This window comes from Phyllobates terribilis, unplaced genomic scaffold (assembly GCF_046119375.1).
Source record: "Phyllobates terribilis strain yellow unplaced genomic scaffold, ASM4611937v1 Scaffold_9__5_contigs__length_417890890, whole genome shotgun sequence".
Taxonomy (NCBI): domain Eukaryota; kingdom Metazoa; phylum Chordata; class Amphibia; order Anura; family Dendrobatidae; genus Phyllobates; species Phyllobates terribilis.
In genome coordinates this window covers 387,109,257-387,234,392 of record NW_027362769.1, presented here as the reverse complement: position 1 = coordinate 387,234,392, position 125,136 = coordinate 387,109,257, and the positions used below count along the sequence as shown (strand labels likewise).

The 125,136-nt window shown below is 47.0% G+C and overlaps 1 protein-coding gene across 1 annotated transcript; it reads left to right on the top strand.

The window, feature by feature from the left end:
- Nucleotides 1-12,409: 12,409 nt before the first annotated feature.
- Nucleotides 12,410-102,328, top strand: LOC141162486 (uncharacterized). The gene is made up of 18 exons (XM_073648652.1): nt 12,410-12,525; nt 33,162-33,491; nt 36,324-36,623; nt 38,514-38,798; nt 39,413-39,514; nt 40,345-40,662; nt 56,472-56,813; nt 57,134-57,439; nt 57,821-58,156; nt 58,341-58,631; nt 63,649-63,972; nt 70,365-70,670; nt 78,321-78,659; nt 80,920-81,213; nt 82,508-82,831; nt 88,375-88,668; nt 99,481-99,822; nt 101,489-102,328. The coding sequence occupies exons 1-18, from the start codon at nt 12,477-12,479 to the stop codon at nt 101,530-101,532; spliced, it is 4,926 nt and encodes a 1,641-aa protein (XP_073504753.1). The 5' UTR covers nt 12,410-12,476; the 3' UTR covers nt 101,533-102,328.
- Nucleotides 102,329-125,136: the final 22,808 nt, after the last annotated feature.

Below are 125,136 nucleotides of genomic sequence, written 5' to 3'. Positions count from 1 at the left end.
AGCTGCTCTTCTCCTCTGCTCTCTTCCTCTGCTCTGCTCTGACAAAAGACTGACAGACTGACTGACGTCTCACAGACTGACCCTGATCTAAGATGGTGCCCACCTTATATACTCCCTCTATGTGTGAGCTCAGGTGACCAGCACCCAATGAGCTCCTAGCTTTACCCAGACTGCTCCCCCTATCTGCCCCTACACTACTGGGATGTTCCACCCCCCTCCCACTCCAGCCAGGAACAGACACTGTCGTACCTGCACATTTCTCTAGTGGGAGTACCATCGGTCTGTTCCTCGGAAATGGGATGTGTGTAGTGCATGCAGCTAACTGAGCTCAGTTCCACACTCCATCCTTACCCGGGAGTGGAATATCACACCTCTGGCTTGAGGTGCAATACCCCTGTAGCAGCCGAATCCTCAGGGTGCTACATATACAGCTGTTATAGTGTCGGCTCCTGTATACAGCTGTTAGTGTCGGCTCCTGTATACAGCTGTTATAGTGTCGGCTCCTGTATACAGCTGTTATAGTGTCGGCTCCTGTATAAAGCTGTTATAGTGTCGGCTCCTGTATACAGCTGTTATAGCGTCGGCTCCTGTATACAGCTGTTATAGCGTCGGCTCCTGTATACAGCTGTTATAGTGTCGGCTCCTGTATACAGCTGTTATAGTGTCGGCTCCTGTATACAGCTGTTATAGTGTCAGCTCCTGTATACAGCTGTTATAGCGTCGGCTTCTGTATACAGCTGTTATAGTGTCGGCTCCTGTATACAGCTGTTATAGTGCCGACTCCAGTATACAGCTGTTATAGTGTCGGCTCCTGTATACAGCTGTTATAGTGTCGGCTCCTGTATACAGCTGTTATAGTGTCGGCCCCTGTATACAGCTGTTATAGTGTCAGCTCCTGTATACAGCTGTTATAGTGTCAGACCTTGTATACAGCTGTTATAGTGTCGGCTCCTGTATACAGCTGTTATAGTGTCGGCTCCTGTATACAGCTGTTATAGTGTCGGCTCCTGTATACAGCTGTTATAGTATCGGCTCCTGTATACAGCTGTTATAGTGTCGGCCCCTGTATACAGCTGTTATAGTGTCAGCTCCTGTATACAGCTGTTATAGTGTCAGCTCCTGTATACAGCTGTTATAGTGTCGGCTCCTGTATACAGCTGTTATAGTGTCGGCTCCTGTATACAGCTGTTATAGTGTCGGCTCCTGTGTACAGCTGTTATAGTGTCGGCTCCTGTATACAGCTGTTATAGTGTCGGCTCCTGTATACAGCTGTTATAGTGTCGGCTCCTGTATACAGCTGTTATAGTGTCGGCTCCTGTGTACAGCTGTTATAGTGTCGGCTCCTGTATACAGCTGTTATAGTGTCGGCTCCTGTATACAGCTGTTATAGTGTCGGCTCCTGTATACAGCTGTTATAGTGTCGGCCCCTGTATACAGCTGTTATAGTGCCGGCTCCTGTATACAGCTGTTATAGTGCCGGCTCCTGTATACAGCTGTTATAGTGTCGGCTCCTGTATACAGCTGTTATAGTGTCGGCTCCTGTATACAGCTGTTATAGTGTCGGCCCCTGTATACAGCTGTTATAGTGCCGGCTCCTGTATACAGCTGTTATAGTGCCGGCTCCTGTATACAGCTGTTATAGTGTCGGCTCCTGTATACAGCTGTTATAGTGTCGGCCCTTGTATACAGCTGTTATAGTGTCGGCTCCTGTATACAGCTGTTATAGTGTCGGCCCTTGTATACAGCTGTTATAGTGTCGGCTCCTGTATACAGCTGTTATAGTGTCGGCTCCTGTATACAGCTGTTATAGTGTCGGCTCCTGTATACAGATGTTATAGTGTCGGCTCCTGTATACAGCTGTTATAGTGTCGGCTCCTGTATACAGATGTTATAGTGTCGGCCCCTGTATACAGCTGTTATAGTGTCGGCTCCTGTATACAGATGTTATAGTGTCGGCCCCTGTATAAAGCTGTTATAGTGCCGGCTCCTGTATACAGCTGTTATAGTGTCGGCTCCTGTATACAGCTGTTATAGTGTCGGCCCCTGTATAAAGCTGTTATAGTGTCGGCTCCTGTATACAGCTGTTATAGTGTCGGCCCTTGTATACAGCTGTTATAGTGTCGGCTCCTGTATACAGCTGTTATAGTGTCGGCTCCTGTATACAGTTGTTATAGTGTCGGCTCCTGTGTACAGCTGTTATAGTGTCGGCTCCTGTATACAGCTGTTATAGTGTCGGCTCCTGTATACAGCTGTTATAGTGTCGGCTCCTGTATACAGCTGTTATAGTGTCGGCTCCTGTGTACAGCTGTTATAGTGTCGGCTCCTGTATACAGATGTTATAGTGTCGGCCCCTGTATACAGCTGTTATAGTGTCGGCTCCTGTGTACAGCTGTTATAGTGTCGGCTCCTGTGTACAGCTGTTATAGTGTCGGCTCCTGTATACAGCTGTTATAGTGCCGGCTCCTGTATACAGCTGTTATAGCGTCGGCTCCTGTATACAGCTGTTATAGTGTCGGCTCCTGTATACAGCTGTTATAGTGTCGGCTCCTGTATACAGCTGTTATAGTGCCGGCTCCTGTATACAGCTGTTATAGCGTCGGCTCCTGTATACAGCTGTTATAGTGTCGGCTCCTGTGTACAGCTGTTATAGTGTCGGCTCCTGTATACAGCTGTTATAGTGTCGGCTCCTGTATACAGCTGTTATAGTGCCGGCTCCTGTATACAGCTGTTATAGTGTCGGCTCCTGTATACAGCTGTTATAGTGTCGGCTCCTGTATACAGCTGTTATAGTGTCAGCTCCTGTATACAGCTGTTATAGTGTCGGCTCCTGTATACAGCTGTTATAGTGTCGGCTCCTGTATACAGCTGTTATAGTGTCGGCTCCTGTATACAGCTGTTATAGTGTCGGCCCCTGTATAAAGCTGTTATAGTGTCGGCTCCTGTATACAGCTGTTATAGTGTCAGACCTTGTATACAGATGTTATAGTGTCGGCTCCTGTATACAGCTGTTATAGTGTCGGCTCCTGTATACAGATGTTATAGTGTCGGCCCCTGTATACAGCTGTTATAGTGTCGGCTCCTGTATACAGATGTTATAGTGTCGGCCCCTGTATAAAGCTGTTATAGTGCCGGCTCCTGTATACAGCTGTTATAGTGTCGGCTCCTGTATACAGCTGTTATAGTGTCGGCCCCTGTATAAAGCTGTTATAGTGTCGGCTCCTGTATACAGCTGTTATAGTGTCGGCCCCTGTATAAAGCTGTTATAGTGTCGGCTCCTGTATACAGCTGTTATAGTGTCGGCTCCTGTATACAGCTGTTATAGTGTCGGCTCCTGTATACAGCTGTTATAGTGTCGGCTCCTGTGTACAGCTGTTATAGTGTCGGCTCCTGTATACAGCTGTTATAGTGTCGGCTCCTGTATACAGCTGTTATAGTGTCGGCTCCTGTATACAGCTGTTATAGTGCCGGCTCCTGTATACAGCTGTTATAGTGTCGGCTCCTGTATACAGCTGTTATAGTGTCGGCTCCTGTATACAGCTGTTATAGTGTCGGCTCCTGTATACAGCTGTTATAGTGCCGGCTCCTGTATACAGCTGTTATAGTGTCGGCTCCTGTATACAGCTGTTATAGTGTCGGCCCCTGTATACAGCTGTTATAGTGTCGGCTCCTGTATACAGCTGTTATAGTGTCGGCTCCTGTATACAGCTGTTATAGTGTCAGCTCCTGTATACAGCTGTTATAGTGTCGGCTCCTGTATACAGATGTTATAGTGTCGGCTCCTGTATACAGCTGTTATAGTGCCGGCTCCTGTATACAGCTGTTATAGTGTCGGCTCCTGTATACAGCTGTTATAGTGTCGGCTCCTGTATACAGCTGTTATAGTGCCGGCTCCTGTATACAGCTGTTATAGTGTCGGCTCCTGTATACAGCTGTTATAGTGTCGGCTCCTGTATAAAGCTGTTATAGTGCCGGCTCCTGTATACAGCTGTTATAGTGTCGGCCATCACCACCTCTTGTGGTCGGCGTTCCACATTCTTACTGCTCTGACTGTAAAGAACCCTTTCCTGTTTAGCTGCCAGAATCGCCTTTCTTCCCCCCATAACGAGCCGCCTGGTCCTTAGTATGCTCTTTGGAAGGAATAAGTCATGCGTTAGTCCTTTGTACTGACTACACATGTATTTATACATATAAATAAGATCTCCTTGGAGACGTCTGTTTTCTAAGCTAAACAAGACCAACTTTTCCAACCTCTCATCATATGAGAGGCCTCCATCCCTTGTATTAACCTAGTTGCCGCCTTTGAACTGACTCTAACTTCTGAATAATTAATAAAATACCTTTTTACTTAGGACTTCGGGGGTGAATTGCTGCTCACAGGTTCCCCTTAATCAATAGAAATGTAACTGTTGGTTTTCTATTATCTGTATACAATTTATTAATTTGACCGTCTCTTTATTATATGGTCCTCTGTCACCACCTAGTGGAGTATTTTATGCACTACGAGTGTTCTCTAAACTGGAATGTACGGTCAATACTTTCAGCGTCGGCCTCCGTCAGTGTTGAATCGATTCTATGGTGCAGCATCTTTTTTGTAATCAATAACTATGATTATTTTGTAATATATTGTCCAGTGCACTTTTTAATCCTTTATAAGTTTTTTATACATCGTTGTTACTTGACAGTATAATCCTGTAATGATAATGAAGAGATTTCTACAGAATATAAAGTGTCAGCCCCATGGGACAGAATGAAAATGGCGAAATGTATTATGATGGAAAGATATGGAAACATAAAATAAATTTACTGAAAGTGACATAAAAGTTTGTTTTGTGCTTCCGTCCACAAATTATTTTAATGGAAACCTGGTCTACGAATATTACATAGATTAAATCAGTCTTCAGAATAACAACCTCCTGGAATAAGAGAATCCACTCTTCAGAGCGGCAAAGGTCTTGACTCTTATTTCGAGCCCAGACGTCGCCATCATCAGCCTGCACAATTCTTCATGAAGATCATAGTGGGTCTGAATGAATCTCTGTATGTAGGTACAGAGCACATATGGAGGAGGAAGGACTGAGGAATGGCAGCAGCATCCCCTCCTCAGTCATCCTGCACAGCCAGGAGACCCTGCAGACACAGGGTGAAAGACTGGATGGAAGAGAAGTGGAGTGCTCATAGTACTGTGAAGCATTTATGGGTGGATGCTGCCATCTAGTGGCCAAAGACCGTAGGTATAGGAACCAAGTTATAGAGGATAGGTTGAATGGGAGAAAGACAAAAGCTGTTACAAAAAAGACGTGATCTGCTATGAAGCAGTAGAAAAATACGAAAGCCACAGGGTCTGGGTCAGGAGCTCAGTCATCGCCCAGACTTGTAACAAGTCACCTGTGAAACTAGATCTCCACTGGCCTACAGTTTCCATAAGAGGAGCCGTGGATGACGGCAGGTAGGAGATTCGTAGGGAATATTGGTGTGGTCTCTGGACCAAGGTCCTTGAGAATCAATTCGCTAATCTCCAACATTATGAAAAATGAACATTTCTGCACTTCGCTGGCTTCGTCTTTTGAGCACTCAGAGACATACAAGTATATCTGGATTACTTATAAACTCAATTAAACAATTAAAACCATCTGTCTGATATTGGATAAATCCCGTCAAGGCACTGATTCCACTAGACCAGTGAAGGAGTTCTGCGGTATCTGACACCAAGTCTTTACTTTCCAGTCACTGCTTTAACTCTGATAAATAAATATCAGATCAGTGGATATCTTAATCTCTCACTAGTCAGATATACCAAGTGACCACTCTTATATGATAAAAATCAAAACACTTTATTGAAATACACAATGAAATCAATGCACGCCCCCTGAAGAAGTGGCATGAAACGCGCGTCGGGGTAGTAGGACACAAGACTGTACTGTGGACAGGACATCTATGAATAGCCCAGCACATTGAGATGTAGGTATTCTACTATTGGTATCTCTCCACTCCAGTATATACTCGTTGATAGCATGATATGGATTAGAGATAGCATAGCATTGGTATTGCTATAGAGGCTGAGTCTTTACAGTTTTTACTTTTTGTCCTGTGTCCTTGCACATTGAGGTATCTTGTTCCATTGTGGTTTTAATGTATTTCAATAAAGTGTTTTGATTGTTATCATATAAAAACGGTCACTTGGTATGTCTGATTAGTGAGAGATTAAGATATACACTGATATTTATTTATCTATGGAGTGACGCCATCTAATAATTGATTCGAGTGTTTGGGACTCCCTTTCTGATTTATGTTTAACTCTGATTAGTTGTGATCTGGCGACTACAAGTACCAGACCATCGTTGAAATAGATCTTAAAAATAGGGCGATGATACTTACTGTGTCTTCAAATACTGGGATTAAGGTACTCCTATCTCAGCCATTAATAGCAGGTGTAAAACACCTTGAAATGTTGCAAAATTGTTGCACAACTTGAAGTTGTGCAAAAAATAAAATTGCTAGTTTTGACGTTATTACACCGCTCCTGACCAGTTTCGCCAACTTTTAGAAATGAGGTCGGAGCTGGGACTGGATGGGATTAAGTGGGCGCCTCCTATTGAAATGAAGTAGGTGCATCTTACTGTGCAAAACACCAGTCTTGATGAATCGGGGCGCTACATTTCCCTGATGCTCTTTTTGTGCAGAAATTCTGCAGCAATTAGAGAGAATGTTATGAAAACTCCTATCCACCGTGCGTATAAAGACGCTGTTGTAGTGGGCACTTTTTTCCCCTATGGATTTTGTATAGAGTCTGAAATAACGTTTGTAAAAAAAGAAGCCACAATTACATTTTTTATGAGCAGAGTTCTAACAGTTCCATAATAAAAAATAAAAATAAAAAAAACTCATTTTGAAATGCTGTGTCAAACTGGCATAAAAGAAAGGGTAAAATGCATTAAAAAATGCAGCAAAAAAACAATCAATGCAGATTGCTATTGTGTTCTGCTGCAGAAAAAAGGAGAATTTTCACATATGGGAACATATAAAAAAAAACATTCCTTCATTGGTGCCTTATGACGGTATTATTTATGTGTTCAGGGATGAGATGTCACTTTTTGCAGTATTTTATAGCATAATTTATTAGTACAGTGTGGCAGTAATATTTCTTAGCATAAGTTGGTGGCACTATTTATTTTTTCATATTTTTTTAACGCATGGCAGTATTATATATGTGCACCCTTGTGTATTGTTAACAATTTAGAATGTGTTTGTTTCCTGTCATCTATTACAGGGAATAAAGCAAAGGGTATCGATCTGTAGCCATCCCTATGACAACTCTCAATATATAATCAGAGTGTTCAGCGGGAGAGAAATTATTCTATGATGAACTAAAATAAAATGTAACTTTTAATCTGCCATCTATTACAGTTACATTTTGCAGAGCTGTAGGTAGATTGTTATCGTGCACCTTTGTCCTGTTTGAATCCTAGTTAATAATTACTGACGACCTTCTGAATTTACCTTTTTTTTGGAAACATTTTTATTGATCTATTTACTGTGGACGATAGTAGGAGGAATTTTAGTGATAAGCGAGCGAAGCCGGTTTACATGCGGCACTAAGACATGTGGGCAAATATCGCTGGATGCTGCTGCTAACTTGCAGCATAATCCATGTGAATGGGATCGTAACCCGAAAGGTACCGTGACCGTGCAAAGCAAGACGCAAAATGTCGGAGCCAGTTGGAATTTTTGCGACTTGCTTGTCACTATGGAGGCACCTTGTGAAGTAGCCGCAGCAAACAGAGATCTTTGGCCTCGTGACCAAAGTACTGTGAGGTCCCAACCTAATAATTATTATTTGCTAATAAATATTATCGCGCGGTCTGAAAGCAATAAAAATAAACACTAAATGATAAAAGGATTGTTAGCTGTTGGTTAAAACTGATTGTGCATAAAAACGTGGCAGCTGACTTGCGCTTTTTTGTTCAATTTAACAAAATAGCAGCATAAACATTAGGTCACGTGCACATGTTGTCGCATGCTCTCGCTGATCACTGAGAGACAGGCGACAATGATGAGAGTTGGATTCAGCACCAGCTGCTAAATGTACTGCTTTTCCCAGGCGCCGGTATGTGTCACACTGATGCGGCACACGGATGCCACATGGATGTTGCACACGACATGGATAGCTCTGGTACTGGTTTCGCCAGTACTGGGAATATCAGGATGTGTGAAAGAGCCCTTAAAGCATACTGAAAAAAATAGACTGGTCTTAAAAGGAGCCTTAGGGTACTGGCCTTTAAATAGTAATGTGGGTGCTACACCTTTAATTCACAGGGTATCTTTGGTGAAAGGCTTCCATCAGGTGATGAAATGAGCTGTCATGTGTTTATTATATGGATTGTGTAGAAGTTTTCCCTCTGTAGGCTCTAATAACTAGAAGCCTCAGCAACCTCTTTGTGCTCTGTCTCTGTCTCCCTTCAGCTTGTGTAATTTGATTCCACTTTGATGACAGATCTGTAGACAGATTTGAGCAGTTTTTGAGAGTAAATGCTCAGTGTAGGATATAAGAAGTGACTGATTAATGAGGAAAGAGGCTTTCTTCTACAGTTAAATATTTATTTGCGCTTTAACTGTTAACAAAATTTATTTTTTGGAAATCTATAATTTCTTTGCTTGTGTGGATTGGATGGGTTGTTACCGACATCTGGTGAGAATTTCATGTCAATAGCTCAATAGCACCTTTACAAATGGATTTACTTAGAAAATTGATGACGTGTTCAATACCTATGTCACCCGCTGTATAATCACACATACTGTATATAAACATATAGACTATACGCACATACTGTATATGTACACATATATATGCACAGTATACACACACATTATATATATATATATATATATATATATATATATATATATATATAGTACAGACCAAAAGTTTGGACACACCTTCTCATTTAAAGATTTTCCTGTATTTTCATGACTATGAAAATTGTACATTCACACTGAAGGCATCAAAACTATGAATTAACACATGTGGAATTATATACTTAACAAAAAAGTGTGAAACAACTGAAAATATGTCTTATATTCTAGGTTCTTCAAAGTAGCCGCCTTTTGCTTTGATGACTGCTTTGCACACTCTTGGCATTGTCTTGATGAGCTTCAAGAGGTAGTCACTGGAAATGGTTTTCACTTCACAGGTGTGCCCTGTCAGGTTTAATAAGTGGGATTTCTTGCCTTATAAATGGGGTTGGGACCATCAGTTGTGTTGTGCAGAAGTCTGGTGGATACACAGCTGATAGTCCTACTGAATAGACTGTTAGAATTTGTATTATGGCAAGAAAAAAGCAGCTAAGTAAAGAAAAATGAGTGGCCATCATTACTTTAAGAAATGAAGGTCAGTCCGTCCGAAAAATTGGGAAAACTTTGAAAGTGTCCCCAAGTGCAGTTGCAAAAACCATCAAGCGCTACAAAGAAACTGGCTCACATGAGGACCGCTCCAGGAAAGGAAGACCAAGAGTCACCTCTGCTTCTGAGGATAAGTTTATCCGAGTCACCAGCCTCAGAAATCGCAGGTTAACAGCAGCTCAGATTAGAGACCAGGTCAATGCCACACAGAGTTCTAGCAGCAGACACATCTCTTCAACAACTGTTAAGAGGAGGCTTTGTGCAGCAGGCCTTCATGGTAAAATAGCTGCTAGGAAACCACTGCTAAGGACAGGCAACTGTAGCGCCCCGAGGGTTCGGCCGCTACAGGGGTATTGCACCTCTGCCAGAGGTTTGATATTCCACTCCCGGGTAAGGATGGTGTGTGGACCAGTGCTCGGTAGGCTGCATGCATCACACACACCCCATTTCCGGGGGACAGCTCAACGGTGCTCCCATTAGACAGTAATGCAGGCACGACAGAATCTGTCCCTGGCTGGAGTGGGGAGGGGGGAGGAAAACCCAGTGATGTAGGAGCAGGAGGGGACGGTTTCTGGGCATAGGCAGGAGCCCATTGGTTGCAAGTCACCTGGGCTCATACACATGTCGGGGTCGTAGCGACATTCCACTCGTCCTCCAGTCACTCCAAATTAAGGCTATGAGCATGGGTCAACCATTCAAAGAATGAGTCAGACAACAAGCTGGTTCAAACTCAGAGCATGCTCAGAGGCTACTGGCAAGCCACGATCTCAGCAATGTTCCGCCTTTATTTCCGCATGCACAAACTTAAATACACTACATAATGGGGAGGGGAAAGGGAGTGTTCGGGGCGGGGTAAGCCATAAATGTCTAGTATCCGGCCACTCCTGATTGGTCCACGTCTCCTTAACTCAGTCTCTGGGCAGACAACAATCAGTTGATGTTTTGGTTTCATTTCTCTGAAACAGGTGCTTGGCTGATACCGGCGCCATCTTAGCATAAGTTTCGATCTAAGTAACACGTAGCAAGGAAAGCTTATTGTTATGAGACACAAAATGGTGGTTAGTACATAAGCAAAGCGTATAAAAGTATAAAAAGAATAAAATATATATTCTTTCTTACCCTGACACACAGAGAGGGAGGTATAAAAGGTGGGCACCATCTTAGTTCTGGGAGTAGAAGAAGTGAGTTCAGACAGTGAGGAGGAGGAGAGAAGGAGTTCAGCCAGGAGGGCTGGCAGGGAGCTGTGGCTCAGTCTGGGCCCAGCTCCACGAGGCAGACCTGGAGTGAAGGCCAGAGCCAGCAGAAAGAACAGAAAGGAACAGAAAGGAAAGAAAGAAAGGAACAGAACACCAAGAGAGGCCCAGAGACACGAAGGCAGAAGGAACCCTAAGGACCCAGGAGATTGCGGGTGACGGGTTGACAGAACAGGGTACCGGATCCCAAGTTGGTGGAGGTGAATAATCCTTAACCAAGAACCGGAGGTCGTGATCATATCTTGGTGCGACCCCTCGCTACACCTACTAGAAAGGCACACCACATAGGGTCAGGGAGGTGAGCACGAAGCCCTCCCAAGAGAAGGCCCGCGGGAGCTGGACAGACGTAGTGTCACTGGTGGGGCACGGCCAGAAGAAAGGAATAGAAGGGAGTCCTGTGCCACACTCTGGAATTGCCTGGGGGTTGACCGAGCCCCCGCATCTGGTGGACGCAGCACGGCTTGGGCAGTCATTGTCGGCGGAGTGACTTGGAAAATAAAGAACTGTAAGTAAAGAACTTGAACTGCAACCCCACGTCTCTGTGCTTTATCGCCGCACCAGCACTACTAGTGCTGGGACGCCCGTGCACCATCACTCCCATCATCCACTCTTACTGCCCTGGGGCTGTAATCTTCCCATGGGGAGTCACAGTACCTCAGCTGCATACACCATCAGCCCCACCGGTCTACCTTGCAGCGGCGGTCCACACTGACCGCAATCCACGGGTGGCGTAGTCGGACAATTAACTTAAAACCCTATAAAGATTGCCACTGGTTTGACCACCCTGAGCCACGGGACCGGGTCGCCGCCACGGAGACTACAACCCCCAGCATCCCACAAAAGGGCCCGGTTCCGGGTTCCCCACGCGGCCCAGGGGGCGAGTCACAACAAGCAGAAGAGACTTGTTTGAGCTAAAGAACACAAGGAATGGACATTAGACCAGTGGAAATCTGTGCTTTAGTCTGATGAGTCCAAATTTGAGATCTTTGGTTCCAACCACCGTGTCTTTGTGCGACGCAGAAAAGGTGAACGGATGGACTCTACATGCCTGGTTCCCACCGTGAAGCATGGAGGAGGAGGTGTGATGGTGTGGGGGTGCTTTGCTGGTGACACTGTTGGGGATTTATTCAAAATTGAAGGCATACTGAACCAGCATGGCTACGACAGCATCTTGCAGCGGCATGCTATTCCATCCGGTTTGCGTTTAGTTGGACCATCATTTATATTTCAACAGGACAATGACCCCAAACACACCTCCAGGCTGTGTAAGGGCTTTGACCAAGAAGGATAGTGATGGGGGGCTACGCCAGATGACCTGGCCTCCACAGTCACCAGACCTGAACCCAATCGAGATGGTTTGGGGTGAGCTGGACCGCAGAGTGAAGGCAAAAGGGCCAACAAGTGCTAAGCGTCTCTGGGAACTCCTTCAAGATTGTTGGAAGACCATTTCTGGTGACTACCTCTTGAAGCTCATCAACAGAATGCCAAGAGTGTGCAAAGCAGTCATCAAAGCAAAAGGTGGCTACTGTGAAGAACCTAGAATATAAAACATATTTTCAGTTGTTTCACACTTTTTTGTTAAGTATATAATTCCACATGTGATAATTCATAGTTTTGATGCCTTCAGTGTGAATGTACAATTTTCATAGTCATGAAAATACAGAAAAATCTTTAAATGAGAAGGTGTGTCCAAACTTTTGGTCTGTACTGTATATATACACACACACACGTATGAACTTATATTACTATAGTTTTTACAGGATAACAGGAGGCTGCGTCCATATCCCAGGACTGAAAGTGAAAGTAGAAATAGACTTCACCCATCAGATGGACATGGCAGCTTCACCTGTCGTTCTCCTTCTTCTCCTGCAGACAGGTATGTGTGTGATTTATGTTATTAGCAGAAATAAGTAATGAAGGAAGAAATCTACAGACGGCAGATCCGGTGCTGGAGAGGAGGCGGCAGCGCAGTCACTGCGTACACATCGGATTACATGGCAGCGTCTCAGGAATAAAGACTGAAGGGACAGGATAGAAATATACAATGATCTCATCTCTGTGTTACATGGATGTGATGAGGAGGGTGAGAGGTGTAATATGAGGAGAGCAGACATTTCTAGAGTGCGGACAGTAGGATGGAGCCTTGTTTTTGCAGATAATATATAATACCCCTTTCAGAAATTGAAGGAAAGAAGCTTTGCTCCAGGCACATGCAATGGACCAGAGTTACTTTCTGTTTCTGATAGAAATAAAACACCCATTTTTCCAGTAACTGCAAAAATTCCCTTTAACCCCTAACTGTTCAGTGCAGTTATTCTAGCCAAATCAGATCTCATACCTTCCACTGATGAGGGGCAACACCTCAAAACACGTGTTTGCAAAAAGAGGTTCTGGTTTGACTTTTATCGTAATTCATATGGTGACTCGTTAAAGGGTCAATACTGACTTTTAGGATTGCAACTTCCAGTAGGTGGCGCTAGAGTTCAGGTCTTGCTGAATAGGCAGTTTGCATATCTAGTAGTGTTGAGCGACCATGCTCGACACTGCTTGGTACTCGTCCGAACATCTCACTACTCGGGATGTTCGGCGAGCACCGAGCATTTTCGGGTTACTCGGGCGGGAGTCTCCGCCCTGCATGTTTGGCGCTCTTTACAGAGCCAATGAACATGCAGGGATTGCCAGTCAGTCACTGTAATGCTGCAGCCATGTTGTTTGTGGGCATTACAGTGATTGGCTGGCCGCACAGCGTCACCTAGAGTATTTAAAACCGGGCACCGCCATCTTGGACACAGTCACTCCAGATCAAACGGTGTAGGGAGAGTGCTGCTGAGCTAGGGAGAGATTTATACTGTGAAATAGTTAGTGTAGGGTCTGTAAAGCCTGCCAAATCAAACAAACAGTCCTTCTCAGGACTAATATCCATCCCAGATATCAGGCAGGCAGGCTGTATAGGAGACGCAGTGGTTATACCAGCAAACGCTGCATTACAGTCCTGTGTGCTGCTTTTCAAATTGCTAGACTTAGCCCCAGGTCTCAGGGGCCAGGAAAAATCCTTCTTTCTTTTCATCTAAATCCTCTTTTTTTTCCCCCTAAGTCAGACTGTACAAATGCCAGTATTATTAACCTTTTGGTATCCCCCCCCCCCCCCAAAAAAAAAAAAAAATTGAGTGTGTCTGTGAGTGTTCAGACACAAATATATCTGTTTAAAAGATTCTGGTGTAGGCCAGAGAACTAGAACTGTGGTTTTCCTCTTCCACGGTTCAAATCTACTTTTTATTACCCTTTTGCCATTGATAGTGCGAGTGTAAGCTATTTTACTTCATTTACAATGGGCAAGGCGCGGGGCAAGGGACGTGGAACTGGATGTTCTAGTGATGGTGCGTGCAGAGGACGGGGCCTGTGGCCAAAGTGAAAATGTGCCACAACCAACAGCCACATCTTCTCGCTCCCAGTTCTTGACCGAATTACTAGGGAAGCACACAACAGCACCACTATTGCAAACTAATCAGTGTGAACAGGTTATTAATTGGATAGCAGTTAATACTTCTAGTCACCTGGGCACCACCACCTCCGGTCTGTCTTCCACACGGTCAAGTGTTAGTAGCTGTGAGTCTCGACCGCATACTCCTCCTCACCCTGATGCTCCTTCCTCCCACCATGCCGAGTGTCGTCAGACAGCAACTGATCCCACAGTTGGACACTCTGAAGAGCTGTTCACTGGTCCATTTCTATATTTGGGCCCCTCGCCTGCTCCGCTTGAAGTGGTGGAAGAGGAGATCCCATGTAGCGATGGCCAAATATTTGAACTGCCACGGCCACAGGAAGGTGACGCTGGCAATTTGTCACAAGAGGTGGACGATGACGAGACACAATTGCCAGGAAGTGAGGAGGAGCATCGTGGTGCGCAAGTGGAAGAGGAGGAGGTGGTGGATGATCTAGTAACTGACCCAACGTGGCAGGAGGACACGCAAAGAGAGGCCAGCAGCACACAGGGGGAGGGAGGCAGAGTACCCCAACAGGCAGGAAGAAGCAGTGTGGTGGCCGCACACAGAAGGCGGGCAACCGTTCCCCGTAACACCAACACGAGGGATGTTGCCAGTACAACCGGTAGGTCTTCCAGAGTCTGGAATATTTTTAAAGACTCTGCTGATAACCCCAAAAAGGCCATTTGTACCACCTGCCAGGCCAGCATCAGCAGGGGTGAGAAAACTACCAGCCTGACCACCACCAGCATGATCAGGCACATGTCAGCAAAGCACCCGACTTTGTGGGGTGAACCCCAGGGTCCACGACCAGTGTCAGTGGGTGTCACCAGTGCTTCTTCTGCTGTTGTGCGTGTAAGAGAACCCCCTGTTGTGCATGCAAGGCAATCCCCTGTCCATACTGCATGCAAAGATGCCCCCTCCTCTCAGTCTTCACTTGTTATGGCAGTTTCTCAAGAAACAGCATCAATGTCCACGTCCCAACGCAGCGTTCAATTGTCCATATCCCAGAGCTTTGAACGAAAGCGCAAATTCTCAGCCAATGCCCCACAGGCCACAGTCCTAAATTCGCAGATTTCACGACTGCTTGCATTGGAAATGCTGCCTTTTAGGCTGGTGGAGACTGGAATCCTTCCGTAACCTTATGGCGGTGGCCGTCCCTCGGTACTCGGTCCCCAGCCGACACTATTTTGCCCGGTGTGCCATCCCCTCACTACACAAGCATGTGTCCCAAAACATCAGCCGACTGTCATACCATCGGTTCAGTGTGGGTGGCCTGAGGACAGGGGGGAGAAGGAGGAGGAGAGCATGGTCAGTTGTCATCTTGGTGAGGACACGGAAGTCTTGCCCGTTACCAGTCTGGCACGCATGGCTGACTTTATGTTACACTGCGTTAACTGTGACCCTAGCGTTGTCAAAATGTTGGGTGACAGTCATTACTGGTTGGTGACACTTTTAGACCCCCGCTACAAGGAGAACTTTCACTCTCTTATTCCTGAGGTGGAGAGGTCTACAAAAATGGGGCAGTACCAGAAGGCCCTTGCTGCAGAACTGTTAAAAAAATTCCCATCTGAACAGCAGCAGAGCTCACAGTACGTTGCCCAACAAAGGCGTACAGGCGAGAGAGAAGCAACTCCAATCCAGCAGAGGCAGGGGAACACTGTCAACGTTCTTGGACAGTTTTCTGAGACCCGCCCAGCTTACAGGCCCTGAGGCGCGGGGTACTCTCACAAGGAGTGGAAAGTTTCAAATGATGGTGAGAGAGTACCTTGCCGACCGTACCAGCGTCCTCCGTGATTCCTCTGTGCCTTTTAATTATTGAGTATCTAAGCTGGAGACTTGGAATGAACTCGCTCTGTACGTCTTGGAGGTCCTGGCCTGCCCTGCCACTAGCATGTTATCGGAGCGTGTTTTTAGTGCCGCTGGGGGAATTATAACTGATAAGCGCACTCGCATGTCAACTGACACTGCTGACAAGCTGACCCTTATCAAAATGAACAAGGGCTGGATTGGGCCAGACTTCTCATCACCACCAAATGACAGCAGAGTAACATAAAGTCAAATCCACTGTGTTATTTCGGGAGGTGTATTCCCATGCACCGCTTCACACCCACACATAGGTATACGCTTCCTCATTTCTGCTGTTTTTTGCTCTTCTCCTTATCCTCAGCCTCCACCATCACTACACCACCAGGGTGACCGTGGTCCGTGTTGATCCAGCATTGCAAGTTCCTCCGTCCTAATTTTTGGCAGCTTTTGCTTGGAAGGCATAGGCAAAGACTATGGGAGACCCACTCCCCAATAATGGGAGTAGTGTTTTAAATATGCTGTACTGCATGGCTCTTGTAAGGGGCATTGCAAGTTCCTCCGTCCTAATTTTTGGCAGTTTTTGCTTAGAAGGCATAGGCAAAGACTATGGGAGACCCACTCCCCAATAATGGGAATAATGTTTTTAATATGCTGTACTGCATGGCTCTTGTAAGGGGCATTAAAATCGTCTTGTTAAGCTACTGTGACCTCCACGTCTCTTCCAAGGGGCATTGATATTGTCTTTTTATTCCACTGGGATCTCCACGTCTCTTCCAAGGGGCATTAAAACCGTCTTATTAAACTACTCTGAACTTCACGTCTCTTCCAAGGGGCATTAAAACCGTCTTGTTAAGCTACTGTGACCTCCACGTCTCTTCCAAGGGGCATTAAAACCGTCTTGTTAAACCACTCTGAACTCCACGTCTCTTCCAAGGGGCATTAAAACCGTCTTGTTAAACCACTCTGAACTCCACGTCTCTTCCAAGGGGCATTAAAACCATCTTGTTAAGCTACTGTGACCACCTCCACGTCTCTTCCAAGGGGCATTAAAACCGTCTTGTTAAACCACTCTGAACTCCACGTTCTCTTCCAAGGGGCATTAAAATCGTCTTGTTAAGCTACTGTGACCTCCACGTCTCTTCCAAGGGGCATTAAAACCGTCTTGTTAAACCACTCTAAACTCCACGTCTCTTCCTAGGGGCATTAAAACCGTCTTGTCAAACCACTCTGAACTCCATGTCTCTTCCAAGGGGCATTAAATCCATCTTGTTAAACCACTCTGAACTCCACGTCTCTTCCAAGGGGCATTAAAATCTCTTCCAAGGGGCATTAAAACCATCTTGTTAAACCACTCTGAACTCCACGTCTCTTCCAAGTGGCATTAAAATCATCTTGTTAAGCTACTGTGACCTCCACGTCTCTTCCAAGGGGCATTAAAACCGTCTTGTTAAACCACTCTGAACTCCACGTCTCTTCCAAGGGGCATTAAAATCATCTTATTAAGCTACTGTGACCTCCACGTCTCTTCCAACTGTCATTGATATTGTCTTTTTATTCCACTGCGACCTCCACCACTCTTCCAAAGGGCATTGATATAGTCTTTTTATTCCACTGGGACCTCCACGTCTCTTCCAAGGGGCATTAAAACCGTCTTGATAAACCACTCTGAACTCCACGTCTCTTCCAAGGGGCATTAAAACCGTCTTGTTAAGCTACTGTGACCTCCACGTCTCTTCCAAGGGACATTAAAACCGTCTTGTTAAGCTACAGTGACCTCCACGTCTCTTCCAAGGGGCATTAAAACCGTCTTGTTAAGCCACTCTGAACTCCACGTCTCTTCCAAGGGGCATTAAAACCGTCTTGTTAAGCTACTGTGACCTCCACGTCTCTTCCAAGGGGCATTAAAACCGTCTTGTTAAACCACTCTGAACTCCACGTCTCTTCCAAGGGGCATTAAAATCGTCTTGTTAAGCTACTGTGACCTCCACGTCTCTTCCAAGGGGCATTAAAATCGTCTTGTTAAGCTACTGTCACCTCCACGTCTCTTCCAAGGGTCATTGATATTGTCTCTTTATTCCACTGCGACCTCCACCACTCTTCCAAGGGGCATTGATATTGTCTTTTTATTCCACTGTAACCTCCACCACTCTTCCAAGGGGCATTGATATTGTCTTTTTATTCCACTGGGACCTCCACCACTCTTCCAAGGGGCATTGATATTGTCTTTTTATTCCACTGGGACCTCCACGTCTTTTCCAAGGGGCATTAAAACCATCTTGTTAAACCACTCTGAACTCCACGTCTCTTCCAAGGGGCATTAAAACCGTCTTGTTAAGCTACTGTGACCTCCACGTCTCTTCCAAGGGTCACTGATATTCTCTTTTTATTCGACTGTAACCTCCACCACTCTTCCAAGGGGCATTGATATTGTCTTTTTATTCCACTGGGACCTCCACCACTCTTCCAAGGGGCATTGATATTGTCTTTTTATTCCACTGGGACCTCCACATCTCTTCCAAGGGGCATTAAAACTGTCTTTTTAAACCACTCTGAACTCCACGTTTCTTCCAAGGGGCATTAAAACCATCTTGTTAAACCACTCTGAACTCCACGTCTCTTCCAAGGGGCATTAAAACCGTTTTGTTAAACCACTCTGAACTCCACGTCTTGTCCGAGGGGCATTAAAACCGTCTTGTTAAGCTACTGTGACCTCCACGTCTCTTCCAAGGGGCATTAAAACCGTCTTGTTAAACCGCTCTGAACTCTACGTCTCTTCCAAGGGGCATTAAAACCATCTTGTTAAGCTACTGTGACCTCCACGTCTCTTCCAAGGGGCATTAAAACCGTCTTGTTAAACCACTCTGAACTCCACGTCTCTTCCAAGGGGCATTAAAACCGTCCTGTTAAACCACTCTGAACTCCACGTCTCTTCTAAGGGGCATTAAAACCGTCTTGTTAAGCTACTGTGACCTCCACGTCTCTTCCAAGGGGCATTAAAACCGTCTTGTTAAACCACTCTGAACTCCACGTCTCTTCCAAGGGGCATTAAAACCGTTTTGTTAAACCACTCTGAACTCCACGTCTCTTCCAAGGGGCATTAAAACCGTCTTGTTAAGCTACTGTGACCTCCATGTCTCTTCCAATGGGCATTAAAACCGTCTTGTTAAACCACTCTGAACTCCACAGCTCTTTCAAGGGGCATTGAAATGTTGTTTTTAATTACCTCTAACCTCCACGACTCTCCCAACGGGCATTGCATTTCCTCCTAATTTTAGTCAGCTTTTGCTTTTCAATGCATAGGCGAACACTAAGGGAGACCCACTCCCCAATAATGGGTAGAAGGTTTGTAATACGCTGTAATCCACGTCTGTTTCAAGGGGCATTGCAGTTCCTCATAATTTTTGGAAAGCCTTCCATTCATTGCTTAGGCCAACAGTGTACAGGAGACCCAGTTGCTATAAATGGAAACAACGGTTTAGTTAAGGCCCTCTGATCTGACCTCCATGTCACTTCCAAGGGGCATTGGAGTGCCTCGAAATTTTTGGTAGGCATTGCACTCACTGTATGCTATATAACTCTGTAGCCGAACTGCTCCTTTTGGTACAGAAACATATCCTACAAGACATGTGTGGTTGACTGGCCTGATATTGATGTGAATGGTCCCTGTTCCTTCTGCTCTTTCTCCTTTGCCACCACCTCATCCATCATTCATCACCTGAAGCTTTGTTTTAATGGGAGTCATAGAACTGGGATAGTAGCAGGAAAACATCCAGCAATCCTCGGAGGAGGTAGGATATGCGCCAAAACGCTGACCACCTCAGGCCTAGCTGCTACTACATACATGCGCTTGCATTCCAAGGAACAGAAAGCTAAGGAGATGGATGGCCTCATGATCATGAATAATTTACTCGTGGTGTAGGAGGCCGACCACTGCTGCTGTCTACCTTCTGAACTTTGTGTTGAAGACTGATTGACCCAGGACCTGTAATCCTCTATGTCTGGAGGACGTGTTGCATCCCAGTGTCCAACTGTCTCCCGGCTTCCACAATATTAACCCAGTGTGAAGGCGTCAGTGAGATGGACCATCCCTGGCCACATTCACTTGTCCACGTGTTTGTGGTTAGGCTGTCCTTCCCACTAAATGCACTCGGGAGGGCACAGGTAATGTTTTGGTATGCGCGCGTGTGTATAAGGCGCACCGGGACAAATAGGGGCGGCTGGGGACCGTTTATGGACATCCGGCCGCCCCCAGGCGGCTGGGGACCGTGTGTGGGCACCTGGCCACCCCCTGGCGGCTGGGGACCAAGCGTGGACACCCGGCCGCCGGGTGGCTGGGGACTGAGTATGGATACCAGGCCGCCGACGCAGCCATGACGTGGTGGCCAGATTCCGCCTCCACATGCCTAAAAGGCCCAATTTCAAGTGCAAGCAAGCAAGCAGTATGGTATTGCAGCCTGGGGGTGGGTGGGTGGCAGGCTGCATACTTGCGCTTGCATTGCAAGGAATGGGGGAGGTACAATTGAACACTGCCCTGGGACAAGGACTTGCACAGGGATAGTTGCAAGTCTGCATCTTCTGATGCGGCAAGGATCACTTCTGATGGGCACACTTTTAGGCAGTGACCTGGGTGTCAGAGATGCTTCCAGGTGGCTTCCCCATGCTGTTCCCATGTCTTTTCAGCACTGTATGCATGTGTCACACAGCACATGGCCAGATAAGGTTGTAAAATGTTAAAATGACATTTCCCGGTGAATGCATTTGTCACGGTTGAAAGCAATACAAAAGTGTAAAAACGCATAAAAAATGCTACTTGTGAACATAGCCCAAGGTGTGGAGGAGTATTTTTGTTTTTGTTTATTTATTTTACCTTTTACACAAGTCTTTACCCTGGAAAGGAAGTTCCTTAACATATTTCACAGGAAAGCAGTTTCAGTTTCGTTTTTGAACGTTTTATTGTGAGCCCGTAAAAGTGGCTTAATACCTCTGACCACGTTGTTGACAGCAGTGACCTGGGGGTCAGAAATGCTTCCTGGGGCGATCCCCATGCTGTCCCCATGTCATTTGAGCACTGTCACTATCGTTTTGGGCACTTTTTAGGCTTTCTACAGACTGCCGGGGGTTCCGCTGCAAAAATGCTCGGGTCTACCATAGACTAACATTGGGCTCGTTGCTTGGGTTGAGCATCCGAGTATCACTGTGAGCTCGGCCCGAGCTTCGTGCACCCGAGCATTTTAGTGCTCGCTCAACACTAGCAAACTAAGCACTGTCAAGATTAGGACGAGCAATTCACAGCAGCTATCTTTGCTCCAACACATGAAATTAGAGAAAGCGGATACTTATGACATACACTGCAAGATAATCAGCAACGAGTGTTCCTAGGAATGCTCTTTTCCAGGTAAGCAGGCAGAGTAGACTGGCTGCTGATCACCCGACAAACAAGCAAAACACTCATTGGTCAGGTGAAACTGTCCTTAAAAAAAAATCTTTTTTCTCGGCACAGTACATGTCCTATCTAAGGACATGTGCTGCCGAGAACAAAGACAGCCTATCAGTAATAGATCTCTCTGTGGGCATCGTAAGCACGGTCTGCCTGTGTAAAAAGGATATGTGCTGCCGAGAACAATGACAGCCTATCAGTAATAGATCGTTCTGTGGGCATCGCAACCATGGTCTGCCTGCATAAAGAGGACATGTGCTGCTGAGAACAAAGACCGTCTATCAGTAATAGATCTCTCTGTGGGCATCGTAAGCATGGTCTGCCTGCGTAAAAAGGACATGTGCTGCCGAGAACAATGACAGCCTATCAGTAATAGATCTCTCTGTGGGCATCGTAAGCATGGTCTGCCTGCATAAAGAGGACATGTGCTGCTGAGAACAAAGACCGTCTATCAGTAATAGATCTCTCTCTGGCCATTGTAAGCATGGTCTGCCTGCGTAAAAAGGACATGTGCTGCCGAGAACAATGACAGCCTATCAGAAATAGATCATTCTGTGGGCATCATAAGCTCAGGCTGCCTGTGTAAATAGGATATGTGCTGTCGAGGACAATGACAGCCTGTCAGTAAGGCCACGGCCCCACTATCGGTATTTGGTCAGTATTTTTTCTCAGGAGTGGGAGCCAAAGCCAGGAGCGGGTGATAAATGCAGAATTGATGCACTTGTTTCTATTATACCTTCTCTTTGATTGTTCCTCACTTGGTTTTGGCTCCCACTCCTGAGAAAACATACTGACCGAATACTGATCAAATACTGATAGTGGGGCTGTGGCCTAATAAATCATTCCTTGAGCATCGTAAGCGCAGTTTGCCTGTGTAAACAGGACATGTGCTGCGGAGAACAATGACAGCCTATCAGCAATAGATCGTTCTGCCTGTGTAAACAAGCTATTAAATGACTGTCAAATGAGAAACATGTAGCCGATGCAGTAGTAGGGTGCAGATCATGTAGTGTAAATTGGCGCTTAGGACAAGTTTTTTTTTTCATTATACTGAACAATGCGTTTAACCCTTTGAGAGTTAGGGCCATACTAGTTTGGCACAGGCAGTAATTCTTAGAGAACCTAACTTTTCATATAAGCACTTGGACACTCATCCCATGAACAAGCACCGATCTGCTATACACGAGCTGATCAACGCTCCTCTTCTGTCAGTTTATATGGACGGACAAGTTAATACAATTGATTATTTTGTCCCCAGGTACATGTATATTATCAGCAGCACATTCTCTGGTGACATGGGGCGATGTGCTGCTGATAACAATGATTTTCATGCCATCAAAAACAATCCAATCTCTGACGAGGCCGACAAATTGTTCTCCAATTTCCGTCCCATCGAAATATAAATGTAGTCACAGCGGCTGTTCTGTACCGACAGCAGACATGATGGACACTGATGAACGCCACTGTTCACACTCTGGTATGATGCAATCAACGCTACAAGGGAATTAGACAAGGAAAGGTCCTGCTTGGATCTATAAAATACACCTCTTATGGGTAGAAAGCTCCAGGACCAGTATGTTGAGGCTATCTGTCTATAAAGGTTGTGGTTAGGGCATAGTAGTTATAACAGACAGAGAAATGATATTTTTTTAGAATTAATATCAATCCAAAAAATCAAATAACATAATCAGATCTGGGGTAGCCATATTAATAATTTACATGTACCCAAATGCAAGCAAAAAAAAAAACATATGTATTTCCTAGCTCTTGGTGCTTTTAATGAGTCGTCTATTTTATGAATATGTCCTTTAAGTAAATTCTGAGTTAATAGCTGGGCAGTCGCCTGTTCAGGACCAATAATTTCTTGGCTGGAGTGGAGAGTGGTTACAAAGTCCTCCTGCCCTGGAAGACAAGTCCTATCCTGCCTTACTCAGACAATCCACAGTGCACATTAAAGTGTGTGGAATGTTCAGTCTCTTCTGTGGTTACACTAATGGCCGGGTTTTCCCATAGATTAGCCCCTTCTAAATATTGCCACAACAGAACAATATGGTGCTAAAGAGGATGCTGAGCCTTGACATATTACTACATAATAGTGATTGCACGAGCTCAGAAGTTGTGCATGGGTGATCACCGCGGGTTAAATAATATTGCCACAACAGAACAATATGGTAAAGAGGTTGCTGAGCCTTGACATATTACTACATAACAGTGATTGCACGGGCTCAGAAGTTGTGCATGGGTGATCACCGCGGGTTAAATAATATTGCCACAACAGAACAATATGGTAAAGAGGTTGCTGAGCCTTGACATATTTCTACATAACAGTGATTGCACGGGCTCTGAAGTTGTGCATGGGTGATCACCGCGGGTTACCAAATAGCGAAAATGGCCAGCACATCCTAAGTAATGTGAACAGGAGCCAACTAAAAAAATTCAAACTATGAAGAAATGTCAAAGTTGCCTCCTAAATTGCTAAGAGTGATTGCCCTAAGACATAGAAACTGCAATGCTGCTGCAGAAACATAAGAAAGCGCAACAAAATGTACACATGAAATATTTTTAAAAAATTTTCTTTAATATTAATATGAAAAATTACAGTAAAGGAAGGTACTTAGCGTATAGATGTTACGCAAGATGTGGGAAAGACTAAGTGACACACAAAGGGAAGAGGGGGAGAAAGCCAAAACACTAAGGAAAAGGGGATTGGAGACGCCTAGGCAGATCTTATAACACCTTGCCTACCCGATTGTCCCTATATAGGTTCCACACCTATCGCCAAGCAGGACCCTAAACCCTGTATGTCCCTAGAGCTTGGCTCTAGATAGGAAGGGGGGGTGAGCACTGGTCAGGCCCCACTACAAACTAAAGACAACAAGGTAGATAAACAAAGGGGATAAACTTAGCTTGAGCAGACGCCAGAGGAGAAACGCCAACTGTCCTCCAAGGGCACCAGAGAAAAAGCCAGCTAACAGCTAGTGCTCCAAGCATGCACAAGGGACATAAAAGTATCACCGGCAATTACCTGGAGTGCTTTTAACTCCCATGCAAGGGTGTGTTAAACAGCAGCAGGAGGGAGGTCACCATTGGGTCTTAAAGGAAGGATTAAGAAGGTGTCTGCAATGCCAAGAGCAGTGACCTTCTGCAGCCAGATCCAGAGCGACTGTCTATTACACCTGACACACCTCTGACAATAGATTGGCCAATATATGTGTGCCCAATAGCCGGTGTCAAGGCGTCCTTCATTGTTGGGTCCCTGTCTTGCTTTGTCAACTCTCCTGGGATGAAAGCCTACAATTTATGGGTCAGGAGTGAACTAGCTAACTACTTAAAATCACCCGAGGCTGATGGGGGAGGGAGTGCACATGTCAAAAAGGTAATTAGAAACAAATAGCGAAAATGACCAGCACATCCTAATTAATGTGAAGAGGAGCCAATTAAAAAAAATCAAACTATGAAAAAACGTCAAAGTTAGGTTAACAGTCAGGCTTCTGCTGCAATGACCGGAATCAGCCATAAAGCTAGTCCATAACTCCCTAACTGTTGCAATCAATAGTGACCACAACAACTAAGTGGTTAGCAAGAGGTAGTCCTTCTGCAGAGCGTATGAGGGACACTGATGGGTCACCTTGTTATCCGGGACCTTACATAAAAACTGCTCAATTTAGTCTAAAAATCTGTCTACAGTGAGGGATCAAATTACACACCTGCCTGCCTATAGAAGTCCATGGAAAGGGATGGGAAGAAGTGCAAGGAGATGTTTCCTCTAAAGCAGTTAAGGTGGAAACTAGGGGCTGATATCTTTGGATGCGACCAAGGCTTTTAATTGCATGGAATGGGAGTTTTTAATGGAAAGTTTTGATTAGTCCAAAGTGGCTTGAAAGTATTCTATGCGGAGCCACTGGCGAGGGTGGCAGTAGAAGGGGCTATGTCCCTACTTTTTGCTCGCTATAGGGATAACTAGGCAGGGATGTCCCCCGTTCCCGCTCGTCTTTGCCGTTGCTACTGAATCCTTGGCGAGGAGTAATAGTGAGGACCTGAAAAAAGAGGGTTCATATCTGGTACTTATGAGGAAGGAAAATGTTGTTGTATGCTGATGATTGTCTCCTTTTGATGAAAATAGAGATTTATATAAAGTCAGATATCAAATTGTGCACTTTGGGGTGTATTCAAGAGTAGAGATTAACTGGGGAAAACCTCATTTAATGATAATAGAAGTGGATTGTGACTTACAATAAAATACACATAATTTACAGTGGGGGGGGGGAGTATTTTGTCAGTCACCAAATATGCTCCACTTAAAAGATGAGAGGGGCCTGTAATTGACATCATAGGTCGACCTCAACTATGAGAGACAAAATCAGAAAACAAATCCTGAAAATCACATTGTCTGATTTGGAAAGAAATTTTTTTTCAAATTTTGGTGGAAAATAAGTATTAAAAATTAAAATATTACAGGTCTCGGAAAAAAAACAACACAAGCAAAATTTTTCAGTTTTACCGAATTTATGATTTTTTTTGCATCACTTAAATAAAAAATACTATACTTTTTGTACTGACCTGGAGAATAGCATTTCCAAGGTACTTTTTACAGCACTATTAATGTCCTAAATCCAAAACCCAAAAGAAATATACAATTGCAGAATTTTGTACAATTTCATTCCAAGTTTTTTAGTACATTGACTGGTATAATGTCCCACACAAAATATACCCTCAAACAGCTATGTGGAAAGAAAAATTAGGTCTTTACCAGGGATTATGACTCACAGGATCCTCTGGGGTGTGTCTTTAGGCTGCTCTAAACAATTACCCTGTTAGCCACGCTCCCTTGGTAAAGACCATATAAATTAGCACCAAATAAGAAAGCCCATATCGCTGGAACCATATGGCGGATTTAAAGAGATTAAAATAAAACACGGATTACTTACTAGCCACTTTTGGCCTGGTCCTCTTACTGTTTTTTACTGATCCTCTTCAACAAGGGAGGCCCTCACACAATGCTCCCAGGCCTTTGCAGAGAGAGCGCTATAAAGTATTTAGTTAGAGACAGGAAAGATCACAACACATTTTTGTACTGTGATGTAGTTGTTTTGCTATCTGTGAATATACAGTGGATACAGTGGGTACGTAAAGTATTCAGACACCTTTACATTTTTCACTCTTTGTTTCATTCATTTTCAATTCTAAAAAGTTAATTTTTTTTCTCATTAAAGTACACTCTGCACCCCATCTTAACTGAAAAAAAACTGAAATGTAGAAATTTTTGCAAATTTATTAAAAAAGAAAAACTGAAATATCACATGGTCATAAGTATTCAGACCCTTTGCTCATATTTAAGTCACATGCTGTCCATTTCATTGTGATCCTCCTTGAGATGGTTCTACTTATTCATTGGAGTCCAGCTGTGTTTAATTAAACTGATAGGACATGATTCGGAAAGGCACACACCTGTCTATATAAGACCTCACAGCTCACAGTGCATGTCAGACCAAATGGGAATCATGAGCTCAAAGGAACTGCCCAAGGAGCTCAGAGACAAAATTGTGGCAATGCACAGATCTGGCTAAGGTTACAAAAGAATTTCTTCATTACTCAAGGTTCCGAAGAGCACAGTGGCCTCCATAATCCTTAAATGGAAGAAGTTTGGGACCACCAGAAGTCTTCCTAGACCTGGCTGTCCAGCCAAACTGAGCAATTGTGGGAGAAGAGCCTTGGTGAGAGAGGTAAAGAAGAACCCCAAGATCACTGTGGCTGAACTCCAGAGATGCAGTAGGGAGATGGGAGAAAGTTCCACAAAGTCAACTATCACTGCAGCCCTCCACCAGTCGGGCATTTATGGCAGAGTGGCCCGACGGAAGCCTCTCCTCAGTGCAAGACATATGAAAGCCCACATAGAGTTTGCTCAAAAACACATGAAGGACTCCCAGACTATGAGAAATAAGATTCTCTGGTCTGATGAGATGAAGATAGAACTTTTTGGTGATAATTCTAAGCGGTATGTGTGGAGAAAACCAGGCACTGCTCATCACCTGCCCAATACAATCCCAACAGTGAAACATGGTGGTGGCAGAATCATGCTATGGGGGTGTTTTTCAGCTGCAGGGGCAGGACAAATGGTTGCAATGGAAGGAAACATGAATGTGGCCAAGTACAGAGATCTCCTGGATAAAAACCTCTTCCAGAGTGCTCTGGACCTCAGACTTGGCCGAAGGTTCACCTTCCAACAAGACAATGGCCCTAAGCACACAGCCAAAATAACAAAGGAGTGGCTTCAGAACAACTCTGTGACCATTCTTGATTGGCCCAGCCAGAGCCCTGACCTAAACCCAATTGAGCATCTCTGGAGAGACCTGAAAATGGCTGTCCACTATCGTTCACCATCCAACCTGACGGAACTGGAGAGGATCTTCAAGGAAGAATGGCAGAGGGTCCCCAAATCCAGGTGTGAAAAACTTGTGGCATCATTCCCAAGAAGACTCATGACTGTACTAACTCAAAAGGGGGCTTCTACTCAATACTGAGCAAAGGGTCTGAATACTTATGACCATGTGATATTTCAGTTTTTCTTTTTTAATAAATTTGCAAAAATTTCTACATTTGTTTTTTTTCAGTCAAGATGGGGTGCAGAGTGTACTTTAATGAGAAAACAAATTAACTTTTTAGAATTTACCAAATGGGTGCAATGAAACAAAGAGTGAAAAATTTAAAGGGGTCTGAATACTTTCCGTACCCACTGTATAAAGAGTCTACACACCCCTGTTAAAAAGTCAGGTTTTTGTCATGTAAAAAAATCCTACCAAGAGGAATCATTTCAGAACTTTTTCCACCTTTAATGTAACCTATAATCTGAACACATCCAAAAAGAAAGTGAAATATTTCCTTGTGGAAAAAGAAAAATCTAAAATAAATAAATAAATATTAAATAAAGAATTAAAATAATGTAGTTGCGTAAATCTGCACACCGTTACACTAATACTTTGTTGAAGCCATCTATGAATTTCTGACAGCCTTCAGTCTTATTGGGTCGGAGTCTATCAGGGTGGCACATCTAGGATTGACGCTCTTTGCCCACTCTCTGTTGTAGTAGCTCTGCATCTGTCAGATTGCGGTTGACATCTCCTGTATAAAGCGCCTTCTTCAGGTCACTCACCAGCGATTGTCACTTGGATTCAGGTCTGGGCTTGGGCTGGGCCATTCCAAAACTTTGATGTACTTCTGGAGAAGCCAATTTTCTGCTGATTTGGAGGTCACTTAAGGTTATTTTCACCGTGAAAGGTGAAATTCCTCTTCATCTTTTTAGCAGAGGCATGAAGGTTTTCTTTAAAAATTTACTGGTATTTGGAACTGTTCATAATTCACTCCACCTTCACTAAAGCCCCAGTTCCATCTGCTGAAAAAATGGCTTCAAAGCACTGTGGGTATTGTAATTTTTTTTTTTAGTAATTCACAATGTTGGCTTTGCGCCAAACATAAATTTTGGAATTTTGGCGAAAAAGTTTACTCTAATCAGAACATAACACATTTTCCAACATGCTTCGGCAGACTTGTTGTAGGTGTTACCAAAATATAGCTGGGCTTGAATTTTTTCTTTGTAAAAAGAAGCTTTCATCTTGCCAATCTACTCCACAAGCCGGACAAATAAAGAATACAGGAGATTGTTGTCACATGTAATACACAGCCAGTATTTGCCAGAAATTCCGGCAGCTCCTTTAACCCTTTAATAACATTTGATGTACTAATACGCGTCTGTGCCCTGGGACTTAAGAGCCAGACCTGTATTAGTACGTCATGGCGATCGCGCGCGCACACAGGCTGTGCGGGCGCGATCGCCACCGGGTGTCAGCTGATTGTCACAGCTGACACCCGGTACTATGTGCAGGGAGCGGTCACGCACCGCTCCCAGCACATTAACCCCCGCGATGCTGCGATCGAAGTCTATCACAGCATTGCGGTGGCAAGGAGAGGTGATCGCCGATACTCACCTCCTCTTCCGGCTTCCAGCGCTGTCTGCCGTGGCTTCCAGAATGTTGCCATGACGACCCGATGTCGTCATGACAACATCCGGGTCACCAGACAGCAGGAAGATTTTTTGGACATGCGCAGTGCATCTCCAAACAATCTTCTCCCTGTCCATCGCTGACAGCCTGCATGGCACAGGGATGGTGTTGCATTCCTGTGCCATGCAGGCGATCAGAGAAAAAAAAGTGAAAGTCCCATAGTGGGACAAAGTAATAAAGTATAAAAACTATCAGAAAGTGAAAAAAAAAAAAAAAATTGCAAAAATATAAAAAAAAATTAAAAAAAATGATCCACCAAAAATAAAAATATAATGTACCCATCAATAAATATTATTATCAAAAAAAAACAAACAAACAATAAAAGTACACATATTTGGTATCGCCGCGTCCGGAACAACCTGACCTATAAAACTGTCCCACTAGTTAACCCCTTCAGTGAACACGGTTAAAAAAAAAAAAAAAACGAAGCAAAAAACAATACTTTATCACCATACCGCCAAACAAAAAATGGAATAACACGCGATCAAAAAGACAAATATAAATAAAAATCGTACCGCTGAAAACGTCATCTCGTCCCGCAAAAAACAAGCCACCATACAGCTCCATCAGCTGAAAAATAAAAAAAAGTTATAGCTCTCAGAATAAAGCGATGCTAAAAAATAATTTTTTCTATAAAATTGCTTTTATTATGTAAAAGTGCAAAACATAGAAAAACTATATAAATGTAGTATCGCTGTAAACGTACTGACCCGAAGAATAAAGCTGCCTTATCAATTTTACCACACGCGGAACAGAATTAAAAAAAACAAAAAAAACAATTCCTGAATTGTTGGTTTTTGTTTATTCTGCCTCCCAAAAATCGGAATAGAAAGCGATCAAAAAATGTCACGTGCCTGAAAATGGCACCAATAACAACGTCAACTCATCCCGCAAAAAATGAGCCATCACATGACTGTCTGCCAAAATCCGGAAAAATTATAGCTCTCAAAATATGGCGATGCAAAAACTAGATTTTACAAAAAATGCGTCTTCTAGTGTGTGACAGCTGTCAATCATAAAAACCCCATATGATTCTGGTATTGCTGTAATCACACCGACCCGAAGAATAAAGTCGTCTAATCACTTATACCGCACGAGGAACGGCGTAAAAAATAAACTCTCGGGTTAGGGTTGGGCTAGGGTTAGGGCTGGGTTTGGGGTTAGGGTTGTGATGGGGCTAGGGTTGTGCTGGGGCTAGGGTTGTGCTGGGGCTAGGGTTGTGCTGGGGCTAGGGTTGTGCTAGGGTTGGGATTTTTTTCAAAAAAAGATGACGATATGGCGACTAGTGTTGAGCGCAAGTGCTCGCTACTTGAGTTTGCATCGGGTGCTCTGGTATGCATTGAGTATCGTGGGTATTTGAGTGACATGCTCGAGTCTCCGCCCCATATGCTTCGCGGCCAAAAAAACTTTGCGGGGATTGCCTGCCATGCACGAGCGATCCCCGCATGTTTTTTTTTGGGTGTCTAATAACCGTGAAACATGCGGAGCAGGGACTCGAGCATGTCACTCGAGCACACGCTGTACATGGTGCATACAGTGCTGGCCAAAAGTATTGGCACCCCTGCAATTCTGTCAGATAATACTCAGTTTCTTCCTGAAAATGATTGCAATCACAAATTCTTTGGTATTATTATCTTCATTTAATTTGCTTGCAAGGAAAAAACACAAAAGAGAATGAAGCAAAAATCAAATCATTGATCATTTCACACAAAACTCCAAAAAAGGGTCGGACAAAAGTATTGGCACCCTCAGCCTAATACTTGGTTGCACAACCTTTAGCCAAAATAACTGTGAACAACCGCTTCCGGTAACCATCAATGAGTTTCTTACAATGCTCTGCTGGAATTGTAGACCATTCTTCTTTGGCAAACTGCTCCAGGTCCCTGATATTTGAAGGGTGCCTTCTCCAAACTGCCATTTTGAGATCTCTCCACAGGTGTTCTATGGGATTCAGGTCTGGACTCATTGCTGGCCAACTTAGAAGTCTCCAGTGCTTTCTCTCAAACCATTTTGTAGTGCTTTTGGAAGTGTGTTTTGGGTCATTGTCCTGCTGGAAGACCCATGACCTCTGAGGGAGACCCAGATTTCTCACACTGGGCCCTACATTATGCTGCAAAATTTGTTGGTAGTCTTCAGACTTCATAATGCCATGCACACGGTCAAGCAGTCCAGTCCCAGAGGCAGCAAAGCAACCCCAAAACATCAGGGAACCTCCGCCATGTTTGACTGTAGGGACCGTGTTCTTTTCTTTGAATGCCTCTTTTTTTTTCCTGTACATTCTATGTTGATGCTTTTTCCCAAAAAGCTCTACTTTTGTCTCATCTGACCAGAGAACATTATTCCAAAACGTTTTAGGCTTTCTCAGGTAAGTTTTGGCAAACTCCAGCCTGGCTTTTTTATGTCTCGGGGTAATAAGTGGGGTCTTCCTGGGTATCCTATCATACAGTCCCTTTTCATTCAGATGCCGTCGGATAGTACGGGTTGACACTGTTGTACCCTGGGACTGCAGGGAAGCTTGAACTTGTTTGGATGTTAGTCGAGGTTCTTTATCCACCATCCGCACAATCTTGCGTTGAAATCTCTCGTCAATTTTTCTTTTCCGTCCACATCTAGGGAGGTTAGCCACAGTGCCATGGGCTTTAAACTTCTTGATGACACTGCGCACGGAAGACACAGGAACATTTAGGTCTTTGGAGATGGACTTGTAGCCTTGAGATTGCTCATGCTTCCTCACAATTTGGTTTCTCAAGTCCTCAAACAGTTCTTTGGTCTTCTTTCTTTTCTCCATGCTCAATGTGGTACACACAAGGACACAGGACAGAGGTTGAGTCAACTTTAATCCATGTTAACTGGCTGCAAGTGTGATTTAGTTACTGCCAACACCTGTTAGGTGCCACAGGTAAGTTACAGGTGCTGTTAATTACATGAATTAGAGAAGCATCACATGATTTTTCAAACAGTGCCAATACTTTTGTCCACCCCCTTTTTTAGGTTTGGTGTGGAATTGTATCCAATTTGGCTTTAGGACAATTCTTTTTGTGTTTTTTTCATTGTAGACAAATTAAATGAAGAGAATAATACCAAAGAATTTGTGATTGCAATCATTTTCAGGAAGAAACTGAGTATTATCTGACAGAATTGCAGGGGTGCCAATACTTTTGGCCACCACTGTACCTGAGTACCCGATGCAAACTCAAGTAGCGAGCACTTGCGCTCAAGACTAATGACAACTTATTCAATATGATGACCTAATGTTATCAAATTCTGTGTCGTACCTCTGGGTTCAAAATGTTCACTATACACCTTAATAAAATCCTTGCGGGGTATAGTTTCCAAAATGGAGTCACTTGTGGGGGAGCTCCACTGTTTAGGCACATCAGGGGCTCTCCAAACGCGACATGGTGTCCGCTAACAAATTGAATGGAAAATCGGCTCAAATTGTTAGCGGTTTGTTAGGTTTGGCTTACCGACTCCACAGCCCTGCCTTTAATGTTGTTGCTGGCCTATTGACAGCCTCCTGCACCAATTTTCTTCTTGTCTTTTCATCAATTTTTGAGGGATCTCCAGTTCTACGTAATGTCATTGTGGTGCAAATTTTAAGCGACTTCATGATGAAGTCATTAAGCGACCATGTTCCATGGTATACCTAATGCTTGGGAAATTTTAATGCCAATAAAATCTTCTTGTGTTTGGACGTTAACTGTACGACTTCTCTCCATCTCTACAGTTGCCCCTCTGAAGCTGTTTGCCCCGCAGACTCATAGAGCCTCTTTGGGGAAAAATGTGCAGATACCATGCTCCTTCATTGTGGATAAACCTCCCGTCGACCGTTCACTACTGAAGATAATTTGGTATTTTCAAGGAAAACAAGTCCTGACTGTAGATGATAAATCAGAGGATCCAACAGATCCTAGATTGTCCTATCTAGACAGAGCCTGGGATGGGAGAGCCGATCTGTATATTTCTAACACCTCGCTCTCCGATGGTGGACTGTACAAGTGTTCTGTAATATACAGCAACCAAAGAAAAGAGGCAGAAATCAGGCTGGACATTCAAGGTAAAGATTCATAGATTTAATAAAAATTCAATAACTAATCACATTTTTTTTAACATACCTTTTCAACTAGGACAAGTCTCTAGGTAATCCCGAGAGAGTATGGCCATCTTCAGGTTACAGATATTGGATCCTCTGACAATCAGATGTTAGATGTATTACATGGCTGTGTTGTTTCCTACTAAGCAAAAGTCCGTTTTCTACTCTTCCCCAAATGGCTGACCCTTTTTCAATAACATCCGTGTACAGTAACAGATGGATAAGGGTCAATGTCAGCAGAAGCAAGTTTACAAGGTTTATTCATTGACTGTCTATTAGACAGGTTATACAGCCTTTTTCAATTGATGGCTTAGTCTTAATATAGACCATTAGAGATGATCAAAAAGATGTGCAGGACCACAGTCAAGCGACTACATTGGTAGTCTGTGTCCTCCGGACCATCACCTTGTGAATGTCCCTCTACCTGGCAGCATCCTCTGTTCCTCTTTTGGTTAGAAAATGAATTGTGCATGGCCAAATGTGACGACACAGCTTTTAATCTTAATTATCCAGACGTGTAATTGCAGTAGGCCAGAAGCCCTACACATTTATTTTTATGTTGACATTTGACTTTATGTGTTTCTTTCTTCTTGTCATAAGTCTGAATGTTGACTTCTCTTGTAGATGGAGTTGATATGTGTTTGTTAATTGATGAATGGCTATTATTTACATCTTATATCAGCTCCTACAGTTTATTGTACTGTTATCTTTGCACAGGGTCCTTGAACAATGAATTCTTGCTAAATATGTTGGTTGACCATTGTGTGGGCCCTGTGGTGTCTTGACTCACAGAGCAGATGAGTATAAGCTATGCAGATCGATTAAATGCTCAAACAATGGAGAGTTAAACTCATCTCACCTCTCATCTGACCTGTAGATAATGTCTTGAAGGACAGCTGTGAACTATATAAGGGGGTTATGCCTCGGTATCAGGAGTCTTTTACAAAACCACAAACAGGAACCCTCTAAGTGACAGCTCTAGAAGACAGCATGGCTCTATCCAGAGGGATACAGATCTGCTCCATTGACTTTCACAGAACCCATGGATACATTCGGGAGAAATCCAGGTTGGGATCCACCGGTCACCTGGTTCCATGGACATTTTGGGGTAGCCAGGTTGGGACCCACCGGTCGCCTGGAACCCATGGATATGCTCGGAGAAAACCGGGTTGGGACCATCTGGTCACCTGCTTCCAAGGATATGTTCGGAGAATGCCAAGTTGGGACCATCCAGTCACCTTGTTCCATGGATATGTTTGGAGAAAACTAGGTTGTGATGATCCAGTCACCTGGTTCAATGGATATGTTCAGAGAAGCCAGGGTGGGTCTCCTGGCCACGTACCTCAATGGACTGTCAGCTTCTTAAGCTTGCCGCTACCTCCTCTCTGTGAGTGTCCACCCAAAGCGGGGTGCCACTGGTTGAGGTAGATGGCCCTGGAAGTCCCAAAGTCGCAGCTGCTCTATTCCTGGCGGAAGGGTGAGACTGTGTAATTTTGCACCATCTTGGGTGTTTGCTGGGACTGTTCTATATGGCTGTTCTTCAAAGGAGCACTGTTATGGCAGGTACGGGTTCTTCAGGAGACCACTAGCTTCTATGACAACCCATAGGCAACCCACAATCATATAGCAGAAGTGCCCAGTGTCTTCACATATTCAAAAGAGGAGCAAGGGATGACGTCAGATAGAGGGAGGTTCATAGAGTTGGGCTGAAGTACAGGGACTACTGAAGTGGCTGATGAACCAAAATCCTGTAATTCTTTTTGATCATCTCCATAGGCCATGAATAATAGGAGCTGTGGATCCAACTCCAATAAGTTTAAAGCGGCTGTGGTGCTTCTGAGAGTGTTGAAGATTCTTTAACGCTAACATCAGCTTGCAGATTCATATGGACTTATTTGTACCACACATTTTTTAGTGCATGTAAGGGTATCACAGGCTTGTCCTCTTCATTTGAATAGTGGAATTTTCATTATTAAAAGTATGGCACAGGGAAGAATCAGTCTGAGAATAAACGTCTACACTAAAATGGCTGATGTGCTTGCAGTGACACCACGGTGCCCTTCAAGCAGCTGAATGGTGGCGATGCTGATGGAATATTGATGGCGTATTCTAAGGGTTGACCATTAATTAAAGGCTGGATAAAACCTTAAATCTCTCATATGTTAAAACAGGTGTCTTGCAGTGACAACTCTTTTACATTTGTCGACGAATATATTACAGCATTTTGATGTCATAGAGTAGGCCATCCATCTATGAGCCAGAATGGAGAGCTTCTCTGTAAAAGTGCCCTTCAGCATATTGTTATCACTGAAAAAAAAAACATTCTGGCCCAATTAAGAGTATAAAAATGTCCCAACGAGATTGAACAGCTAAGAAGACGTGTTTACTCCCTTTCTGATATCTGCCATACATGTTAGGAGCGGGCTCAGGAGCTGAATCTGCACTATGCCCGGCAGATGCTGGCTGCACTGTACCCAGCATCTGCCTTGAACAGCAGCAATCGGTGTTCAGAGACAATGATTTTCTCTATATATTGCGATACTGTTATTCTGCAATTTATAAAACTGACAATCGCAGGTTCAAGTCCCCTAAGGAGACTAAAATAGAGTGAGTTTTCAAAAATATAAAAAAAGCCAAGGAAACTCTGTTTCTCCAATTTAAAAATATTTAAAAAATAAAATATCTCACACACAGCTCGATTAGAGAGATTTTATATAGGATTCAGGTAATCTGTTCACATTGCAGCAAAAACAGGTAATGCTCAGTAATATATTTCCAATGTTTCCTTTGTTTTAGCTCCTCCGCAGGTGACAATCACAGATAAAACAGTTGTGGTGAATGCAGAGAGTGTCCTCCGCTGCTCCGTCACTGGATTCTACCCGGTGGACATTGATATTAAATGGTTCAGGGGCTCAGAGAGGCTGAGTGATGTTACTGTGGATCAACCCCAGAGGAACCAAGATGGACTCTACAGTGTGAACAGCACCGTGTACATCATACCCACTGAGGAGGACAGAAAGCAGAACTTCTCATGTAGAGTCCACCATGAATCTCTACTGGAACCTCACCAAGAGACATTTCAGCTTGTTTATGGAGGTAAACAAATATGATAAAACCAGTGCACTAGTCCTGTGACTTAAAATTACCAGTTTAATTTGTATTGTAATTAAATTTAATTGAGAATATAATCAACAGGATACTGAAGTACGCTGTATAAAAAGCACAACATGGCCTACAAAATTGAGTACTAAGATGTATTACATATTAGTCTGTTGCGTAATTTCAATTTTGGAAAAAGAAGAACATAAATCGATCAAAATGATCAAAAAGCTAGTATGAGAGTCAGTGGTCAACATCGACGTAGGAGATAAAGAGAAAGGAAAAAAAGTGGGAAAATGCTAGACGAAGAGTAGCTCCATGTGAATGCTACTGTAGATGAGAGGATATTGTATCCATTTTCTGGATTGCTTGAGATTCTAATTATTTTGGCATATAATCCTTTAAATTCTTTAGTTAGCCATAGCAGGGAGGAAGTAAAGGACTGCAGGAGTTTGAGTCATTATATTAAAGAAGCACTCCTATCAAAGTTTTTATCCTCTTAATATATTGCAGCCATCATATTATATAGCACTGTGTACTTAAATTGCACATTTTGCTCTTCTACCCATGTAATTCTTCTCTTTTCCATAAGGTCTATGACCTCATGTGATTAAAAACTGACTAGTTGAATCTTTCTAAGCTCTATGTAGAAATAGGGGGTCAATTTGCCCAGCACAAGTCATGAGTCATCACTGCAAAAGTCCCTGGCAGGGAGGGAGAGGGAGCAGTTGGGTCAGGAGTTGAAGAGGGGAATGAGTCATGCAAGTGCAAGAGGCTTTCAGTTTCTACAAAGAGCAGAGCAGAGAAAACAGAAGAATGAACTGGGCAAAAGAGCAAAATGGGCAATTGCAAGTACACCGTGCTATATAATTGTCACGCAAGCTGTAGGAAAGACTGAGTGCAACACGAAGGGAAGGGGGAAAGGGAGCCCAGACAATAGGGAAAGGGGGAAGTGTAAACCTCCTAGGCTGATCTGAATCATCCTGTCTCCACTATCGTCCCTATATTGGTTCCTCACCAATAGCTGCACGCGAACCTAAACCCTGTATTTCCCTAGCGCTTGGCCCTGTATAGGGAATGGGGGATGAGCGCTAGTCAGTTCCCACTAAACACTAAAGACAGCAAGGGGAGACAGACATGGGGGAAGTAGCTTAGCATGAGTCGACTTCAGAGAGATTGCAACATGTCCTCACAGCTCCAGGAGGAAATAAGCAGACTGCAACAGCTCAAAGTCTTCACAAGGGGTCACATGTGAATATCACCGGCGCCTCCGTATTGCAACGTGAAGATATTTATACATCCAGGCCAGGGTGTTAATTAGCAAGAGGAAGGTAGCCGCTGGGTCCTAGAGTGAGACAGATCTAAGAAGGTGTGTGTAGTGCCAAACGAAGAGATCTCCTGCAACCAAGTGCAGGGCGACTGTCTGTCACATCTGACACACCCGTAACAATAATATGATGATTGCAATATATTAAGAGAATAAAAACTTTCATAGGAGTGCTTCTTTGAGTATGTCATCAGCACAAAATTAAGCTACGAAAAAACAGCATTCTTTGTTAAGTAATGATCAGAATTTTACATTTATAGACTGAGCTGCATATCCTAGATAAGATGCTTCAATGGATCGCTAAAAGTATGGATCACTGTTTGCAATAATAAATATAGAATTATAAATATCTAAATATTACATCTTCTAAATACTTTCATTTCTTACTGAACTCCTCGTTGTGATTGTGTAATTTATTTATTTTACTCGCTTATATAGCGCCATTAATTCCACAATGCTTTATAGACATCGACATCGCTGTCGCTATTGGGTCTCACAAGCTAGATAATAGAAATCTAGTGTAATATTAAGAAATAATTCATTTGAATCTTCATTTGCAGCCGTCCCATCTATTCACATCCTTCCTCACACATTTATAAAGAATGTAGAACAGCCATTGGTCTGCCTCGTGTCCGGGTTTTACCCAGAATCCATTGTGGTGAATTGGCTTTTGAATGGGACAAATATGGAGAAAACAGAAATAAAGAGAATTAACAGCTCAGCGGTGGAAGCCATGCTTCATTTCTTACCTACGGAGGAGATCTGGGGCACGGAGGTCTCCTGTGTGGTGGAACACGATACCCTGCTCCGGCCGCAGCCGAAGAGCCTGACCGTACTTGGGAAAGGTGAGAACAAACCTGTGAGCACAATTCACAGACTCTTTGCAAATAGTAACGTGAACAGATCCAATGACATTTCAGAATTATTATTAACCAGGAGAGAAATGCTGAAATGATGGTAAATTAGGACGTACGTGTTACAGAAAGAAATGACACTGAACTAAACGACTGACTTACTATTCCTCCAGAGCCATTATAGCATTGCTTTCACTTTAGAAGTACGAGAAGAACCAGCTCATCAAGGCATAGGTGCATGGATCCTGTGCGGCATTAGGGGGTTTGCTGGAAAAAAAGAGAAAAAAATGCAGGGCTCTTTGGAAAAAAATAGATGTATAAGTAAAAACACCTTTATTAGTAAAAAAAGAAATCATTTAAAAAATCAGCACATGGAAAAGAGAATAAAACTGACGCGTTTCGAACACAAAATTTTTCTTATTCGTAGCTCACAAAGAACACCTTTTGTGTTCAAAATGTGTCAGTTTTTAAATGGATTTTTTCTACTAATAAAGGTGTTTTTACTTATACATCTAATTTTTGCCAAATAGTGCTGGATTGTTTCCTCTTTTTCATTGCTTTACTTTCCCACAGATTATAAATGGTCTATTCTTCTCTGGTTTCAGATCTGACGCGTAATTATTTCCTTGGAATCGCTGCTGCAATACTGTTTGCATTCTTAGGAGCTGGGACCATTTTATTTTATGTGTCCAGATACAGAAAGAAACGTAAGTAATTAATACATATTGATATGTTGCTGGACTATTTTGTGTATATGTCACCTTTGAATAAATTATAGTTTTGTCTGATCCTATTTTTTTAAACTATTTTATGTTTTTTGCTGTATATCCTTATTGCCGCTTTCTGTATACTGATGAGTGTATGTCTCTTTTTGCTCAGGGTACACAATTTTGTGCCCACTGTTATTGTACCATATTATCAGCGCATTGGACATTTGTAACATAAAAGATGGTGGAGAAAACAATCTGTCCAATCTGTCTGTTATGATATCTTAAACAGTGTTGAGCGAATTTGTTCGGCATTTCAAATCCGGGTTTGTGTTCGGGGTTCCGGCTTGTTTGCGCCAAAAATCGGCTCCGCCCATGAACATCCCTGATTTGTCACATAGATGTTATCAAATCAGGGATGTTCATGGGCGGAACCGATTTTTTGGCGCGAACAAGCCGGAACCCTGAACACAAACCCGAATTTGAAATGCCGAACAAATTCGCTCAACACTAATCTGAAACGCGTAGGTCTCTGTGAGCTCTACAATCCTTCTTGATGGAGATTTTATTTATTTTCTATGGAATATTGGTTTTCCTGGTAGTGAGGATGTGCGCACTGCGAGCTGAGCTGATAATTAGCTGATCAATTCTTTCTCTGCACTTCCACAATACATTGGCTCCAAAGTAGAATTTTCTCAATACGTCATCATTATTGCTATTTTTTTTACAATTTTCATACTTCTGATTCCGCCCTGTAATTAATTTCAAAGGTTTCTGAACAACATTCAATCCTTTGAAAATATAACTAGGAAATTCGCTTGTCGTTTCAGGTCATCCGAAACTAAGAAATATCACCCCCTCCGCAGACGGCAGCTTCAGTCTGAATGTGGATCATTTCTATCCTGATAACATCTTCATATCTTGGGAAATCTTTCAGCCTCCATCTAGTAAAAACCCTCAGACCCTGCAATCTACAGATCTCATGGAGGAAAACCAGGATGGCACCTTTAATGTGATCAGCACCACAGAAAGTCTCAGAGGGAAAGTAGATGAAAGTGAGAAATATTCCCTGCGAGCTGCGGTGACACACAAAAAACTAAAGCATCCGTCCTACAGAGAATGGAGTAATGAGAACAAGGACAACACACGTAAGTGCCGTATAGGACGGGGCCGTCCACATCTTTCCAATCATTGAAGACTTTTATCATGTATAATGCTAAAAAAACACTAAAAGGGGCAAAGAAAATCCCCAAAAATACTTGATAAAGAGCAGTGTAACAAAGTCAAAAGGGGGAATTATGTAACCAAATCATTACTGCAACTAAAAACTTTAAACGATATAGAGGAACACATTGCCGAAAAAGTAACAAAAAAAAAACAACGGAAGATTCAGTGGTGACTCAGATTCCAGCATTCAGCAAAGATTTACGTCAACCTCCTCTTTCAATACTAGGATTTTTCTGATATAGGGGGTTAGGATCATATGGCCGCTGTTTCACCAGTTGTTCGATGCCGTTTGTTGGGTTCTGTTACATTTTCTCTCTTGTTCTTGTACAAACAGAAGCTTTAATTTTAATATCAGAAAAATCTAACAAAGGTGCAACCAATAACCATAAGAAGGGAATGGAAAACAGACTCCATGTTTAGCGCTTAGGGTGCATTAACGCTGAGTATTTTTGCTTCGTTTTTGTGCCAAAAATACATATGTATAAGTAAAGAAAAGTGCTACGAAAAGTGTCCATAGCCTCTAAAAATATGACTCCACTGTTTTTTCACATGGACAAATTATAGTACTTGTCACATAGAAAAGAGAATAATAAGGGACATATATAATAGATTATACAATTTAAAGGGAATCTGTCAGCAAGTGTTTGCTACCGCATCTGAAAGCAGCATAATGTATGGGCAAAGACCCTGATTCCAGTGATGTATCACTTACCAATAAGTAAAATCCCTGTTTTATCTGCTGAGATCCAAACGTTGCGCCCTTTATAACCCCGCCACATTGTAACAACATTGATCCCCAACTTTGTGGCATTACATATTCCCCCTTACTTTTTATATTTTTCATTGGCCGTAAGCCATAATCATCAACATTAACAGAAATAAACACTTGAAATAGATCCCTCTGCGTGTAATGACTCTATATAATAGATCCCTCTGCGTGTAATGACTCTATATAATAGATCCCTCTGTGTGTAATGACTCTATATAATAGATCCCTCTGTGTGTAATGACTCTATATAATAGATCCCTCTGTGTGTAATGACTCTATATAATAGATCCCTCTGTGTGTAATGACTCTATATAATAGATCACTCTGCGTGTAATGACTCTATATAATAGATCTGTGACACCCCAGGGGTCTGGTTGCCACAGTGATAGAGATATTATGTCTGAGAGCAGGTGGGAGGTCCTTTGGTCAGGGATCCTGTGCATGCCACACCTCCTGCCCAGTCTTGGGAGGGGAAGAACTTCCCCTGTATAAACCCGGGGCTGAGGCAGGGTGAGTCAGACAAGGAGAGTGGAGAAGAGAAGCAGCATAGGAAACAGCAGAGTTACAAGGAGTCAGGGGCTGGCAGCTACAGAGCTCGCCCTGACTAAGAAGATTCTTTACCGGACCCGGAGTCCGAGGCTGTGGGGACTAACTCCTACCCAGCAGCAGAATCCGTCGGGCAGGGGATTTCAGGTCCTCTGGCCCAGAAGCCCGAAGGCACGGTCACACGCGTGGGACCAGCACCGCCATCGTGGAGCGGAAGCCATTAGAAGGCCCCGAGTCACCGGCCATACGGGTGAGCACCACACGGTACACTCAGGGACGTGGGCTACTTACATCAGCTTCTAGCAAGGTAGCCAGAAGAGTACAGTCAGTTTGGGAGGCCTACAACTACGCCTGGCCAGGGGAGATCCCATCTGCTCAAAGACTGACCAGGCCCCGTTTGCTAGCAAGTACTCCGGGAGGGTCTGTCGTTGTTACCAGTAAAGACCCTGAACTACACCGTACCGTCTCTGAGTGGTTCCTGCTACCCCCATCATCCACGTCGGCTGCCCTGAGGCCATACCCCTCCCGTTGGGGGTTATACTATCACGCTGCACAATCCTACCACCGGCCTCAGCGGTCTGCCCTGCAGCAGCAGCTTCCTGGCTGCACTCAACGGGTGGCGTAGTCATCAACTATTTACTACTAATAGACTGCCGTCTAGTTTGACTCCCTGGGCACGGACCGGGTCACCGCCACGAGATTACAACCCTCCACGGATCCGGCTCCGGGTAAGCTCCCGCGTGCGCACCGCAGCGCAACACAGGCCCAGGGGCGCGTCAACTTTGGCGTAGTCGGCAGGATTTCGTGCCCGCAACCACCGGGTACTGCGTGCCTGAAAAGCAAAGACTGTTCAAACTTACCAGTGGTGAAGGTTTCCCGCCATCCGGCGCCATCTTCTACCTTCTTCCTGCCATCCGCGAAGTTTTCCCGCCATCCGGCGCCATCTTCGACCTTCTTCCCGCCATCCGTGGAGTTTTCCCGCCATTGGACGCCATCTTGAGGACGCCGCGCGGGAAGAAGAGGGGCGTGGACTCCGAAAGCGCGCGAGAACTGAAGCCCCGCCTCACGTCCGGACGTTGCGTAAGGTCCTGGAAGGAGCCCAGCAGACGCCGACGTCACAGGAGCGCGACGGAAGGTCCTCAACCCTGACGATCCACTGCGGAGCCGCGGCCTACGGAAGAGGATCATCGCAAGGTAGGCCACGGTCCACTAGGAGGGAGGAAGATGTCGGATACGGAGGAGAGCTTCACTGCCTCAACCCCCGCCAGCGCTACCGCTGCTGCAGTTATGCCCTTCACCATGCCCTATATCCCGGGAGCAGCTTGGCTACCCCAGTACTCAGGGGAGTCACATACCCTGCATGACTTTAGAGAAAAGCTGGATAGCCTCTTCCAGGTGTACCCCCTCACAGAAGAGCAAAAAGTGAGCATCCTGGTGGCCCAACTAACCGGGGCAGCCAAAAGGGAAGTAAAATCCTGGCCACCTGGGAGGAAGACTGTCGCAGGGATACTAACCCGGCTGAAGGACACCTTTGATACCCGCACCTCAGCCGAGATTAAGCTTAGATTCTACGGGTGCAAGCAGCGAGCGCATGAGAGTATAAGGGACTATGCACTAAACCTACAAGAGGCCCTGAGGGCCATAAAGCAGACCGACCCTGATGGGGTGGGAAACGAGGACAGGCTGTTGACTGAACAATTTATAGAGGGTTTATATTGCAATGCCCACCGAACCCAGTTGCGGGCAATGGCCTTACAGGATCCCCATCTGGACTTTGCACAGTTCAAGGACAGAGCCATCCGGGTGCTCCGAGAACCGGCACCAGGTGGCGTTGTGACCCACAGACGCCCCACTACCACTTACTACCAGGAGGCGGCGCCCTTGTCAGCAGGGCCTGTGGGAGCTGATGCGCAGGCTTTGGACAATGACCCGGCTCCAGACCTACACCATCAGGTCCAAGAGCTAGCTAAGAGCGTTGCTGCGCTAACCCGAACTGTGCAGTCTTTACAGGTTTCCACCCCAGGGAAGATCCAGCTGGCATCCGGACCGGAGGACATCCCGTGGCGTCGACCAAGGAGGACCCCACCGGCCAGAGGAAGACCCAGTGACCGATACAGTGAGGACGGACGACCCATCTGCCGCCGCTGCAATCAACCCGGACATATGGCAAGGTACTGTTCTTTAAACGGGCACAACCTGGGGTAGAGGGCCAACCCCCAGGAAAAAGATCACCAGGCCCATCGAACTGGCGCGACAGATATGTGGGAGGACGTCCAGTCTTGCCTGTGGTACTGGATGGCATTCCCATGAGTGCCCTACTGGACACCGGGTCACAGGTCACCACCATCCCGTACGTGCTCTTCAAGCAGTACTGGAATGACTCGGATATTACCCGCTACCCCGACGACGACTTGAGTATCATCGCCAGCAATGGTCAGCCCGTGCCACAGATCGGATTTAAAGAGGTGACCATCAAAATTGGTAGAGTCGAACTGGCCGCACAGGGACTGATCATTGTAGATATCGATAAACATGAGAGTCACCCAAAAATAACTCTAGGAACTAATGTAATTGAAAATTGTCTTGCAGAGGTGATTTTCCTTTTACAGCAGGTTGCCAAGAATGCCAGCTCCGGCGAGCAGCGGGTGCTCCAGAAAGAGATCCGGGCACTGATGCAACGGCAACAAGTGGAACTCTCCGGCGGTGAGATTGGTAGCGTGAGAATGTGTGACCCTTTCCCTATTGCCATGCCCCCAAAAAGTGAAATGATGATTTGGTGCCGGGCAGCTATTGGTCTGAGAGGTAGAGATTACCAGGCAATGGTAGAACCAGTTTACTCAGACAGTAGGCCCACCATTTTGACAGCACGGGGGGTGGTCAATGTACGCCATGGGAGGGTGCCCATTCGCATAATAAATATCGGGGAGAGGGAAGTGTACCTGCCCCGGTATGCCACGCTAGCCAAATTATATACCACTAATCAAAGTTCTATACAATCTGTGGAACCCTTGCCTCCATCTCACCCGGAGGAAGGTAACGGCTCTAAGAAAGACATGGAGGACTGGTGTCAGCAACTACATTTGGGTACTGACTCCACTCCCTCACATCAGAAACAAGGAGTCTATCGGGTGGTTCAAGAGTATGAGAGAGTGTTTAGTAAACACCCGTTAGACTTCGGGCGAGTCAAGGGGGTAGAACATCGCATCCCCACGGGAGATCATCCTCCCATAAAAGAGAGGTATCGACCCGTACCCCCTGCACATTACCAACACGCCAAGGGGATGCTTAGAGATATGAAGGAGGCTGGGGTAATCCGGGATAGTTGTAGCCCCTGGGCAGCCCCATTAGTTTTAGTCAAAAAGAAAGACAACACCATGAGGATGTGTGTAGATTACCGGAAAATCAACCGTATCACACACAAGGATGCGTACCCCTTACCAAGGATAGAGGAGTCATTGGCTGCTTTAAGATCTGCTAACTTCTTCTCTACCTTGGATCTCACTAGCGGGTACTGGCAGGTTCCTGTAGCAGAGGCGGACCGGGAGAAGACCGCATTCACCACCCCGATGGGACTTAGCGAGTTCACCTGCATGCCGTTCGGACTCTGCAACGCACCAGGAACCTTCCAACGCCTAATGGAGTGTTGTCTGGGCCACAGAAACTTCGAGACGGTCCTGTTGTACCTGGACGATGTCATCGTATATTCCAAGACGTATGAGGACCACCTGAAACACCTGGCGGAAGTGTTCGAGGCTCTGGCGAGTTACGGCCTAAAGGTGAAACCCTCCAAGTGTCACCTCCTGAAACCAAAGGTGCAGTACCTGGGACACGTGGTGAGCGCTGACGGAGTGGCTCCCGACCCCGATAAGATCACCGCAATTAAGGGATGGCCAAGCCCCTCCAGCGTAAAAGAAGTGCGGCAGTTCCTCGGGTTGGTAGGCTACTACCGAAGGTTTATTCCCGGTTTCACCAAAAAGGCAGCACCTATGCAGGACCTCCTGATAGGCCAGTCCCGGAAGGCCAAGAACCAGAAGCCGCCCTTCAAATGGGAAGAGCTGGAAGAAGAGTCCTTCCGCCAGCTGAAGATGGCCCTCACGGGGGACGAAATCCTGGCGTACCCGGATTATAGCCAGCCCTTTATCCTCTACACCGACGCCAGTAACATCGTGCTAGGAGCCGTACTGTCCCAGATCCAGCAGGGGAAGGAACGAGTAATCGCCTACGCCAGCCGAAAACTGCGACCCACCGAAAGGAACCCCGAGAATTACAGCTCATTTAAGTTAGAGTTCCTGGCCGTAGTATGGGCAATCACTGAGCGCTTTAAGCATTACCTCGCTTCTTCCCGGTTCACCGTGTACACGGATAACAACCCGCTGACACACCTGGACACGGCAAGACTCGGTGCCCTGGAGCAGAGGTGGATGGCCCGTCTGTCCAACTACGAGTTCACAATTAAATACCGGGCAGGACGCTCCAATACCAACGCGGACGCCCTGTCCAGGATGCCCAACCTGCCGGACGGAGGAGAAGATCCGGAGGGACTGGAAGAAGTTGAACTCCCTGCGTTCCACCGTCATGGGACTATTCAGTATTCCCACCGGGTAAGGAGTAAGCAGGCTGCTACGTTGAACCCCTTACCCCACTACAACTGGGCGGAAACGCAAGACAGCGACCCTGCCGTCCGACTGGTGAAGGAGATGCTGACTCGGCCGGAGGCTCGCCTTGAACCAGACGCTCCGGAGGAAGCCAAACAACTATGGGCAGAGAAGAGTCGACTGTTCCTTTACAAAGGGAAGTTGTGCCGCAGAATGGTTAACTCCCGGACGCATGAATTACTCTGGCAAGTAGTGGTGCCACGAAGAGACGCAGCCATGGTGATGGAGGCATACCACGACGGAGCTGGACACTTTGGGTGGAAAAAGCTGGAGTTCCTGCTGCGCGAGCGGTTCCACTGGGTAGGCATGAGGGGAACCATCGAGAAGTGGTGCAGAGATTGTGGCCCGTGCAACCTGAGAAGGAAGGACCGAGCCAGCCAGAAGACTCCCCTGCAGTCCATCGTCACCCGGCAACCGTTGGAACTGGTAGCCTTGGATCATGTAAAACTGACCCCAAGCAGAAGTGGCTACGTCTACGCGTTAACCATCGTGGATCATTACTCCCGGTTCTTGGTTGTCGTCCCCGTCAAGGACTTAACGGCTCAAACAGCAGCTAGAGCCTTCCAGCAGCACTTCTGCCGTCCACACGGGTACCCGGACCAAGTGCTGACGGACCAGGGACCTGCCTTTGAAGCGGAGGTCTTTCAGGAATTCTGCAATCTGTATGGCTGCCGGAAGATAAGGACGACACCCTACCATCCGCAGACTAATGGACTTTGTGAAAAAATGAACCAGGTGGTAATGGATCTTCTAAAAACGTTGCCCCTGGAAGAACGCAGTCTGTGGCCTGAAAAGTTGCCCGATTTGGTGGACCTATACAACCACATCCCGGTAGGTTCCACCAACTGTACCCCGGCTTACCTAATGAGGGCAAGACCTGGTAAGTTACCTGTTGACCTGGAAATGGGAGTCCTGACCCCCGAGGACACTTCACCAGAAACAGACTGGGACACAGAGAGGCAGCAGCAGTACCGGAGAGTACAGGAGAGCGTGGAGCGAAGTCTCTGTCAGGCTAGGGAAAGACAAGAGAAAATTTACAACCAGTATGCTCCCGCTGTTCCCCTGGTACCCGGAGAGCAGGTCTTGAAGAGGAAGAGACGGCTCCACAAGTTGGACGACCAGTGGGAGAAGGACCCGTACACCGTACTGCCCTCAAGCCACGAGAACCCGAAGGTCTGTACCATCAGTAAAGACGGAGGGGAAACCACAGCCATTGTATCCCGGGACCACCTGAAGAAGTGTCCCGAACAACTGAGGAACCCTGAAGAGGAACAAGAAGACCATCGACCCGTGGAAGAAAGGGAAGATATGGTTAGTACCGTGCTCGGGGACTTTCCTCAGTCTTGGACTCAAGTCAATGGTGCAGTTGTGGTACCCGTACTCACCTTCCTCCAACCATCATCCCAAGAACCTACGAAGCAACGGGTAGAGCTGGAAGAACCGCCGGTCCAGGAGGCAGAAGACTCCACACAAGCAGAACAGGAGAATCAACCCTCTGCTTATAGTGAGCCTGCCGTACCCCTAGTGAGACAAAGAGCCGGTAGACAGCTGCCCAGTTTACCCTTGACAGCTCCTACACCCTGTAGTTCAGGGCCAGACAGTCAGCTCCGTAGGTCCACTCGGGCCACTAGAGGCCAGTTACCCGCACGCTGGAGAATTTAAAGTGTATAAATTGTTTTATTTATGTTTTTCTGTGTCTTGTTGCTTGTGTATAATTTTGTGTTTCTAGTTATTTTTAGGAAACCTTGGTGGATTTACCGGGAATCCTTGTATATAGTTGGAGCGTAACCCAGGATGGACTAGAGACTGTTAAGGACTCGGGGTAGGACAGACCCCTACCTGGTTACGTCTCCCTGTGTTGGTGAAATGGACACCTTTGCTTTTCTTCAAAGACTGCATCCGGTTGCGGACACGCCGTAACCATCTTATGTGTTTTTCTTATAGTATTGTTATTGTTATACTTTGTTATGTTTTTCTAAATGTGTTTAGTCCCGGAGTACTAAATTTCACTAGGGGGGAATGTGACACCCCAGGGGTCTGGTTGCCACAGTGATAGAGATATTATGTCTGAGAGCAGGTGGGAGGTCCTTTGGTCAGGGATCCTGTGCATGCCACACCTCCTGCCCAGTCTTGGGAGGGGAAGAACTTCCCCTGTATAAACCCGGGGCTGAGGCAGGGTGAGTCAGACAAGGAGAGTGGAGAAGAGAAGCAGCATAGGAAACAGCAGAGTTACAAGGAGTCAGGGGCTGGCAGCTACAGAGCTCGCCCTGACTAAGAAGATTCTTTACCGGACCCGGAGTCCGAGGCTGTGGGGACTAACTCCTACCCAGCAGCAGAATCCGTCGGGCAGGGGATTTCAGGTCCTCTGGCCCAGAAGCCCGAAGGCACGGTCACACGCGTGGGACCAGCACCGCCATCGTGGAGCGGAAGCCATTAGAAGGCCCCGAGTCACCGGCCATACGGGTGAGCACCACACGGTACACTCAGGGACGTGGGCTACTTACATCAGCTTCTAGCAAGGTAGCCAGAAGAGTACAGTCAGTTTGGGAGGCCTACAACTACGCCTGGCCAGGGGAGATCCCATCTGCTCAAAGACTGACCAGGCCCCGTTTGCTAGCAAGTACTCCGGGAGGGTCTGTCGTTACCAGTAAAGACCCTGAACTACACCGTACCGTCTCTGAGTGGTTCCTGCTACCCCCATCATCCACGTCGGCTGCCCTGAGGCCATACCCCTCCCGTTGGGGGTTATACTATCACGCTGCACAATCCTACCACCGGCCTCAGCGGTCTGCCCTGCAGCAGCAGCTTCCTGGCTGCACTCAACGGGTGGCGTAGTCATCAACTATTTACTACTAATAGACTGCCGTCTAGTTTGACTCCCTGGGCACGGACCGGGTCACCGCCACGAGATTACAACCCTCCACGGATCCGGCTCCGGGTAAGCTCCCGCGTGCGCACCGCAGCGCGACACAGGCCCAGGGGCGCGTCAGATCCCTCTGTGTGTAATGACTCTATATAATAGATCCCTCTGTGTGTAATGACTCTATATAATAGATCCCTCTGCGTGTAATAACTCTATATAATAGATCCCTCTGTGTGTAATGACTCTATATAATAGATCCCTCTGCGTGTAATGACTCTATATAATAGATCCCTGTGCGTGTAATGACTCTATATAATAGATCCCTCTGTGTGTAATGACTTTATATAATAGATCCCTCTGTGTGTAATGACTCTATATAATAGATGCCTCTGTGTGTAATGACTCTATATAATAGATGCCTCTGTGTGTAATGACTCTATATAATAGATCCCTCTGTGTGTAATGACTCTATATAATAGATCCCTCTGTGTGTAATGACTCTATATAATAGATCCCTGTGTGTAATGACTCTATATAACAGATCCCTCTGTGTGTAATGACTCTATATAATAGATCCCTCTGTGTGTAATGACCCTATATAATAGATCACTCTGTGTGTAATGACTCTATATAATAGATCCCTCTGCGTGTAATGACTCTATATAATAGATCCCTCTGCGTGTAATGACTCTATATAATAGATCCCTGTGCGTGTAATGACTCTATATAATATAGGAGTTTCACTTTTTGTATTGAAGAACTGAAATAAAGTAACTTTTTGATGATATTTTAATTAAGTGAGAAGCGCCTGTATCTGGTTGATGGTAACCTGGACTATCGGGTAGGTAGATGGTACAGGAATCAAAGGCAATTTACTGGCTTTTAGAGCGGTAGCACTTCTGTATAGCTTTTCCCAGTATTTTTGTCGGGATGTCATCTGTAGCGGTCTTTTCTAGGAGTAGACGCTGGGCCTCTCTCTCCTTCTCTTTTTCTTTCTTCCAGGCATAGACATCAGAGGCGGTGCTAGGCCTCGAAACCACTACAGTGAACCACTTTCATCAGCTAGGAAGTTTCATAAACTGTATGACCAGGGGCGTACATAGAAATCATCAGACCCCATATTAGAAGTTCTAATTGAACCCACCCCACCCAAAAAAAAATAATAATAATTGTCGGGGTCACAGAAAAGCATATCTCATCTCACAAGTTTCCAGCCTTTACATAGTAACTTTCCTCCTGCTGACATCCTAGATTCCTCTTTTATTGCCCCTATAAAGCGTGATGCAAACAAAAGTGACCCCCAAACACAGTATGATACCCTCGTGATGAATTCCTCCACATGCACAGTATAATGACTCTACTGTACCCCACCTCAACTCCCAAGACAAAGTATGGCGACCACAACACAGTATGATCCCCCAACTGTGACCCCCACACAGGCCTCCATGCAGTATAATGGTACCACACTAGCCTTCCAAACAGTAAAATGGCCCCTACACAGTATGATGGACCCCACACAAAGCTTAACTTTGTATAATTGCTTGCATACAGTATACTGGCCCCCACATAGCCTTCCATATAGTATAATGGGCCCCATATAGTCCTCCATATAGTATAATGCGCCCCCCCATAATCCTTCATGTAGTATAATGCACTCCCCATGGTCCTCCATAGAATATAATGAACTCCCCATAGTCCTCCATATAGTATGATACACTCCCCAGGGTCCTCCATACAATATAATACACTCCCCAGGGTCCTCTATACAATATAATGCACCCTCCATGGTCCTTCATAGAATATAATGTACTCCCCATGGTCCTTCATAGAATATAATGCACTTTCCATAGTCCTCCATAGAATATAATGCACTCCCAATGGTCCTCCATATAATATAATGCACTGCCCATGGTCCTTCATATAAAATGCTCTCCCTATGGTCCGCCATACAATATAATGCTCTCCCCATGGTCCTCCATACAATATAATGCACTCCCCATGGTCCTCCATATAATATAATGCACTCATGATGGTCCTCCATACAATATAATGCACTCCCCATGGTCCCCCTTACAATATAACACACCCCCATGGCCCTCCATACAATATAATGCACCTCACATGGTCCTCCATACAATATAATGCACCACCCATGGTCATCCATACAATACAATGCACCCCCCATGGCCCTCCATACAATATAATGTACCCCCCATGGCCATCCATACAATATAGTGCACCCCCATGATCCTCTATACTCTATTACGGCCACCAGTCATTGATTTAAAAAAAAAAAATACAATAGTCACCTCTCCTCGTTCCACCCGATGCTCCGGTCTTCTGAGCGTATGGTTTGAAGTGCCGCACATCTCAGAACAGCAGGTGTGCTGTAATGACATCATCGCGCCCACTGCTCTGACACATCAGACGCCGAGAGAGAATGATGGGAGTGGAAGCGCCTGCTGACGCTCCCTCTTCCATCATCATTCGCGCTGACCGCTGGAGGGGGGATCCAATGTGGGTGCTGACAGACAGAGGGGGGCCCGGTGCGGGCACTGACACTGGGCACCCCCGGCTTACGGGCCCCAAAGCAGTCGTGTGGCCTGCCGCAATTGGCGGCACACCACTGTGTATGATCTCTCCTGGTTGTAGATTGTGCAGCCCATCAGGAAGGTACTCATGTTTTACTGATATCTAGTTCACAAATGAGTGCGGTGGTAAATTCTTGGATGAATCCGTAGCCCTTTTTTTTATTAAAACTCAGGACGCAGCCACGGGTGAGTTGCTTTTCAAATGCTATGGCTTTTGAGCTGGGTAGCCACTCTCTGGCATACTCCTCCGCAGACTTCTTCTCTCAATTTCCCTCTTGATAATGGCTTTCATCTAAACAGTGTAGTGCACTTTTCTTGATTGTTTCACAATAATAGTCCTCGATTCCATGGCCGAACCCATTTTGGCTTCTTCTAGAGTTCAAATAAACATGATTGTTGGATCGTGGACTCGTGAACGACATGGTGGCGAATGGCACAGTCACATCTTTCTCAGGTAAAGAAGGGGGCATAGCTGATGAAGCTAGACCTGCGACCGGCCTACTAGGAGGGGCCTCAGTCATGGTTTGGCAAGATGGCAACAAGGTCGTGACCAATGACATTTGGCCTGCAAACGACCTGGTGGTAGAGGATTCAGTCGCTGCCTTATGGGTTTTTAAGGGGGAGCTGGTTGGTGGTTCACGACCAACCAGATGAAATAAGGAGCAGCTGCTCTATGTATGTGCCATCCCAGTCTATTACATTTTTACCCAACTCACTGATTTCCTCGGGTTCTTTAGGCTGGTCTGAGATGATGGGTTTAATGATCTGCAGAACCACTTGCTCTTCTTCATCCAGTCCCCAGTTGAGACATAGGACCTAGAACCTTAGCCAAAGCGCAAGAGATTACTTTTGTTCTTCGCAGTAAAATAGGTCCACTGCCTTGTGGAACCATACTTGGGTCTTGTGGAGGTTTCTTCGGTATGCACTCCTGGTCTTCTGGGCAATGGCCCTGAGGTGCTGGGAACAGGACCAAGGACTCCAGTATCTACTCCGGACTAGCCTGCGGTGTAGCGTGGATGATACTTCGCCACAAGGCTGTGCAGCCTGTTCTCCTGTAGGCTTCACCCTCTCTTGGTCTCTGGTGCCAGATCTTGAAGTGGAACACCATCCTCGCTCAGGACCAAACAGGCTTCCATAGATGGTATGGATAGCTCCGGGTCCTCACAGCAGGATGGTCATAAGCCTGCGACTTCTTCCTCAGGTATGGCTGTGGCTTGGTTCTCCTTGCTCAGAACAGCACCCTCCACCCAGATGGTTGCTGAAGGCGAGCTGATAGGTATTGCTGCTTCCTCCTCTGTCTTCTGGATCAGTAATATCGTGTTGCTGATGTTTGCATCGTGGTCTTTTCTTTAACTCTTCCACTAGGGGGCTGTCTTCAATTTACATGATTTGCTTTTCACACTGGTAGGCAGGACTTTCCTCCTTACTGATATACTTTGCTAGAGGTTTTCTTTGCGATGGGCTCTGCTATTCTTTGCACCCTTTGTGTAGTACACTCCTACAATGGGACAGCCTTCTAATTTCGCCAGTCTATTTTAGACAACTTTACATAGGACATATGTGGCACCCCAGGGGTCTGGTTACCACAGTAATAGAGATATTATGTCTGGGAGCAAGTGGGAGGTTTCTCTGGTCAGGAGCCCTAGACATGCAACACGGCCCACCCAGACCTGGGAGGGGAGGAATCTGCCCTTATAAACTGGGTCTGGGGCGGGATTAAGTTAGACAGAGCCTGCAGAACAAGCAGAGCAGTCAGAGCCTGGAGAGGGAAAGTGAGAACAGGAGCTCTGTGGGAGCAGAAGCAGAAGGCCAGGGGCTGTGAGCAGGGATATAGCTCGCCCTTGCTGAAGTTACTAAAACCGGACACAGGAGTCCGAGGCTGTGGGGAAGGATATATACCCAGCAGCAGAAACCAGCCGGCAGGGGATTCCAGGTCCTCTGGCCATAGAAGCCCGGAGGCTCAGTCACAAAGAAGGGACCAGCGCCGCCATCCAGGAGCGGAGGCTAACAGAAGGCCCCAAGTCACCAGCCATACGGGTGACCACCACACGGTATACTCAGGGATGTGGGTTACTTGTAACCGCTGACAGCAAGGTAGCCAGGAAGAGTGCAGATAAACGGGGAGGCTTACAACTCCACCTGGCCAGGGGAACTCCTGCTTGCTCGCAGACTGACCAGGCCCCTTATACTAGCCAGTACTCCCGGGAGGGTCTGCCTTGTACCATCAGTAAAGATCCTGAACTGCACCTCACGTCTCTGTGATTCCTTGCCGCACCAGCACCATTAGCACTGGGACCCTCACACCATCACTCCCATCATCATCCACATTAGCTGCCCTGAGGCAATACTTCTCCCGTGGGGAGTCATCCCATACTCAGCTGCGCAAACAACATCAGCCTCAGCGGTCTGCAGCGCAGCGGCGGTCCCCACTGACCGCAATCCACGGGTGGCGTAGTCGGACATTTGCTATACATTAAGACTGCCACTGGTTTGACCACCCTGGGCACGGACCGGGTCACCGCCACACGGAGACTACAACCCCCAGCATCCCAGCGATCCGGTTCTGGGTTCCCCTGCACAGCACAGGCCCAGGGGGCGCGTCACATAGGGATCCTGTTCATGACGCCAAAACTTACATGCAGTGCGCAAGAAGAAGCTGTACAGCGAAACGCGCGTCTGGGCCGCCACATCTCCTCAGGTTGTACCGATCTTTCCAGAACTATGCATGTATGACTTACTTTACGGTGGACAGTCTGCCCAGTATACCCTTATATATCATGCCTAGCATTATTTTGTTAAACTTTGAGATTGATTTAAACTGTGCATGATTGTATAACCCTATCTAGGTCGAGCAGGATTCACTCTCCGTCCATGCACTTCGTTTTAGATACCTACCTGATGGGCATTCTTTACATCTTAAGCTGGGCTTAGTCCATACTATGTTTAGCACGTTTCCTCTATATGACAGGTTTCTATAGTTGGGTGCAATAGTGTGCTTTTTGAGCTACTATAACTGCCATTATATATACCGTATATAAATACTTTTTGCTCTATTTGATTTAGCAGAATTTGTAATGTGTTTAGCACTAATGCACTTTAACCACCGCTGCACTTTTTGATACCTGAAGTATAAACTAGGAATACTTGTGCATAACAACTTCTATGTCTACTGACGATTTTGTCTGTGATTTTTTCCTGCGATATTTTGTAAGTCTATGGAGCGCTGGTTCCCCTTGGTGGAATTATTGACTGCTACCAATTGATGGGAGTTTTTTTCTGTGATATTTCTCATCAATTTTAATGTTTTATATTTTTTTTGTTATTTGACTAATAAAGATTGCTACATTTGAATATAGATGGCATATGCTTCCGGTTGTAGGTTTGGTTTAAATGTGGAAGTGCCTTTACCTCACGGGCCATATTTAGGTATACTTAATATACTCTAGGACAGTCCGAAGGAGCTGCTGGTTAACCTGGAAGACTAAACTAAACGCCTGTTTTCCCAAATATCTTCCACTCTATACGGGCTGCAACACCCCAGTGGCCTCCAGATCTCAGTACCTTCTATTCTTCATTACATGGAGGTTGGCGATCAGTTTCCTCATCTGCTTCTTGGCCTTACCACAGGGGCTTCTCTGAATCTTGGCACCGCTGGGTGCACCTGCGGACCAGGGAACTGTTCCTATTAAGGGGGTAATCAGGAATATTGCACTACATTTTCCTGCAGAACAATTACAGTGGCATGTAAAAGTTTGTGCACCCCTGGTCACAATTACTGTTATTGTAAACAGTTAAGCAAGTTGAAGATGAAATGATTTCTAAGAGGCCTAAAGTTAAAGATGACACATTTCCTTTCTATTTTAGGCATCAAAAATCTATTGTCATTTTTTTCCAGAGGCCTGCTATGTCGACCTATGGAAAAGGAAGAGAGCTGCTCTCCTACATCCTTGCTGTGGCTGCTTTACTGCAACTCCTCTAACTAGCAACCATAGCTGTTGTACTTTATAAACTAAACTCCATCCACATAACTGTTTGCTGTCTGGCAGCTAAGTGGTTAGGTTAACCTTATAGTTTGTGCTGAATACTACACATTAAAGCAGTGCATAAATTCAAGTAATTAAAGTCATATTTCAAGAACAATTTACATTGTAAAAACATTAATGCAACTGCCAACTTTGGGGTATTACACTTTTGCATTACTTCAGCCGTATTGTGACAGGACCTGGAGATGTCACTCACACTGTATGAGCACATACATGAGATTTTTGGGGCCGGCGGACTAATCTTATGCTTCATCTTCCTGTAGGTTTTCTGTCTCCTCCAGAACTGGGGGAAATACTGGCACCGAGTCTGATGGTGAGCAGCCCGGCACAGCTCCAGTGCACAATCTCTCGCTTCTACCCCGATGATCTCACTGTGAAATGGATTAAGAAAGTGAAGGACAACGAGGAAACAATTGAGACGCGTGAGAAATACAAGATGACGCTCCACAGATCCCAGCAGCAGCGAGACAAGACATTTACATGTACGGCGGGTCTGACGCTCACCCCATCACTGGAGGACCAAGGCTCAGAGATCATCTGCAGAGTTACACATCCCGGCCTGGAGCGGCCGGCGGAGAGGAGTACGGGGCAGTTAGAAGTGAGGGGTAAGTCCAGGAGTGGGTGTAATCCTGCCCCCGAGTAACATCCTCTACAGCACCGGCACCCCCTAATAATCAGTGATGATGTATATACAGTGTCATACAATGAAGGATATGAGCTGCAATCACCGATCAGCAAGAACTATAATTTTACGTCATTGGTACCCAGTTACAGTATGTGTCAGTGCATTGCTGATTGTGTACAATGACAATTTAGTACATACAAATACTGTATATATAATGTAGAGGGCCTATATGGCGACCCTGCAATCATCCACAGACATAATCTCTGTATTACAGATATATTCTCTATGTCTCTCTTTCAGTAAAACCAACATGTGACCGTCCCATCCAGCTCTCCATCACAGACTCCGGAGATGTGACAGCAGATTTATCGCTCCTAAACTTTTATCCCAAAGACATAATGATCAAATGGAGCTACGGCCGATCCCAGGAGAAGAAACCATCGGAGGAGAAAGCCAATGGAAACCTTGATGGCACCTTCTCCATTATTACAAACTGTAACATCCCGGAGGAAATCTTTAACCAAAGAGATTGTAAAATAAAAGTGACCTGGAAACATGAAACCATGGACAAGGCGGAAAGCAGAGAGATGGGTGTGGGGCATGAAGGTGAGACGAGGAACCCAAGACAAGTCTGTGATAGAAATAAGGAGGGATCCATGTCTCCAGGGCTTAGAGAACAGCAGTCGGTCATCTTCCAGATTATTATGTTGTTGGACATTGACATATTTTGGAAATAAGCAAATTGTGTTCTCACAAACGTTACCACTGTCATCCTATTGAACAGTCAGACGTGAGGCCAAGTCCACCACAGCAACTCTAACTTTTGGCCCCCACAGAATAGGGACCCCATATATCAAGCCCATATTTCCTCATAAGGCACATGGACGGTGTTTCTTGTCATGAGACGACTTCTTAAAAAAGAACAAGCATGTAATAAGTGTTACCATAAAAGTGATCATTTCTATTTCTATCATTACTATTCTATAGATTATCCATGGCGTCCAAGAATTATGGACCTGACTCCTCTGATTCTGCAACTGAGAGAACAGACCACAGTCACCTGCAAAATCTCAGAGTTTTTCCCAAATAACTTGACGGTGACCTGGTACAAGAAGACGGGGGATTCTGTGACACAATGTGCGAGTTACCCGTACAAAGTCTCTTCTACACCAGAGAGATCAGCGGATAACTCCTACTCCTGCTCGGCCTCCTTATCCTTCACAGCCACATCACAGCCCGAGGACCTGGAATTTATCTGTAAAGTCTCTCACCCCAGCCTCAAGGATCCGATCGAGCGGAGCACCGGGAAAGCCATGAGGAGAGGTGAGCGGGAGGATTTACACCAGGTGCACTCCGCTCATCCAGGGAGCTGCACCGAACGTAGCGCCCCTCACTGGTGTCATCATTAACTGCATTCTATGCAGAACTAGGGCTAAACAAGAATTCTTCAGAAATAAATCTTTTTCATTCTGTACATTATAATAATTATTGTCTCTTTTATTCCCAGTGATTCCACAGATGGAGAAGCCGGTGACGTTCACGCTCAGTGAAGCAGGCAGAGTGCGGTGCCGCACGAGGTTTATAAAGTTTTATCCTTCAGATATAAAGATTACTTGGACGTACGGAGGAGATAAACCGATACCTTCCACCAGGAAACTTATACAGACGGACGGAGAACAGACATTTGATGCTACAAGTGAATGTGCAGTTCCCTGGGATTATTTCATGTCTGGAGTGCGAGTGACTTGGGAGCACGAATCACTGACGTCTCCTCAGCATCAGGATCTCTGTGTAAAAGGTAAAGCCCTGTACACACCACTAATCACACGGCAGAGCGCAGTAATGGCTGATTTACACACTACAGTTCTCTTCCACCGCAGCAGTGATAGTGTGGCTGATTTACACACTACAGTTCTCTTCCACCGCAGCAGTGATATTGATCACCAGACATGGGTGTTCTGCTCTATGAATGATTCCTTGTGTATGCGATGGGACCAGCAGGACAAGGTAGTAGGATAAGAAGGAGGATGGCCACTTACACGTCACATTATAAGGACACTGATAGCTTTATGTCTGCAGCACCGGACATCACTGTTATCCTGATCTGTGGATTGACCCTGGACACTTCTGGATACAGCCATTGCTACATGAGGCCTGAGAAGGCTGATAATTCGCGCCGCAGCACCGAGGGCTCCAGAAGTGACGTCAGTCTGGTAGTCTTATGTGCAGGATTAGCACTATGTTTCACCTCTGGTCCGATCCAAAATTTATTTTCACTATTAATGTAATCATTATGGATTTTGGCGACGTTAAAATGAAGAGACACAAAGGTTCTACTGGTATCAGGATAGCAGCAGTCAGTGGTGTGGAGGATAGTAGATGGGGAGGATAGGAGCATTTCTTCTAGGATCGGCACAACTCTATCCACTAGACTGTGATCAATGGTAGATGGAGGTCAATAATGGTGAATCAATGCCGCCAATACTCAAATCTCTCAGGAGACGGGGAGAAACTTTACTCAGAGACCAGAACACTCAAAATCAAGCAGTTCAATAGTAAAAGAAAATATAAGTGAAGTTGTGATGGACGTCCACTGGAGGAGATAAAGTGGATAAAATGTACAGAAATATTTAGAAACAATACAAACTGCATACAGTATTAATAGTAAGTACTCCAGCCCCACTGATATATAGATGAGGCAGCATAATCTGTCCAAGGTTAAGGTCTTGGACAGAAAGCTCCTCTGTGTCCCTCCTGCATGTGAGATCTCATACGACTCAGTACAAGCTGCAGCTGTCAAGGAGGGAGGTTCAGCAGCAGGGAGGAGGGACACTGAGGAGCTTGTCAATCAGCCAGGCTGGATGGGTGCAAAGAATGCTTATTATAATATCAGGATTATACAGCCATTCTGAAATTGATTTTATAAGTAAGTACACCAGCCAGCCTCATCAGAATTCATTAGATATCATCAAGAGATGTATTAATACATAAAATTTGTAATTGTTTTGTACGCTGACCACAGCTTTTCTATATGACCAGCCTGTTTTACTTTGCTTTTATTATATCCTGCTCTGGCCCAATTTGTGGTTATCTGATAAACCTGGGTCAGAGGCCATTCCCCTCCCCTTAACAGCTGAATGTATTTGCTAGCATATACATTGTGAAGCCTAAGTCTGGTTGACGTAGTCTGGCCAGTGTGAATTCACCAAGTGTGATGAAACAAGTGTGGCATTGAATTAATCCTGAATTTGAACCTGAAGGGAACTGAAGGAAACAGGATACCCAGGCAAAGTAAATGATGATCCTGTTTGTCTTCACTCTCTCCTCTATAGTCCATCACTTTCTAATAACCCCCCTAGTCCCTACACCTAGTAAGGAACTCTTCATTTCTCCCTCCATCCTCCCCACTTATCTCACCTCCTCCTCAGAACTATTCCTCAATATTCACTCCTGTCTCTCCAAACACAGAGCCACCTCATGCTCTCTCCTGCTACCACCTGCTAACACTTTCCCTGCTCCTTCTGACTGCAGGCGATATCTCTCCAAATCCTGGTTCTCATCATATCCCCACAGTCACTTCCACCTCCTATCAACGATCTGTCACAAACTCTTGCAACCCTTCTAACCTTATTTCCATCCGCCCCGCCCCCGCCTCCCCAGTCCCACTAACAGGAGCTCTATGGAACGCTCGCTCCGTGTGCAACAAACTTTCCTACATCCATGATCTTTTCATTACTAAAAAACTCTCTTTCCTCGGCATCACTGAAACCTGGCTCACGCCCTCTGACACGGCCTCCCCAGCTGCACTTTCATACTGTTGATTCCATCTTTCTCACACCCCTCGCTTCAATGGCAAGCATGGTGGAGGAGGAGGTTTTCTCCTGTCAGGCAACTGCTCCTTCACCCATATCCCACTGTCAGCCTCCATTACTCTCCCCTCCTTTGAAGTGCACTGTGTGCGCATCTACTCCCCCTCCAACCTCCAACTGGCCGTCGTTTACCGCCCCCCAGGGCTAGCCACCACCTTCTTTGACCACTTCACCACCTGGCTGCTTCATTTCCTTTCCACTGACATCCCCACTATCATAATGGATGACTTCAACATCCCCATTGACACTTCCCACTCATCTGTCTTGAAGCTTCTATCCCTCACTTCCACCTTCAGCCTTGCTCATTGGTCTTCGGCCTCCACTCACAAAGATGGCCACACACTGGACCTCATCTTCGCCAGCCTGTTCCCTATCTAACCTCTCTAGCTCACCTCTCCCTCTTTCTGACCACAACCTACTCACATTCTCTTCCCTCTCCTCTCCAAGTGCACAAGCCCCACTCCACAAACTTGCACACCTTCGCAGAAATCTCAAACACCTTGACCTACACTCACTCTCTGAATCCCTTTTCCCTCTCACAGGCATAAGTTCATTACACGATGCAAATGCTGCTGCCACTTTATATAACACCACAAAACAGCTGCAGCTCTCAATTCGGTCGCCCCCCTCACACATACCTGAGCTCGCCCACTAAACCGGCGGAAATGGAAAAGGGCTCACTCCAATGAGACTTTCATCACATTCAAACAGTCCCTCACTACCTTCAAGTCCACACTTACTGCAGCAAAACAAACATACTTCTCATCTCTCATATCCTCCCTGTCACACAACCCTAAACAGCTATTCAAAACTTTTAATTCTCTCCTCCGTCCCCCAGCGCCTCCTCCCTCTCCTCTCATCTCAGCCGAAGACTTTGCCACATTCTTCAAGCAAAAGATTGACACCATCAGACAAAGCTTTATGCCTAAAGTCCCCACAGCCCCTTCTCACATCTAGTCAACCATCCTCCTTCAAAACCAGCTTCTCCACCATTATGGACGATCAACTCTACTCTTTACTCTCCAAATCACACCTCACCACCTGAAAACTTGACCCAATCCCGTCCCACCTCATCCCTAACCTTACCACTATCCTCATCCCAACCCTAACCCACCTTTTCAACCTGTCACTAACAACTGGTGTCTTCCCCTCATGCTTCAAACATGCCTTGATCACACCCATCCTCAAAAAGCCATCCCTTGACCAATCTTCTCTGTCTAGCTATCGCCCCATATCACTTCTCCCCTATGCCTCAAAACTACTGGAACAACACGTCCATTCTGAACTGTCCTCCCACCTCTCCTCCTGCTCCCTCTTTGACCGCCTCCAATCTGGCTTCCGACCGCACCACTCCACTGAAACTGCCCTGACTAAAGTCACCAATGACCTACTTACTGCCAAATCCAAGCGACACTACTCTGTCCTCCTCGTCCTGGACCTGTCATCAGTCTTTTACACAATCAAACATTCCCTCTTACTACAGACTCTCTCATCTCTTGGCATCACGGACTTGGCCCTATCTTGGATCTCTTCATACCTAACTGACCGGACATTCAGTGTCTCCCACTCACACACCACCTCCTCATCTCGCCCCCTATCTGTCGGTGTCCCCCAAGGTTCAGTCCTAGGACCCCTGCTCTTTTCCATCTACACCCTCGGCCTGGGACAGCTCATAGAGTCCCATGGCATTCAGTATCATCTCTATGCTGATGACACACAGATCTACATCTCTGAACCTGATATCTCCTCAATACTAACCAAAATCCTACAATGTCTATCTGCTATTTCATCCTTCTTCTGACAGATTTCTAAAACTTAACATGGACAAAACTGAATTCATCATCTTTCCACCGTCTCACTTAACCCCCCCAACTGACCTATCCATCAAAGTCAATGGCTGCCCTTTTAACCCAGTCACACAAGGCCGCTGCCTCGGGGTAACCCTGGACTCTAACCTCTCCTTTAAGCCACATATCCAAGCCCTTTCCACTTCCTGCCGACTCCAACTCAAAAATATCTCCCGGATCCACACATTCCTCAAACACGAATCTGCAAAAACACTAGTGTACACCCTCATCATCTCCCGCCTCAACTACTGCAACCTCTTGCTCTGTGGCCTCCCTTCTACCACTCTCGCACCCTTCCAATCTATCCTAAACTCTGCTACCCGACTAATCCACCTGTCCCCCCGCTATTCCTCGGCCTCTCCTCTCTGTCAATCCCTTCACTGGCTCCCCATTGCCAAGAGGCTCCAGTTAAAAACTCTAACCATGGCATACAAAGCCATCCACAACCTGTCTCCCCCATATATCTGTGACCTAGTCTCCCGGTATTTACCTACACGCAACCTCCGATCCTCACAAGATCTCCTTCTCTACTCCCCTCTTCCCACAATCGTATACAAGATTTCTCCTGTGCATCCCCCCTACTCTGGAACTCTCTACCCCAACGTATCAGACTCTCGCCTATTGTGGAAACCTTCAAAAGGAACATGAAGAGCCACCTCTTCCGACAAGCCTACAACCTTGCTCCACCACACCGCTGCATGACCAGCTCTACCCTCACCCACTGTATCTTCACCCATCCCCTGTAGATTGTGAGCCCTCGCGGGCAGGGTCCTCTCTCCTCCTGGACTTGTATTGTTCAAAATTTATTGTAATTGTTTGTGCTATGTATATCCCTTTCACATGTAAAGTGCCAGGGAAAGAATGGCGCTATAATAATAATAAAGTTTGCATTGTGAAATCTGGTGACAGATCTACTTTACACCTGATCCCTAATGGTGACCGGAGCAGTGTAGAAAGCTGCTATTTGCCATCATCTCTACAGTCAGATATTACAAGTTATCAGTCAGAGATGAACCCGTTTATGCTTTCTGTCTGCACTACAAATAATATTTTTTCTTTAGTCATATCAATCATCAGTTATTATGTGACTTATTTCCAGATTTTCCCTGGCGTCCAGTCATCGAAGAAATAGACAAACCAGTTTTCCTTGTGAACACTAAAGCCACATTGCAGTGCAAAATCTCCCAGTATTTCCCCAATAATCTCGCTGTGACCTGGTACAAGAAGAAGAAAGGAAATCTGGAACAAACGTGGAATATGGCACCATTGGAAGATAGGCAGCCTGACAACACGTTCAGCTGGACCACCAGCCTGACAGTCACACCGTCCATAAGAGATGATGGAGCAGAGTTCATCTGCAGAGCGCAGCATCCCAGTCTGGAGCAACACATAGAGCAAACGACGGGACCAATACAAGTCTATGGTGAGTTATTCTCTATCAATTTACAATTAGCACCCAGAAATAATACATAACTAAAGAGTAAATGTCATTTTAATGTTCTTTTCACAAATCAATAATAGAAGTGACGATAAGAAATGTTTTAATATATCTTATCTGAGAAATCTGCTACTTTCTCCTCTTGGACTGATCTTTCACTCTCAAATCATAGGTAAAAGCTATAATCAGTGGCTACAGACTTTCCCATTACTGAAAACCGGCACTCACCACATCCTGAGATTTGAAAGTCCTTTAATCCGAAAAGCAGGACATCTGTGCGGCATGCTGGGGGTGTGCGGGAGAGAGTGAGAAATGGACGACGGCCGTTTTGCGCTTCCACATCGCTTCTACGGGTCCAGGTGAGTAATGACATTATACTGCTTCCTTTATAGGAAAAACACAATATTCGTCTGTGAACAAGCTGTACACAATACAACATAATAGAAAAATATATAAAAACATAAAAACACAGACATCTCAATTCTATCGTTCAGTCCTAATGGACCTTGGGTAGAGGAATTTAAAATCCACTTTGCTTCTCTTTTTAACAGTAATCTATTATAGTCACCACCTTGTGGAGGATATCAAACTTTTTCTAGTCCTGCAAAACACGGCGTGTTAGGGCTCTTTCACATGTCAGTATTTCCGGTACGTGTGGTGACAGTTTCCACACGTACCAGACACACTGACACATGCAGACCCATTATAATCTATGGGGCTGTGCACATGTCAGTGTGTTTCCACGCACCGTGTGTCTGTGTGATCCACATGTAGACATGTCTGTTTTTGGCCGGCAGCACGGACCACACATGGATCCTATCCATGTGGCACGTACCAGCGCCTGGGAATCAGTGTACAGTTAGCGCTGTTCCCAAGCGCCGGGTGCTGAACACTGCCCTCATCATGGTTCCCTGCCGGCGCTGCGATCAGCACCAGCAGGTACCATAATGAGAGTTGTAGTCTGCTCCCGGTGTCTCCACCTGTAAAAATAAGAATAAAATAAAAAAATACATTTACTCACCAGTCCTAAATGTCCCCCGCTGTAATCCATGCGACCACTCACACCAAGGAGCCGGGTTTTTCCGGTAGCGGAAATATCCGGACGTGTGAAACCGGCCTTAGGGTCTGCATTGTGACACTCTTGCATATGTTTAATTAATCTGGGGGGCCCTTTTCCCTGTAATGATGGAGCGATAGTGTACCCGAAAACTAATAAACAAAGGTCTTATTGTTTTCCCAATATGATAACATTTGCAAGGTCAAAAAAATATATAAGCAGCATATTTCGTTCTACAGGATATAAAATCATTTACTCGGACCCCACTTGGATAGAATTCTCTTTAAGATACAAGGGGCAAAAATAACAATTTCCACATCTATAATTCCATTTTAGGGTGTTTTTTCTATCCAGTTACTTGTGTCAGAGGGGATTCGATTACTGACTAACAGATATCTTAAATTACAAATCCTTATGTATGAGAACATGGGTTTTTGTGAAGCCCTGTCATATAAATCCCTATCATTCTCTATTAGATGCCAATTTCATCTAATGGCAATGTGGATGGTATTATCCAAACAAGTGTACTTGGAATTAAAAACAAACCTGCATTTGTTATCCTCCCTATTCCCATATTTAATTGCATCTTTCGTTCTTTAGAAGTTCTTTTGTCAAAGCATGCTCATTGACGTTGGCTTTTTATAGGTTTCAGTGCTATTTTCCCCTCTTTGATACTAATTTTAACTTCTAAAAGTTCTAAAGAATCACCTCCAAAATGTGAAATTCACTGAATAAAGTGTTTGCCAATTTATTTCTGCCGTTTTTTTGAAAATAAATATGAGGGGAACCCATACATTAGATACATCCGTGTATATCTTAGATATGTACATGATGTATTTATTGTACGGTATGGTACAAAAACTCAATTTACATCTTTTGTCACATATTTAAATGAGGTGAGCACAAAGAATATGAAAGCCCAAGGTCCGTTAGGACTGAACGATAGAAATGAGAGGTCTGTGTTCTTCTAATGTTTTTTATATATTTGTATATTATGTTGTATTGTGTACAGCTTGTTCACAGACGGATACTATGTGTTTTTCCTATAAAGGAAGTAGTATCACGTCATTACTCACCTGGACCCGTAGAAGCGATGTGGAAGCGTAAAACGGCCGTCATCCATTTCTCACTCTCTCCCGCACGCCTCCAGCATGCCGCACAGATGTTCTGCTTTTCTGATTAAAAGACTTTTAAATCTCAGGACGCGGTGAGCGCCACTTTTCATTTTCCTATTGTTGCTACACAGATGTACTTTGGCCGAGGACCACTGAAATTCCTGTTGCACTAAGTAAGCTCTTAATAGAGGGAGGACTATGATCTTTACAAGTGAGCTGGTGCCTGTTTAGCTTGCTCTATATCCTTGTTTCCCATTGCTGAGATAGAAGATGACAATCGGTGCTCATAAATGTCTATGAAGATAGGAGCTAAAGGAGACAAAAACAATTTGTAATGGCAGCACAGTATGGGGACAGTCCTGCTCTACTATTATACACCTTGCAACTTTGTATGTTAGGGAAAAGAAATACATACAGGGACTGGAAATCATAGCCTGGAGGATAAGCATGTAGCACCGGCCCATGAGTATCGACTCATCAATGACCTACTCATCACCTCCTGCCTTATAAAGGCAGCAGAGAAGGAAGGGTATTAAATCCAGTCACAATTAAAGGACACGGCATTATTTTCATTTTGGGATGACGTGTCGTAATGCCAAATACATCAGTACGCTACTAATAACAGACACAGAAATTGTTATTTATTCGGCATTAAGGTACTATAATTTTATGGGCACTGCAGCCTTGCAGCACTGGGGTCCTGTGTTCAAATCCCACCAAGAACAACATCTGCAAGGAGTCTGTATGTTCTCCCCGTATTTGTGTAGGTTTCCTCCGGGTTCTCCAGTTTCCTCCCACACTCCAAAGACATACTGAATGTAGATTGTGAGCCCCAATGGGGACAGTGCCCATAATGTCTGTAAATTGTCTGAATTGTAAAGCGCTGCGGAATATGTTGGCGCTATATAAATAAATAGATTATTATTATAAAGATTATTACTATTATTATAACTAATCTGTTTCACCATTCTTTTTCAAAATCTAGTAGTCAATTATACCAAATTCACTATAGAGGATATCCAGTAAATACACTGCTCAAAAAAATAAAGGGAGCACTTAAACAACAGAATATAACTCCAAGGAAATCAAACTTCTGTGAAATCAAACTATCCACTTAGGAAGCGACACTGATTGACAATCAATGTCACATGCTGTTGTGCAAATGGAATAGACAATAGATGGAAATTATTGGCAATTATCAAGACACCCTCAATAAAGGAGTGGTTCTGCAGGTGGGGACCACAGACCACATCTCAGTACCATTGTTTTCTGGCTGATGTTTTGGTCACTTTTGAATGTTGGTTGTGCTTTCACACTTGTGGTAGCATGAGATGGACTCTACAACCCACAGAAGTTGCTCAGGTAGTGCAGCTCATCCAGGATGGCACATGAATGCGAGCTGTGGCAAGAAGGTTTGCTGTGTCTGTCAGCGTAGTGTCCAGAGGCTGGAGGCGCTACCAGGAGACAGGCCAGTACACCAGGAGATGTGGAGGGGGCCGTAGGAGGGCAACAACTCAGCAGCAGGACCGCTACCTCCGCCTTTGTGCAAGGAGGAACAGGAGGAGCACTGCCAGAGCCCTGCAAAATGACCTCCAGCAGGCCACAGATGTGCATGTGTCTACACAAACAGTTAGAAACTGACTCTATGAGGGTAGTATGAGGGCCCGACGTCCACAGATGGGGGTTGTACTCACAGCCCAACACCGTGCAGGACGCTTGGCATTTGTCACAGAACACCAGGATTGGCAAAGTCGCCACTGGCGCCCTGTGCTCTTCACAGATGAAAGCAGGTTCACACTGAGCACATGTGACAGATGTGACAGAGTCTGGAGACGCCGTGGAGAGCGATCTGCTGCCTGCAACATCCTTCAGCATGACCGGTTTGGCAGTGGGTCAGTAATGGTGTGGGGTGGCATTTCTTTGGATGGCCGCACAGCCCTCCATGTGCTCGCCAGAGGTAGCCTGACTGCCATTAGGTACCGAGATGAGATCCTCAGACCCCTTGTGAGACCATATGCTGGTGCGGTTGGCCCTGGGTTCCTCCTAATGCAGGACAATGCCAGACCTTATGTGGCTGGAGTGTGTCAGTGACTCACCCCCTGGGCCGTGGGGCACTCGGAACCGGGCAATAGGGAGACGATGGGGGAAGTAGTGGCAACCCGGTCCATGGCTCAGGGTGGTCAGACCAGTGGTAGTCTGCTATGCGCTGTTGGTATGTCCGACTACGCCACCCGTGGATTGCGGTCAGTGCGAACCGCCGTTGCCAGGCAGACCGCTGGGGCTGATGATGTAGGCAGCTGGGGTAGTGTGACTCCCCACGGGAAGAGTGCGGCCCCAGGGCAGTATAATGGAAGATGGGGGTGATGGTGTAGGGCGTCCCAGTACCGTTAGTGCTGGAGGAGCAAGGAGCACACAGACAACAGGTTGCAGTCCAGGGTCTTTACTAGAACAGGTGAACTGACCCACAAACAGTCCCGGCTAAGAGGGGACCTGGATGTCTGAGAGCAAATGGGAAGTTGGCCCTGGTCAGGGTGAGGGTGTAGGGCCTCTGCGCTCCTTCTGGCTATCTCCTCCTTATAGGGTAACAACCCACGTTCCCGAGCACACCGTGTCCTCTCGCCCGTATGGTTTGCGACGTGGGTCCCTTTTTACTCTCGGACTGGTACGGCTTTGCTGGTCCCTTCTGCTGTGGCGGAGCCTCCGGGCTTCTTAGGCCAAGGAACACACAGTCCCCTGCGGACTGGTTTTCTGCTGGAGGACGTGGAATCCTCACAGCCTCAGACACCAAAGTCTGGTAGATTAGTTGCTTTATCTGCCAGGACTGGCTCACTTCGCCTCTGTCCCTGGCTTGTGGCTCTCCTGCTGCCACACGTCCTCTTATGCTGCAACACAACTGTTTCTCTCTGCTCTGGGACACCTCTCAGTCCTGAGACAGGTCGTCCAGTTCTCCCTAACCCTGCCCCCGGTTCCAGCTTTTATAGGGGCAGCCTGCTCCCCCTACAGGCCTGAGACAGGAGGTATTGCATGCTAATGTTCCCCTGAGTAGAGAACCTCCCCCTTACTCTCAGACACAGCTTTATTATATTTGTGGCATCCAGGCCAGGGTGACACATCAGCAGTTCCTGCAGGATGAAGGCATTGAAGCTATGGACTGGCCCGCCCGTTCCCCAGACCTGAATCCGATTGAGCACATCTGGGACATCATGTCTCATTCCATCCACCAACGTCACGTTGCACCACAGACTGTACAGGAGTTGGCGGATGCTTTAGTCCAGGTCTGGGAGGAGATCCCACAGGAGACCATCCGCAACCTCATCAGGAGCATGCCCAGGCGGTATAGGGAGGTTATACAGGCACGTGGAGGCCACACACAATACTGAGCCTCATTTTGACTTGTTTTAAGGACATTACATCAAAGTTGGATCAGTCTGTAGTGTGTTTTTCTACTGTAATTTTGGGGTGACTCCAAATCCAGTCCTCCATTGGTTAATACATTAGATTTCCATTGATGATTTTTGTGTGATTTTGTTGTCAGCACATTCAACTTTGTACAGAGCAAAGTATTCAATGAGAATATTTCATTCATTCAGATCTAGGATGTGTTATTTGAGTGCTCCCTTTATTTTTTGAGCAGTGTAAGTCTCTATGGATCCGAAACATACTATAAAGTTATAGTAATTGAATCAAGCATAATGCACATATAAAGTACCAGAACCAAACTTACTGTATAGACACAGTACCAGAACAAAGATTACTGCATAGATGTGAGAACAGAACCAAGCTTTTAACAGATACAGCAACAGTACTAAGTTTACTACATAAATACAGTGCCAAAACCAGGATTACTGCACAGATACAGTACCAGAATCAAACTTACTACATAGATGTGAGAACAGAACCAAGCGTTTAACAGATACAGCAACAGTACTAAGTTTACTACATAAATACGGTGCCAAAACCAGGATTACTGCACACATACAGTACTGGAATCAAACTTGCTACATAGATGTGGGAACAGAACCAAGCTTACTACATAGTTACAGTGCCAGAACAAAGATTACTGCATAGATATGGGAACAGAGCCAAGATTACTGTGAAGATACAATACCTGTACTAAACTTACTACATAGATACTTCTAAGAAATTTAGTAAACCAGATGAATCTTCCTCTTATGTATCTGTATAACGTGTGTTTTCTTGTCCAGCTTCTCCCACGATGCAGGGCCCCATACAATGTTCAATCGAGGGACGAGATGTTCTCTGTAAGCTCAATTTGCAAAATTTTTACCCAAAGTCCATAGAAATCAAGTGGAGCTGTAGCTCTAACAGATATATAAAATCCAGGGAAACCTACAGCTATGAGTCCAATGCTGTGTCCACATTTAATGTGAGCAGTGAGTGCAGAGTCGCTCAGCAGATCATCGATGACCCCAACTTTCGGATCATGGTAACCTGGAGCCACGAATCATTGAGAGAACCGGAGAAGAGAGAGGCGTACATCAGGGATGCAGGTAATAAAACATGGAGAATACAGTTCAGTGACTATCAAGTCCTTGTCCTTTTATGTAATGCCAAAGAATATATTTAGATTTCTATTAATTTCAGAGTGAGCAGAAATACAATCATAGAAAATCATTATTATATACAAGAGTCAGAATGTTGTGTCACCTACAAATCATTTGCTCTACATCATATACAGAGAACGGAGCCGGGTCGGTAGAGATGAGTGTAACGGGTCTGGGAGGCGGAACCTCTGGGCTACTATACAAGGGGGCGGTCCTTGTAAGGAAGCGGGTGGCGACCAGGGAAGACGGGCAGGCAGTCACAGCAGGTGACCGGGACAGTCTCGGGGTAAACGGGCAGGAGGTCACGGCAAGTGACCGGGACAGTCTCTGGGTAAACGGGCAGGAGGTCACGGCAAGTGACCGGGACAGTCTCTGGGTGAACGGGCAGGGGCCACAGCAAGTGACCGGGGCAGTCTCTGGGTAAGGGTAGGTACGACCTGTGATGGCTGAGCCTCCAGGTAGGCTAGCAGGCAGATGGTAGATGTGCGCTCCCAGGTGAGCAGGCGAGAGTCTCTGGATAAGCAGGTGGTCACAGCATGTGACGGCGGAGCCTCCAGGTAGGCTAACAGGCAGGTAGCAGATGAGCGCTCCCAGGTGAGCGGGCAAGAGTCTCTGGTATGGCAGGTGGTCACAGCACGTGACGGCGGAGCCTCCAGGTAGGCCAACAGACAGGCAGCAGGTGAGCGCTCCCAGGTGAGCGGGCAAGAGTCTCTGGAATAGCAGGTGGTCACAGCATGTGACGGCGGAGCCTCCAGGTAGGCCGACAGACAGGCAGCAGGTGAGCGCTCCCAGGTGAGCGGGCAGGAGTCTCTGGACAGGCAGATGGTCACAGCACGTGACGGTGGAGCCTCCAGGTAGGCTAACAGGCAGGTAGCAGATGTGCGCTCCCAGGTGAGCGGGCAAGCTGGTCCATAGACAGACTGACAGGTGTCGGAAGGCAGACCGTCGGACCTCAGGCTAGCAAGCAGGTAAGCGGATTATCAGGCAGGAATCAGACAGCAAACTGGCAGGAAACTGGCAGGTAACTGGCAGGTAACTGGCAACGGGACCTGAGGGCTGAAGCAGAGTAGTGAACAGTGCAACAACATTGCTCGGGCACCTCCATTTTGGAGGAGGTGCCTTATATATAGTGAAGTCCTCCGGCCATTGGCCGGGGACTCCTTAGGATGGCGCGCGCGGCCCCTTTAAGAGGGGGGGAGCGCGCCCTAAGCACCGTGGCCGGGAAGGAGCGCGCGCTGCCAGCAGAGCGGGAGGGGGACGCCGGGCTCGGAGCAGAGAGGTGAAGGGAACAGCGTCCCTGCCTAGCAGAGGGCAGGGACGCCGACGCTACAGAACCCCCCCTTTTAGGCCCCCCCTTTTTTAGGCCAGACAGAAATTTATCAAGGATGAGAGGGGCATGGATGTTCTCCCGGGGCTCCCACGTTCTCTCTTCAGGACCAAACCCCTTCCAATCTACCAGAAAAAAGGTCTTTCCTCTTACCCTTTTGGTGGCCAGAATGTTCTCTACCTCAAACTCGTTTTCAGCGGAAACCGGAGCAGGAGGCGTGCCTGTAGACTTGGAAAAAGAGTTAAGTACCACAGGTTTGAGGAGAGATACATGGAAGGAGTTAGGGATCCGCAAGTTGGCCGGGAGTTTCAATTTATAGGCCACCGGGTTGATCTGACTGATGACCTCCAGAGGACCGATGAACCGAGGCCCTAACTTATAGGAAGGAATCTTGAGCCGGACATACTTGGACGAGAGCCAGACCTTATCCCCTGGACGGAATTGAGGAGGATCCAGACGTTTTTTGTCAGCATGTCTTTTCATACGCTCGGACGACTGTAGGAGTGCGGACCGGGTACTCTCCCACATGGAGGAAAATTTGTTAACAAGAGATTCCGCAGCCGGATTATCCACCGAGGTGGAGACGGGAAATGGGATCCGTGGATGCTGACCGAAGACTACAAAAAACGGGGATTTGGAGGAAGATTCGCTCTCGTGATTGTTATAAGAGAATTCGGCCCATGGCAGGAGATCCACCCAGTCAGAATGGTGGGCATTAACGAAGTGCCGGAGGTAACTGGTCAGGATCTGATTGATCCGCTCCACTTGACCATTAGACTGTGGGTGGTAAGCGGAGGAGAAGTCCAGGGTGACGTCTAGCAATTTACAAGTGGCTCTCCAGAAACGTGAGGTGAACTGTACCCCACGATCCGACACGATGTGGAGGGGCAGGCCATGAAGACGGAAGATGTGGCGGATAAAGTCTTTAGCCAGCTCGGGTGCAGACGGGAGGCCTGGCAGGGGAATGAAGTGAGCCATCTTGGAAAAGCGGTCAGCGACCACCCAAATGACCGTACAACCGGCTGAGACGGGAAGATCGGTTATGAAGTCCATAGCTATATGCTGCCAGGGGGCAGCAGGTACAGGAAGCGGAAGGAGGCGACCGGCTGTCAGGTGTCTCGGAACCTTGTTGCGGGCGCAGGACACACAGGCAGAAACAAAGTCTATTACGTCCTTGTGCAGGGTAGGCCACCAGTAGTGCCGGGTAATAAGCTGGAGGGTCTTTTTCTGACCGGCGTGGCCAGCTAGTTTAGACGAATGACCCCAGTGTAGGATCTTCTCCCGATCAGGTACCGATACGAACGTCTTACCGGGAGGGAGACGATTAAGACTCACGGGAGCAACCTGCATTACTCTGGCGGGATCGATGATATGTTTAGGTTCTTCCTCGAGATCAGACACCAGAAAGGATCGGGACAAGGCGTCCGCTTTGATGTTTTTGTCAGCCGGACGAAAATGAAGAACAAAATCAAAGCGAGCAAAAAACAAGGACCACCGGGCTTGGCGCGGGTTAAGTCTCTGGGCATGCTGGAGGTAAGCCAAGTTCTTGTGGTCAGTGTAAATTATAACCGGATGAAGAGCCCCCTCGAGTAGGTAACGCCACTCCTCCAATGCCAGCTTGATGGCCAATAACTCTCGGTCTCCTATGGAATAATTGCGCTCGGAAGAGGAGAAGAGTTTGGAGAAGAAGCTACAAGTTACTATTCTCCCGGAAGACGATTTTTGGGTAAGTACCACTCTGGCTCCAGAGGAGGAGGCGTCAACTTCCAGGAAGAACTGCTTGTTGCCGTCCAGGCGATGCAGCACCGAGGCGGAAGAGAAGGCCTGTTTTAAGGAGAGAAAGGCCTCCTCTGCTTCGGGCGGCCACTCTTTGGGATTAGTACCCTTACGGGTGAGCGCGGAAATTGGGGCAGTCCGGGAAGAGAAGTGCGGGATGAAGAGGCGGTAGTAGTTGGCGAAGCCCAGGAACCGCTGAATAGCCTTCAACCCCTCCGGTCGAGGCCATTTCTCGATGGCAGACAGTTTCTCTGGATCCATTCGTAGGCCGGTCTGGGAAATAATGTAGCCCAAAAACGGAAGCGAGGTCTGCTCAAAGAGGCACTTCTCATATTTAGCGAAGAGGTGATTCTGCCTGAGCCTGAGCAGGACCTGACGAACATCCCTCCGGTGAGTCTAGAGATCCGGAGAGAAGACCAAGATGTCGTCCAGGTACACCACTACGCAGGAGTAGAGAAGGTCCCGGAAGATGTCATTGACCAACTCTTGAAAGACGGCAGGAGCGTTACAGAGACCAAAGGACATTACCAGATATTCATAGTGGCCATCCCGGGTGTTGAATGCGGTCTTCCATTCATCCCCCTGACGGATGCGGACCAGGTTGTACGCCCCACGGAGGTCCAATTTGGTGAAGATTCTAGCCCCCCTCAGATGGTCAAATAATTCTGGAATGAGCGGAAGGGGGTACTTATTCTTCACCGTGATCTGGTTAAGGCCTCTATAGTCTATACAGGGACGGAGAGAGCCGTCCCTCTTTTTAACGAAAAAGAAGCCTGCTCCCGCCAGGGAGGTAGATTTCCGGATGAATCCCCGGGCCAGATTCTCCTCAATATACTCGGACATCGACCGGGTCTCAGCAGCGGACAATGGGTAAATACGTCCACGGGGAGGCGTAGTCCCGGGTAACAGGTCGATAGGACAGTCGTATGGTCTATGAGGGGGTAATGTCTCTGCCTCCTTTTTATTAAAGACATCAGCAAATGACCAATAAGGAATCGGAAGTCCAGGTAGATTAGTTGGGGTAGGAGAAGGACGGACGGGATGAACAGGAACCAAACAAGTCTTATGGCAGTCCTGTCCCCAGCGAAGGACTTCTCCGGTCTGCCAGTCAAGCACGGGTGCATGTTTCTGGAGCCAAGGTAGACCTAGTAAGAGAGCGTGAGAGAGTCCAGGCAGAACATGAAAAGAGATGCTCTCAGAATGCAGCATTCCCACCTGCAGAGTAATGGATTCGGTGATGAGTTGGATGGGACGTGGTAAGAGGCCCCCATCCACAGCAGCGACAGATAAGGGTACAGCCAGAGGTTTGGTGGGAATGCGGTATTTTTCTACCAGGGACTGTGAAATAAGATTCCCGGCTGCTCCAGAGTCAAGTTGGGCTAATTCGAAAAAACGGTTCTCCCCGCAGATAATTGAGACTGACAGCAGCAGAGATGGAGAGGATTTATTTTTGTCTAGGTCGACCTCTCTGAGCGAACCTAGACACAGGCGTTTCCCGACCTCTTCGGGCAGGTACGGATCCGGTGCTCCTTACTGCCACAGTAGAAGCAGCTCCCCTTGGCACGGCGTAAGTCCTGACGGGTTTTGACCATCTTGGTCTGGTCGACCTGCATAGGCTCAGGGGAGTGTACCTGGGGAGAAACGGAGGGAGTGACGGGTTTCTGGAAGGTAGGAGCTAGACGTGGAAACCTCCTCTCACGGGTGACCTCTTTGGCACGCTCCTGGAACCGTAGGTCAATCCGGGTGGCAAGAGTTATTAGGTCATCGAGAGTGGTAGGAATGTCCCGACCGGCGAGTTCATCTTTAATACTGCCGGACAGACCCTCCCAGAAGACAGATACCAGAGCGTCATTATCCCAGGCCAGCTCCGAGGCAAGGGTACGGAACCGTATGGCATATTGGCCCACGGTGATACTTCCCTGACGGAGGCGTAGCAGAGACAATGCGGATGAGGTCTTCCGTCCGGGTTCGTCGTAGACTTTCCGGAAAGCCGTGAGAAAGGCAGGCAAGTCGGACACCAGGGGATCTCCTCTCTCCCATAGAGGATTTAGCCAAGCCAGTGCCTCCCCCGTGAGATGGGACATGATGAAGGCTACTTTGGCCCGGTCGGAGATAAACTGGTGGGACAGGAGTTCAAAGTGCACGGTGCACTGGTTTATGAAGCCCCGAGCCTGAGCGGAGTCGCCTCCGAAGCGAGGAGGTGCAGAAAGCCGGGATCCGGAGCAGGATACCATGGTATTGGTGGGCAGCGGAGCAGCCAGGTTGCGAGTCATGACACTAGCGGTGGTTGCTGGTGGAGCAGTCAGAGTGTCCAGGCGAGAATTGACATTCCGCAGGTGACCCAGGATGGACTCCTGTTGGGACCTCTGACGGGACAGTTCATGACAGAGGTCTGAGAGCGAGGGAGCTTGGGTGCCACCGGGTTCCATGGCCCGAGCAAACTGTAACGGGTCTGGGAGGCGGAACCTCTGGGCTACTATACAAGGGGGCGGTCCTTGTAAGGAAGCGGGTGGCGACCAGGGAAGACGGGCAGGCAGTCACAGCAGGTGACCGGGACAGTCTCAGGGTAAACGGGCAGAAGGTCACGGCAAGTGACCGGGACAGTCTCTGGGTAAACGGGCAGGAGGTCACGGCAAGTGACCGGGACAGTCTCTGGGTGAACGGGCAGGGGCCACAGCAAGTGACCGGGGCAGTCTCTGGGTAAGGGTAGGTACGACCTGTGGCGGCTGAGCCCCCAGGTAGGCTAGCAGGCAGCTGGTAGATGTGCGCTCCCAGGTGAGCAGGCGAGAGTCTCTGGATAAGCAGGTGGTCACAGCATGTGACGGCGGAGCCTCCAGGTAGGCTAACAGGCAGGTAGCAGATGAGCGCTCCCAGGTGAGCGGGCAAGAGTCTCTGGTATGGCAGGTGGTCACAGCACGTGACGGCGGAGCCTCCAGGTAGGCCAACAGACAGGCAGCAGGTGAGCGCTCCCAGGTGAGCGGGCAAGAGTCTCTGGAATAGCAGGTGGTCACAGCATGTGACGGCGGAGCCTCCAGGTAGGCCGACAGACAGGCAGCAGGTGAGCGCTCCCAGGTGAGCGGGCAGGAGTCTCTGGACAGGCAGGTGGTCACAGCACGTGACGGTGGAGCCTCCAGGTAGGCTAACAGGCAGGTAGCAGATGTGCGCTCCCAGGTGAGCGGGCAAGCTGGTCCATAGACAGACTGACAGGTGTCGGAAGGCAGACTGTCGGACCTCAGGCTAGCAAGCAGGTAAGCGGATTATCAGGCAGGAATCAGACAGCAAACTGGCAGGAAACTGGCAGGTAACTGGCAGGTAACTGGCAACGGAACCTGAGGGCTGAAGCAGAGTAGTGAACAGTGCAAATTGCTCGGGCACCTCCATTTTGGAGGAGGTGCCTTATATATGGTGAAGTCCTCCGGCCATTGGCCGGGGACTCCTTAGGACGGCGCACGCGGCCCCTTTAAGAGGGGGGGAGCGCGCCCTAAGCACCGTGGCCGGGAAGGAGCGCGCGCTGCCAGCAGAGCGGGAGGGGGACGCCGGGCTCGGAGCAGAGAGGTGAAGGGAACAGCGTCCCTGCCTAGCAGAGGGCAGGGACGCCGACGCTACAATGAGCTAATCTTTTAACAGCAAATCAAATTTATAAAGAATTTAAGGAAATTCACTGGACTTGACACATTTGAACAAATTGCTATTTGATTAAATTGCCAAAAAATGTGCACTGACTTTTTACACATAGCCGAAAATTGCAATAGCCAAAGAATAGCTTCTTCATAATGCCTTGCAGCTATAACATGGTATAGCAAAGCCAATCATGAAGGTCTATAATAGTCTATATAAAAGCAGAAGAAGGGAATGAAGCAGCCATTTTGTGGTGAATCTGGATAGTGAGAGGAAGTTAAAGTTTACAACTTAGCCATAAAGATACAGAAAGCCATAACACTGAAGAAACTGAACAGATAGTGTGTGACAGCATAGTGGCGGGAAACAGCTACCATGCGTTTAGCCATTGCCATTGAGGTCACTTTCACATTACTAAGGGTCTATTTACACTGCGCAATGTGCAGATCCAGACTGATGACCGCCCGTTCTTGTCTCATCAGACACAATTTCTGGGGTTTTCTTTGTTGCTTTTTGAGGTTCTTAATGGGACTGAGATCTGGGGAGTTTCCTGGAACCAAAATTTCAATGATTAGTTCCTCGAGCCACTTAGTTCTGACTTTGTGACCTATTAAATATTAATTACTGATATCAAAATCCCTGCAGTTTCCTATACTAAAAGCAAAGGAAGGCATAATATCTATGAATTGTATTATTTCCTAGAGTAAATGCTTTGGAATAAATGACTGTGACTTTTCTGGTAATTCCGATGTTACTGATTCTATAGCAGAAAACACGACACAATTATTGCTGCCATTATACTGATCAGTGATGACGGAGGTATATTATGTGCACCAGGTTCTCACTTTCCAGTTTGGCTTTCTCTATATTTATAGGTCTTCCTTGGCGCCCAACAGTAAGTGAAATATTTACACCGACTATGAGACTAAATGAGGAGGTGAAGCTGCATTGTGGCATCAGTAGACACTTTCTACAAAACCTGTCCGTGTCCTGGGTAGTAAAGGAGCGAGGGGGCCATAATTATACCCCTGTAGACCGGAGTACATATCACTACAAGATCACCGAGGACCAATTCTCTGATACCGGATACCGCTCTACATTGCATTTCCACCCATCACTCAGTCGTCATCATGGGGTTTGGTTTATGTGTAGAGTAACGCACCCCAATCTGGACGCCCCTATAGAGAGAAGCGCAGGACCCCTCCTCATAACATGTGAGTCTTGGTTTTCAGACATTGTGAATAAAGTGCTAATGAGAAGATCTTTTTATTGATGGCTTTTCTCTAGGATAAAGTATGATCGGCATACAACGCTCCATCTGGTGCCATGTCCCCTTCTTTCTGGTGATCACAATGGCATCATAGAAAATACTGGAAAACCTCATTAGTCTCTTTGACATGAACGTGATGACAGTAGCGATTGTATTGCGCCACTTCAAGAACCGAGACCGCTCCAAACAAATCCATACAGGACAGGTGCCGGCTGTGTTATACAGTCAGCACCTGCCTCTAGAAAGAGCAGTTAAATGGATAAGAACCAATTTACAGAATATAATGAAGAGCTGCCGAACTTTTGGTTAATAATTGAAGGAATTATTTGCTTTGCACATACCCTACTTGATAAAAAGTCACTTGACAAAGCAGATCATGAAGTGTCTACTGGTCAGGACCCCCAGTGATTAGCTGTAAATTTACCTACCTACCTAAATGTGTTTAATCTCCCTACAGCGCCCCCATAGGGAGAACTATGAATCGCAGCCCTTTTTGACATCAGTGGGTTGCGTGTATAATACAGGAGTGGACGAGTCCTCCAGAACGAGAGACAATCTATAACAGCTCTCTAGTATGGCCAAGAGTGGAAGATGTTGAAGAGAAGAAAGTCTCCCTCTATTAGCTCGAAATTAACCTTAGTGTGTGTAAATGAGTGATCTTACCCACATATCCTCTTTAAACATTTCATCCCCCAGTAGGACAGTTCATGCCCCTGTTCTTCATGGTTTTATCTAGCATTACCTTTATTGGCAAAAGAGCCGTTCCATCATAAAACCTCGGCCAACCCTTTAACTTGTAAGAGAAGAGCGGTGAAACTGTGAATGATAATACGTTTTCTAAGTCGGGCAACCTCTTTAAAGGGAACCTGACAGGTCGGATAATAATAGTATTACCCTGCGGATATGGGGATGATCTGCAGATTAATAGCGTTATGATGGTGCCCGAGCACAAAACTGATGCAGTTTCCAGGTGAAAATGACGTTTATTTCTCCCAGGAGCTGCTGGCTTTCAGATATAGCAGTTATAGGGGCATTCCCAGAGCGGCTACAGTCATCGCACTCAGAAATGACGAACGGCCAACTCTACAGTGATGTACTGCAAAGCCAGCTATCAGTCAGTGCCGTGGCTTAGGTGACTAATCCATTTCACGAGTCCTCAGGGGCTTCTCCCAGCCCTGCTTGCCTTGAGTGACAGGTCTCTCCCTATACATACATAAAAGGTGTAAGGTAGATGCTTTCACGCCAGTACTGTAGCAAGGCAGTGACCCAGGTATGTTAAAAAACAAAGTCTTTATTTTCCAAACTTTAGAAATTAAAGTTCAAAACCTTCATCATCCGGATCACGGCTGGAAACTTTCATATATAGTCCGTTGCTGTGGGTGCCTGCACCACCATAGGTATCCTAGGTGCGGTAATGGAGTTATCCAAATCTCTGACTCTGGTCTGTGTTAAATCTCACACAGCCAGTCACACACAGAGCTCCTGCTCTGTTGCACTTGAAATCAACAGTTAACACAACCAACCCTCGCAGGATTAAATGTGAATCGTGGACATGGGCCACTTGCATGAACCGGAGTGGAGGGAGAGATCTGACCCACTACCTTCCTACAGATCTCTCCAAAAATAAAAGCCCAAGTCAGGTTTTTCTAAATCTGACTTGGTCAAATAGCTTGACCCAGTCCACACTTACTTTTATCTTGCACTGGAAAAACTGTTGTGGCTGTAATTACAATGCTCTCCAGTGGGTTCAGTATGTTTCTATGCACATTCCGGGGGACGCATAACAACCCTTGTATATGACTCCCATCACTGCCTCACAAAAGAGAGACCTGTCAGTCTAGGGCAGCGGAGAGAAGCTTCTGGGTACAGGCCTCCTGGACTATTCACCCAAACATACATAGTCCCTGAAAGGCTTCCAAATGTATGTTTTCTCTGAAATGGCTCCTCGCTTTAGGGTAAATCATACCTAACAGAGATGATGGAGCCGGACTCAGACCCAGCTGCCCAGGAATTAAGATGTCAGGTTCCCTTTAAATTTACTGTAACACAATAAGTTAGGTCTATAAACCTTCCTGTACAGAAATATACATTTTCTACCCGTCACCTAATTTCTTATGACATTGGCACCTTTCTGTAGTAGAAATTTCACCCTGTGACATATTCATAACCGACTTATATGATCCTACATATTTCTTCATTTTCAGTGAGCCCGGAGCTGAGGAAAGAATTGATAATAACCCCGTATGGCACAGACGCGGTGCTCTGCTCTGTGAAGATAAAAAAATTCTTTCCTAAAAAAATTACAGTAACTTGGATAAAAGAAGAAAGTTGCGTAATGGCATCGAAAACAATCCTTCAGGTGAATGAAGAAGAAGAGGAGGCGTTTGACGCCATCACCGAGTGTACAATTCCTCGGACACAGCTCAGATTTCCTCTGCGGGTGACATGGGGGCACGAGTCTATGGAGAATCCTCAAAGCCTCCAACTAAAAGATACAGGTATGAACAAGCGGCAAGAACACAGAGTTATATCATACTGCAGCAGTGGAGGGAATGATGTGAAGGAATAAAAACCTCTAAAGTCGGCGTCAAATGGGCATAAAGATCTCCACATCAATGGTGTCAGCAGTGGAAGAATCAGCTACAGATATAAGCTCCAAAGCCAAAAAACAATGGCCAGAAGTGGAGTCACTGGTGCTATGTAGCAAGTCGATGATACCACATATAGATGTATTTAGGATCAATTAATGGTTTCAATTGCCTGAAGGAGTAATGTAGATTTATAAACAACAATAACGAGCAGAATGAGAACTTAATTATACTTAAAAGAAGAAGAATCATCAGATAATGACTGTCCATTATGTTTAGGGAAAGTCTCTTTGATATTAAAAATAAATAACAAAGAAAAAAATTAAATTCCCATTTAGAGCAAATATGGCATGTCTACACAATAAATCATAGTATATATATATATATATATATATACACTTATTGCAATGAAATTACCGTAGTTAAAAAAAATAGGTTGACTTAACGTCGGCTTCAATTAAGAAAAATGAAAAATCTAACATATATGTAAACTAAAATTGTACATGTAGAAACTGCAACTCGTCATGCGGAAAACAAGACTCCATATTATAAATATAAAAATTGTAATTATATCAGAGAATCATTGCTGCTACAGAATTGCAAGATGAATGTTACAAAAGTGTGATGTGTCCTAAAGGCAAAAAAAAGCTGTTAATGGGGTTTTCAAAGAAAGATGAGCAGCTGACCAGATGTCCTGGGTATGAAAGATTAAACTCTCAGACGGACATGTCTTCAGTGTCCATCCTGCTGCTGAGATCTCATACTGGTCAGTACAAGCTGCAGCTGTCAGGCAGGAAGAGCGGAGATTCAGCAGCAGCAGGGAAGAGAGTCATTGAGGAGCTTGTCAGTCAGGCGAGTTTTGCAGGCTGAATACAGTGGGACTTAGGAGCTCTCACTCTTATTATATCAGGATTATAAAGCCATTCTGACATGGATTTGCAAAGTAAGTACTCCAGCCCCATCAGGATCTATTGCAGATCATTAAGAGATCTATTAATACATACAATTTGCGTTTTGAAGACCTAATCCCTGACGAAGAGATCGGAGCAGAGCAGCAAGCGGCTACTTGTTATCATCTCTACAGTCAAGCATTACAAGTTATCTGCTAGAGAGGACTCCGTTTTTATCTTTTCTATCTACAATATAAATATTTTTTTCTTTAGCCATATCAATCATCAGTTATTTTTACATTCATTTTTTCCAGATTTTTCCTGGCAACCAGTCATTGAAAAAATAGACCAACCAGATTTCTTTGTGAACAGAGAAGCCACATTGCAGTGCAAAATCTCCCAATATTTCCCAAATAATCTCACTGTGGCCTGGTACAAGAAGAAGAAAGGAAATCTGGATGAAATGGAGAAAACTACACCCACTGCAGAGAGGCAGCGTGACAACACGTACAGCTGCACCGCCAGCCTGACAGTCACACCGTCCATAGAAGATGATGGAGCAGAGTTCATCTGCAGAGCGCAGCATCCCAGCCTGGAGCGACGCATAGAGCAAACGACGGGACCAATACAAGTTTATGGTGAGAGCTTTTCTTGAATTTGTTAACTAGCAACCAGAAATGATGGATAATTAAAAGCAATCTGTGAGGAAAGGACGGTATGGGACCAGATCTGCTATCCTTATAGTGTATTTTCTGATTTGTCCTATTACACAAACAGCATAATAAGAGGCAGCAGTCTCCATATGCATATGATATAAGATGGCGGCAGTCGAGTGACTTACCCCTGTCCCATGTTGCTTCCACTTCTATGTAAGCGCTGAATGCATCCAGCACACACGCAGATACAGGAGCAGAATCTCTTGTAACTGTGCATTCACTGGACACGTTCAGCTACTGTTCAGCAGCCTGCAACAGCTGGGAATAAACTATGAAACCACCGCCATCTTTCATCCTATGCAGACGCGGTGACCGTACAGCTTTCACAGAAAGCAGTAATGGCCAATATGTATGATATAAATAAAGATATCCTAAACTTGTACCATCAACTCTGAGCTGCTTATGGCCTTATTCTTGTGAACTGCAGGCCACCCATGAGGGTTTGTCAGTGCCCACTGCAAGTAACGTATTATGAACAAATGAAATGTGTCTTCAATAAATCAAGTGTAAGTTGTTGAACCCTCAAGTAATGTGGGGATGAAGGTGGGTGTTTGTCCCCATAGTGCAGGCCACTTTGCTCCTCAGTTCATCATTGGTAATACATTTTTGGAGACGCCACACACCTGCAGGTAGAGAAGATTCTTTTGAATGCTTTTATTATGCTTTACTCATATCCATAATTCACACCTATAAAAAAAATCAAAACATCGAATGTACCTGTGAAGAATGACACCAGAGGGATCCCACAGAATCCCACCGACGCCACCACTTGTGAAGAATGGCAACAGAGGGATCCCGCAGAATCCCACCGCTGCCACCACTTGTGAAGGATCCACACCTCGCCACCCGCCTGACGTCACTATTACATCAGACGAACACGTGATACGAATCTGACCTTTGCACCGTGACGTTCCGCACCCCCTCGGGGACGCGTAAGGTCAGATTGGTACAGTTCTAACCAGACACCTCCTGTCCACATGGGTGCAGGAAGGCACCTGGAGTGAGAAGAGGTGGCCCACTCAGTCACTGATGTGGCACCACACTCGCTCACACCCTTGAAAGGCTAAGAGGCTCCTTCACTAGCTCCAGTTCAGCAGAACCTTGTTGGCCTGGTAGAGCTGCCACCAGTTTCTATTAGATATAAGTCGCCGGTCCGTTAACGGGAATTATATTGGGCCAGAAACCCGCCCCGGTAGCATGAGGATTAAGCCGAACAACAGACGTGTGGGTTCGTGGATCAAGATAAAAGAGCATCCCAAAGTTAAATTATATATTTTATTGCCTTTAGGGCACATTAGACTTTACACTATATACATAAGGGTTATACATACATAATGGTCAGAGATGCAAACACAATAGTAGTGGTACAAAAGATATAAGAAGATATTTAGAGTCAGTTACCAGTCAGATGGAAGGCCTAGCTTGAGGGGAAGGGGCTGCCATATGGGAGGCTTGTGGTCCCCTTTGTTGCAGAACTTCTCCCACACGACGTGTTGACACGACATCCCAGGAAAAAAGACACAGAGATAGGGCTACTGGAGCTCTTAACCCCTCTGGGTCACTCCCCCTCCTGTCCACTGGCTGGACCTAAATCTCCACCCCTGGCCTCTCTCAGCTAAAAACTCCGAAAACTAAAATGGGCTATACTTCCTTAATGGACGGTCCTAGGGAGCTGGTTCTGGTGTCGTTGTATCCAGCCAGGCCCCTGCTACATGTGGAGACCAAACACAGTGGCCCTAGAGGTTTCCGAAAGGCTGTGCCGTGTATCTCCCTATCCCTGCGCGCTAGACTGTGCTGGAAGATAGGGTGACACTCTTCATGTTCGGGTGGTTCCAAAAATCTATTTGGTGTATCACTGGGATGTATCATATTCCCATAACCTCGGCATTGAATTATACTTGTCTGACACAAAAGATATGCTGCATGGCTGGGGTCCACAGGGAGCCTTCGTGTAGCACCTCCACAGCTGCTGGTGGGGGGTTTTGTCACTCCCTGTCTCTCAGCAACCCTCCCTTCTGCTTGCTGCAAAAGTGTCCGGTTCCAGCTGTACACTGTAGATATGTATAATCCCCCACCAAACAGGGCACAATGATTGATATGGGATTATGTCTTCAATATTCTTCACAGTACCCAAAATAGTCTAAAAAAATGAGTTTACCATTGGAAAAGCAGCATCTTTGCCAATAAAATAAAAAAGCTATAGGTCTCAGAAAATGGACTTTACAAAGTTCTACATTTTTATGGATTACCGGGCTCGGAGGATGTTCATTCAGTTGTTTAATGTTGTTGAAAAAAAGCAGATCACAGACATGGCACAAAACTAAAGTCATTTCAAATGGCAACTTTATGGCTTTAAGAAACACTAAAAGAAATCAAGATAAAAAATGTGGTACTCAGTAAGGGTAATTTTTTTCAGACCAAGCAGAGGGAAAAAATTATGGAATCACTAAATTCTGAGGAAAAAATTATGGAGTCATGAAAAACAAACACACAAAAGAACACTCCAATACATCACTAGTATTTTGTTGCACCACCTCTGGCTTCAATAACAGCTTGCAGTCTCTGAGGCATGGACTTAATGAGTGACAAACAGTACTCTTCATCAATCTGGCTCCAACTTTCTCTGATTGCTGTTGCCAGATCAGCTTTGCAGGTTGGAGCCTTGTCATGGACCATTTTCTTAAACTTCCGCCAAAGATTTTCAATTGGATCGAGATCCGGACTATTTGCAGGCTATGACATTTACCTTATGTGTCTTCTTTCAAGGAATGTTTTCACAGTTTTTGCTCTATGGCAGGATGCACTATCATCTTGAAAAATGATGTCATCATCCCCAAATATCCTTTCAATTGATGGGATAAGAAAACTGTCCAAAATATCAATGTAAACTTGGGCATTTATTGAAGATGTAATGACAGCCATCTCCCCAGTGCCTTTACCTGGCATGCAGCCCCATATCATCAATGACTTTGGAAATTTGCATGTTCCCTTCATGCAGTCATCTTTATAAATCTCATTGGAACGCCACCAAACAAAAAGTTCCAGCATCATCACCTTGCCCAATGCAGATTCGCGATTCATCACTGAATATGACTTTCATCCAGTCATCCACAGTCCACGATTGCTTTTCCTTAGCCCATTGTAACCTTGTTTTTTTCTGTTTAGGTGTTAATGATGGCTTATGTTTAGCTTTTCTGTATGTAAATCCCATTTCCTTTAGGTGGTTTCTTACAGTTCGGTCACAGACATTGACTCCAGTTTCCTCCCATTCGTTCCTCATTTGTGTTGTTGTGCATTTCTTGTTTTGGAGACATATTGCTTTAAGTTTCCGGTCTTGACGCTTTGATGTCTTCTTTGGTCTACCAGTATGTTTGCCTTTAACAACCTTCTCATGTTGTTTGTATTTGGTCCAGATTTTAGACACAGCTCACTGTGAACAACCAACATCTTTTGTAACATTGCGTGATGATTTACCTTCTTTTAAGAGTTTGATAATCCTCTCCTTTGTTTCAATTGACATCTCTCGAGTTGGACCCATGATTCATATCAGTCCACTTGGTGCAACAGCTCTTCAAGGTGTGATCACTCCTTTTTAGTTGCAGACTAACGAGCAGATCTAATTTGATGGAGGTGTTAGTTTTGGAAATGAAAATTTACAGGGCGATTCCATAATTTTTTCCTCAGAATTGAGTGATTCCATAATTTTTTCCCTCTACTTGGTCTGAAAAAAATTACCCCTACTGAGTGCCACATTTTTAATCTTGATTTCTTTTAGTGTTTCCTAAAGCCCTAAAGTTGCTATTTGAAATGACTTTAGTTTTGTGCTATGTCTGTGATCTGCTTTTTTTCAACAACATTAAACAACTGAATGAACATCCTCCGAGCCCGGTGATTCCATAATTTTTGCCAGGGGTTGTATAACATTGCTGTAAATCGTACTGACCTGAAAAATCAAGTTTTCAGGTCATATTTAATGTACAATGAATGGAGAAACTTACAAGATAATGGTTTAATTTGTCCCCATTATTTTGGTAAATTTTATCATTAAATGAATGGTATCATTCAAAACTACAACTCGTCCCGCAAAAAAACAAGCCATCATATATCTATTGCGACAAAGAAAAAAAGTTCTCTAAGAAGAAAGGGAGAAACAAAACTGAAATGCAAATTAGCCATGGCAGGAAGGTGTTAAACAAAGCTCACAAACAATGTACCTATGAAAACATGAATTGCAGATGATGGAAAACTGAATGGTAGATATTTATACTACATTAGTGTGACCTAAGTCATAGTGATCAGATGCAAACAGCAGCGATTACCATGGAAGTTGTGATTGACAAACACACATCTGCTCTGGCTACTAATTTCAATTATAATTTCAAGAAAGGTGAGAGACCAAAGATCTTGAAAATGGTGAAGAACTGAAGAACAGATTCTTATAAAATGCTTCCGTACCACAATTAGACTGTAAACGTCCGGGTGGTCCAGCTCCTACTCTGCAGTGACGTTCTAAAACATCACTGCAGGGTAGCACTGCTACACACGAGTCCCCATTGAGAAGACACATCTGGTTTATTACAGTCTCTGCCTTCTCTATCACTGTATACATAGGGCTAAAAAAGTGCTGAGTACACAGTAATAGCAAGCACTGACAGTGCTTCATCCTCCATACATAGTGGTCATTTGATCATGGCAGCGGGAGCTGGTGTGTCATGGGAGACCCAAACAGATCTGCTATACATTAAACCAAAGTCCATTAGGTACAACCAGTTCATACTAATGAGACTGAGGAAGGACAATGTAATGTCCTAACTGATCATTAATGCAACGCCGTAGAAAAGCCTAATAGATACCAGAGAAAAACACTTGGCGTTTGTGGTGCGTATAACAATCTTTATTGAGAATATATAAAAATTCAGTCAAACAATTTTAAAAGATAGTCACAACACAGAGCGGGATTGACGTCCACATAAAGAGCGTATTGAAAAGAAGACTACTTGAGTCCTTATATCACAAAATCTGGTAGAGGCATGTTAGTAATCAAGTATGCCTTGTGCAAATGTTAAAATACAACGTACATAAAACACAAAGTGCAAGAGGGCTACATAAGTCCCTTGAAATAATCAAGTGTATTTTGAGCAAGTATTAGATATACAGCATATAATATATCTGCACTATTAGAAAGTAAGGCAGAACATACCAGAAAACAAGCACTGTAGAAATAGTCAGACAAGAATATAGAATCCCCTTGAGTGCCCAACGCGCGTTTCGCTTTTTTGAGTTATGTGGCTTCATCATGGGGGATTCCCCCATTTTATAAATGTTCCTGTATAAAAATAAAAAACTTACATTTTCCTGGATCTCACCTGGCTTTTCATGGTATCAACTCCAATCTATAGACTAGTACATGTCTGTCTGTAACTAATTGAAACAAACATGATTCTTCATATTTCTTCATTTTCCAGTGACCCCGAAGAGGAGAGAGGGACCGATAATTACCCCGTATGGCACAGACGCGGTGCTCTGCTCTGTAAAGATCAGAAAGTTCTTTCCTAAAAAAATTAAAGTATATTGGATAAACCGAGAAAGTTGTGTAATGTCATCAAAAACAATCCTTCAGGTGAATGAAGAAGAAGAGGAGGTGTATGACGCCATCAGTGAGTGTACAATTCCTTGGACACAGCTCAGATTTCCCATGCGGGTGACATGGGAGCACGAGTCTATGGAGAATCCTCAAAGCTTCCAACTAAAAGATACAGGTAAGAACAAGCGGCAAGAACACAGAATTGTGTCAAACTGCAACAGTGAAGGAAATGACGTCTAGATGTGAAATCCACAAAGTCAGTCAGTGTCATATGGTCATGAAGATTTCCACTTCCATGGTGTCAGCAGAGAAGGAATCAGTTAGACTTACAGTTAGGTCCATATATATTTGGACAGAGACAACATTTTCCTAATTTTGGTTCTAGACATTACCACAATGAATTTTAAACAAAACAATTCAGATGCAGTTGAAGTTCAGACTTTCAGCTTTCATTTGAGGGTATCCACATTAAAATTGGATGAAGGGTTTAGGAGTTTCAGCTCCTTAACATGTGCCACCCTGTTTTTAAAGGGACCAAAAGTAATTGGACAATTGACTCCAAGGCTATTTCATGGACAGGTGTGGGCAATCCCTTTGTTATGTCATTCTCAATTAAGCAGATAAAAGGCCTGGAGTTGATTTGAGGTGTGGTGCTTGCATTTGGAAGGTTTTGCTGTGAAGTAAACATGCAGTCAAAGGAGCTCTCCATGCAGGTGAAACAAGCCATCCTTAAGCTGCAAAAACAGAAAAAACCCATCCGAGAAATTGCTACAATATTAGTAGTGGCAAAATCTACAGTTTGGTACATCCTGAGAAGGAAAGAAAGCACTGGTGAACTCATCAATGCAAAAAGACCTGTGGGCCCACGGAAGACAACAGTGGTGGATGATCGCAGAATAATCTCCATGGTGAAGAGAAACCCCTTCACAACAGCCAACCAAGTGAACAACACTCTCCAGGAGGTAGGCATATCAATATCCAAATCTACCATAAAGAGAAGACTGCATGAAAGTAACTACAGAGGGTTCACTGCACGGTGCAAGCCACTCATAAGCATCAAGAATAAAAAGGCTAGACTGGACTTTGCTAAAAAACATCTAAAAAAGCCAGCACAGTTCTGGAAGAACATTCTTTGGACAGATGAAACCAAGATCAACCTCTACCAGAATGATGGAAAGAGAAAAGTATGGCGAAGGCGTGGTACAGCTCATGATCCAAAGCATACCACATCATCTGTAAAACACGGCAGAGGCAGTGTGATGGCTTGGGCATGCATGGCTGCCAGTGGCACTGGGTCACTAGTGTTTATTGATGATGTGACACAGGACAGAAGCAGCCGAATGAATTCTGATGTATTCAGAGCCATACTGTGTGCTCAGATCCAGCTAAATGCAGCCAAACTGATTGGTCGTCGTTTCATACTACAGATGGACAATGACCCAAAACATAAAGACAAAGCAACCCAGGAGTTTATTAAAGCAAAGAAGTGGAATATTCTTGAATGGCCAAGTCAGTCACCTGATCTCAACCCAATTGAGCATGCATTTCACTTGTTAAAGACTAAACTTCAGACAGAAAGGCCCACAAACAAACAGCCACTGAAAACCACCGCAGTGAGGGCCTGGCAGAGCATCAAAAAGGAGGAAACACAGCGTCTGGTGATGTCCATGAGTTCAAGACTTCAGGCAGTCATTCACAACAAAGGGTTTTCAACCAAGTACTAGAAATGAACATTTTATTTACAATTATTTAATCTGTCCAATTACTTTTGGTCCCTTTAAAAACAGGGTGGCACATGCTAAGGAGCTGAAACTCCTAAACCTTTCATGCAATTTTAATGTGGATACCCTCAAATGAAAGCTGAAAGTCTGAACTTCAACTGCATCTGAATTGTTTTATTTAAAATTCATTGTGGTAATGTCTAGAACCAAAACTAGAAAAATGTTGTCTCTGTCCAAATATATATGGACCTAACTGTATAAGCTGAAAAGTCAAACCAAAAATAGCCACAAATGGGATTGCTATGTAATGAGCCGGTGGTATCAGATTGGGATGTATGAGGGTTCATTTATGGTTTATATGGGGACAGTGTAGATTTCGTAATACATATATAGAATAATTTGCAGAATATGTATTTAGTTATACTTAATTCTAAAGGAATTAACTATAAATATTTTTTAAAAAAACTATCTTGGAGACGTAGTCCCATCTTGAACAATTATGGCATATTTACAGGAGATGCCATAAAAGTTAGATCATTTTGAGGGCTGCCTCTGGGATGCTAGAGATGGAGAACTGGCCAAATATACTACGGGAGGTCCAAAACTTGCCAAGCAAGGATTGCAGGCAATTATCAGATATCATATATTAAATATAATCAATGGTGAGAGCTGTGTCTGCACAAACACATCTCTTTTTCTGGTGAGTTGGAGCCAATTTTCAAGATAGACGCCGGTCACAAATGTCGAGCCTGAACTTCTCACATTTCTGGCATATCCTATATGCAAATTGCCTTTTCAGAGAAAAAGAGGACTTGAACTCTATAGCGCCACCTATTGGAAGCAGCGATCCTACAAGTCACAATCAACCCTTTAACGAGTCGTGCAATATGACTTAGGATAAAAGCCAAATCAGAATCTCAATTTGCAGACACGGTGTTTCGGGCTGTTGGCCCTCGTCAGTGCAAAGTATGAGAACTGATTTGGCTAGATGAGAGGCGCCAATAGGTGGCGCTATAGAGTTCAAGTCCTCTTTTTCTCTGAAGAGGCAATTTGCATATTACATTTCCCAGAGGAGCATTGCATGGCGAATAAGCCTCCTTACCTTGGCATGCCAGAGTCGGTATGTCACTCTCCACAAGGAGAAACGCTACCCCTTAGACCTCAGTCCGGAGCCTCTCATCTAGCCAAATCAGTTCTCATACTTTGCACTGACGAGGGTCAACAACCCGAAACACTGTGTCTGCAAATTAAGATTCTGATTTGGCTTTTATCCTAAGTCATATTGCATGACTCGTTAAAGGGTTGATTGTGGCTTGTAGGATCGCTGCTTCCAATAGGTGGCGCTATAGAGTTCAGGTCCTCTTTTTCTCTTAAGAGGCAATTTGCATATGGCATATCCCATAAAATTGATCCAAATGCTCAAAATAGGAATACACCTTTATCGATCTGAATGTTGGCGCTGATTAAATATAAACACCTATACTCACCTGTGGTGTCGGCACCTGCTCGCCTGCTCTCCTCGGGGCTCTCGTGCGGTTATGACACGTGAACCCTGCACCCAATCAGCGCTGGCGTCACCGTTCCCGCCTTCGGGCGGCTGCTCTCTGAGTGGACAGTGACGCCAGCTCTGATTGGGCACAGTGCTCACATGATCAGGTGTTTTTATTTTATCGGCACCAAACAGTCAAATCGACACAACCCCTTTAAGTATTAAAAAATAGAAAATAAAAGTCACTAACACAATCTTTAAGTAAAATATATTTTATAAATTACATGTTCAGTATTATAACCCCATGATTGATATCCCCTTAACCATTAAAACATGTAAAAACTTTTTAAATGACAAAATTATGGCTTAACAAGTTAGATACGACAGCAGTATACAAAAGTTTTAGGCCGGTATAGAAAATATGCTGCAAGGAAAGAAGCTTTCAGAAATAGAAGGGTTAAAGTGAACGAAGAAAAGAGAAATTTAAATTTCATCAGTATCTGGTGACCACCCGTCATCTCCATCATCAGTATCTGATGACCACCCGTCATCTCCATCATCAGTATCTGATGACCGCCCGTCATCTCCATCATCAGTATCTGGTGACCGCACTGTCATCTCCATCATCAGTATCTGGTGACCGCCCGTCATCTCCATCATCAGTATCTGGTGACCGCCCGTCATCTCCATCATCAGTATCTGATGACCGCACTGTCATCTCCATCATCAGTATCTGGTTACCGCCCGTCATCTCCATCATCAGTATCTGGTGACCGCCCGTCATCTCCATCATCAGTATCTGATGACCGCACTGTCATCTCCATCATCAGTATCTCGTGACTGCCTGTCATCTCCATCATCAGTATCTGGTGACCACCCGTCATCTCCATCATCAGTATCTGATGACCGCACTGTCATCTCCATCATCAGTATCTGATGACCACCCGTCATCTCCATCATCAGTATCTGATGACCACCCGTCATCTCCATCATCAGTATCTGATGACCGCACTGTCATCTCCATCATCAGTATCTGGTGACCGCCCGTCATCTCCATCATCAGTATCTGGTGACCACCTGTCGCCTCCATCATCAGTATCTGGTGACCGCCCGTCATCTCCATCATCAGTATCTGATGACCGCCCGTCATCTCCATCATCAGTATCTGATGACCGCACTGTCATCTCCATCATCAGTATCTGATGACCGCCTGTCATCTCCATCATCAGTATCTGGTGACCTCCTGTCGCCTCCATCATCAGTATCTGGTGATCGCCCGTCACCTCCATAATCAGTATCTGGTGACTGCCCGTCATCTCCATCATCAGTATCTGGTGACCGCCCATCACCTCCATCATCAGTATCTGGTGACTGCTCGTCGCCTCCATCATCACTGTCTGGTGACCGCTCGTCACCTCCATCATCAGTATCTGGTGACCGCCCGTCACCTCCATCATCAGTATCTGGTGACCGCCCGTCACTTCCATCATCAGTATCTGGTGACCGCCCATCACCTCCATCATCAGTATCTGGTGACCGCTCGTCATCTCCATCATCAGTATCTGGTGACCGCCCGTCGCCTCCATCATCAGTATCTGGTGACCGCCCATCACCTCCATCATCAGTATCTGGTGGCCGCCCGTCGCCTCCATCATCAGTATCTGGTGACCACCCGTCACCTCCATCATCAGTATCTGGTGACCGCCCGTCACTTCCATCATCAGTATCTGGTGACCGTTCATCACCTCCATCATCAGTATCTGGTCACCGCTCGTCGCCTTCATCATCAGTATCTGGTGACCTCCTGTCATCTCCATCATCAGTATCTGGTGACCTCCTGTCGCCTCCATCATCAGTATCTGGTGATCGCCCGTCACCTCCATAATCAGTATCTGGTGACTGCCCGTCATCTCCATCATCAGTATCTGGTGACCGCCCGTCGCCTCCATCATCAGCATCTGGTGAACGCTCGTCGCCTCCATCATCACTGGCTGGTGACCGCTCGTCACCTCCATCATCAGTATCTGGTGACCGCCCGTCACCTCCATCATCAGTATCTGGTGACCGCCCGTCACTTCCATCATCAGTATCTGGTGACCGCCCATCACCTCCATCATCAGTATCTGGTGACCACCTGTCATCTCCATCATCAGTATCTGGTGACCGCCCGTCACCTCCATCATCAGTATCTGGTGACCGCCCATCACCTCCATCATCAGTATCTGGTGGCCGCCCGTCGCCTCCATCATCAGTATCTGGTGACCACCCGTCACCTCCATCATCAGTATCTGGTGACCGCCCGTCACTTCCATCATCAGTATCTGGTGACCGTCCATCACCTCCATCATCAGTATCTGGTCACCGCTCGTCGCCTTCATCATCAGTATCTGGTGACCTCCTGTCGCCTCCATCATCAGTATCTGGTGATCGCCCGTCACCTCCATCATCAGTATCTGGTTACCGCCCGTCACCTCCATCATCAGTATCTGGTGACCGCCCGTCATCTCCATCATCAGTATCTGGTGACCGCCTGTCGCCTCCATCATCAGTATCTGGTGACCGCCCGTCATCTCCATCATCAGTATCTGGTGACCACCCGTCATCTCCATCATCAGTATCTGATGACCGCACTGTCATCTCCATCATCAGTATCTGATGACCACCCGTCATCTCCATCATCAGTATCTGATGACCACCCGTCATCTCCATCATCAGTATCTGATGACTGCACTGTCATCTCCATCATCAGTATCTGGTGACCGCCCGTCATCTCCATCATCAGTATCTGGTGACCACCTGTCGCCTTCATCATCAGTATCTGGTGACCGCCCGTCATCTCCATCATCAGTATCTGATGACCGCCCGTCATCTCCATCATCAGTATCTGATGACCGCACTGTCATCTCCATCATCAGTATCTGATGACCGCCTGTCATCTCCATCATCAGTATCTGGTGACCTCCTGTCGCCTCCATCATCAGTATCTGGTGATCGCCCGTCACCTCCATAATCAGTATCTGGTGACTGCCCGTCATCTCCATCATCAGTATCTGGTGACCGCCCGTCGCCTCCATCATCAGCATCTGGTGACCGCCCATCACCTCCATCATCAGTATCTGGTGACCGCTCGTCGCCTCCATCATCACTGTCTGGTGACCGCTCGTCACCTCCATCATCAGTATCTGGTGACCGCCCGTCACCTCCATCATCAGTATCTGGTGACCGCCCATCACTTCCATCATCAGTATCTGGTGACCGCCCATCACCTCCATCATCAGTATCTGGTGACCACCTGTCATCTCCATCATCAGTATCTGGTGACCGCCCGTCGCCTCCATCATCAGTATCTGGTGACCGCCCATCACCTCCATCATCAGTACCTGGTGGCCGCCCGTCGCCTCCATCATCAGTATCTGGTGACCACCCGTCACCTCCATCATCAGTATCTGGTGACCGCCCGTCACTTCCATCATCAGTATCTGGTGACCGTCCATCACCTCCATCATCAGTATCTGGTCACCGCTCGTCGCCTTCATCATCAGTATCTGGTGACCTCCTGTCATCTCCATCATCAGTATCTGGTGACCTCCTGTCGCCTCCATCATCAGTATCTGGTGATCGCCCGTCACCTCCATAATCAGTATCTGGTGACTGCCCGTCATCTCCATCATCAGTATCTGGTGACCGCCCGTCGCCTCCATCATCAGCATCTGGTGAACGCCCATCACCTCCATCATCAGTATCTGGTGACCGCTCGTCGCCTCCATCATCACTGTCTGGTGACCGCTCGTCACCTCCATCATCAGTATCTGGTGACCGCCCGTCACCTCCATCATCAGTATCTGGTGACCGCCCGTCACTTCCATCATCAGTATCTGGTGACCGCCCATCACCTCCATCATCAGTATCTGGTGAGCACCTGTCATCTCCATCATCAGTATCTGGTGACCGCCCGTCGCCTCCATCATCAGTATCTGGTGACCGCCCATCACCTCCATCATCAGTATCTGGTGGCCGCCCGTCGCCTCCATCATCAGTATCTGGTGACCACCCGTCACCTCCATCATCAGTATCTGGTGACCGCCCGTCACTTCCATCATCAGTATCTGGTGACCGTCCATCACCTCCATCATCAGTATCTGGTCACCGCTCGTCGCCTTCATCATCAGTATCTGGTGACCTCCTGTCGCCTCCATCATCAGTATCTGGTGATCGCCCGTCACCTCCATCATCAGTATCTGGTTACCGCCCGTCACCTCCATCATCAGTATCTGGTGACCGCCCGTCATCTCCATCATCAGTATCTGGTGACCGCCTGTCGCCTCCATCATCAGTATCTGGTGACCGCCTGTCATCTCCATCATCAGTATCTGGTGACCTCCTGTCGCCTCCATCATCACTGTCTGGTGACCGCCCGTCACCTCCATCATCAGTATCTGGTGACCGCCCGTCACCTCCATCATCAGTATCTGGTGACCGCTCGTCACCTCCATCATCAGTATCTGGTGACCGCCCGTCACCTCAATCATCAGTATCTGGTGACCGCCTGTGACTTCCATCATCAGTATCTGGTGACCGCCCGTCACCTCCATCATCAGTATCTGGTGACCACCTGTCATCTCCATCATCAGTATCTGGTGACTGCCCGTCGCCTCCATAATCAGTATCTGGTGACCGCCCGTCACCTCCATCTTCAGTATGTGGTGACCGCCCATCACCTCCATCATCAGTATCTGGTGACCGCCGGTCGCCTCCATCATCAGTATCTGGTGACTGCCTGTCACCTCCATCATCAGTATCTGGTGACCGCCCGTCACCTCCATCATCAGTATCTGGTGACCGCCCGTCGCCTCCATCATCAGTATCTGGTGACCGCCCGTCGCCTCCATCATCAGTATCTGGTGACTGCCCGTCCCCTCCATTATCAGTGTCTTTTGTGTTAATAAATAGAATGGTCAATAGACTAATACAATGTACTGGGAGGTCAAGTAGCAAAACTGCCTGACTTCACAAAGGAGAAAAAAACATAGAAGATGCCTGTAGAGCCTTACCTTTGTTAATGGTGTTGCCATCTTTTCCTTCCGGAGATGACTGCTCATCACGCCCTGGTCTGCAGGCTGCAGAAACTGGGAGACGTCACACTACTGTTTCTGCTACAGTTATCAATTAGAAACCACAATATTTCATGATTTTATTCTGGGTAGTGACATGAGAAAAAGTTGATCCTTGTCCACAACTATCTGCTGGTGTAACCGATTTGAGAAGAGCAAAATGCTTTTACAGGATGCTAGTCCACAGCAAGACCCCTGTGAACCTTCTCATACCTGTTGGCATCCTTGGCTACTGTTTTAAGTAGCTTGCCAACATTGATGAGACATGGTGCAAGCATGACGTGGCGGAATAATCAAAGGAGACGTCGGCAGGTAGGAAGCGCTTCATAGGGCTCTGATTTGGTGACCATAGGACGAGAGTCCTGTCAATATACCGTGTTTCTCCGAAAATAAGATAGGGGGTCTTATACTATTTGTTGCTCCAAAAGATGGGTTAAGCCTTATTTGCAGGGGGCGTTTTATTTTTTTCTATGAAAAACAATGTATATTTATTCCTGAACAAAAAAAAAATAAACATTTAATGAAATATAATCATGTTATCAATATAAATGTACACACAAACACGTAATTATACACCGCACTGCACAGAGCAGCCTGCCTCCTCGAGACTCCTGCGGTCACATCACCATGATGTCGCCAAAGGTCCTAAAGCAGTTTTAACCTCAGAATAGAAATGCTGGGGGCCCCTAAGAGAGTCCTGAGTGTAGCTAGGGCTTATTTTCGGAATAGGCCTTATATTTCAAGCCTACTAGTGTAATCCTATAAAATCATGCCAGGGCTTATTTTCAGGGTAGGTCTTATTTTCGGGGAAACACAGTATTTTCTCATTTCTATACAACATTATTTTCATTATAGACCATGTTGTTAATTTTATCATATAATAATAAATGGAACACACCAATAAATTTGGACACACCTTCTCATTTAAAGATTTTTCTGTATTTTCTTGACTATGGAAATTGTACATTCACACTGAAGGCATCAAAACTATGAATTACCACATGTGGAATTATATACTTAACAAAAAAGTGTGAAACAACGGAAAATATGTCTTATATTCTAGGTTCTTCAAAGTAGCCACCTTTTGCTTTGATGACTGCTTTGCACACTCTTGGCATTCTCTTGATGAGCTTCAAGAGGTAGTCACCGGAAATGGTTTTCACTTCACAGGTGTGCCCTTTCAGGTTTAATAAGAGGGATTTCTTGCCTTATCAATGGGGTTGGGACCATCAGTTGTGTTGTGCAGAAGTCAGGTGGATACACAGCTGATAGTCCTACTGAATAGACTGTTAGAATTTGTATTATGGCAAGAAAAAAAGCAGCTAAGTAAAGAAAAACGAGTGGCCATCATTACTTTAAGAAATGAAGGTCAGTCAGTCCGAAAAATTGGGAAAACTTTGAAAGTGTCCCCAAGTGCAGTAGCAAAAACCATCGAGCGCTATAAAGAAACTGGCTCACATGAGGTCCGTCCCAGGAAAGGAAGACCAAGAGTCACCTCTGCTTCTGAGGATAAGTTTATCCGAGTCACCAGCCTCAGAAATCGCAGGTTAACAGCAGCTCAGATTAGAGACCAGGTCAATGCCACACAGAGTTCTAGCAGCAGACACATCTCTACAACAACTGTTAAGAGGAGACTTTGTGCAGCAGGCCTTCATGGTAAAATAGCTGTTAGGAAACCACTGCTAAGGACAGGCCACAAGCAGAAGAGACTTGTTTGGGCTGAAGAACACAAGGAATGGACATTAGACCAGTGGAAATCTGTGCTTTGGTCTGATGAGTCCAAATTTGAGATCTTTGGTTCCAACCACCGTGTCTTTGTGCGACACAGAAAAGGTGAATGGATGGACTCTACATGCCTGGTTCCCACCGTGAAGCATGGAGGAGGAGGTGTGATGGTGTGGGGGTGCTTTGCTGGTGACACTGTTGGGGATTTATTCAAAATTGAAGGCATACTGTACCAGCATGGCTACCACAGCATCTTGCAGCGGCATGCTATTCCATCCGGTTTGCGTTTAGTTGGACCATCATTTATTTTTCAACAGGACAATGACCCCAAACACACCTCCAGGCTGTGTAAGGGCTACTTGACCAAGAAGGAGAGTGATGGGGTGCTACGCCAGATGAGCTACAGTCGCCAGACCTGAACCCAATCGAGATGGTTTGGGGTGAGCTGGACCGCAGAGTGAAGGAAAAAGGGCCAACAAGTGCTAAGCATCTCTGGGAACTCCTTCAAGATTGTTGGAAGACCATTTCCGGTGACTACCTCTTGAAGCTCATCAAGAGAATGCCAAGAGTGTGCAAAGCAGTCATCAAAGCAAAAGGTGGCTACTTTGAAGAACCTAGAATATAAGACATATTTTCAGTTGTTTCACACTTTTTTGTTAAGTATATAATTCCACATGTGGTAATTCATAGTTTTGATGCCTTCAGTGTGAATGTACAATTTTCATAGTCATGAAAATGCAGAAAAATCTTTAAATGAGAAGATGTGTCCAAACTTTTGGTCTGTACTGTATATGCTGTGTTCACATTTCCATATCTTCCTTTCTTACTTGAACCATGTCTGTTATAACAGTTCTGCTGTGGTCAGCCGGGCTTCTAATGTTTGATAGATCTTACCTATAAATAATGATGGTACTGAACACTATTATGGTGACATTTTACAGAGTTTTTGTGGCATCCAATATTACAAGACATTGAACTGCCTGTTCTGACTGATAAGTCTGAAGCTGAACTACAATGTAGGATTACTGGATATTTCCCCGATGCTGTGACGGTGAGCTGGTATAAGAAGAAGAAGGGACAGGTGAAATCTCTACATGACAACAATAAGTATAAGACGTCAGTCACTAAGTCGGAGAGACTTCATGACTCCACATTCTCCTGTACAGCCCGACTGCGGTTTACTCCAACACTGAAAAAGCAGGAATCAGAGATCATCTGCAGAGTGGAGCATCCTAGCCTGGAGAGACCACTAGAGAGGAGCACCGGACCCTTACATGTAGAGAGTAAGTACGGCACAGTACATGTATAGCATCATTTGAAATCTTTTTTTCTTTATTTTGCCTGTTTGTTAGGCAATCCCTGCATGTGTTGTGGCTGTCGTACAGTTGCGAGACATGCAGTCGCGGTGGCCCAAAACTTTTTTTTTTTTTTTTTCGAGCACGCCAAAGATACTCTGTTAGCACTGGAGCATGCTCGGATAACACCTTATGTGACCACGTTCACCCATCACTAGCCACGACTCCATCATCGCTGAAACACTGCCAGTACGGGAGGAGCATATATGTTATTTTTACTTTACAAGGGATAATATAGTAGGTCAGAAGGGGTTCTCCAAGTTAGTAGACAACTCCTTTAATCATTTAAAATCTAATTCCAATCCAAGTGTTATGATGAGTCTGCTGAAGACACAAGCGCCGTGACCCATGCCATCAGTGCACTTTAATTACCATACATCGCAGCTCATTATTTACCCATTTAAGTTTCTTATACATTTGTGGTTGTTCCAGCAGTAGTAGCAATCTACTATATATAATCGGCTTATCCCGTCTGTCTGTCCGTCCAGGAAATCCCGCGTCGCTGATTGGTCCGGCCGCGGCCAATAAGCGACGCGGGATTTCAGAACAAGATGGCGGCCGTTAGCGGTTCATCTGCCACACGGAGGTCAGCGGCGATGCAGCCGGGAGATGACCGGCGCTAGCCAGTCATCTCCCGGCTGCTCGCAGCAGAAGTACCCCGACCGGCGGCCTAGGCGGCGCCACTCCCCGATTCTCCCTTCACACTTGCTGTCGGGAGAGCAGCGGCCCTAGCCGCTGATCTCCCGACGGAAGCCGCATGGAGGTCAGCGGCGATGCAGCCGGGAGATGACCGGCGCTAGCTGGTCATCTCCCGGCTGCTGGCAGTGGTAGTACCCGCACAGGCAGCGCCGCTCCCCGGTTCTCACTCACACGATTCGCTGATTGGTCGCGGCCGCCTGCCGTGACCAATCAGCAATATTGGCACGAAATTTAAAACACCGCTGTCCTGTCGCCACCAATCAGCAATGAGCGCAGTCTGGCCGCGAATTGGTGCCGGATTTGAAACACGCTTCGCTGATTGGTCACGCCCGGCCGCGACCAATCAGCGATATTGGCGCAAAATTTAAAACACCGCTTCTCTGATTGGTCGCAGCCAGCTGGACGCGACCAATCAGCGACTGGCACAGCCCGGCTGCAAATTGGCGCCACATTTGAAACACGCAGGCCACCGTCGGGAGATCAGCGGCAACGCAGCCGAGAGATGACCGGTGCTAGCCGGTCATCTCCCGGCTGCTCGCAGCAGAAGTACCCCGACCGGCGGCCTTGCTCCCCGGGCCTCCCTTCACACTTGCCGCGTGGTCAGCGATGTTGTCACAAGCAGTATTGACAACATGACGTAATTACAAAATTCATTAGGGGCCCCGGGGGGATACATTGGGGGGTTAATTTAAAGTAGTGCACAACCCATTTAAACACTGCTTCACTGATTAGTCGCGCCCGGTCGGCCGCATACATATTCTAGAATACCCGATGCGTTAGAATCGAGCCACCATCTAGTACTGTATATACGTGCAGTGTAGGCAGGGCAGTTCTTCTGCTTTAATATGGAGATTTTCTAATGATACTTATCCTGTGTTTATATTACTCTTCACAGAAAACTCATCATTAAGAAACTGCACCCAAGAGACCAGCGACTGAACGCTACAACGCTAGAAGACAATGTTTTCAGTCCCAGAACACTCCGGGCTCGATTCAGTATTACATTTGTACCTGTTTTTTGTCCAGTTTTTACTTCTTTGCATCAAATTCATTTTTCCATTTGCGCCTTTTTTGAAGTCTATTTTATCATTCTGTATGTTTTTACTTTGTTGCTGTGGTTTAGGGTCTCCAGGTGTTTTTGCCTGATTCATCATTTGCAACTTTTCAAAAACATTTTCGCAAATGTACTCCAGTCACCTCGGAACGGTTTTGAATTTTATTTTTTTTTGGACAATTTTTGCAACTTTTTGTGCTAAAATGTTGCAAAAAAAAAACAGTTAACGTTAGGAAAAAAGCAAGAAAAAAAAAAAACACCACCATTTTTTACGTTGTGCAACATTCATGGAACGTGTGTGCAATTTTGATGAATTTGGCATCGAAAAAGTCAGTAACTTACATTGTAACTTTATATGATGTGTAAAAAAGCTGAAAGGTGAAGGTGGCTCTCAGCCTTGTGTATATGGACTTTACACTGCTATAATCCAACCTGTGTGACGTTGATTTTTTTTATGTTACTCACTTACATAGTGGCATTAATTCCACAGCGCTTTACTGACATTATCGGCACAGTCCCCATTGGGGCTCACAATCTAAACGTTACCAGTTATTGTTGTATTACTCTTTTGCCTGTAATGATTTTAGGGAATCCGCGAGGATTAATGATTTTGTTAAAATTTGTTACATGTTAAAAGCGTCCAGACACCACAATTCTTATAATAAAGGAGACATAACACTAGTTGAGCTTTTCCTTATGGGTGATCCACATCGCTCCTGTGCAGGGAAATACTAAAAATCACCCACGCACATTAGATGGCTGTTGGCCAAGCGTAAGATGATAACTTCCAAAGCTTTATTATACAGCTGCAAACACATGATTACAGTGGCGGTTTGCATCTCTTAGGGGACCTGAAAGGTTCCTGTTCCACAGTCCCAGAACTCATAGTGCAGAAGGAATAACAACATGGAGATGGATAATCAGGTATTTCACTTCTATCAACATGGAGGATCTCTCCGGCCACAGTTCAGATGGTAAGAAATGACATGTTTTGAAAGGCTAGCTATAAATCCTTCCGGAGCTGATATTCAGAAGAGCTTTTATCAGCAAGTCGTCCAGTTAAGAAGTGATCTGAATTCCGTGCAGTCTGAGAGCAGTAGTGAAAACAACAGTTTCATCAGGACTCTGGGAGCTGAAGTTATACTGAAAAACGAACATGTGATTCATAGATGACTCTTGATGGTGTCATTAGCGCTATCTTCAGAAACTTTCTGTACAGATGGAAATATGCAAGACGTCGTCTGACAAGTCTAAAATGATGGAAAAATCATCCACTACTAATTAATTGCAGCACTGTGAAAATAATAACAAAACACTACATACTTCCCTCCTCAACCAGCACCGGTATACAGCTCTATGATCTGTGCCAGGCAGTTATGTGACACACCCAATGTCATGTGACTGCTGCAGGCAATCAACGACCACTGATCGTCTGCAGCCTTCACTATTCTGTCAAGAGCGGAAGAAAAGGCACCTCCTCCAAAATGGAGGTGCCCGTGCAAGGTTGTAGCTCTGTGTTCTAACTCTGCTTCAGCCCTCAGGTCCCGCGGCTAGTATGACTACCAGTCCAGTCCGCCAGCCTGACTATCAGTCCAGTCCGCCAGCCTGACTATCAGTCCAGTCTGCCAGCCTGACTATCAGTCCAGTCCGCCAGCCTGACTACCAGTCCAGTCCGCCAGCCTGACTACCAGTCCAGTCCGCCAGCCTGACGTCCAGTCCGCCAGCCTGACTACCAGTCCAGCCCGCCAGCCTGACTACCAGTCCAGTCCGCCAGCCTGACTACCTGTCTCCGCCAGCCAAGTACATTCTCCAGCCCGACGGTCTGCCTACGGTCCAAACCCGCCAGTCTGTCTATGGGCCAGGCTTGCCTGCCTACCCGGAGGACGTACCAGTTACCTGCCGTGCCTACCAGCCAGCCTACCTGGAGGCTCCTACTAGTTACCCGTGGTGTCTGCCAGTTAGTCTACCCGGATCAACCGTGTAGAATCTGGTGAGTTTTGGGGTGCCAGTTAATATTAATTAACAAGAGCTACTGGATCTTTAAAAGGGGATTTATTACAAATTGGATATTTACAATAACATACATAAGGGAAACCTAACTAAGGGACAAGGGAACAATGTAAGGGAAAAGGTAAAAGGAGAGGGTGGTAGAAGATGTGAAGTGAGAAGAAGAAGAAGAATACCTAACTAGTTTGATGTGCTACCTTTATATCAGTTACACAGTCAGACATGGCCCATCCCTGTAACACCTCCTCATAATGATACCATCCAATCAGGTCACAGTCTTTGAAGTTCTCCAGAAACATGCACATGGCTGCTGATGCAGACACTCTTCTGAAGGTGGCGCTCTTAGGTATAGACTGGGTAAGAGTATCAGAGTTCATACATGATTGCAGTGGTCTTCATCTTCCTGCTGATGGCGTCTGGTATATAGCCAAAAGGTCTTTGTATCAAGTGGCCCGAGGACAGGTTCAACTGCATTTTGCTTGGAGATAAGAGGTCAACTTGAAGAACAATGGTCTGTAATCCAAACACCACAGGGGTTATGTACCTTTCAAGAGGCCAGACAAGATGTCTGTGGCACCCCAGGGGTCTGGTTTCCCAAAGTAATGTAATGTTATGTCTGAGAGCAGGTGGGAGGTCCTTTGGTCAGGGATCCTGTGCATGCCACACCTCCTGCCCAGTCTTGGGAGGGGAAGAACTTCCCCTATATAAACCCGGGGCTGAGGCAGGGTTAGGAGTCAAGGAGAGTAGAGACGAGAAACAGTCATAGGAAGAAACAGCAGAAGCTCAGTGGGAGCAATACTACAAAGAGTCAGGGGCTGGCAGCTGCAGAGCTCGCCCTGACTGAGAAGCTTTCTTACCGGACCCGGCGTCCGAGGCTGTGGGGACTAACTCTTACCCAGCAGCAGAAGCCGACCGGCAGGGGATTTCAGGTCCTCAGGCCCAGAAACCCGAAGGCAAGGTCACACGCGTGGGACCAGCACCGCCATCGTGGAGCGGAAGCCATTAGAAGGCCCCGAGTCACCGGCCATACGGGTGAGCACCACACGGCACACTCAGGGACGTGGGCTACTTATATCCGCTTCTAGCAAGGTAGCCAGAAGAGTACAGTCAGTTTGGGAGGCCTACAACTCCGCCTGGCCAGGGGAGATCCCATCTGCTCAAGGACTGACCAGGCCCCGTTCGCTAGCAAGTACTCCGGGAGGGTCTATCGTTGTTACCAGTAAAGACCCTGAATTACACCGCACCGTCTCTGAGTGGTTCCTGCTACCCCCATCTTCCACGTCGTCTGCCCTGAGGCCATACCCCTCCCGTTGGGGGTTATACTATCACGCTGCACAATTCTACACCGGCTTCAGCGGTCTGCCCTGCAGCGGCAGCTCCATAGCTGCAAATCAACGGGTGGCGTAGTCGACACTCAAATAACACCTATCAAGACTGCCACACACTGAGTTTGACTCCCTGGGCACGGACCGGGTCCCCGCCACTCGGAGACTACAACCCTCATCTGATCCGGTTCCGGGTAAGCCCCCGTGCGCGAGACGCTGCGCGACACAGCAGGCCCAGGGGCGTGTCAACTTTGGCGTAGTCGGCAGGATTTCGTGCCCGCAACCACCGGGTACTGCGTGCCTGAAAAAGAGACTTTTAAAACTTACCATCCGTGAAGTTTTCCCGCCATCGGTGAAGATTCCCGCCATCCGGCGCCATTTTCAGCCTTCTTCCCGCCATCTGTGAAGATTCCCGCCATCCGGCGCCATCTTCAGCCTTCTTCCCGCCATCCGTGGAGTTTTCCCGCCGTTGGACGCCATCTTGAGGACGCCGCGCGGGAAGAAGAGGGGCGTGGACTCCGAAAGCGCGCGAGAACTGAAGCCCCGCCTCACGTCCGGACGTTGCGTAAGGTCCTGGAAGGAGCCCAGCAGACGCCGACGTCACCGGAGCGCGACGGAAGGTCCTCAACCCTGACGATCTACTGCGGAGCCGCGGCCTACGGAACAGGATCATCGCAAGGTAGGCCACGGTCCACTAGGGGGGAGGAAGATGTCGGATGCGGAGGAGAGCTTCATTGCCTCAACCCCCGCCAGCGCCACCGCTGCTGCAGTTATGCCCTTCACCATGCCCTATATCCCGGGAGCAGCTTGGCTACCCCAGTACTCAGGGGAGTCACATACCCTGCATGACTTTAGAGAAAAGCTGGATAGCCTCTTCCAGGTGTACCCCCTCACAGAAGAGCAAAAAGTGAGCATCCTGGTGGCCCAACTAACCGGGGCAGCCAAAAGGGAAGTAAAATCCTGGCCACCTGGGAGGAAGACTGTCGCAGGGATACTAACCCGGCTGAAGGATACCTTTGATACCCGCACCTCAGCCGAGATTAAGCTTAGATTCTACGGGTGCAAGCAGCGAGCGCATGAGAGTATAAGGGACTATGCACTAAACCTACAAGAGGCCCTGAGGGCCATTAAGCAGACCGACCCTGATGGAGTGGGAAACGAGGACAGGCTGTTGACCGAACAATTTATAGAGGGACTATATTGTAATGCCCACCGAACCCAGTTGCGGGCGATGGCCTTACAGGATCCCCATCTGGGCTTTGCACAGTTCAAGGACAGAGCCATCCGGGTGCTCCGAGAACCGGCACCGGGTGGCGTTGTGACCCACAGGCGCCCAGCTATCACTTACCACCAGGAGGCGGCGCCCTTGTCGGCAGGGCCTGTGGGAGCTGATGCGCAGGCTTTGGACAATGACCCGGCTCCAGACCTACACCATCAGGTCCAAGAGCTAGCTAAGAGCGTTGCTGCGCTAACCCGAACTGTGCAGTCTTTACAGGTTTCCACCCCAGGGAAGATCCAGCTGGCATCCGGACCGGAGGACATCCCGTGGCGTCGACCAAGGAGGACCCCACCGGCCAGAGGAAGACCCAGTGACCGATACAGCGAAGACGGACGACCCATCTGCCGCCGCTGCAATCAACCCGGACATATGGCAAGGTACTGTTCTTTAAACGGGCACAACCTGGGGTAGAGGGCCAACCCCCAGGAAAAAGATCACCAGGCCCATCGAACTGGCGCGACAGATATGTGGGAGGACGTCCAGTCTTGCCTGTGGTACTGGATGGCATTCCCATGAGTGCCCTACTGGACACCGGGTCACAGGTCACCACCATCCCGTACGTGCTCTTTAAGCAGTACTGGAATGACTCGGATATTACCCGCTACCCTGACGACGACTTGAGTATCATCGCCAGCAATGGCCAGCCCGTGCCACAGATCGGATTTAAAGAGGTGACCATCAAAATCGGTAGAGTCGAACTGGCAGCACAGGGACTGATCATTGTAGATATTGACAAACATGAGAGTCACCCAAAAATAACTCTAGGAACTAATGTAATTGAAAATTGTCTTGCAGAGGTGATTTTCCTTTTACAGCAGGTTGCCAAGAACGCCAGCTCCGGCGAGCAGCGGGTGCTCCAGAAAGAGATCCGGGCACTGATGCGACGGCAACAGGTGGAACTCTCCGGCGGTGAGATTGGTAGCGTAAGAATGTGTGACCCTTTTCCTATTGCCATGCCCCCAAAAAGTGAAATGATGATTTGGTGCCGGGCAGCTATTGGTCTGAGAGGTAGAGATTACCAGGAAATGGTAGAACCAGTTTACTCAGACAGTAGGCCCACCATCTTGACAGCACGGGGGGTGGTTAATGTACGCCATGGGAGGGTGCCCGTTCGCATAATCAATATCGGGAAGAGGGAAGTGTACCTGCCCCGGTATGCCACGCTAGCCAAATTATATACCATTAACCAAAATGCTATACAATCTGTGGAACCCTTGCCTCCATCTCACCCGGAGGAAGGTAACGGCTCTAAGAAAACAATGGAGGACTGGTGTCAGCAACTACATTTGGGTACTGACTCCACTCCCTCACATCAGAAACAGGGAGTCTATCGGGTGGTTCAAGAGTACGAGAGAGTGTTTAGTAAACACCCGTTAGACTTCGGGCGAGTCAAGGGGGTAGAACACCACATTCCCACGGGAGACCATCCTCCCATAAAAGAGAGGTATCGACCCGTACCCCCTGCACACTACCAACACGCCAAGGGGATGCTTAGAGACATGAAGGAGGCTGGGGTGATCAGGGATAGCTGTAGCCCCTGGGCAGCTCCACTAGTCTTAGTCAGAAAAAAAGACAACACCATGAGGATGTGTGTAGATTACCGGAAAATCAACCGTATCACACACAAGGATGCGTACCCCTTACCAAGGATAGAGGAGTCATTGGCTGCTTTAAGATCTGCTAACTTCTTCTCTACCTTGGATCTCACTAGCGGGTACTGGCAGGTTCCTGTAGCAGAGGCGGACCGGGAGAAGACCGCATTCACCACCCCGATGGGACTTAGCGAGTTCACCTGCATGCCGTTCGGACTCTGCAACGCACCAGGAACCTTCCAACGACTAATGGAGTGTTGTCTGGGCCACAGAAACTTCGAGACGGTCCTGTTGTACCTGGATGATGTCATCGTATATTCCAAGACGTATGAGGACCACCTGAAACACCTGGCGGAAGTGTTCGAAGCTCTGGCGAGTTACGGCCTAAAGGTGAAACCCTCCAAGTGTCACCTCCTGAAACCAAAGGTGCAGTACCTGGGACACGTGGTGAGCGCTGACTGAGTGGCTCCCGACCCTGATAAGATCACCGCAATTAAGGAATGGCCAAGCCCCTCCAGCGTAAAAGAAGTGCGGCAGTTCCTCGGGTTGGTAGGCTACTACCGAAGGTTTATTCCCGGTTTCACCAAAAAGGCAGCACCTATGCAGGACCTCCTGATAGGCCAGTCCCGGAAGGCCAAGAACCAGAAGCCGCCCTTCAAATGGGAGGAGCTGGAAGAAGAGTCCTTCCGCCAGCTGAAGATGGCCCTCACGGGGGACGAAATCCTGGCGTACCCGGATTATAGCCAGCCCTTTATCCTCTACACCGACGCCAGTAACATCGGGCTAGGAGCCGTACTGTCCCAGATCCAGCAGGGGAAGGAACGAGTAATCGCCTACGCCAGCCGAAAGCTGCGACCCACCGAAAGGAACCCCGAGAATTACAGCTCATTTAAGCTAGAGTTCCTGGCCGTAGTATGGGCAGTCACCGAGCGCTTTAAGCATTACCTCGCTTCTTCCCGGTTCACCGTGTACACGGATAACAACCCGTTGACACACCTGGACACGGCAAGACTCGGTGCCCTGGAGCAGAGGTGGATGGCCCGTCTGTCCAACTACGAGTTCACAATCAAATACCGGGCCGGACGCTCCAATACCAACGCGGACGCCCTGTCCAGGATGCCCAACCTGCCGGACGAAGGAGAAGATCCGGAGGGACTGGAAGAAGTTGAACTCCCTGCGTTCCACCGTCATGGGACTATCCAGTACTCCCACCGGGTAAGGAGTAAGCAGGCTGCTACGTTGAACCCCTTACCTCACTACAACTGGGCGGAAACGCAAGACAGCGACCCTGCCGTCCGACTGGTGAAGGAGATGCTGACTCGCCCGGAGGCTTGCCTTGAACCAGACGCTCCGGAGGAAGCCAAACAACTATGGGCAGAGAGGAGTCGACTGTTCCTTTACAAGGGGAAGTTGTGCCGCAGAATGGTTAACTCCCGGACGCATGAACTACTCTGGCAAGTAGTGGTGCCACGAAGAGACGCAGCCATGGTGATGGAGGCATACCACGACGGAGCTGGACACTTCGGGTGGAAGAAGCTGGAGTTCCTGCTGCGCGAGCGATTCCACTGGGTAGGCATGAGGGGAACCATTGAGAAGTGGTGCAGAGACTGTGGCCCGTGCAACCTAAGAAGGAAGGACCGTGCCAGCCAGAAGACTCCCCTGCAGTCCATCGTCACCCGGCAGCCGTTGGAACTGGTAGCCTTGGATCATGTAAAACTGACCCCAAGCAGAAGTGGCTACGTCTACGCACTAACCATCGTGGATCACTACTCCCGGTTCTTGGTTGTCGTCCCCGTCAAGGACTTAACAGCTCGAACAGCAGCGAGAGCCTTCCAGCAGCATTTCTGCCGTCCACACGGGTACCCGGACCAAGTGTTGACAGACCAGGGACCTGCCTTTGAAGCGGAGGTCTTCCAGGAATTCTGCACTCTGTATGGCTGCCGGAAGATAAGGACGACACCCTATCATCCGCAAACTAATGGACTTTGTGAGAAAATGAACCAGGTGGTAATGGATCTTCTGAAAACGTTGCCCCTGGAAGAACGCAGTCTGTGGCCTGAGAAGCTGCCCGATCTGGTGGACCTATACAACCACATCCCGGTAGGTTCCACCAACTGTACCCCGGCTTACCTAATGAGGGCAAGACCTGGTAAGTTACCTGTTGACCTGGAAATGGGAGTCCTGACACCCGAGGACACTTCACCAGAAGCAGACTGGGACACAGAGAGGCAGCAGCAGTACCGGAAAGTACAGGAGAGCGTGGAGCGAAGTCTCTGTCAGGCTAGGGAAAGACAAGAGAAAACTTACAACCAGTATGCTCCCGCTGTTCCCCTGGTACCCGGAGAGCAGGTCTTGAAGAGGAAGAGACGGCTCCACAAGTTGGACGACCAGTGGGAGAAGGACCCGTACACCGTACTGCCCTCAAGCCACGAGAACCCGAAGGTTTGTACCATCAGTAAAGACGGAGGGGAAACTACAGCCATTGTATCCCGGGACCACCTGAAGAAGTGTCCCGAACAACTGAGGAACCCTGAAGAGGAACAAGAAGACCATCGACCCGTAGAGGAAAGGGAAGATATGGTTAGTACTGTGCTCGGGGACTTCCCTCGGTCTTGGACTCAAGTCAATGGTGCAGTTGTGGTACCCGTACTCACCTTCCTCCAACCAGCATCCCAAGCACCTACGGAGCAACAGGTAGAGCTGGAAGAACAGCCGGTCCAGGAGGCAGAAGACCCCACACCCGCAGACCAGGAGGATCAACCCTCTGCTTGCAGTGAGCCTGCCATATCCCTAGTGAGCCAAAGAGCCGGTAGACAGCTGCCCAGTTTACCCTTGACAGCTCCTACACCCTGTAGTTCAGGGCTAGACAGTCAGCTCCGTAGGTCCACTAGGGCCACTAGAGGCCAGTTACCCGCACGTTGGAGGATTTGAAGTGTATAAATTGTTTTATTTATGTTTACCTGTGTATTGTTTGTTGTGTATAATTTTGTGTTTCTAGTTATTTGTAGGAGTCCTTGGTGGATTTACCGGGAATCCTTTGTACATAGTTGGAGCGTAACCCAGGACGGACTAAAGACTGTTAAGGACTCGGGGCAGGACAAACCCCTACCTGGTTACGTCTCCCTGTTTTGGTGAAATGGACACCTTGCTTTTCTTCAAAGACTACACCCGGTTACGGACATGCCGTGACCACCTTTATGTGTTTCTTCTTATTGTACTATTATTGTTGTTATATCTTGTTATGTTTTTCTAAAATATGTTTAGTCCCGGAGTACTAAATTTCACTAGGGGGGAATGTGGCACCCCAGGGGTCTGGTTTCCCACAGTAATGTAATGTTATGTCTGAGAGCAGGTGGGAGGTCCTTTGGTCAGGGATCCTGTGCATGCCACACCTCCTGCCCAGTCTTGGGAGGGGAAGAACTTCCCCTATATAAACCCGGGGCTGAGGCAGGGTTAGGAGTCAAGGACAGTAGAGATGAGAAACAGTCATAGGAAGAAACAGCAGAAGCTCAGTGGGAGCAATACTACAAAGAGTCAGGGGCTGGCAGCTGCAGAGCTCGCCCTGACTGAGAAGCTTTCTTACCGGACCCGGCGTCCGAGGCTGTGGGGACTAACTCTTACCCAGCAGCAGAAGCCGACCGGCAGGGGATTTCAGGCCCTCAGGCCCAGAAACCCGAAGGCAAGGTCACACGCGTGGGACCAGCACCGCCATCGTGGAGCGGAAGCCATTAGAAGGCCCCGAGTCACCGGCCATACGGGTGAGCACCACACGGCACACTCAGGGACGTGGGCTACTTATATCCGCTTCTAGCAAGGTAGCCAGAAGAGTACAGTCAGTTTGGGAGGCCTACAACTCCGCCTGGCCAGGGGAGATCCCATCTGCTCAAGGACTGACCAGGCCCCGTTCGCTAGCAAGTACTCCGGGAGGGTCTATCGTTGTTACCAGTAAAGACCCTGAATTACACCGCACCGTCTCTGAGTGGTTCCTGCTACCCCCATCTTCCACGTCGGCTGCCCTGAGGCCATACCCCTCCCGTTGGGGGTTATACTATCACGCTGCACAATTCTACACCGGCCTCAGCGGTCTGCCCTGCAGCGGCAGCTCCATAGCTGCAAATCAACGGGTGGCGTAGTCGACACTCAAATAACACCTATCAAGACTGCCACACACTGAGTTTGACTCCCTGGGCACGGACCGGGTCCCCGCCACTCGGAGACTACAACCCTCATCTGATCCGGTTCCGGGTAAGCCCCCGTGCGCGAGACGCTGCGCGACACAGCAGGCCCAGGGGCGTGTCATGTCCATCTCCCATGTAGGTGCTCTGTTTACTCTATCACTAGAACAAAAGGCACCACACCACAGGACACACAATGTCTTCCCGCCTCACAGGGTTTTATGACTCCACATGGTCTATCTCTTTGATGTAGTCCTTTGATGAAGTTCTAGTGCTCTACAGAGTTTGTGGATCAAATTGTGAGTTCAGTCATTCACATTACACGTACGATAGATATTGTCCATGTTGGGTTCCAACAAACTGTCAGCCTGCCTGCCGTGCTCATCTGCTGTACCGGTCAGTTCCTGCCTTCTGACCCGTGGGAGTCACCTGCTCTCATACAAGGACTGGCCCAGAGTAGCACCTGGTCCCTCTGCTCGGTCCTTCCCTGGTTCACGGAGTCGATTGAGCCGCCATGCGACCTTGGTCAGTCCGAGTTGATACCTAGTTACGCCCCTCTGGTCCCTCCTTGCACCGCAGCACAGAGGTTCCACCACCCGGATCCGTAACAAACCTTTCTGATGAGAGGAAATGAATAGATTTCTCATGTTCTCTTATTGAGTCTAGAGATGAATTGATAAGATAAGATATCCCATTCACGAGTGAAGGGTGTTGATACATTTTGGACAATACACAATACCCAAGGCCTGATTATTGCACCCAGAGTCAGACTGGGGTGTCTGGGGCCCACAGGAGGAATCGACTCTAGGGGCCCACCTACATCAATATGCAAAAACCCTTTAGCCATTATCCCTGTTATAGTGGAGCATCAACTGTAAATCACAGGCGGCTCCGGCACATCTACTGTGCACACACTATAACTGGGATGTACAGTTACCGCAATTTGCATTAAATGGCTTCTTTAGTTCAAACACACTGATCCATGGGCTCCAAAGGAAAGATGATAACTTCTTGATTGTTTGGGTCCAACCATTGGAAACTGCACCGAAAGGAAGAATGGGGAACTTTTATCCCTGACAGGACACTTTTATCCCCATGTTAAAATGCAGCGGCAGGTGGGACGTCTGACCGCCCTCTTTGGGGCTTCCTGAAAAAAACAAGCGCAGCCTTGCAGCCACTGAGGGAATGAATGGATCAGTGGTCAAGTCGCACATGAGCTCCAGTCTAATGGGGTTAAAGCTCCACATTCTGCCGATCGCACGGGTCCCAGCAGTTAGATCCCCACCAATCAATAACATCACTTATCCTGTGGAGAGGTGATTACTTGTTTTCACCGGAGAACCCCTGTAAGTGCATCTTGTTCCAAGTATTTAATCAATAATGGAAATAGAGAATTTTCTAATTAATATCAGAGAGAACAAATGGCAGCCATACACAACACAATCCACTATACCAAGACCAATAATACCACATACAAGAGAGAAATACTGTCATACTATGCCCAGTTCACATATTACATCCACATAGTGGCTGAATGATACCACATACTGTACAAGGGAAAAATACCACCACACAGTGACCAGGCCACATATTACCAGCATATAGCGACCAAATAAATCTACATAAAAGGGAAAAATACCGTCACACTATGACCAGATCACACAGTGACTGGATAATGCCACATACAGGGATAAATACTGCCACACCATGACCGGACCACATATTACGACCACATAGTGACCGAATATTACAATACTGATCATTAATAAAAAAAACAATACGAACAACACTGTTATTACCGCCTCAACTACTGCAGCCTCCTGCTTTGTGGCCTCCCTTCCAACACTATCGCACCCCTCAAATCTATCCTAAACTCTGCTGCTCGACTAATACACCTGTCCCCCCGCTATTCCCCAGCCTCCCCCCTCTGTCAATCCCTTCACTGGCTCCCCATTGCCCAGAGAATCCAGTTCAAAACCCTAACCTTGGCATACAAAGCCATCCACAACCTGTCTCCTCCATACATCTGTGACCTAGTCTCCCAGTACTTACCTGCACGCAACCTCCGATCCTCACAAGATCTCCTGCTCTACTCCCCTCTTATCTCCTCTTCCCACAATCGCATACAAGATTTCTCCCGTGCATCCCCCCTACTCTGGAACTCTCTACCCCAACATACCAGACTCTCGCCTACCGTGGAAACCTTCAAAAGAAACCTGAAGACCCACCTCTTCCGACAAGCCTACAACCTGCAGTAACCACCGCTCCACCATACTGCCGCACGACCAGCTCTGCCCTCACCTACTGTATCCTCACCCATCCCTTGTAGATTGTGAGCACTCGCGGGCAGGGTCCTCTCTCCTCCTGTACCAGTTGCTGAGTTCATTTTGTTAAGATTATGCAAATGTTTTTGCTATGTATACCCCCTTTTTCACATGTAAAGCACCATGGAATAAATGGCGCTATAATAATAATAAATAGTAATAATTACCACCGGTTACATTATACACAGGAGCTCTGTATATAGTATACAGTGTATAGTGTAAATGTACAGGTAATACAGTGATTCACCAGTGTCATTATACACAAGAGTTTTGTATATAGTGTCAGTGTACAGGTAATTTAGTGATCACCAGTGACATTATACACAGGAGTTCTGTATATAGTGTCACTGTACAGGTAATACAGTGATCACCAGTGACATTATGCACAGGAGCTCTGTATATAGTGTACAGGTTATACAGTGATCACCAGTGACATTATACACAGGAGCTCTGTATAAAGTGTAAATGTAATACAGTGATCACAGTGACATTATACACAGGAGCTCTGTATATAGTGTCAGTGTACAGGTAATACAGTGATCACCAGTGACATTATACACAGGAGGTCTGTATATAGTGTAAAGGTAATACAGTGATCACCAGTGACATTATACACAGGAGCTCTGTATATAGTGTACAGGTAATGCAGGGATCACCACTGATATTATACACAGGAGCTCTGTATATAGTGTAAAGGTAATACAGTGATTACCAGTGAAATTATACACAGGAGCTCTGCAAAAAAGTGTAAAGGTAATACAGTGATCACCAGTGAAATTATACACAGGAGCTCTGTATATAGTGTCAGTGTACAGGTAATACAGTGATCACCAGTGACATTATACACAGGAGCTTTGTATATAGTGTCAGTATACAGGTAATACAGTGATCACCAGTGACATTATACACAGGTGCTCTGTATATAGTGTCAGTGTACAGGTAATACAGTGATCACCAGTGACATTATACACAGGAGCTCTGTATATAGTGTCAGTATACAGGTAATACAGTGATCACCAGTGACATTATACACAAGAGCTCTGTATATAGTGTCAGTGTACAGGTAATACAGGGATCACCAGTGACATTATACACAGGAGCTCTGTATATAGTGTATAGTGTACAGGTAATACAGTGACCACCAGTGACATTATACACAGGGGCTCTGTATATAGTGTATAGTGTACAGGTAATACAGTGATCACCAGTGACATTATACACAGGAGCTCTGTATATAGTGTCAGTGTACAGGTAATACAGGGATCACCAGTGACATTATACACAGGAGCTCTGTATATAGTGTCAGTGTACAGGTAATACAGTGATCACCAGTGACATTATACACAGGAGCTCTGTATATAGTATATAGTGTACAGGTAATACAGTGATCACCAGTGACATTATACACAAGAGCTCTGTATATAGTGTCAGTGTACAGGTAATACAGTGATCACCGGTGACATTATACACAGGAGCTCTGTATATAGTGTCAGTGTACAGGTAATACAGTGATCACCAGTGACATTATACACAGGAGCTCTGTATATAGTGTCAGTGTACAGGTAATACAGGGATCAGCAGTGACATTATACACAGGAGCTCTGTATATAGTGTATAGTGTACAGGTAATACAGTGATCACCAGTGACATTACAAACAGGAGCTCTGTATATAGTGTCAGTGTACAGGTAATACAGTGATCACCAGTGACATTATACACAGGAGCTCTGTATATAGTGTCAGTGTACAGGTAATACAGTGATCACCAGTGACATTATACACAGAGGCTCTGTATATAGTGTCAGTGTACAGGTAATACAGGGATCACCAGTGACATTATACACAGGAGCTCTGTATATAGTGTATAGTGTACAGGTAATACAGTGATCACCAGTGACATTATACACAGGAACTCTGTATATAGTGTATAGTGTACAGGTAATACAGGGATCACCAGTGACATTATACACAGAAGCTCTGTATATAGTGTCAGTGTAAAGGTAATACAGTGTTCAGCAGTGACATTATACACAGGAGCTCTGTATATAGTATATAGTGTACAGGTAATATAGTGATCACTGGTGACATTATACACAGGAGCTCTGTATATAGTGTCAGTGTACAAATAATACAGTGATTCACCAGTGACATTATACACAGGAGCTCTGTATATAGTGTACAGGTAATACAGTGATCACCGGTGACATTATACACAGGAGTTCTGTATATAGTGTCAGTGTACAGGTAATACAGTGATTCACCAGTGACATTATACACAGGAGCTCTGTATATAGTGTCAGTGAACAAGTAAAACGGGGATCACCAGTGAAATTATACACAGGAGCTCACTTCTTCCAGCCGGGACTCGTCTCTACAGAAAATAACACACAGTTATCTAGAGCACATTCCCCAACTTAATAATTACACCAGATGAAGAAAAAAGCGACATAGCGCAGCCCTGCACAGTAACAGGATGTCCCTTTTGTTCCTCATGTAAAACAGTATTCTATAAAGTAAATTATATTACAGCAGTATTAATGTCCCCTAATTGGCCTCTACAGTAATTATGTCCCCCACTTGCCACCATAAACGAATGTATGTCCCTTATTTTGGCCTCCATACAGTAATAAAGCCCCTCAACCTGGCCCCTTTAATTAATAATGTCCCCCCATATTGGGACCCTATGTTGCCCTATTTTGAACCCCTATGTCCTCCATCCAGCGATCCCATGTTTCTTTATCTTGGGCTCCTATGTCCCTTGTCCTGGCCCTATGTCCTGGGCCCACTATGTCCCTTCTCCTGGGCCCCCTATGTCCCTTGTTCTGGGCCCCTATGTGCCCCTTTTACTGGGCCCCCATATGCCACTTTTACAGGGCCCCCATATGCCCCTTTTACTGGGCCCCCATATGTCCCTTTTACTGGGCCCCCATATGTCCCTTGTCCTGGGCCTCCATATGCCCCTTGCCAGCTCATGGGCACCATTTGCCCCTTGTCCGATTCCAGAGCCCCATATGCCCCTTGTCTGACTCCTGGGCTCCATATGCCCGTTCTCCTGAGCCCCATATTCCCCTTGTCTGGGGCCCTCTATGCCCCTTGTCCTGGGCCTCCATTATGCCCCTTGTCCTGGGCCCCCATATGCTCCTTGTCCTGGGCCCCCATATGCGCATTGTCCGACTCCTGGGCCCCATATTCCCTTTGTCCTGGGCCCGCATCATGCAGCATCCACAGAAGAAGGAAAAAATTAAAAGAATTTTCTTACCTGCCTGCGCTCCCGGCTCCGCACAGCGTCCTCTTCCTTCAGCTCTGGCACGGTCATGCTGAAATGATCACCGACCTATCAGAGGGTGGCGGCTGATGTCAGTACACATGTCGCAGGTGTGACACCCCAGGGGTCTGGTTGCCACAGTGATAGAGATATTACGTCTGAGAGCAGGTGGGAGGTCTCTTGGTCAGGGATCCTATGCATGCCACACCTCCTGCCCAGTCCTGGGAGGGGAAGAACTTCCCCTATATAAACCTAGGGCTGAGGCAGGGTTAGTGAGTAGAGAAGAAGTAGAGACAGAGAAGAGAAGCAGATATAGGAAAGAACATCAGGAGCTCTGTGGGAGCAGTGCTACAAGGAGTCAGGGGCTGGCAGCTGCAGAGCTCGCCCTGACTGAGAAGTTATCACCGGACCCGGAGTCCGAGGCTGTGGGGACTAACTCCTATCCAGCAGCAGAAACCGACCGGCAGGGGATTGCAGGTCCTCTGGCCCAGAAACCCAAAGGCACGGTCACACGCGTGGGACCAGCACCGCCGTCGTGGAGCGGAAGCTACTAGAAGGCCCCGAGTCACCGGCCATACGGGTGAGCACCACACGGTACACTCAGGGACGTGGGCTACTTATACCCGCTTCTAGCAAGGTAGCCAGAAGAGTATCGTTAGTTTGGGAGGCCTACAACTCCACCTGGCCAGGGGAGATCCCATCTGCTCAAGGACTGACCAGGCCCCAATCGCTAGCCAGTACTCCGGGAGGGTCTATCGTTGTCACCAGTAAAGACCCTGAACTACACCGTACCGTCTCTGAGTGGTTCCTGCTACCCCCATCATCCACGTCGGCTGCCCTGAGGCCATACCCCTCCCGTTGGGGGTTATACTATCACGTTGCACAATCCTACCACCGGCCTCAGCGGTCTGCCCTGCAGCAGCAGCTCCTTAGCTGTACTCAACGGGTGGCGTAGTCGTCCAACATCTACCGCTAATACAGCGCCACTTAGTCTGACTCCCTGGGCACGGACCGGATCACCGCCACGAGACTACAACCCTCAAGAGATCCGGCTCCGGGTAAGCTCCCGCATGCGCAACGCAGCGCGACACAGGCCCAGGGGCGCGTCAACTTTTGGCGTAGTCGGCAGGATTTCGTGCCCGCAACCACCGGGTACTGCGTGCCTGAAAAAGACTGTTCAAACTTACCTGTGGTGAAGATTCCCGCCATCCGGCGCCATCTTCCGCTTCCTTCCCGCCATCGGTGGAGTTTTCCCGCCATCCGGCGCCATCTTCGGCCTTCTTCCCGCCATACGTGGAGTTTTCCCGCCATTGGACGCCATCTTGAGGACGCCGCGCGGGAAGAAGAGGGGCGTGGACTCCGAAAGCGCGCGAGAACTGAAGCCCCGCCTCACGTCCGGACGTTGCGTAAGGTCCTGGAAGGAGCCCAGCAGACGCCGACGTCACAGGAGCGCGACGGAAGGTCCTCAACCCTGACGATCCACTGCGGAGCCGCGGCCTACGGAAGAGGATCATCGCAAGGTAGGCCACGGTCCACTAGGGGGGAGAAGGATGTCGGATACGGAGGAGAGCTTCACCGCTTCAATCCCCGCCAGCGCCACCGCTGTTGCGGTCATGCCTTTCACCATGCCCTATATCCCGGGGGCAGCCTGGCTACCCCAGTACTCAGGGGAGTCACATACCCTGCATGACTTTAGAGAAAAGCTGGATAGCCTCTTCCAGGTGTACCCCCTCACAGAGGAGCAAAAAGTGAGCATCCTGGTGGCCCAATTAACCGGAGCAGCCCAAAGGGAGGTAAAGTCCTGGCCACCTGGGGGGAGGACTGTCGCAGGGATACTAACCCGGCTGAGGGACACCTTTGATACCCGCACCTCAGCCGAGATCAAGCTTAGATTCTACGGGTGCAAACAGCGGGCACATGAGAGTATAAGGGACTATGCCCTGAACCTACAAGAGGCCCTGAGAGCCATTAAGCAGACCGACCCTGACGGCGTGGGAGACGAGGACAGGCTGTTGACTGAACAATTTATAGAGGGTTTATATTGCAATGCCCACCGAACCTAGTTGCGGGCAATGGCCTTACAGGACCCTCATCTGGGATTTGCACAGTTCAAGGACAGAGCCATCCGGGTGCTTCGAGAACCGGCACCAGGTGGCGTTGTGACCCACAGACGCCCCACTACCACTTACCACCAGGAGGCGGCGCCCTTGTCAGCAGGGCCTGTGGGAGCTGATGCGCAGGCTTTGAACAATGACCCGGCTCCAGACCTGCACCATCAGGTCCAAGAGCTAGCTAAAAGCGTTGCTGCGCTAACCCGAACTGTGCAGTCTTTACAGGTTTCCACTCCAGGGAAGATCCAGCTGGCATCCGGACCGGAGGACATCCCGTGGCGTCGACCAAGGAGGACCCCACCGGCCAGAGGAAGACCCAGCGACCGATACAACGAGGACGGACGACCCATCTGCAATCAACCCGGACATATGGCAAGGTACTGTCCTTTAAACTGGCACAACCTGGGGTAGAGGGCCAACCCCCAGGAAAAAGATCACCAGGCCCATCGAACTGGCGCGACAAATATGTGGGAGGACGTCCAGTCTTACCCGTGGTACTGGATGGCATTCCTATGAGTGCCCTACTGGACACCGGGTCACAGGTCACCACCATCCCGTACGTGCTCTTCAAGCAGTACTGGAATGACTCGGATATCACCCGCTACCCTGACGACGACTTGAGTATCATCGCCAGCAATGGTCAGCCCGTGCCACAGATTGGATTTAAAGAGGTGACCATTAAAATCGGTAGAGTCGAACTGGCAGCACAGGTACTGATCATTGTAGACATTGACAAACACGAGAGTCACCCAAAGATAACTCTAGGAACTAATGTAATTGAAAATTGTCTTGCAGAGGTGATTTTCCTTTTACAGCAGGTTGCCAAGAACGCCAGCTCCGGCCAGCAGCGAGTGCTCCAGAAAGAGATCCGGGCACTGATGCGACGGCAACAGCTAGAACTCTCCGGTGGTGAGATTGGTAGCGTGCGAATGTGTGACCCTTTCCCTATTGCCATGCCCCCGAAAAGTGAAATGATGATTTGGTGCCGGGCAGCTATTGGTCTGAGAAGTAGAGATTACCAGGCAATGGTAGAACCAGTTTACTCAGACAGTAGGCCCACCATTTTGACAGCACGGGGGGTGGTCAATGTACGCCATGGGAGGGTGCCCGTTCGCATAATAAATATCGGGAAGAGGGAAGTGTACCTGCCCCGGTATGCCACGCTAGCCAAATTGTATACCATCAATCAAGATTCCATACAGTCCGTAGAACCCTTGCCTCCATCTTCCCCGGAGGAAGGTAACGGCTCTCAGAAAACAATGGAGGACTGGTGTCAGCAACTACATTTGGGTACTGACTCCACTCCCTCACACCAGAAACAGGGAGTCTATCGGGTGGTTCAAGAGTACGAGAGAGTGTTTAGTAAACACCCGTTAGACTTCGGGCGAGTCAAGGGGGTAGAACACCACATCCCCACGGGAGACCATCCTCCCATAAAAGAGAGGTATCGACCCGTACCCCCTGCACACTACCAACACGCCAAGGGGATGCTTAGAGACATGAAGGAGGCTGGGGTGATCAGGGATAGCTGTAGCCCCTGGGCAGCTCCACTAGTCTTAGTCAAAAAGAAAGACAACACCATGAGGATGTGTGTAGATTACCGGAAAATCAACCGTATCACACACAAGGATGCGTACCCCTTACCAAGGATAGAGGAGTCTTTGGCTGCTTTAAGATCTGCTAACTTCTTCTCTACCTTGGATCTCACTAGTGGGTACTGGCAGGTTCCTGTAGCAGAGGCGGACCGGGAGAAGACCGCATTCACCACCCCGATGGGACTTAGCGAGTTTACCTGCATGCCGTTCGGACTCTGCAACGCACCAGGAACCTTCCAACGATTAATGGAGTGCTGTCTGGGCCACAGAAACTTCGAGACGGTCTTGTTGTACCTGGACGATGTCATCGTATATTCCAAGACGTATGAGGACCACCTGAAACACCTGGCGGAAGTGTTCGAAGCTCTGGCAAGCTACGGCCTAAAGGTGAAACCCTCCAAGTGTCACCTCCTGAAACCAAAGGTGCAGTACCTGGGACACGTGGTGAGCGCTGATGGAGTGGCTCCCGACCCTGATAAGATCACCGCAATTAAGGAATGGCCAAGTCCCTCCAGTGTAAAGGAAGTGCGGCAGTTCCTCGGGTTGGTAGGCTATTACCGCAGATTCATCCCCGGTTTCACCAAAAAGGCAGCTCCTATGCAGGACCTCCTGATAGGCCAGTCCCGGAAGGCCAAGAACCAGAAGCCACCCTTCAGATGGGAGAAGTTAGAAGAAGAGTCCTTCCGCCAGCTGAAGATGGCCCTCACGGGGGATGAAATCCTGGCATACCCTGATTACAGCCAGCCCTTTATCCTCTACACCGACGCAAGTAACATCGGGCTAGGAGCCGTGCTGTCCCAGATCCAGCAGGGGAAAGAACGAGTAATCGCTTACGCCAGCCGAAAACTGCGACCCACCGAGAGAAACCCTGAGAATTACAGCTCATTTAAGCTAGAGTTCCTGGCAGTGGTGTGGGCAGTCACCGAACGCTTTAAGCACTACCTCGCTTCTTCCCGGTTCACCGTGTACACGGATAACAACCCGTTGACACACCAGGACACGGCAAGACTCGGTGCCCTAGAGCAGAGATGGATGGCCCGTCTGTCCAACTACGAATTCACAATCAAATACCGGGCAGGACGCTCCAATACCAACGCGGACGCCCTGTCCAGGATGCCAAACCTACCGGACGTAGGAGAAGATCCAGAGGGACAGGAAGAAGTTGAACTCCCCGCGTTCCACCGTCATGGGACTATCCAGTATTCCCATCGGGTAAGGAGTAAGCAAGCCGCTACGTTTAACCCCTTGCCTCACTACAACTGGGAGGAAACGCAAGACAGTGACCCTGCCGTCCGACTGGTGAAGGAGATGCTGACTCGGCCAGAGGCTCGCCTTGACCCAGACGCTCCGGAGGAAGCCAAGCAACTGTGGGCTGAGAAAAGTCGACTGTTCCTTTACAAGGGGAAGTTGTGCCGCAGAATGGTTAACTCCCGGACGCATGAACTAATCTGGCAAGTAGTGGTGCCACGGAGAGACGCAGCCATGGTGATGGAGGCATACCACGACGGGGCTGGACACTTCGGATGGAAGAAGCTGGAGTTCCTGCTGCGCGGGCGGTTCCACTGGGTAGGCATGAGGGGAACCATCGAGAGGTGGTGCAGAGACTGTGGCCCGTGCAACCTAAGAAGGAAGGACCGTGCCAGTCAGAAGACTCCCCTGCAGTCCATCGTCACCCGGCAGCCGTTGGAACTGGTAGCCTTGGATCATGTAAAACTGACCCCAAGCAGAAGTGGCTACGTTTACGCACTAACCATCGTGGATCACTACTCCCGGTTCTTGGTTGTCGTCCCCGTCAAGGACTTAACAGCTCGAACAGCAGCTAGAGCCTTCCAGCAGCACTTCTGCCGTCCACACGGGTACCCGGACCAAGTGCTGACGGACCAGGGACCTGCCTTTGAAGCGGAGGTCTTCCAGGAATTCTGCAATCTGTATGGCTGCCGGAAGATAAGGACGACACCCTATCATCCGCAAACTAATGGACTTTGTGAGAAAATGAACCAGGTGGTAATGGATCTTCTGAAAACGTTGCCCCTGGAAGAACGCAGTCTATGGCCTGAGAAGCTGCCCGATCTGGTGGACCTATACAACCACATCCCGGTAGGTTCCACCAACTGTACCCCGGCTTACCTGATGAGGGCAAGGCCTGGTAAGCTACCTGTTGACCTGGAGATGGGAGTCCTGACACCCGAGGACACTTCACCAGAAGCAGACTGGGACACAGAGAGGCAGCAGCAGTACCGGAAAGTACAGGAGAGCGTGGAACGAAGTCTCTGTCAAGCTAGGGAAAGACAAGAGAAAACTTACAACCAGTATGCTCCCGCTGTTCCCCTGGTACCCGGAGAGCAGGTCTTGAAGAGGAAAAGGCGGCTCCACAAGTTGGACGACCAGTGGGAGAAGGACCCGTACATCGTACTGCCCTCAAGCCACGACAACCCAAAGGTCTGTACCATCAGTAAAGACGGAGGGGAAACCACAACCATTGTATCCTGGGACCACCTGAAGAAGTGTCCCGAACAGCTACGGAACCCTGAAGAGGAACAAGAAGACCCTCGACCCGTAGAGGAAAGGGAAGACATGGTTAGTACTGTGCTCGGAGACTTCCCTCGGTCTTGGACTCAAGTCAATGGCGCAGTTGTGGTACCCGTACTCACCTTCCTCCAACCAGCATCCCAAGCACCTACGGAGCAACAGGTAGAGCTGGAAGAACAGCCGGTCCAGGAGGCAGAAGACTCCACACAAGCAGAACAGGAGGATCAACCCTCTGCTTATAGTGAGCCTGCCGTACCCCTAGTGAGCCAAAGAGCCGGTAGACAGCTGCCCAGTTTACCCTTGACAGCTCCTACACCCTGTAGTTCAGGGCTAGACAGTCAGCTCCGTAGGTCCACTAGGGCCACTAGAGGCCAGTTACCCGCACGTTGGAGGATTTGAAATGTATAAATTGTTTTATTTGTGGTTACCTGTTTTTCTTGTTGCTTGTAAATAATTATGTGTTTCTAGTTATTTTTAGGAGTCCTTGGTGGATTTACCGGGAATCCTTGTACAATTAGTTGGAGCGTAACCCAGGATGGACTAAAAGACTGATAAGGACTCGGGGCAGGACAGACCCCTACCTGGTTACGTCTCCCTGTTTTGGTGAAATGGACACCTTTGTTTTCTTCAAAACTGCACCCGGTTGCGGACACGCCGTAACCATCTTTATGTGTTTTTCTTATTGTATTATTATTGTTTATACCTTGTTATGTTTTTCTAAAAATATGTTTAGTCCCGGAGTACTAAATTTCACTAGGGGGGAATGTGACACCCCAGGGGTCTGGTTGCCACAGTGATAGAGATATTACGTCTGAGAGCAGGTGGCAGGTCTCTTGGTCAGGGATCCTATGCATGCCACACCTCCTGCCCAGTCCTGGGAGGGGAAGAACTTCCCCTATATAAACCTAGGGCTGAGGCAGGGTTAGTGAGTAGAGAAGAAGTAGAGACAGAGAAGAGAAGCAGATATAGGAAAGAACATCAGGAGCTCTGTGGGAGCAGTGCTACAAGGAGTCAGGGGCTGGCAGCTGCAGAGCTCGCCCTGACTGAGAAGTTATCACCGGACCCGGAGTCCGAGGCTGTGGGGACTAACTCCTATCCAGCAGCAGAAACCGACCGGCAGGGGATTGCAGGTCCTCTGGCCCAGAAACCCGAAGGCACGGTCACACGCGTGGGACCAGCACCGCCGTCGTGGAGCGGAAGCTACTAGAAGGCCCCGAGTCACCGGCCATACGGGTGAGCACCACACGGTACACTCAGGGACGTGGGCTACTTATACCCGCTTCTAGCA

Coding starts and splice junctions, on each gene's coding strand:
- LOC141162486 (XM_073648652.1), top strand. CDS start 12,477: ATGGACATGGCAGCTTCACCTGTCGTTCTCCTTCTTCTCCTGCAGACA. Junction 58,632..63,648: donor TCAGGATCTCTGTGTAAAAG/GTAAAGCCCTGT, acceptor ACTTATTTCCAG/ATTTTCCCTGGCGTCCAGTC. Junction 81,214..82,507: donor CCTCCAACTAAAAGATACAG/GTATGAACAAGC, acceptor CATTTTTTCCAG/ATTTTTCCTGGCAACCAGTC.